The sequence below is a fragment of the Larimichthys crocea genome, chromosome VII, assembly GCF_000972845.2.
Source record: "Larimichthys crocea isolate SSNF chromosome VII, L_crocea_2.0, whole genome shotgun sequence".
Lineage (NCBI taxonomy): Eukaryota > Metazoa > Chordata > Actinopteri > Sciaenidae > Larimichthys > Larimichthys crocea.
Window position 1 is genome coordinate 4,508,367 of NC_040017.1, and position 111,136 is coordinate 4,619,502.

General features: G+C 40.8%; 3 protein-coding genes across 17 annotated transcripts; 2 read left to right on the forward strand and 1 right to left on the reverse strand.

The window, feature by feature from the left end:
• The first annotated feature begins 1,609 nt into the window (after window positions 1–1,609).
• On the forward strand, window positions 1,610–6,872 carry phox2bb (paired like homeobox 2Bb). Its single transcript, XM_010731421.3, has 3 exons — window positions 1,610–2,382; window positions 3,023–3,210; window positions 3,641–6,872. The coding sequence occupies exons 1-3, from the start codon at window positions 2,142–2,144 to the stop codon at window positions 4,067–4,069; spliced, it is 858 nt and encodes a 285-aa protein (XP_010729723.2). The 5' UTR covers window positions 1,610–2,141; the 3' UTR covers window positions 4,070–6,872.
• Window positions 6,873–8,127: 1,255 nt separating this feature from the next.
• Window positions 8,128–90,124, reverse strand: LOC104919409 (LIM and calponin homology domains-containing protein 1). Of its 10 annotated transcripts, XM_027280882.1 has the most exons (29): window positions 90,001–90,124; window positions 57,624–57,694; window positions 55,164–55,233; window positions 48,936–49,042; window positions 42,648–42,678; window positions 38,903–39,013; window positions 37,125–37,323; window positions 29,879–30,137; window positions 27,593–27,853; window positions 24,978–25,367; window positions 23,591–23,626; window positions 21,655–21,781; window positions 21,176–21,333; window positions 20,326–20,809; window positions 18,718–19,032; window positions 18,196–18,301; window positions 17,950–18,041; window positions 17,731–17,836; window positions 16,975–17,049; window positions 15,656–15,684; window positions 14,666–14,779; window positions 12,423–12,515; window positions 12,030–12,194; window positions 11,763–11,857; window positions 11,478–11,639; window positions 10,678–10,776; window positions 10,017–10,125; window positions 9,387–9,489; window positions 8,128–8,511 (listed from the first exon to the last, which is right to left on the reverse strand). In XM_027280882.1, exons 1-29 carry the CDS (start codon window positions 90,100–90,102, stop codon window positions 8,486–8,488), a joined length of 4,095 nt encoding a protein of 1,364 aa, XP_027136683.1. In that variant the 5' UTR covers window positions 90,103–90,124; the 3' UTR covers window positions 8,128–8,485. The 10 variants fall into 10 exon arrangements, with proteins under 10 accessions (XP_027136683.1, XP_027136689.1, XP_027136684.1 ...); XM_027280888.1 differs by lacking the exon at window positions 27,593–27,853; XM_027280883.1 differs by lacking the exon at window positions 23,591–23,626.
• Window positions 90,125–90,280: 156 nt separating this feature from the next.
• On the forward strand, window positions 90,281–95,489 carry LOC104919411 (catechol O-methyltransferase). 6 transcript variants are annotated; one of them, XM_027280899.1, is made up of 5 exons: window positions 90,281–90,345; window positions 92,590–92,723; window positions 93,482–93,775; window positions 94,746–94,942; window positions 95,042–95,489. In XM_027280899.1, the coding sequence occupies exons 3-5, from the start codon at window positions 93,520–93,522 to the stop codon at window positions 95,372–95,374; spliced, it is 786 nt and encodes a 261-aa protein (XP_027136700.1). In that variant the 5' UTR covers window positions 90,281–90,345; window positions 92,590–92,723; window positions 93,482–93,519; the 3' UTR covers window positions 95,375–95,489. The 6 variants fall into 6 exon arrangements, with proteins under 6 accessions (XP_027136700.1, XP_010729725.2, XP_027136697.1 ...); XM_010731423.3 differs by lacking the exon at window positions 90,281–90,345 and adding an exon at window positions 90,548–90,720 and having other exon boundaries at window positions 92,523–92,723; XM_027280896.1 differs by lacking the exon at window positions 90,281–90,345 and adding an exon at window positions 90,548–90,720 and having other exon boundaries at window positions 92,549–92,723.
• The last annotated feature ends 15,647 nt before the right edge of the window (window positions 95,490–111,136 follow it).

Genomic DNA, 111,136 nt, shown 5'->3' on the forward strand with positions numbered 1-111,136 from the left:
TGACCTGCATGTGCTAAAAAAAAGGTCTCTCTCTTTTTTTCAACTTTAATATCTCTCTGTTGTTCTGATTTCAACAAATAAATGTTTATCTAATATTCCTCCAGCCTCCTTTAATTATGATGAAAAATAAAATCAATATTGTGACGGATAAAATCCAATCAAAAGAAGAAGAAGAAGAAAAAAAAGCATCAGGATCTATAATAATCCTGTAATAAAATGTAATAGGTTGTGAGACACACGTTTATAATATTTGGTGTGCAAAATGATGCCACAGCCACGTGTGATAAAAACACTGATATAAACGCAATACTGAGCATCACTGATACACTCAGTCCCTGTTGGATTATTATGGGAATATTACAGTGATTTCTCAGTGTAAGGTCTCACAGATCAATCAGCTGAAACACGTCCAGTGGTGAGCAAACACCAAACACACATCTGCTAAATTTAATTGATGCACCAGAAATCCTGTTGCGCTTTTTTTCTGTGTGTTTCGATAATTTAGACAAGAAAAAAACAAAAAAACAAACAAACAAAAAAAAAAACCTGCAGCGTCAAACGAGGACTTGAACTCGGTTCAATGAAGAAGAAGAAAGAAAAAAAAAACAGAAACACGCAGAGTGTGTAAGCGCCATACAAAACGGTTCACCTTATTACACAAACCAAATTAACCACTCAGCCAATATTGTGAGCCTAAGAGGTCCGATGACTGCCTCGCCAGTTCGTTACTTTCATTAGAAAGATGTTATTTGCCAAATAAACGGAATAATGAAAGTAATAAAGAGAATTACAAACTCATTTGAATCATAAAAACACACCCGGAAGTTTAGCAGGGATTATACTGCAGCAGTGCAGCAGGAAGGAAACGTGGAAACGTTGTGTATGTTTGGAGAGAAAAAATAAATGGGCATTATTAAAACGAAGCTGGTGAGCTCGTTTATTACCGTGCGTAAAATGCAACGTGCTGTTTTTAATCCACGGCTCTGACTCACATTCAGAAATCAGTGCGGTGAAATAAATCTAAAATAAATCAAACCAAAAGGAGGTGACTCTGGATGTGATTGGTGCGCAAACACTGGGACAGAAACGAGCCTTCTTACAGTCAGTGCAAACACCGTGTTCTGCTCTAAAAAGAAAAGGTGGGGTGAGATTATTATTTGCTTGCTTCACTAGTTCTCCTGCAAACAGAATAAGACACAAACGGCTGCACCTGAAACAGGTGACTTGAATTTTTATTTATACAAAGGAGAGATTTTAAACCTAAGTGAGCCTCCCTACCTAAACCACAAAACTGCTTCTCATACCTGATAACAACGTACATGTTTTTCTGCTTCAGTGCAGAAGAACAGAGTAAAAAAAAAAAAAAGAAACAGAGAGAAAACAGCCGGAGCAGACGGGCAGAAAGAAAGAGGCAGAGGGGGAATACTATGTGAAATCCTGCCCAAGGTATACGGCCGCTTAAAAGGCTTAAAAGCTTGGAGAAAATTGGATCAGGGAGAATCGTCACCCAACTTTCATTATTTCCAAGTGGTGTGATTGAATTAAAGGGCAAGATGGTGGTTGGAGAGGAGTGGGGTGGATGGGTAGAGGGGTGGAGTGGGGGGGGGGTGCGGCGGCGGCGGTGGTGGTGGTGGTGGGGTGCGTAATGGCGTGGTATTAAATTCTAATTAGAGATGCAGGGGATCAATGATAGGGAGGTTGGACAGCCCGGGCCCCCAGTGCCAGCCCAATAGACTGATGAGTTATTGTCATGTAAAAAAGCGCTAGCAATAAGACCAAACGCTTTGCTATTGTCCAAGCGGAAAGAGCCAAGTTTATTATGAGGACTATATGCTCTAGAGACCTCGGGCTAGGCGGCTCTTAGGGGGCTTTTCATAAAACAGGGCTAGGTTCCTATAAAGGAGGCCAGTTTTGGAGCAGGCGCTGAGCAGTGAACATCTACCCACCGTCCAGCCTCCTTCCAACCAGTTCAAACCAAACAAGTCATCTTTCCCCCCAAACTCAGACCGCGCGTCCTCCTCATTTTTATTTTTATTATTATTTTTTTTTTACTTTCTAACCCATTTTTTGGGGGTAGTTTTTGTTTTGACATTTTTTTTTCCCGGGAAGTGCAGCCTTCTAACTCCACCGAGCCTTCTCAAATGTATAAAATGGAGTATTCTTACCTAAATTCCTCTGCCTACGAGTCATGTATGGCCGGGATGGACACATCGAGCTTGGCATCGGCCTATGCGGACTTCAGTTCGTGCAGTCAAGCCAGTGGGTTTCAGTACAATCCCATCAGGACCACTTTCGGGGCCACCTCCGGCTGTCCGTCTCTCACGCCGGGGTCCTGCAGCCTGGGGACCCTGCGGGACCACCAGAGCAGCCCGTACGCCGCAGGTAAGCAGCGGCTCCGGAGCCTCAACCCGGCGTATTATAGGACGTCTTGATTGCATTTGAAAATGGAAATGTGTTTAGTATTTACCAAACGAAATTTGCTTACACAAATGAAAGAATTTATCACGTTAGAAGCGATTGCAGGCAAGCCGTAATTCGGTTACGGGGTTATACTATCCCAGTCACACCCAAAACCGCCAACAGAATTATCTTAAGCTGCCAAAATGATAGGCATAATTTATTTACTTTGCGATGAGACATAAAGCTTCGAAAATAATTAGATAACCAAAGACTAAAGCTCATTATTGACACCGAATTGGAGTTACAGTAGCAACAAGCGGGGCGGATGGGAACATTATGACAAGTTTTCAAACTTGAGCCTCAATCTGAGGAGCAACAATTAGTTTAACATTACAATTAACTGCATCACAGGTCAGCAGCGTTATCAATTCAGAAGTAATTCACAGGTAATCAAAGGCATAATACAATTGAAAGCTCGAGCCCAGCATCCTTAACCGGATTTTATACAAAATATCGAATTTGAGTTTACTTCCATTTGACAGCATCACAATTACACACACACACTCACTGCACAGATAAGACCAGTGCACGTCTGACGGTGACATTTTTATTTCGTTTACAGTTCCCTACAAACTCTTCACGGATCACGGCGGACTGAACGAGAAGAGAAAGCAGAGGCGCATCCGGACCACGTTCACCAGCGCCCAGCTGAAGGAGCTGGAGCGGGTTTTTGCTGAAACTCACTACCCGGACATCTACACCAGAGAGGAGCTGGCACTCAAAATCGATCTGACTGAAGCCAGAGTGCAGGTACACATCCACCGGCTCTCCTGCAAGACAGCAACCTGCTCACATTTACGCACGATTGCACACAATTACGCACGGGTGGATTTATGATGCAAATAGAAACGATTTTAACACAGAGTCTAATAAATGACTTCTATTGTATTGTAGTTAAATAAAAGCTTTACTGCTCTGACGTGATTAACAATGGCCTCCAACTAGTGGCACCATCAATGCGCAAAATAAACATGTTAACACGTGACTTGATGGACACTTTTAAACCTCAAAATGCGTTTATAAGCAAGATTATTTAGAATTGATTCACATAAGAGCATCTGCGACATGACGTGTGTTTGTTAACTGAGAGAGAACAATAGAATACATCGTTTAAGATGATTTTTTTAGGCACCGACCAAACATTCATGTTAGTTTAACTTTTGTACTTGGTTTACTTTAGGTGTGGTTCCAAAACCGGCGTGCCAAGTTCCGCAAACAGGAGCGGGCAGCTGCAGCAGCCGCGGCTGCTGCCAAATCCAATTCGGGAAAGAAGTCCGACTCTAGAGATGAAGACAGCAAAGACAACAAATCTACCGACCCAGACAGCACAGGAGGACCGGGCCCGAACCCAGTGCCCACCTCCAACTGCGGCGGACCGAGTCCCACCGGAGGCCAGGTCAACACCACCGGGAACGGACAGGTGGACCAAGTGAAGACTTCTGTGTCCGCCGGCATGGGTGTGACAGCACCGAGCCAAGGCTGGGCCACCACCCCGGGGACCATCACCTCTATCCCGGACTCATTGGGCGGGCCATTCGCCAGCGTACTGTCATCTTTGCAAAGACAGAACGGAGCCAAAGCTACATTAGTAAAGACCAGCATGTTCTAATGAAGCTTCACAGCGGGGGGAGAAAAACAGAGCAGAGGGAAAGAGATACATTTCCTCATCCTCCGGAGACTGAAAAGCAATTGTCAGTGACAGACTTAAGGACAATAAAAAGCAGTAAAAAGAAGATGACAACTCTGTTATTTTATTTTTATGCCTTGCGCAGTTTCTTGTGGTCAGTGGACACTTCTGCTGTAAAAATATCCATCTTGACAAGTCACATTGTCTTATAATAACAACTGCTTTTTTTTTTCTTAAAACAAGTGCAAGTCGGATGAAATGTTTCCACTTGTTTCCAGTCAGACTGAAATCCTGAAAACGGCTTGTACAAAACAACGAAATGACACTTGTGCTGATTTTCTTGCGTAAATTCAAAAAAACATCTCTCATCCCAAAGCAAAGCGTTCCTCTTGTTTTAAGAAAAAAAGAATAATAATAAGACTGAACACTGGATGAAGACACTTGTTAAGATGAACATTTTTTTTCGGCCAAATTTATGTACGCAAACAGACGTCTGCGCACTGGAAACGCGTCGTGCCATCAGTGCGTAAAAGGAGCGTTAAGTCCCATCACATGTCAAGAGTTCAACAGCTGCTTTGTTTGGTAGAGAGACGTTTAATATCCAAGACTGAGGATGCTCTCTCTTTCCATCTCAAATCTCAGTGCTCTGACACAACAAAGTATCCAACGAGACCGCTGACGCATTTTGCTTCTCTGTTCTCTATAGACACAATCTGCTGATCGGAAGTAGCCTCTTACAGCTGTGTTTTTTTGTTTGTTTCTGGGGCTGCTGGAAGTTTAGTTTCTTTAAATTATCGATATAAACACAATTATTTCCTCGAGAAAAAAAAGGCACAAACTACTGCAATGTTCACCTCTGACAGGAAATCTGTATGTTTTGTGTGTCTTTCTACGGCAGTGTTTTTGTGGCTCAAATTGTATAGTGTTAATACGTATTATTGTCTCCTATAGTTGAACCATAGGCCATACTCCCTCGTAGATCGATCATACAAGTCTTTTTGATGTTTTACAAAATTCCCTCGGAGAAATTTATTTTGGGTAAAAACAAAAAACAAAAAAAACAGGGAAATGGATGCAAACATTGTATTTATTTCTATATAATTTGCATGTTGTCTCTTTGTCTGATTTTACAATGATTTCCTTCCATTTTGTGAGCATTATGTAACATGTTTTGTCCAGGATCTCAAAGTTATTTATATGTAGGTAATGAATGCTTATATTTAAGAAGGAAATATTTCTACATGTGCACATAGTTTTCCAGGTGTACCATTGAAATGGTTGTTGATGATAAAAAAAAAATAGTCCAAGTTGCTTTGTCATGTTTTCTTTGGACAAGAAAGGGAATCCAGCTGAATTGTTATTTCTAAACGAGCCTCTTAATGAGTCTTAAATGCAACGTTTTTCGGGTCTGAGATTTTCAGCACCACGGACAGCAGCCGGGTCTTCAGGATTTCATTTTTTTTTCTACAAAAAAGGTGAAAATATTTCATCTTTTTAACCCGTAAAGTCAAGAGTCAAGTCTGGGTCGACAGAGTTTGGAAAAACTGCTGAAAATGTCACTACACTGGAGATATGATTTCAAAAAAGAAAAGATGGAACCCATTTAATGTAAACTTGACACAAAGGTCACAATAAACAGGATTTTAAAGATGATTTTTTAAGAAAATCATATTTTAAAGCTCAACATTTGACTGGTTACCCAAAATTAATAACCAAACATTGACAGGTGAGGTCTGATTGCTCCACAGACAGCCCTACTGGAATATTAACCACCTTTTTTTTTTTTTTTTTTTTTTTGCTGCAGGTATTAGAATCAGTATCTCGGGGGTAAAGTCACATTTTCTGACCCAATCTGAAGATTTATGGAGTGACAGTTTTGGATTAACAGTGACTCAAATTTTCTAATCGGGTCACATAATTTGGTATAATACCTGAACCTGAACCCAACACTGGCCCGAACCACAAACATGACATTACTATTATAGTATTATTTTATAATCTGACATTAACTTTAATTAAACCCAGAGTTTAAACTCTGTGTTGACAGACTTTACTCACAATTGTGCCTGTTTTGTGCCTGTCTGATTTTAGGTTGCTTATTTTCTCTCTTGATGACAAGTAGCTGTTTAAGGGTGGGATAATAAATGAAACCATGTGGGTAGCACTGCAGTAAACACTACTTGAAATGGAAACAGACTTCACCATAACACATTCATCTGCGGTTTAAAGTCTTAATTCACCTCGGTTCTTCCGTTCAGCTCGTGCAAACAACAGACAAAAGCCCAGTTTTAATTTATAACATTTTATTTATAAACATACAGTATGCTATAAATGCCATTGCATTTAAACATCAAATTATTCTATATTTCGGATAGTGTTCAGGTGAATATTACAATAAATACAGAACAGACGTAAAGGTTTCATTCCCCAACTATCCTGTTAAGAAGACCGTCTGAATATAGAGCTCCGTCTCAAAGATCCTGCTATAAGAGACTCAGCCGAGATTTATTATGCACTAAATGAGGATAAAAAATAAAATACACATTCGGAACAGAAGCTTAAAAATACTGTAGATTAGAGAGATGAACCTGGAGGAGAAGCTTGGCTATAGAAGGAGGAAGAGGAAGAGGAGGAGGAGGAGAAAGAGGAGGCTGCTAGTTTGCTTTCATACAGCAAATCATTTGGTTTTAGGCTTAAACGTGCATTTTTTACATCCACAATACATAACCGAGCTCTTCTCATACAAGTTCAAAAAAAAAAAAAAAAAAAAAAAAAAAAAAAAAAAGAAGAAGCAAGTGACTTAAAGTGTGCAGCTGGCAGCACAGATCTTCAGTTTTCATCCAACCAAATATTGCACAGGTGCAACTGCTGCTGGTATGTGTGTTCATATTACCTCTGCTATTTAACTAGATGTAACATGTACTGGTGATTTTTGTCTTTTTATTGATTTTCTTATTTTATAAATGAATCCTACCACTGAGCAATTATCAAAATTACCTCAATTAATAGCATACATAAGTCTATATCGCTCTAGAATAAAACAACATTCAAAATGAAATCAATGGTTTCCCCCCGCAGTATATGCACTCTGCACTGTGTTTCTCCTCTCTGCTTCTTATCACTGCAAATACTGAGGAATCACAGGGGGCGGGGGTACGTATGAAAATTAAGGGTGTTGTTTATGTAAAATACACAGTACTTATCAACTGAAGTAAACCGCGATGTAAGGGAGGGCTGCAGCCTGTCTGTCTGCAGTTTAAGGGTTCAAATTTGGCCAAAATCCCTCCCTACACCACCCCCCCAAAAAAAGAGAGAAATAAAACACCACATAGTTGGTGGTGTTTTTTTTTCCTGCATCACCTTGCTTTCCTAAGGCACATTGAAGTCCTGACTTTTCAAGCAGACAGGTTTGCTGAGGAGAAACCTGCTGTGACCCAAAAGCACAGAAACAGCTCACAAGTCGAGTTATTGCCCTATTATGAAACTACATCCATATTATGTATTTATAATTAGAAGCTAATTTTATTCAGGAGCACAGACGAGACATAGGTGGTCACTGGAAGGGCCAAAAGATAAAAAAAAAAAAAAAAGAGTGACTTACTGTATATAGTGTCTGTGGATGTAAATAGTGGGTTTATAGTGATCTTTATTGCACTTCCTAAATTAAATGTATATTTATAATTTAGTTTTAATCCAGTACTTCATTAAAGGGGAGTAAAATTATTTAGACTTTTCAGATCCAGCCTGTTCAGAGAAATTTTAAATAATCCAATCACCACAATTTTCTTTCCAGGTTTTGGATTTTGATGACTCTAAATGAAGAAAATCTTTCTGAAACGATAAAAACGTGATTCAGCATAATATGTAATATACTGCATTTCCATCATATGGAACTGAATAGTTAATATTTGCATTTTTTCCAACAAGGAAAATAGAATTTGATTCTACTCAGCCAAGACTTGAACATTTGTATTTTCTCTTTTGTGTGTTCACCCTGACAGTACGGGACGTTAACGTAGCCGACCTGAAACATCTCCAAATGTTATTGTGTTTTCTTTTCAACATGGCCGCCACCCCAGAACAGTCTCTCTCTCTCTTTCTCTCACGCTGCATGATGATGAAAGAGTCTGTGGTGGTACGTGGACCAATCAAATCCAGATTTCACTCACATCAGATGACATAAACACGAAGAATGTTTTTTTTTTGTTGTTGTTGTTGGTTTTTTTCTTTTAAGACTGTCCCCGGATCCCTGTTTGGCCCCATGATGAATCTTCATTGGTTACTGAGGTGCAGAGAATGCAAAGATCCCGACACGCTGTGAAGGACATGATTTGCAGATAATCGGGTTAAATCGAGGATGGGGTTTCTTCCGTGAACCTTGTGCTTTTCTGTTGAGCGTCACAACGTGGTTGGCTGTCCCGCCGCTTGAAAGGAAAAAGAAAGAGAAAGAGAAGGAAACCCGTAAATTTTTTTTTTAAAGCAGATTTGTTTTTTTTCTAGAGAATTTAAGGTCAAGGACGTACAGCTCTAATGAAATAAAACCTCCTAATTCGAGATAATGACTTGCGAGTCTTTTGATTGAGGCTCTGATTTGATTTTGTGGTTTTCTGATGCCCAAATGATAACGGCTGCTGAGAGGTCACGTGAGCTGCGTCTTTCAGAAGGCATGGACTTTTGTTCTTGTGCAGGAAAGGTGAAAGAGACAGAAAGTTACTGTCATCCTCTCCCTCACCGGTTACTCTTCCTCCCGATGCAGCATCACATCCATCCCTCTTTTCAGCCAAGCCTCACTGTGTCTGATACTTCTTTATTAAACCTGCACTTGGCAGGATTTTTATATTAAAATACACTCGACTCATCAGCCACACAGCAGGGCTGCAAGAAACAATGAAACCTTTGAAATACACCTTAAATTCTGATCACAAAATACTGTCAGGTTAACTCTGAAAAAACAATAAATCACACAAACTGTTTTCCTGCCTGGTTCATGAGCATCTTATTTATTTATTCATTTACTCACTTATGAAAAATGCATTTATTTATCATGAAGTATGGCCGACATTAGCAAACAATAAGGAACAACAACACCTAACCCTTTTTATAATCTTAGAGAATGATTAAACTTTGTCTTTATGAGCATCCTGTAACAGGAGAGTTGTTTATTAATTTCTGATGGTTGTGTTTTATGAGTTGCTTTGAAACTAACAATGAATGGGTGGAAACATGTACAGAGCGAGACAGAGAGAAAAGAGGGTGAGACAGAGAGAGATGGAAGAAAGACAGGGGTGGAGGCACTTACAGCGGGAGCGGATGTAGCACTGGTGGCAGTTGAGGAGGCCATTTCTGATCCGGACGTCTGTCCCTGTGGTCGTGTCGCCTAACTGTCCCTTACACACTCCACACTGAAGAGAGAAAGGTTTGAATTATTCTGAATGACTTATGAATCATTTGTTACAGACACACATTAAAGAATAAGGTTCTTGTTATTCTGGATTTTTTTTTTTAACTCTCTGAAACAAAATCAACAATTTGTTCATCTCTGAATGTTTCCTCCTTTGTCTGTGACACAAGCTCATTGGATCCTACCGAGGATGAAATTCTTTAAAAATATGGCAACCATACTTAATGTTTAATTTCTCTTTATAAAAATCTCACTAATTTCTGAAAACAGCAAATTTTTAACAAACTGTATTCAAACAGACTAAACAGTTATGGCAGTGGAGCTCTATGGCACAGAGGAATGACCTATACACAGGCAATACTTGTTACACAACACCTCTGCTACAATGCAAGCATACTGTGTATACTAGCAGCTGTTGTACTTGTAATGGAAAATTAAATGAATAAAAACCAAAACAATACAAAGAATTATGGTGAATATTTAGGAAAAAGGTATTTTTAAGAAGACATGTACTCCTCCGTCACCAACCTTGAAGCACTGGATGTGGAAGTAGAGACTGAGAGTCTCTATGATCATGGCCGCCCCCTTCCCTAACGGCTGCCCACAGCTGGAGCACAGCTTCTTCCCACTGACAGACCTACAGGACAGAGAAACACATAGAGAACCTGTGATACATTTCTGTTAGACCAGTTATCTTCTGCATTTCCTCTACCCTTCCAGTGGACTATAGAGTGTGGTAAAGTATTTTACATTCTTTTTTTTCAAAGTTTCTTTGTCTTTGCTGTTTTTTGTCTGTTGATCTTTGTGTTCATGCCAATCACTTGTTCTCTGCACAGCTGATATAATCGTGCATTTTCTTTCCCATCACTGATATTCTACCTGTCTTTCTGTTGTATTTTAATGACCTAAAACTGCACACAGCCAGTGCAGAAATTCTGGAGAACTCGCGGTAATGTTCCGAGTGTACATTTGACTGTAAAATAAAGGAATAGAGGAATGAAAAACTCTGTTTCCATGTGAGTTGTACTAAAATCCACACTGCATTCAAGGGTTCTTGCTGCAGTGGTACATGTCATGAGATGGGTGGAGAAATGTAGGCAGCAAAGCAGAAAATGACAATGCAGAAATGAACTGCTCCACCTCCCTCCCTCCCTCCCTCCCTCCACGTGAGCTGTTTGTGATGCAGTACCTGTTGGGTGCTGGAGGCACTGTGTCTCGAGGCGGTGGTGGACATGCTGCGGGGAGTTTTGATGAGCTGCGGCTCATGTTATTATCAATGGGACCAATCCTAGAAATGGACAGCAACATGCAATATGATGATGACGACTCACAGATACAGCGACCCTATTGGCTGCCGGAAACAGACATGAACCAATCCAAGCCAGAACAAACAGAACGACGGAAATCTACTCAGTAATGTTTGGACCCAACCCAGGCTTCCTTTATTCTTTAACATGCTGTGTTATGTGTTACTATCTGATTGTAATAAACAAGTTTCTTGTCATTGTTTCTTATTTGTGGTGAAAGACTGAGGGGGGGAAATACAGGTACGAGGTGCCACCTGCTGGTCAAACAGGTGAACTGATGGTGCTACTAAAAGACTCAGAGACACAGAGCCCTGTTGGTGTTTTAGAATATGTTTTTACAGCCGTGATGAAATGTGAATATACTCGAGCACCAGCCTTGATATGGAGAAGAATTTTATCAGACAAGTAACATGAGATAATGAAACAAATTCTAAACGTTAAGTATCGAAACGAAAGGAATGAAAATATCTCTTTAATCACACTGGAACTTGTTATTTGTCACTTGTCACTTATTCCCTGTTGTGATCATAAATCCATACTGGCCCTGTAACCTGTGCTTAGTTGAGTCTTATACCCACACTGTTATTAAGTACATCTTCTTCTTTATGACTGCAACATTATGAAACTGACTACACTCTGGCAGAACCTGGACTGACGGCCTCTCTTGCACACACTCACACACCTCCTGTCTCCTGCAGGCCGACTGGGCTTGTTGCTGTCTGCTGTGGGTTCGTGTTGTTTCTTCACTGGGGTGGAAGTCTTGGTCGGCATCGGGGGAAGTTTTTGGCCGTTTTGCAGGCTGTGGCCGAGCGTCTCTGCCTGACTGCTGCTCTGACTCACCAGGCTGAGGATTAAAAAACACGTTGAGATTAATTCTGGTTGCTATGATACCTACACTAAGGCCACTGTTGCTCAGAATGTCAGCTAAAATGTCTAAACTACAACCACTTGAAGATATTTCACAAACCTTCTGCCTGTTTTCATGCTGTCGTCAGCGGTGCTGATGTCACTTGTCCTGTCGTTTTCTCTCCGTTTCCATTCGACGCTCTCTGTGCTCCCCCTCTGTGGCGCCCAATCACAAGCAGGGAACAGTTAGCTGACTGACCAATCCAAAACAACACACTGTGCTAACTCAAGTAATTCTAACCAATTGTCACCCAGAGTCCCCTCCCAAATTGCTACAAATTTATTGCATACGTCTACTTGGCTATCTAATAATCAATCAGTCATTCACCGACTGCCTCTCCAGCAGTTCCTGTTTGCGTTCCCAGTCGGCCAGCGAACGGACGATTGTGTCCTGGGGCTCCAAGGTGGAGGAGAGTTCTCCTCGGCTGGGGGAGGGCAGGGCTGAGGAGCGGGGAGTCAGAGGCGTCACCGTTTCCTCCAGTATCCTACGCTCCTGTTGTGATGGGAGAGTTATCAACACTTAAGTACGCACAAAGCAAAGACACTTTTCTTTTTCGATTTGGAAAAGCACAGCTCACACATATTACACATTTAACCGGGGCCCTCACGCACAGCACTGAGTCCACAATTCTCCTAATTTCAGATGTTCTGAGTGCAAGTTATATCAAAGAATACACATCACAGGTGCAACGTGTGCTCTTGAGCATGAACGTTCACACACCTCCTCGTGGTACTTCCTCTCCTCCTCGGCCACTTCCCTCTGCGCCTTCTCCCACTCCTCCTTCAGCTTCTCCTGCTCGCGCCGGTACTTCTCCTGTTACCATGGCAACAGACACATGAACTACAGCACAGAGCACTCAGTGAAGAGGAAGACTAAATTGTCTGCAGGTGGGAATTTTGGTAAAGAAAGCAGGGATGATGTGCAGACATATCTGGCATCATTTGAGAGTTTTTTTCAAAACGCTTTAACTGATGATTAAACCGTCTCCTAGTGCGTCTCGCTTCATTTATTCCAAGATGGGAGTGAGACCTGTAAATCCTGCTGTGATTATAAAAACACTCCATACAGTTTTCATGTGAGACGCCCCTCAGTATGTGCTTTAAACGTAAGCCTTGACTTAGAGGCATAAATAAATGCAAAGGTAGCTTGCTATAGCTCTGTTATATCTGTGTTGTTAGGTACAAAAAGCAAACAGAAAAGTCCAGAAGCAGGCAGACAAACAAAGACAGACAAAAGAAGAGCATGCTGAGCCTGTGGAGCACAGGGTTCCTACACAATCTTCACTTCAAAAGCTGCCTTAAATTGAATTTTTCTTAATGTACACTACAGTAATAATAACTGGGCAACATGACCACAAAGAAATGACGCCCCTCTGACACCTAAGATTATGCCAGACTAGCACAGACATCATACTAGTATGCTGACTATTTTTTTCACTCTCTTCAGACTTGTGTAGGAACCCTAAAGAAGGCCAAAATCAAACAAGATTTAGAGAGAAAGCAATTTAAGCAAGACAGATGACAGAACAAGATCGAGGCACAGACACAACGCAGACTCAACCAGGGAGGTAACAAGCACATTGATGCACCAGACATCCATCCGTTTCAGCGCATCTCATCTCAAACAGTCCTGCGACATCCAGAAAAGCAGAGGAATTTGTTCTTATCACTGATGTTTTTGGGGTTTACTGTGTAGATCAGTAAAATATGGATAGACCAATGAATCCTTTCAGTATTTAAAAATACGTGGACCTGAGATGCACCTGATTGGTCGAGGAGAGAGAGGGTGATTTGGGCGGCAGCAACAGCAGCAACTTCGGACAAAGTCCTTCTCTCTGTGTGTGTGCGTATGAGATGGAGACAGTGAGCAGATAAAAACCAAAGATGAGGTTCTTTTGCCGCACAAAATCGCCCTCTAGTGGTCAAAGTGTGCATAAGAGTAGTCGGGGGGTGTGCCTTTGTTGGGAGGATATGCTCGATATAAAACAAACATGAAGGCAAGCTTTGCGAGTAGCAGTGAAATGTGGTTAATCCATCCCATTCTGAGCTGAGCACAAACTGTCACACAGCAGCTTATAAGGTTTGGCAAACAGCAAAGTATCCAATTTGTGGATAAACATTTGTACATTTTACAGTCAATTAGGTTACACAGAACCTTTATTGTGTTATTTTAAGCAAATTATTGACATTACACCATTTGAAAATCTAATAAGGTCGTGAAATCTAGAGATTGTAACAATAACCTAGAGGTCTAAAAAGGTTTTAAAGACAGAAGGCCAGATATCAGTTTATCCACAAATCACCCACTCAGTACTTACTGGGATATAATGCTGTAGCTTATGCATTCATTTAAGCGTCGCTTATTTGTTAACAAGTCATCCCAAAATGTGCCTGTCATGCTAAATGCACCATAAACAATTTATTTTTGAATCTAAAGCATCTTCCACCCGAATTCAATCATGTAGGCTCTGCTAGTGACTTTCTGTGCTCATAGTGATGACTGTAAATTTAAGACCAATTACGGGACTGGGATTTTAATTATAGTCTATAACAGAGAGCCTCTGCTGTATTATGTATTTTCCTTTGTATTCATTAAGCTATATGATTATGCACTACTGCATTCTCTAGAAAAAAAATGTTTTCTTGAGTTTGAGTTTGCCACACTTACTTGTCCTCATGAGAGGTGCAGCTTCTAACTGAGAAAGATAAATTATATGTTATACCTACAATTATCTTGCAAATGGACTAATACATGAAGACCCCAGGGTTAAAGGATCTTTTACCCCACGGGCTTCAGTTTACCTCAACCTGCTATTTCTTTTCCTATGAGCGTTTGTACACCTAATACCTAATCCTCACAGTGCTGATACCTTGATACATCACCCAATAAGCTCCATGAGGAAGTGCACCACTAACCCTGCAGACTCATGCGCCATGCTTTACCCTTTGAGGTATATAGTGTACCTGCAGCATGCGCTCCTGCTCTTGCTGCCACCTTTCCTGACGCTTTCGCTCCTCATCCGGGTCCCAAGACCAGCGGTCACCCCGCCTGGCCTGGGGCAACCCCGGGACTGACACCTGATAGACCCCAACACACACACACGCACACACACAAATACACACGGCACAGAAATATTCATGCACACATTCACACCCACAAACCAACCATCATTTTCACATGAACACACACACTCGTACCCAACCATGAAGCCGATGAGAGACCAATTGATATGGCCCCAACCCACACACACACACACACACACACACACACACACACACACACAGATCAACACCAGTGTGCACACACATCCACCACAGGAAAAGAAGAAGGGAAGGGAGGAGACAGAAATAGTTGGTCTACCACAACAGCACTACTCCAATGCTAGCCAAAGGACTCCTACTAAGGAGAGAGAAGACAGAGAAAGAGACAGATGAGCTTAAAGGAAAACAAAAGCAGTCTCGGCCGTTTCTACAGCATCCTCATCTGGCATGCTACATGAACAGCTCTGTGTGTCCTATGACGTGTAACGGAGACTTGCAGTGCAATGTTGTAAGTTCACCAAACTGCACTGACAACTAAAGCCTGATCTAAGAAAACTCTGATGACATTTTGCATACAAAACACTTCATAAAATCATCCTGGTTTCTAAACGTATACAATGAAAGGTGTTGAGTGTTAAACACTGCTAATGATGCAGCCAGTTTTCTTGGTTTACGTCATGTTTCCATTTAGATTTTTTCCATAATCTTACCTGCAGACTTTGGTAATAACTTTTTCATTTTTTCTGAATTTTCATTATGTTTTCAGCATTTGACTTGTTTTGTCTTTGTGTACATGCGACATGTTCAACTAAAACATCGTAACCCAGGAGATGCCAAGCCAGATGAGAAGCAGTATAATGAGTCAGAGTCACTATAAAATAATATGTTGTCAAATGATGCTTTTCTACTCACGTTTCCACGGAAATCCTTCTCTGTGTCCTCTGCAGAGGAAGTGTGAGAGGAAACATGAGTTAAAATACAATTTAAACAAATACTTTTGATAGAGGGGATCAAATAAAAGCCCTTTGATTGGGCAAATATTTAGGAGAATGACAACACACCAAGTGTTGGTGCAACTGCCTAAGAAGTAAAGATGCTGATGAAAGAAAACAAAGACCAGCGACAGGAAACCGATCCACCAAGAGCAACACACTGCAAGGTCCTTCAACTGTTATTCTGACTTGTTTTGATGTTTTCAGCTGCACGACCTCGATTACAAAAGTAAAATAAATTCAGCCCAGAGGACATGACCTCCATAATTTCCAAAAACAATTGTAATTGAAATGTGGACTGGTCAGACAACAGCACACAGTCAGTCCTTCTGAGATGAGTTAGGGCCCAGAGAAGTCTGCAGAGTTTCGGGATCTTGTTGATATATGTCTTTCTCTATGCATGGTAGAGTCTTAGCTTGCATTTAAAAAAGCGTGTCCTCCAGGCCATGTAGTAATGCTCTTTATACAATCATGGTGGTTTTCAATGCAGTGCCGCCTGAGGGGTTAAAGGTCACTGAAATTTAATGTTGTTGATTGTTTTTTCTCTAAATCCTTTGATGACATTATGGATTGTAAGATGATTAAATCCATAAATTGTGTATTGTGTTAAGAAATGTGTTTGAGCTCTAAGCTTCTTGTCTTTGTACTGTATACAATTGAATATCGGTTGAAAAGGCTTCCCAAATATATTGGAATCGGGGTTGCAGTTTGAAACTTAAAAAAAACAAAAAAACACTCTTGGTTAGAGTAAACCAGATGTTCCAGATGTTGAGACTTCGTGTCGTAGCTTTTGGTGGAAAAGATAGCGATGAAAAGCACACTGAGGCAAACATAAAACTGATCACTTTCTAACGTTAAGTAGGTCACCCATGATAATCTTCATAAAGTTTCATAGGTGACCTACTGCACATCATTGGATGTTTTAGAAAGACCCTTGACCTTGCGTTCTCACATGATGATACTACTATGAATCAAACAATGACAAACATCATCGCTGATGAGTTAGAACTGGTGCAGCTCTGCTTTGGTTTCATTGTACATCACTGCAGTACAAATGAGGAACACATTTAAAACAGAGAGCACGTCACTGGTCACCCACAACACTCTGGAAATGAGTTTAAAATAAGACATGGGACTGAAGAGCTGTTGTCTAGCCCTTGAAGAAACGGCAGGGAAACCCTGTGCATTCAGCACCTGGGGACGGAAACATGAGCTCCACCGATTAATGAAGGGGTTTACCTGGCGGAGCGAAGAAGTCCCAGCGTAACTTAGGGTTGCTGGTTGCCAGCGGAGACCTGATACTGTTTGCAAACTCTATAGCGAAATAAAAAAACATGTGGGTGGAGGGAAAGGAGGGAGTAAGGGGAGGAAGGGAGGGAGAGGAGCGATAAGGGATAGAGAGATGTCAAAACCAGGAGTTGGTATGGACATCCAGAGAACTGGGGAAGCCTTTTATAATTCTGCTCCTGTGATATCGAAATGAAATTGAACTAGAAAAACAAACTTTAGTCTTTAAAGAGGTTTAAATCCAGATTTAGTAACAATTCAACATGTTTTCTACTCCACTAGAATTTCATTTTAACTTGAGGGCCAAAGTGTCAGAATAAAGGCAGAAAAGGAAACAACAACAAAGCAGTGTGTCTATCACACTATCTCAACATGTTTTTGTTTGTCTGATTATCTTGTGGAACTTGTCTACATTGGGGGGGAAAAAGGAAAAAGGTTTTTTAGCGTAACAGCCAATTAGAGCTGAACAGATAAGAAATGTGAAGCAGGAGTTTGAGCAGGTTGTCAAAATAATTGTAAAAAAGGGTCACATTATTGAACGCCCCTTAAACTTTGATTCAAACATCTTGCTGTACAACAAAACGGAAACTAGTGTCATGCTGAAAAAAGGGGAAAAAGCCAGCAAGGAGGATATGCTCATCAGAAAACAAAGAGATGTATGGAAAAGAAGCTGCCAGCTTGGTATTGGGATGTGACGAGTTCACTGACCTGCCGTCATTTCCATCGGTGGGTGATGTCCAAATGTTACTGGTGTGGCTAAGCTTGGCGCATTCTCTTTTTCCTGTGAAGGCTCCTGGGAACTGGGAACACTTGCCTGCGGAGACATTCATAGATAATTACTTGGATGGCTGGGTAACCATTTCTTTGGATATATTTGGTGAAAAAAAAAAAAGTAGAAGTTTACAGGAGTTTGGGTAGTTGCCCCACCTGTAAAGTTACTGGCTGACTTTGCTGTGCATTGACCTCTGACTGGACAAGGTTGGAGATCTGTTCACTTTCAGTTTCTTCTTGTTTGGCTTCTAAAAAAAAACACACAGACAAAAATCAGAAAAACCAAAGTAACCATATTCCTCAGAATTCTTTCTGAGGTCAAAATAAAAAAAGCCCATGAGCTGTATGATACAAGTCTATGAGTAACCACAAGGGGGCAGTATAGCAGCATGCTGCTCAGACCTTCAGGTGATGTTTGTTGAGCTGCAGCATTTGGTTTCTCCTCCTCTGGAGCAGCTACTGACTGGCTTCCAGATTTCCCAAAGCTTTCTTCTGGCTTCTGCAGCTCCTACAAGGGTCACAGATGGTTTCCATGTTTAATAGTGAACTAAACAAGCCTGAGAATGAGAGGTCTGTGTAGTTTATGGAGTAAGAGTCAGGAGTCAAATTCCAATAATAAGATAAACTTGCCAAAAAGCTTTGCACGGTGGTAAAATGCAAAGAGCACAGTACAGCACTAGTTTTACACATACAGTATGTAAACTAACTGCTATAAGAGGAGGAAGGGAATGTAAAGCAAATGCACACCAAGAGGTTTAAAACACTGTGCTCTCAAAAAACAGATTTTTCCAGAGATGTTTATCCGGGGAAAGTTTGTGCTAATAAACCTACACTAGATCCAGCCAATCTTTTCATCATGGGCTAGAAATAAAAATTAATTTAAGATGTTTTTGCAATCAGAGATCTAAAGATTCTAATCCTGACCGATGGGAGTGAGGTGGGGCGGCTGGGTGGTGTTGAATGCTCGGTGACTTTCTCTTCTTGGTTGTCCTTAGAGGTTTGTCCTGTGACACCTTGAGCCTCCTCGTTGGCCTTTGTCGACACTGGGCTTTCTCCTTTGGTCGAGGCGTGAGGACTGTGTGTTGGCGAGGCTGCTGATGACGGAGCATCCACAGTGCTGTTTATGGTTACGGAAGGAGACGCCTCGAAATGAGGAGGAGATTCCCTTCCTTGGCTCTTAGGTGTGGCGGGAGCGTCGACACTTCCTATGTCACCGTTGACTCGGAGCAAACCATCCACCTGAATCAAAGAGAATAGGTTTGATATTGTTGCTATTCTGTTTAATTCATAAGCATTCTGGAGTAAATATGAGTCAATTTGCATCTTGTATGAGATTCATATAGTCCATAATTTGTTATAATTCAATTATTTTCCAGTTCTAACTTGAAATATATGTCTTTGGTGGATTAGAAATTAGTTTATAGGTATGAGACATATGGGGAAAACGTGGCCTAAAGCTCAGCTGTAATGTTCTAGTTCACAATATTTTCCATAGTAAGCACAATGAAGTGATGACAACCAAAATATTTAAATAAACTCCAGGCCTATAAACCCAGCACCCTCATTTGTGGTTATTATCAGCCTCTCATCTCTGCTCATTATTACCTATTCATCTCGCTCACAACACCATGCTGGCCTCTATGACAAAGAGGCACTAATGTATGTGTGAGGAGCTCCTAGCGAGCGGTAACTTAAGACACAGTGGTGGAGTTGGGTGAATGCAGGCTCTCAGTCTGCCCCCCCCCCCCCCCCGACGCCTCCACCTTCTCATCCTTCTCCTAGCAGCCTGTGTGGGCCCTCTTTGTCCGCCGGGAGCCCACTTCACATTGAGAGGGCCCTACTTGTCAACTTCTTAAGTCAATAGGGAACAGAGGGCTCCATTCAAAGCCGGGCTCCACTCAGACTCCCGACAAGACATTCCAGAAAAGCGTTCAGCTCCATCAGATCTGGTAATAACCTGCCCCTCCCTCCCCACTACACCAAAACATAAGATCTCATTTTGAATATTCCCATTTGGCAATTTTCCAGAAGAAAAGGAAATGGTTCCTGTTGAGAGGACTTTGAGCTAAATTGAAACATTACATGCTTCTTCAGGGAGGGGAAGTCTTGTGTTTTCCTAGAAACCAGCCGGCTCATCACCATGGTGGTTCTGTGGCATTCTAATGTGACTGCCAAGAGAGCTGAAGGGGAATTTACCCACGAGTCTGTGAGGAGGGCAGCCAACGCTGGGAAGTAACCACATATAAAGTGCTAAAGACTGCAACCATGCCTTCTGCTGAACTGTTGTGGTGAATCTCAATCATTTCATGTATGTCTGAAGAGAACTAGTATGTTTTTTTAGGAACCTAAACAGAGTTAACACTGAGCTCCAGCCTAGTGGTGAGATTTTACTGTTGCCACACAGAGCAACAAAGCAACCAACATGGCCCTTGGAGGATGATGTAAGGCGTATTTACAGCAACAATAATTGCATTCATTCCTATTGTTGGTAAGTGATCTGATAACATAATGACGCCTCCTCCATAGTCTCACCTTACTTGACCAAGGTTCAGCCGCTGTGGATCGAGTTTGGAAGTAAGGCTTGGGCATCAGCAAAGGCACCGGTTTGGGCGACAGGCCTCGGGTCGTTGGCGGCTCAGATGAACGAGAGCGAATCTGAGGCCGCTGGTGTGAGGAGTCTTTGGGAAACTCTTCAATTCGTGCCTCCAGTGTAGACGTGAACTTTGGAGCCGGGGCGGACTGCTGGCGCAGATACCTCAAGGGCCCGTTGGGGTCCATGTCGAAGGGATCTGGGGTTGTTGGGGAGGGGGACAGGGAAAGGGAGAGAGGGAAGGGTGAGCAAGGGAAGGAGGGATCGGCAGATATGCTGCGGTCTAGGAGCTTTGGCAGCTGTAGGCGTTCAAGGACTGCGTCACTGATGGAGAAACGCTGGGCGTAGCGTTGGAGGATGGCTGATGCTTCTTCTGGGGTTCTGGCTCTTCTGTATGCGTCCCGCAGCTCCTCCTCACGTCGCTCCCTGTTAAGGAGGAACGGAGGCAAAGAGAGATGAAAAAAAAACAGCTGATTTACGTTAAATAAAGGTGGACTTTGCTACTCTCTGTTGACAGTTGACATGATAGTGTTTAAACCTGTACACACTTGTTGCTAACACTTGGAGAACTTACACAGTAAATCTTGTGGTGCAAAGGAAATGATGGATTTTATGCTTGACTTATGTTAAATTATGGAATTTTAGAAACATAGTTAGAATAAGCAGCAACAGCAAACAATATAGTGTATCCCATCATAACAAGACATCTATTTCTTCCACTTCCCTAGAGCTGGAGCGGACCCACACTAACAGCAATTACAATGAACATTAAATTATGTGTATATCACCTACTTGTCCTCCACTATCTCTCTGTAAGTCTTGATGCTTCTCCTCCTCTCAGTGGTACAGGTGTTTCCTGACATCACCCTCTCCATCATCTTCCTCTCCTCCTCCTTCTTGATTAGGTCCTGGGAAATACTCCTCCGACGATTTTTCCATCGCGCAAGGTCCTGACACACACAAAAACAGTTTGGATGTGTTTCAGTTCCAAGTGAAACAAAACAAGAGGGCTTGGCTAAGCAGTGTTGTGAGACCTAAAACACTGCTAGGGCCCTAGAAATCTGATTTAAGTTTAGTTTAACTGGGGCGAAGAACTAACTGGAGTTTGTGCTTCAGCCTGCAGTCATTGCATATAACTGATAGAAGTCCTGACCCAATGGAAACAAAAATACAGACTGTGCAGATCAGACACATTTGTACTGGGTGTTAAAAAAGTAATTTCAATCCAGGAAAAAATAAAAAAATAAAACACACAAATCCAAGACACTCACATCCTGCCAGTGATCATCCTCTTCCTTCATCTTGTTGTACTGGTTGTGCATCAGCTCATGACGCACCTGACTGTGGGGCTGCAAGACGGCCTCCTCCTCACCACGCATGTCGATCATGCTCACACTCCTATGGGAGGAGGGCGAGAGGGATAGACAGAGAATATGGATGATGAAAAACATGTGTTGATATATCATTTCCAGAACAGGGTAAGGGAATAGGGACGCGGTTTAGTTTTTCATGTGTTTTTAGAATGCTTGCTCGTGATTCTGTAAACCTCCCTCAGTGCACTGTAAATACTGTATGACTGTATGTTTGTACGTCTGTTTCATACATTGTACATGTCATATAGAACACAGGAAAAACACTGTGACCCTCTAACTTTTCACAAGCCTCCACAGTGGCTAAAACATGTTAAAAAACACTGACACAGTACACCAGTGTCAAAGAAAACACATCATCAATCCATCATCCTAGGGAAAAAAAAACAATAATGTAACCACTGGTTCAGTACAGAATGCATTTGTAAAAGGTAATCTCATGCTCACTAAGATTCACAGCTTGGGGAATCCAACCTATCTTCCCCTCATTTCAACATTTCTCCCTGAAAGCAATTTGCCTTTGGTTTGTTACACATACACATACAAAAATAGTTTCAACAGGAAATGCGTCACATTAAAGATGAAAGGAAGACATTTGAAAATAGCATGTATGAGATGCAACAACCAGAAAGGGTTTCATACAGTCAAAGATTTGTTAAGGACAGTTTACACTGGTCATCAGATTTCTTCAGTCGTTAATGTTAATGTTCAATCCATTTCTTAAGATTACAGACAAGACAGTGTGGCCTTCATTGTTAGGAGCATGCAGCTGTATGAGTAAAATGGGTAAAATCATTATATTGTCCTGTTTATTAGTCATGAGTGTAATAGCTGTTTTTGTTTTAAGAGAAAACTGATGCATTACACGAGAAGTCGGATCAAAACAATTTTCAGACTCTTACAGTGCTCGCTCATGGTCAAATGCTTTATGGAGGCCACAGGTTGCTGGGTGGACCAAATAAACTGGTAGCAGGAGAGTGCTTTCAACCTGGCAGATGACTGGCGTGTTATTTTACTTTAACAGTTTTGGCTAGCGGAGATACAGGTGTAATCTGTACCTCCACCCATCTGTACCTCTAACATCTGCTCCTCTAAATCAAAACTTTAAAGAAAAACACTTGAGCCATCTCCTGGTTATGAATCATCTCTCCTGCTTCACGTAAAAACAGCAGCACTTCTTGCATTCCCCTTTTAGAAGCGAAGGAGATTACTACGATGATTTTTTTATTAAGATTGGGAGGATTTGTGTTACATGAAACATGCAGCTGGCAGAAGCAGTGAGGTGATGTCGGAGCAGCACATTTTAGTAAATCCTCTCCACCTCTGTGGGCATTTGAAAAAAAACAAACACCAATCAAACGGCAAAAAAGCATGTCTACTAGTTTTAGATCAGTGTGGGTTAGGGTTAGTGTTAAGGTGCACTGTCAAAAACCCTAACCCTTCAATGTGGTTTTATAAGGAAATGATCTCGTACAACTCAAAATATTAGCTGAAAAAAAAAATTTAAAAAAAGTTGCAACATTATTGTAATTATTCCATCATTACACATAAAGACATCAACAACTGGCACAAAATATTTGCTTACACAATCCTCAATCAAACAAAAACATCACTACTTGAACAGACAGAACAAGACGTTGTTCACTGGATAGATTGGAAAGTTTGAGGAAAGTTTGCTTCAACCTTTAGCAAATTTCCCACTTGCATAAATAAAAAGGCAATTCTTACACTAAATGAATGATTCAATGACTTAGTGAGCGGGGTTATTTTTTTTAGTGCAGAGCAGTGCAGGGCCAAACAACTAGCTGAGGCTCTGAGTGGTAAAAGGACAACTTACTGTGGATCATCTGACACACTATGTGTGCGGCTGAATCTACAGAAGGCAGAGAGCGTGGAGAGAGAGCACAATCACAAATGAATACAAGACCATTCAACAGAGAAACACGTCTCCTGTGTGAATATTAAAATTCCACAGTCATGGAATATTTGATTATGACAGTGTTGTGATCACAGCTGAGAATGAGTTAGTTATGACGGATTAAATACAGAGTATTTACCAGCAATGGTTGCTTAAAGTTTTAAACAAGCATGCCTGCTGGTTTTGTGTCTATGCACGGATGTATTTGTCAGTTTATGGGTTTTAGGATCATCCTCAATCCAAGCACAAGGGGGCAGTCTTATCCATAACACAGCCAGAGCAGAGCAGAATACAAATTTACTGCATCACTGCAAACCAAAACACTGCCAGCACACTACAGATGCATATGGCAATGATCTTAGGATGCAGCTGACACTTAAATATTAAAAAAAGAAGCACATGCGTCTTTATTAGACAGCACAAGAGCAACATGAAGGATGTGGCTCTCTTTCTGTCTGTGACCACCACTTGTAGGTTTGGCCTTAACCACAAAAGGTCTTCACATAGTCTGTTTTTATGGAGCTTCCTCTGTGATGTTGGAGGGGCGTGAGAGAAAGTGTGGCCTGTGGTTTCTTGCCACTAAAGAACAAGGAGACTAAATTAAGAGACGCCTCACTAAACCAAGACCAGATAGACTATTTTCTGAGATGTTATTTGCCATATGGTATGTTGTAGTAAAATGTCTATTTGCTATATGTTTTTGTAGTAATAGGTCAGTCTATGATAATGTGGGGCTTGCATTACAACCAAACTCATTTTATTGGCATACACGGAATGACTGACTGATTGATAGTTGGACCAATTTATGTGTTTGTTATATATTTTTTTTCTTTAACTTTAATCAAATTCAATGCAGTCTCCATTGCTGCCATCCTCTAATTGGGTCTCCAAAATTGTCTCAAAGGATGCAAACTTATGTCATGCAGTATGTTCATGAGTTAATCAAAAACCACATTCTCAAATGTTTTCACTTTTTCTTAACAAGGAAAAAAGAAATGAGTAAGAATACATTTTTCAGAGTTTTCATGCATTCTGTGTACAATAACAACTGCTTTTATATATTTAAAAAAATATATACATATACATATATATATGTGTATATATATCTAAAAAAAGATCATGCAATCTTTAAGAAGTTATGTCATCCATAGAGATGCATTGCAGTCTGAGGTCTGGGTCACATGCTGAGATTGAGTAAAGATCATTGGAATAGCAGATCCATTGATTTTTAAAGTTGGACTGTGTAGTTCTACTTCAACGCGATGGAAATTCATAAAATGTAGTGTAGTTGCTGGACGGGGCTCACGTTGCTGGTTGACTGCTGTCCAACCAAGATGTCCCTCCTTGTGGGTCCTCACTTTCACTACGCGCCCTTCCCTTCCGTCGACCTGTACCGGTAGTTGCTGTCGCAGTGGTTGCCGTGGCAGTGGGCACGGGAAGGAAGTGGGAGGGACTCAGAGCGGTGACGTGCTTGGGAGAGGTAAGCTTTTGGCGGCCCCGCTTCTCATCTCGCTCTGCGTCTGCGACTAACAGGGCACCCTCCTTCCTCACAGCCGCCTCCTCCTGCTCTGTCACAGGTGGATGTTTCCCAGACAAGTTGACGGGGCTTGTTGCAAGCAAGGGGGTTGTTGTAGATTTCGCGGCTAGAGTCATCGAGTGGTGGAAGAGCTCCTCTGAGCACGAGCGAGCTGGAGTACTGCAGAAAGCAAAGCAAACTAAAACGTACTGCTGCCTGGTTATCATCCTATATCATCAGACAGCTTTCCTCTGGACGAGCCAAAATGGAGGTTTTTGGAGACATACTGTAAATCTAAGAAAATGGCATAGCATGCTCATAAATCCTTTCAAAACAGAATGGATATGAAATCACATTGGAGTCTAAAAGCAAAAGAAAAATTACTCAAAGCTCTGTTGTTTGTCATCCTATGATGAACAGTTACTTATGAGGACGTTTATTATTGGACTGTAAATTCCCAGATTGCACGGCAGGGAGGGAAAGGCTGTGAACATGTCAGGCTTCAGTTTCAGCCTCCTCACAGTCAGGAAAGGAAGAAGGACTCATTTCCTAACATCCTGAGGGTGGGTCGCATGTTCAAGTTCCATGTGTGTGTGTTACAGTACATTTTTCTGTGTAACTGCTGTGTGTATGGGCTTTGCGTTTCAAGGTGTGTGCAGTTTGTTCCTTCACTTTGACAGCAAAGGTCAAGTGGGATATTATTAGAAAGTTGATGTCACTCGATTGTATTTTCTTGGTCCGTGCATGGTTTTGTTTCTAAATTTAGGTTTTTATCAATTCAAAATGCATCATTGTTGATGATCACATCCTTGGTTGAACTCATGAATAATACTCACCCATCCAAATGTTTCATTTTGTTTTGACACTTCTGCTCAAGCTAAGAAACCCAGTAAACGGATAACACACCAACCGTATGGCTTGAGGTCACCTCTACTCTACTTCCACACAAACAAACTGACAGAAGCAGCCATATCAGGAACAGAATGATCCTAAAAATGCACAAACACAGCTTTGATGGGCAATGGCAAACACCAATATGTTGATGTTATACAACTGTTTTTAAAAGCAGTGCACTGAAATACACAAATTCCAGCCTGTGTTTTCTTCTTCAAAAATGCAAGCTGTTACCAGCTAAAAAAGCTCATATCAAAGCCTTTCACAAACATCCCAGAAATCCCCCTTTTTTCTTGGAACACAGCTACAGTATACACAAATGGAGGACACAACTGAGGATTCTTTTCACTCCCTTGAAACGCTGACAATCCAAATCAATGCCATATCATCCGTGCCAGAAAAAGCTGGAAACTGGGGGTGTGACTCTAATAACTCTCCAGTAGGACTGTAAATGAAACGTCAGCTGGGCTAGGAAATAACACAGGATAGAGCTGGATTGTGAAATAACAACAGAGACCAAAACAGACTCAGAATTTTTCAACAGAACATAATCGCTCAACATTGTGATGGTGCCTCATAGTGGACTTCTACACTGTGAGAATTGTGTGTAACTTTGTTTCATTGGACTGAAATTCTTGCTAACTCACTGTTATGTTACTAGGGATAAGAAAGGAATTGGAAACGATGATCTGGTAACGGCAGTGCCAAAAAGGAAAAGGGCAGGATGGAAACACCAGCTGTGAAAATCTAAACGATTTTCTACCAAAGAAACAGTCCTGCAGAAAATTGTTCACAGCAAAAGATTTCCCTGATTAACTTGTTTTTGGACAGTTGTGCTGATGCAGATTTGCAAATGTCATTTTAAAGCGTTTTAACTCCATTTTTTAAATTCCATTCATATACCCTGTGTGGTGCTGCAAGCAGGACCCTCAGTGGCAGATATGTATGGCAAAAATGCACTTGTTTTATTTCCTGATTTGGGTGAAATGAAAAAAAAAATAATGCTAAAATAATAATAGGAGTAATAATAATAATAAAATAATAATAATAATAATATAATAATAATAATAATAATAAAATAATAATAAAATCGATGTAGCAGAACCATAGACGTCGGAATGTTTTATTCCCGTCCTGGCTCCTACATTACCCACAATACAAACTTGACAGCCATTAGTACAGTCGGATATTTGGGTGTAATGCTAAGCTGCTAATTAATACCTGAGTCTCTAGCCTCAAGCAGCAGTGAGGAGCATGCTCCAGGTCTGATAAACTCACTCAACTGCACAACTCCCCTTGTAAAGACTTCTAAACAGACTTTGCTGTGTGAAATCATCATCAACCTTTCAGGACATACATTTAAAACCAAAATCAACAATTTATTATTAGAAAAAAAAAATTTAAAATTCTATAAAACAATGGATGATCTTTTTGATTGTGCTTGTGTTAAAATGGGAAACGAGCTACTGATTTGGGATTTTGAGAAAAAAAACATATAACAAGATGAAGACCTTTGCTCAGAGGTGACCATCAGGTGAGTAACAGCCTCCATGGGGGGCTCTGCATGGGACTGGGGGAGGCTACAGGGCAAAGGCTCACTGATCCTCCTCATGCCCGTTGCATGGATCTCACAGCAAGGTGTGGAGCAAGTCTGCTCCCCTTCCTCCTCGTCCTTAACAGCCCGGTTCTCCTCCTGAATCTGTATCTGGGGTTCGAGGGGTGGGGTGGGGGACTCTCTGGTTTGGGGGTCTAAGATAGGGATCTCATTTGGACTGTTACATCACCCATTCACACACACACACACACACACACACCACACACAGGAAGACGTGATGACATTGGAGCGGAATTAGCAACAATGACACATGGATGGCCATGGTTGGTCAGCACACAGATGTGAAGGAAATGTTGGAGTCAAGAGGGAAAACACCATGACATGCAAAGGAAGGAGATGGAGGAAAAAGAAAAGAAAAAATAATACAAAATCAATTAATACATGCGTTTTTGATGCAACACAACACGATGGATGAACTTAACAATAGGGGGAATTATTAGCAACACACACTCAGTGACACACACACATCTCTAGTGTATATTCACCCACTCACAGCACTTTTTGGAAATGTAAGCACACTGGGATAAGATTGCAGATATTTGGCTTTTAATTAAATATCTTTGATCGTGAATACAGCTGAATAATGATACGTCCAAACCCCTTCACTACACACACACACACACACACACACACACGATAATACTAGATTTGATCAAAGCACATGGATCAGCTTTGCCAGCAGACATCTAAAGCCCCTACAGTGAGAGACACGGACGATGAAATGCTTAGAGGAAACAAATCTGTGCGCTCTTGTGTGGTGACATGCCAAACCAATAAATGCCACTAAAAGCTTCAGACTTTAATCTGCCTCATTTTTTATTACACGGCATATTTAATCCTTTTGCTTCGTCGGTGTATGAGCCAATGAACGCGCACATCTGGCCTCCACCAGCCCTTCTCATATGTATAATATCAGACACAGAAAAAATAATCAACAACTGCGAGATTTAATTGCTGCCATCTGCAAAGTGACACCTCCTCTTGCATAATGTTTGGACAACACAAAAGTAACACAAAGGGGTGTTATAATAAAAATGTAATAAATATAATAATACTAACATTTACAGTCACTCTGTCAGTTAGGTTTATCAATTTGGCAAAAGTTACACTTTACTAAATTATTTCATGGTCAACGTCAATCCATGTTTGATTCTTTTGTGTCCAGAATTTCTCATTAAATTAAACTATGGAAGCCCTGAGAGGCCAGTGACAAAATTCTTGTGATCCATTTTCTAAGTTGGTTCTTTTCCTGTGTTTATCACTACGGAAAGGTGCAAAAAATAAAGTATAAGTGAATCCTATTTAGAATATAGGGTAGTGGTGCACTTCAGCCTCTTGTGGCCAAAACGAATATTACAACAACAAACACTGGTAAAACCTTTCCCTCCACATGTTTCACAGCTGAAATAAAAAGAAACTTACAAAAATTATCCTGGCAAAACTTTTAACTCTAAAAGCCATGAATGCAGGAGCACTTGCCTTCTATAAACTCACAAAACATGCATCAAGGGGACTAGATAATCATATAGTACTGCTGGACTTTCTGGTTGAACAGAAACAGCAACAAGCAGAAATGATCTGCAAGAAAATTCAAAACAACGTTTAATTAGCAAATCAATTTCAAGCTGAAACAAGGTCATGGTGGTAAAACCTGTTTCCAAAATACCAGTTTAGGATGCAATTACACCCCCGCCTGACTGTCACCAGCAGCATCCAGGACTTTGAATGGCTCTGCACTATCTTCAAATCCATCATCTCCCACAAAAACTCAGCTGCACTGCCTCTTAAATATTAAATATAAAATGTTGAAGCATGTGCCAGGGTTTACACAAAACAGGAAAGCACAGGGACAGGCCTCTGTTCTGTGAACACATGTGGACTATTAAAAATAGTTCATTATATAAAGTTACATTTTGCCTCTTCAGTTTCCTAACCATTCACAGACTGTGTGTATTCAGTACATCATTTCATTAGATCAGTCAGCTTTTACAATATATACAGCATGTGTATACTACAGTCACTGACTGAAACACTTATTCTTATATTAAAACTCTGCTTGTTGGAGAAATGCGCTTCATCAGTTTTCAATTACATTAACATATCTAAACTATCCAGAACAAATTGCATTTCCTCTATCAGACAGTGTCTTTTCACTTCTAGTTACTGTAACAGTCAGACTCACCTGAATGGTCTGTCTCCCCCTATAGGAGAAGTGGCAGTGCTCCAACTCTTGCGCCCTCCATCGTCCTTGTCGTTCTTCTTCTTGCGGAGCGGCGTGGGCACGTACCCACTCTGGTTGCTCTTGTTAGGCAGGTACTGATTGAAGGGCATGGCGGTTCGTGGCTCGCTGACGGATGTCCGCCGTGCTGACATGTCATCCTTACGGACGTCTGGCATCTTCCTGTGGGGGGCACCGTCGGACTCTGAGTCACTGCCGCGGCCTGTTGAGGGGAGACGGCGATGAAGAAGTTTATTAACGGTGTCATGGAGCTTTTTATGGCCATCACAGAGGGATCATTCTGCAGCTAATTTTTAAGCAAGTTCAGGTTTAAAGATGCATCTTTTAAAATGTATGGTAATTGTGCAGTTAAGTCTGTTCTAAGGACAAAGGAGTCCCCTCTGCCTACTTGTCCTGAGTCTGGGAGAACTGTCAACCACTAAGGTCATTACACCACATCTAACTCAGCTTCAAAACACAAGTCACAGTGGTTGGTAGACCCAACCACATTATGATGAAAGGAAAAGAAAAATGAGATTGATTGGACAGAACTGACAAAATCCCAGAACTAAGTGGAAACATATGTAGCCCTAAACAGACAGTACAGTGGCAACCTACTTGACCACAGTGTCAGATAGAAAACTAAGTACAGACTGAGAGAGCACAACCGGGCAGTGGAGGAAGGCGGTTAGAGACAGACCTGGCTGCCCAGAGAGGAGACGCTGTGTTCATACTGTGACCAGGGAACCACTGAGACAGGGCTGCACATCCTAAATTACCATTACCAAAGCCAAAAGGCCAAAATTTTACAAAAACACAATTTCACACATTTCATCTATTTAAGTGACTGACAGACTTCCAGTTCTACTAGGAGAGAGGGACAACTGCTGTAGACTGGTGGCAAGATATGTAGCAGCTATAAGCTCCACAGCTCTGTGAGTCTTCAGTCCCACATGGAATAATAAGTAATGTTTTCATTCAATCATTTTCCATAACTGCTTATCCTTATCAGGGTCGCGAGGGGGTGGAGCTGACACACAGACACAGGGAGAACAAGTAAAATGGTCCCAGCCCCAGCCACAAACTCCCCAGTCACAGAAAGGCCCCGGCCAGATGAGGGGAATGAATCTACAACCTTCATGAGGTGACAACCACTGTGCCATGGAAACATTAAGTAATGTTTTTGTTAATTTGCTGTGGCATTGTATTAGAAGCAATTATGTCAATAATTGAACTGAGAAATCCAAAAATAACTTGAACAGAGAAACAGTTGATTGAGAAGTCTAATTTCAGATAGGAATGAGTTCTAATCTATGAATCCAAATATCACTTAAAATCTACATAGTTTTTCCCAAAGCTCTTAAAACATACAGCTTACAAAGCATTACAGTGCTGTTACAGTGTTATTGTATGCAGCACACTCCAGTGGCTGAACATAAATCAACCCCGAGCAGGTTGATGGCCTGCTTTTATGAAACAAAGCAAGTACCATAAATCATGACTAAATTTGTACTGTGCGGCTCCTGATGACTGAATTCTAGCCTACAGTGTGGAAGAATTCACTTCAGATGCCACCGTGTCTGTCTGTATCACATTTTTAACACACTGCTAGCTCTTTAATGTCAGTGGCAACACCTGGCTTTGCAGAAGTGCTTCGCTCAAGGACTTTCCCTGCACGGCGTCTTGAGTTCAAGACGTTCATGTGTGATCCCTCAGATTGCACACATAGGAGAGAAATGAGGATAGAGCAGATTAAGGACATCACATGTTGCAATTCCAGTTATGTATCTTTAGCATGCCAGTCATTTTCACCTTCATTGAGCTTCTTTTTTTTTTTTTTTTACATTTGGAGACAGAAAGTAATGGATACCTGCAGCCTTGCTTTACCCAAGGTCTCTCAAAATACCTCTCCAAGATGTTCAGCACATGTGCTACTGGAATTCCCCTCCCTTTGGATGCATGCATGCTCAATCCCATGACCTATGAATTTATGACTCAATGTATACATTTTCCAAGAATAAAGCCGCAATTTTAACCAGATCTAAAGCCTAAAATGTTCCTTTAGCTCTGAACAGATACATGTGGATGCAGCCACAGCTCTCCCTGGAAAGAAAAACGTCATATTTTGAACTTGTGAAAGTCTCCCTTTCTATCAATAGATTTCTTCATTTTTATGTGGTCTAAAAGATTGACAGATCAAGGTCCAAAAGAGGCCTTGAGATATCTCCACTTCCAACAATGAATGGTTCAATTATGACTCTTAACCCATATCAATTGGAAACATGAGTGACTGTACCATCCAAGTCTATCCATCCTTAAGGAGCAACATATGTCTTTACGGGCCGATGTGCTCTCTCTGCACATATGGTAACACTAAAGCTTGAGGGAACGTTTATCATGGGTCAGTGCCACGCTGCACCAGAGCTTCACAGAAACTTATTTACATCAATAATCATCAACATGCAGCAATACTACAGGAAATGTTAAACCCATGGAGTCTACTTCAATATGCGCTACAGTGACTGAAAAGGAAGAACAGGATTACAAATAAAGAGTGATAGTGATACACTCAACATTTCTAATAGCATTAAAGTGAAATAGATGGTGACACTTTCTGGGATACTATTCATGCTTTCTTCCCTCTAATTTTCCTATTATGTACACAGACCTTTCTTGGCAGAATGCAAAAGTCTGCAAGGAGTCACATGTTTCAGACTGATCCTGGCCACACAGAAGTGTGCAAACTAGAGCTGTCACGATATCATTCTTTCACTATACAGTTTTAATGGCTTAAAGAATTCGCAATAATGATGTTATGATCTATAGAAAAGTGTAGTGTGTTTTGAATTACACTCATTGAGTGCAGCGAGTGTGAATGACAAAGTCAGAACAGAGCATGGAAATTATTCAAGAGGTCCTGGACTATTTAGACAATATTAATAATATGGTCTGTATTATTAACTAGATATCAATATTTCTTTTCTTTTTTTTAATGTTCCAATAGCCAATTCCATTTAGGATTTGGTTCTCAAATACCAAAATTAACAAACACATCTAACTTTTAGCCACCGTTGGCCACTTTCAGTAGCAGCTGTAGCTAAATAATATTCATTTTCACCTCCAGTACTTGGAGCAAGAAGTTTGCGAAAAGGTGTGAAAGTAAGTAGGCATTATCTCATCTGATTTTCTGGTAGGAGCTACAGGCTGTGATCATTAATTAGATCATGATTAAACACTGTAGTGTAGGCTGTATGTATTTATAACTTATCTAGCAAACTACGTTTCGATGAAGCTCCAACAACAGACTCCTCATCATCATTTTTCTGCAGACAGCAGCTTGGCTGAGACAGTAGTAAAAGACAGAGAGCCCAGTCGTCAATTTAGTTTAAACTTCAAGAAAAACAACTTAAATGTGATCATTGTTATTCCGTGCTTGTGTTTCGTCAGTCATACTGTCACTGGATGTAAATTATCTCAGAACATATTTAAATAATGTCAGAGCTGCAACTTCTGGGCATGAAGACCTGAGATGTGAGAGCAGTGGTATGAAACTATTTTTAGAGACTGGATAACTGGTATTTATTAAAAATCGTTATGCTGGACTTCAGGGCAGTTTCTTATACAAAAACCCCTGAAAACCATCTCAATGAGATCTCTCAGTTTATTCTTTGAAACCTTTGACTTGCAATGGGCGTTGTCCTGCAAAAATAGAGAAAGAGGAGAGGCTTTACTGTAGGAGCACCAGAAATACAAAGTGTCTCATTTATCAACACTGTATTCAGCGACCAAACTTGGCCCAAACAAAAGCGCAACGCCAATATTTAATCTCTTTCAGAGATTGAATTAAACTCGTCTCAGTATCCCCTAATTACTGTGAGGGTGAAGTCAGTTTACAGAGCTGAACAGTGAAAGGGTTTTGTCTAAAGGGCAGGGCAGGGCAGGGGAAACCTGGCCGAGTGGAGTCTGTCTGTTTATAAATGGATTCTCTTGTTCTGGTTGTACTGAAAAAGTCCCGGTGATTGGGTGAAAACTGCATTGTTATCCTGTTCTCACATCTCTAGTTTGTGCCTCTTGGGTCTGATCTGAACATTGATAGTATGATGCCTTCAATAATAAAAAGGGCTCGCAAACAACAGACATGCTAATTTCTATCAGCTGTTGGAACAAATATGTAGAGGTTGGTATTAATAAGCTTTGTGAACCGTGAACTGCTTCTGACAGCAATATTAATAATTAAAAAATCCTTGTTATTTTTTCCAAAATGAAAGTATGTTTGGAGAGGTATGGGGCTATGAGAGGTTTGATGATGTGACTAATTAGCTGTGTTATACTGATTGTGGTAGCTCCTTAATGGCCCGTGTTTTGGATGTTTTAGGCATAAAATTCTAAGAGTTATGCTAAGAGTCTTTTTTTTTCCGTTATAAAAAAATATGGCTACTTATCTGTATCAGATAACGAGCTTCATTGCTTTGTTTTTATCAGTAGATATTTTGGGTGGATTCCTTCCCGTCATTTCTGAGAAGCATCAACACCCCGTGAGGTTTTCAGTTAGTTTGACTGTCAGTGACAGCAGCTTAAGCTTCGGAGACGGCAGTTTCCTTTGCACTTCCCTCAAAACAAAAACACAGTCAGGCAGGATGCTCGGCCTCACTCCATTTTCCCACATGAAGCTTAGAGATGGAACGCACGTTAAGATTTGTGACGACTGCTATAACTTTTTATAGGCTGTCATTAAAATTTAAAAGGTTCAAATTCAAATAAAGTGTAGCAATCAACAGCTTTCAGTGACAGCATATGGTCGGCTTGGCATTGTAAAGTAGTTCTGTTGTTGTAGTAGTAGTAAAGTAGGTATGCAGAAGAAAACTATTTTTTGACAGCATGAAACATAAAACAAATTTACAGCTGTTTGAAGTTCATGATTTTGTTGAAAAACATGTAAAACTGTTATGCTACCATGTTGGATACATTAAATTACATATTATAATATGTAGTTATGTCAAGAAAAAACATATTATAAACAAAACAACATATAAAGTGATAAATTTAGTATCTGTGATGTAGCCGCGTCTTTGTGTAAACACCAGTTTACTGATGGTACAACCACCTAAAAACACAATGAAAACATGAATCAAACTATTTTTGGGGGGTAAATCTAGCAAAGGTGGCGTACAAATGCCTAACTGTACCACGTCCAATTTTATGGAAAGAAGCAGTCTAGGAGGATTAACAGCACCTGTCAGGTGCACAGAACGTGGGCCTGTTTCTATGACAACTGACAATCAAAATATACTTAAGAAATGGTGGGTAGAGAGGGAGGTAAAATCAATCATACATTCATTTCCTTGTCTAGTTCTCGGAAAACTTCTGCACACCTTCTACCTGCCAGCATATTTTTAACTCAGGAAACTTGGTGTCATACATTTCATGAGAAGAGTTAGTCATAATCTTCATTATTTTGAAGATGAGGATGTATCATTATATGGAATCGTGTCCTTTGTTCCTCAGAAGCTGGAAGTTTGGCTGGCAGATCATAAACCTCTAAAAGCTATCATTCAAACAACCACACCCCTTTTACGTCTTTGTCTCACTGTAACAGGAAGCTTCATATCTTCCTGTCAATCATCTCAGTTCACACTTGTAGAGAGTTATTAAACAACTGTAGCCCAAGACAACAGGCCCAAACACTCGGCACAGAGCCACTTTTGTGTGGATGTCAATGGCAGATCTGGAAAACCTCTCTGAAAGCTGTCACAAACACACTATGAGGCTGCAAGGCTGGACACGCACGATGGCTGAAGCACGCATCCGTTCACATACACACTAAACGGATAAACCCACACAGATGCTGACGTAGATCAAATTACTGCAGAATAAAAGAAAATTGCTGCAACATGCAATTTTTGGAGGAAACGAAGAACCAGAGAAGAAATGAGAAGAAACAGGTGAGACAGGGGAATGGGAGAACTGATACATTTTCCTCTGCTGTTATTTGTCACAAAAAGAGAAGTTATGGAATAAATATTTGAAATGAGAAACACTGACTTTACAATGTGTATAGAAGGTAGTGTAGTGGGCAGTGGGTTCCACAAACATGTTAATGTAAGTATATCTAACGTCTGCTACCATTTAGAGTTCAATGTTGAACATTTACCTGTTCTGCTCTTCGATGGAGGCAGGGGTGTCTCATGGTGCTGAAACATTCCAAACTCTATTTCTCTGACACGTTATCAACAAATTACTACGTTGGAATGCATTTTCTTCAAGATCAAATCAAACCTGTATTCTTGTAGTCTTTTTGCTGCCATTATTTTATCAGCTAAATATGAATCCTTCAGTGCGTACACAAAGAGAAATAAAACAAATGTCTTGTGTTTAACGTCACCTGACACAACTGTCATTCAATGTGACGTCGGTGGAGTCTGTGTTATTATTACACAACCGAAATGTGTTTGAAACCAAAACAGATGTGACAGCATTTGTTATTGTAGCCAGGCTTGTTCATATGTTTTTTGACATTGCAGATTGACATCAGATAGGAGTGCTCTGGGAACTGATCTTGACACGCAAACGATGCACACAAGCAGATTTTCAGAGAGGAACATCAAGACTGCTGGCGTGCATGTAGCCTTTTTTTCCCCTGAATTAATAAATATGACACAGACTGTATTCACAAACTACCTCTCTTATAGTATACGTACAGAGTCTACATGCTAAATTTGGCGAGGACAACAACAGCAGCACCTGTACTGAATTTCTTCCTTTTCACAAGACATTGAAATAAAACAATGGCCATAGCCTGAGTTCAAAACAAGCATCACACTGAGATCATTCTCTGCTTTCAAATAGCCTCTAACTAGCACTGGGCGTTGTCCTGCGAAAACACAGACAGGGGAACAACAGGCTTTATTACAGTAGCATTACAAGGACAATACATCTCATTTATCTATATACTATATCTGTACACCATAATTCACCCCAACAAAACAGCCAGTACTGAATTACTTCCTGTCCCCAAGACATATGTACGGCTCCAGCTAAAATGACACAATGGCTATTGAACAGATTTTACCTGCAACTTTGCACCTTTAATTTTCAGGGTGGTGATTGGAAGTGCGCGATTACCCTTTCACAATCAATTCAAACTAATATTTGTAGTGTCCTATGTGAACATGAAGGGTGTAAACTGTGTAAAGTGTAGACTATTCCCTACCATCGCTGCTACCGCGGGTGACCAGGACGTCCGGTGACGGGGTCTGTTGTGAGCGTGAGCCGAAGGAGTCCAGACTGTCGAAGGAGTCCTCGCGGCCGTGCCGTGGCGGGGAGAGAGAGTCGCTGCGCTCAGAGTCCCAGCAGTCGATGTAGCCACTGTCTCGGATGCTGCGTTTAGGGCTCTCTGCCTCCTCTGCCTCCTGAACATTTGGAAACACGTGCACAGGATGTATCAAATGCACAAACCGGCATGAAATGGGTATACAGGAACGAAAAGATACAAACTACGAGTACAGTGATTAAACCTGTGTTGTGTGTTCTTACATTTATCTGACAAATGCCCACTACAAATACATTCACTGTAAGTCCTTGATCAACTTTCTCTGACCCTCTTTTTTGTCCTTCTTCCTCTGTGTTTTCTCTCTTCAACTCAGTGACCCCTCTTGTCTGTCTACAGCTGAAACATGACAATGCAGCTAATGGACGGTGAGGAAAGACCTTTCCTGTCTACCAAAAGACTTCCTGTTGCTGACCCCTGGACCGTCTGTTATGCAACTCCCAAACCTCTGACAAACTCTATTATGTTTACAATTAGGCTGTACTGTCTGAGTTCTCTCTTTGTCTAACATGTCATGACAATGTTCAGTAAAGATGGATTGCTCAGATTGGAGGATGGGTGAAAACATTTGCTTTAACACCAAATGAGTAAGATTTAATCCCAGTTGAGTTTCTTAAAGTTTTGATTTTATCATTGCCAGACTTTTATCACAGCTTAACCAAAATGTTCTTTTGTTCTGGCTAAACCTGAAACCATTTTATTTCACAGAAATTACACAAAGAAAGCAGATAGTTTTGGCTTTATCAGGCCAGGTTTGAAGAAAGCAAAGAAAATGATATCTTAAAAACCAAAACCATTCGATGCAACCAGTATTAAGAGAGGTGGCATTTCAATTTTTTCAAAATTTAGGTGAACTGACTTTTTGACTGATGCACTTATCCTGAACTACATACAATAAATGAGCAGATAAAACTGCAGCTGGGCAACACATCCACCTGCTCCTTGCATCATCATTTTTTAAAAAGGTCCAGCTTCATTTTATTAGCATTAGAAGGGAGCTGGGAAAGGCCAATTTACTCTTTAATGTGTGAATCTCGAGTTCCCTTTAATTGTCATATCTAATTTTATTATTAATTAGAGCACAAATACTCTCACACAGACGCATTCATATTTTTTTTTGTTTCATAGAAACGTGGCTTTGTTTTGGTCAACTGCAACGTATGAACATCTGGGAAAGTTATTCTGCTGAGTTGGCAGCGATTTCTCAGTTTTATAGAACAGCAAAGGGACGTCACTTTGTGCAATAAATCGCATGGGGGTGACATCATGGTTATGAGTTGTTGTCATAGACACACATACTGTGTAGTATGTATGCGTGTCTTGAGGTTTGCTAATGCCAACTTTCCTCCGTCCCTTTGGGTCTGTAAAGGGATAGAACAAAGGTGAGATGACCGACCCAAGAGCACATTTCACAGAGCTCATCCCTGGACCTTGGGTGAGGGTTTTATACGTTGTCGGGGATGATTTCTGAAAGGTCTGTGTGCTTTTAACAAACACACTCATTAGTAATCCAGTATAATTTGTATGTTTTGTCAGGACATTTAGTTACTGCAGGGATCAAAATCTACACAGAAGGAAATCTTTCTAGACCTTATACTGTATATTTGTAATACACCTGCAACAACTTTTGGCTGAACACTACTAAATTTGACTTAGCAAACCTTTCGCATCTGTGACAGCAGCCCCTCAAACTCTTTCAGGTCCAGTGTGGGCCCGTTGTAGGAGGTACAGCTGTTGGCAGCACGACCCAACCAGTAGATGGTGATTAGAACCTAAAGGAAAGAAAAAAATACGGGCGTCATGATAAAATGAGATGGCGATTTGTAAAGACAACTGTCAAAACTAAGCATGACACCCAACTGTACACAGGTTGCTGCTAAATATTTGAACATTTTAAGTAAAATAGCAGCACACCTCAGTGCCAAGTGAAAACAATGGCATATGTTCATTTCATAGCTCGATAACAAACATGATGACGTGTTTGTTTACGTGTGTACACTGACCCAGCTTCAATAAAAATAACACATGCTATACTGCCTATGTCATCGTCCAGACTTCAGGCTTCAGATGTAATCTTATTCAGTGAAACAGTAACAGCAAGAACTGCTGAGTCATGTTTAAAACAATAGCAGCGCAGGTCATCCAGTGGTTCTGAATGCCATTTTAAGTTCCTCACTGCAGTCAAAAGTCTTCATAATGATACCTTGGATCCAGACAGACTGTCCATTAGACTGTCAAGACAAAACATGTCATTCAAGGTACACTGAGCCAATTTGTTTGAAGCTTGAGTTGGCTGTTCCAAACCATCCATTACCACAAGGTGAGTGCAAGTGCATAACATTAAGGTGTTGTAATATTATGTTTTTCAGAGGAAAACTGCAATTCCATCAAACATTGTGTAAATGTGGCAGCATATAAAAATTCCGTGAATAGATAAAATCACTATAAATGATGTTTGTCGGATCGTGATTGTACTGATCTTGAAGAAAGATGAAAGTGCATGAAGCAAACACTTCCATTCTCCACTCTGTTCTTTTCACTCTTCTCTCTGCGAAGCAACACAGTGTGTTTCTTCTGGTCACAGAATACAATCCAGCCTCTTCAAATGAAGTTACACGTTAGCTATGCATGCTGCACAAACACGACACGACTGGGCCATTGTTTTGACTCTGAAACCAGCCACAGACACTTCTCCTGCAAAGACACAACATCCCTTCAGAGGTCAGAGTGATTTATATTTTCCAGTTAGCTGCCTTAGTCGTAAGTGCATAAATTACCAGATCAATCTCATCTCCTTCCGACATAGTAACCCTGCAGAATTATGTGACTGAAGGAGGCCGCACCTCTGACTCTTGCTTGTGAGCTAATGTCCCACAGTACTGCTGAATGTGACTGAGGAAGTGAAGCTTACTGCATTCAGTGCAACTCCTTTTGGAGTCAGCTAAATGCCTAAAATGCAGAATGTACAGATTGGCTGGAGCCACAGGGAGATCACACAGAGCTGCACCTTTAGCACCGTTGGCCAAGTGTTCCCAGCTATATTTACTGTGTCCATGTCAACCGGCACTCCGCAGGGATTGCTTTGATAAGAAAGCTCAGCATGGCTTAATGTGTTTATTTCAGTCATACTGTCAGTAAACACAGTCTGCCGTTCAAACACACTTGGAGGAAGAGCAAAGAGACTGGCGTGCTGATGAGAAGAAGCACAAAGTCTTTTTTTTTCTGATGTTCTGATTCCTGAGGGGAAATTTGTCTTTAATGCCAAAATAGGATCAGCCTTACTGCATTACGACATTACAGCAGGGAGGGATATAATGTTTTGATAAAGGGCCATTCAAAAGTGTGTACACCAGATTAAAACTCCAGGTAATACATCAGCAGTTATAGCGTTAGTTATGTAAATGACCATCCATTCATTATCTGTAACCGCTTATCCGCATCATCAGGATACACGGTAAGAACAGGCAAACTCCACACAGAAAGGCCCCAACTGAGGGGCTATACTACTATACTGTAATATATATATAACCATTGTGCCATTATATATTTCACTGCACTACTGCAAACAATGCCAAAAATATTAAGCACTATGCTAAAACAATTCTGTACTTGCTGTGGTTATGCTTAATTATCTGCACACTTTGGAACCCTGAGCAACAGAGTATATTGCCTATGTATAATAACCAGTACGATAACATCCGTGCCAGCATCCATTGGAAGTGGGTTAGCACTAAATGTGTTCAGTCACATATCAGTATGCTTTAAACACATCCATATTGATTCAGACTGCATGACACGATGGGAAAACATGCCACGACTGTGCCTGCATGATTTAGACATGCAGCACTACAAGAGAAGTGCAATTTGGACACAAGCACACAGCTACAGTAGTCCAAATAAAACATGTTAGTGGGGTTTTGACAGTCAGGAATACAGTCACACTTTATTTGCCTCTTTCGGTTTCAGCAGCCGTTTGATCTGGCAGATGTGTGGAAAGACCTGTCAAAGAGGTTCCACTGAAAAATGTCATCTCTTTGTTCATGTACTTACGTGATACACACACAATGGTAGGAATAAACCCAAATATGCACCTACGATGTAAACACACACAAGCCCATGCATGCATAATCACGTCAAAATCTGCAGACCTGTAGTGGTACACATAGATGCAGATTCCCTGTGCTTGTCATCAGAATACATGCACGTACAATCAGCCCTTCTTGTTCACACCTGCACCTGCTAAACCCGTGACTCCCGCAGTATTCGACTCATCCACGCAGTCCCCCTTCTTATTTCTTATTTCAACATCCAATCTGTTTGCTAAACAACACCTTTAAACCACCGAATCAGCAGATTCTTCCCGGTGCAGCTCCTTCACCTCTCAATATGTGATGTGCTGCAGCGACAGCTGCTATCAAATCATAATCCTCAGGGCGGCTCCATAAGTGTAGCAGCAAATCGTAGCAGGAGGTGCTGGCTAAAGTGCTGGCTGCTTGGATTGTTATGTTTGCTATTGCTGCAAGAGCTACCTAATGTGGCTGAGAGTCCCTGTGTGCAGTCAGCTAAATGAGCTAGCAGCCCAGGCCAGCTCTGCAACTCGACATTAACTTGTGCAGTACAAGGCAGCATCACAGTGAGACAGAGAGAGAAGGAGAGAGGGGGGGCTTTGACTGCAGAGTGGGCAGGGCTAGCTATATGTGTTCTACTTCTTAAAGCAGCATTATTAGAAAAACAGAAATGGGTGCTGTGGTGTGTTTGACAGTAAAAATGCATAGAAAACACACAGAGACCAGAGTAGGCAGGATAGGAAGAACTAAACTAAACTGGGATATGCAGAAAAGGAAGTCAGAGAAAGCAGTACTGATGTTCAAATGTTTAGAAATTAAATAAATAAAAAAAAAAAAGGCAAACCAAACTGGACTGCACTGAGTCTATGTGGAACGGACAATGCAACTACAGCTGGAGTAAGTCAAGCAGTCGAGAACAAAGAGAGACAGACGCGAATACACAAGTAGAACAGGAAGATCAAAAGGAGTTGGAAAATGTAGAACACACAATCATCTGAATATGAAGAGCTAAAATACAGAACAGATGGAACAAAAGCAGATCCAGGAGAGTACAAACAATTAAAAGGTTTAGTGGAGAAGACGACATGGGATAGATAAGAACCACCGGAAAGGGTAAAAACCAGACTAGAAATAGTTAGAGCAGGTAGTGTTCTCATGGCACAATACAGTACATAGAGCTGAATATGGACTTGGAACAGACATGAGTAGCTGAAAGAAAAAAAAAAGAGTGACAACCACAGTGCAAACAGAAACACTGGACCACAATAACAGTTTCCATCCAAACATACATTTAGCACACAAACAAATTATCCCACTGTAATCCAGAAGTATCACTTACATTCTTGAGCTTTCGGCTGCAGTCACTTCCCCTGGAAGGATGAGAAAGAGAGGAAGAGTGAGTGTGACACATTGACTTCTGGTGTAATTGAATGTAATATCTTACATACAAATAACAACACACATCTTGTTAAACCAAACAACTCCCACATATTCATGCGGCAAAAGCAAAACCTATTGAATACATAGTCCTCTATGTATGCAGTGGCTGTAGCCCACACAGGGAGAAGTAGCAGGCTCTATGCTTGCACCTCTGGATCTAGTTTGTTGTATGGGGATGTGTTTATTTCATATTTCCAGTTCAAACACTGCAGTTTTCTTTACCTGAAAGATAAACTACACAATGGAATACTCATGTTCGTTCCTATGGACCAAAGAGCAAGGGAGCCTTTTCAGATCTGTCATTTTGCACTGGCATTCATCACTCACAAAGACTTTCTTCAACAGAAAGTCAGGGGAGTAGATGTCACAGTAGGGGCCACATGGTTTGACTGCCAAGTGATCTCTGGGAGGTGCAAAGCAGAAACACCGCAGCAGTGGCCACTTAGCTCCACAGATGCTGCCAAAATGAAAAGATGTGGATCTTGCGGATTACCACTTGAAGCTATAAATGGGAAGTGGAATGAACCAGTTGTAAAACTGACCCCAATACACACTTGTGTTGTGGAAATATATACTTCTAGGCTAAGAGAGAGAGAGAGAGTGAGAGAGAGATGGCAGCAGCAGAGAAATAAAAATACTAAAATACAGATACACAGACAATGTCCTCTTCCTTTTGCTAAACTGTGATTGTGACAACAAATGCCAAATTGCCAGAGGAAAGGCAGACACCCCTTTCAAAATAAGGTGATATTATTCGCTATGACTATGGAAAAAACAAATTGTACTCACAGAACAAAGTACAATCCAAACAATCCAAAACAAAGGAAAGTCTTAAAAGGTTCTTCAGACAGAGTTTAAGGCAAAAGAAGACCTGCCAATGTCTTTCTGCCAGAGTCAAAGCACTCCAATGAAGAAGCCTGGTCATCCTCAGGCTTTAGCCGGGATTGGGACCAAAAAAGCTCTAAATCTGTACTCAGACTCATTGGGGTAAATGTTGCAATATAACCAAGTCCTAGCCCCAAAACCAGCCTTACAGGAGATCAAATAATCCTCAAAATTAATTCTGGATTGAAAAGGAGCCACTGGAGAGAAGCCAGGATGGGAGGAATGTGGTTTCTCTTTCTGGTTTCTAGTTGTGAGGTGGCTGGCTGCTGTGTTTTGCAGGTCTGATCAGCAGGAAAACATATTGTAATGGTTTGAATATGTTTCCCTCATTATCACTCATTATGAATCATATCTCATTTCAGATTTCAGATCAGTAAGGATAACAAATATTTTTTTACAGACTTGGACGTTGACTTTATGAAAAACACCTTACCATTTATATGTGTAACGCATTGCTTTACATGGGAAAATGAGCTGCTTTATATGAGTATGGATGTGTCTTACTGTGAAAAAAGTTGACCATATAGTCAAGAAATGAATATGAATAAAGCTGGAATGATGCTTTCCAAGGCTGCACATTCATCTGCATTTTCTTGTGTATGTAGTACACCACCCAATAGAGCTGAAATAACCAATCAGCTTGCTCCATGCATAGCTCTGCATGACGTGTATGTAGTTGACATTTGGGAACTGTGCACTGTGCATGAGTGTCTGTGGCCTATGGTTACCCATAAAACTTGTCTCCACGTGGGTACTTCGAGACATTTATGTGAATCCTTGGTAAAGAATAATTCTAGCTTAAAATGCTATTATAAAAACACTGCACTATAGTCATATCTACTGGGACTTCAAGTAAACACACACACAAATCCTGGATGAGAGATTATCCTGTATAGATACAAAACAGCTACATAACATAGTGCATCATCTTGTATGGGAAACATATAGACGATATTTTAAAGAGGCTTATTGAGCAATTTCTTGCCCAAGTTGTACTTCCTAATTCATGGTATACGTTACAAGACTGTTTCTAACTAGTCTCTAAAACCTGAAGGGTCACAAAGCCCAACTCACTCAACACACAAGTGACACCCAAATTACTGTTGCGTGAGTTTTTCCATGACAGCAGCGACCTGACAAAGAGAGGAGTGAAAGAAGAGAAGAGCAAGGTGAAAGTAGCTGGAGGGAATGATCTGTAACCCCCTCCTTCTTACTTATCATCCTCTCTTTCTGTCGGCTGACTAAATAAACAGAGAGACAGGTTGATTTTCTCTGCTGTTAAGTTGTAGAAGCAAACTTGAAGGACAAACACAGGAGATTTTACAAGGTTTCGATCATATTTAGGGGCGTATTCTTCATTTTTCTTGTCTGTCTTTCTCTTAGTCTCTATCAGAGTTAGACTCTGTGATTTCATTCAAACAGTATCAATAATGGACAGAAACATAAATGTCACAAATTTGAAGGATACTGTTGTAATCATTACAATAACAATGCATTCCTGAATAAAAAAAAATTAGGCAAGCCTGGTATAACCTGGCCATGGAAGTCCTGAAATTATAATTTTTTGTTTGAATGTTGTGTGATGGATGGTTAAATGGCATTACTGTCAATATTAAATACATGTATTTCTTTTAGAGAAACACATGAAACACTTTCCACTACTTGCTGACAGTGAAGAGTAGTAGCAAATCAGTATAAAAGATAGCTTGTGTTTTCATCAGATTTATCTACACACCTGAGGGAAACGCATTAAATTTGTATTTTATTATTTACAGCATTCCAAAACTTGTTAAATCTGCTTGACAGTTGAGTGGAAATGCGGCTTCTCTCTCCTCTGCTATCCTCTCATTGACTCTGCCTGGCAAACTGTCACTTATCTTGGAAATCCATCGGTTTCCATCAACATGCAGAAGAAGAAGGAGATATTTCAGGCCTGAGCTCATGGTGTACCTGAACCTGCCTGTCTTCGTGCCTCCCTGTTTCCAAAGCTGTTTCCGAGGTGAGTAAACACCTGTCCAGAAACTCAGCAAGGAGAAGCACTAAAACGACAGAGGCTTACATAACGACTGGAAATAGCACAGGGCCGCTTTAACAATGACACCACTATTTCCTTTTCAGTTTGTGCCAATTGAGATTGCCCATGCATTCCTGATAATATTTCTGGAGTGAGCATATTATCCATATTTATGCAGCATAGAAGTAGTCTTCCACAGGAAAAAAAAGACCCATTATAGCTATGATGAAGATTTGATTCCCCTTTTATTCTGTTCTTTTATGACCGTCGGAAAAACATGTAATCATCTGTTCAAATTCAACATAATATTCTATAATCACGAATGAACAAATTGAAGTAAGAAAGGGTTCCATGTGACAAAATATATTTATGTTCTGAAGGAAAAAAAAGCATGTGGGACAGAAAAAATAAGCACTGCACACAGCAGCACTCTACAAGTTACAAATTACACAGCTTCTTATTAAATGGCTTTATTGACGTTACCTGCCATCAAGGTCTGTGCACTCACTGTAACCAAGCAGGCAGCGCCCCTCCTTCACTGCTGCTTGTCTTGTTTTGCCATGTGCGTGTATAAACAAGGAGCCTCTTAATCAGGCTGGACATCTGAGAGCTTCACAATTTTAACATGCCAATCTGATTAAACTCTGCACAAATGAAACAAGGCAACGTTAATTTGCAACCAGCAAAGAATACATCTCACCCCATTCCTCACATCAAAGAATGAGGAGTGAAATTCTGTGGGAATGCAGGCGATGCATCTTAGGACAGGCTCTGTGTGGGCTGCGTCCAAATTAAAGGTTCAGTGTGTGAGATTTAAAAGGCCGATAAATATGGTGTGCAGAACTATGTTTTCATTTCTGTATAATCACCTAAAATTATTATTATTTTAATTGTGTTATTATTATTATTATTATTATTATTATTATTATTATTACTATTATTATTATTATTATTATTATTATTATTATTATTATTATTATTAACTTCAAATGAGCCTATATACAAACGCTGCGTGTTCTCTCCCACAGAGTTGGCTAAGCCACTGAATCTGGCACGCTGGACCTTTAAATCTTGTTCAAATTAAATTGTTTGCTAAAGTGACAGCCTTAAGCCTAAACACACACACACGCACTGCTACATTGGTTTATGAAAACCACCTGACGCCCACCTGAAAATATCTATCAAAAACACTTGTTTTATCAGTTAACGTCAGGCTGTTTCCTAACAAAATTATGATTGAATAAATATAAATGAAGCAATACAGAAGTAAGGGGACCATAACTGAAAACTGGAAAAAATACTGCAACCAAATGATGTTTACTTATGTAAACTTGCACACGCTCAGAAACGAAAGCTACTTAAACATCAGTGTACACACAAACACACACACACCTCAGTGCCCTCAAAGAATTCCTTGTTCTGACAAAACCAGTCAAGCAGCTCCTCCTGAAACCAGCTAAGATTAGCACCGTCCCCTCTCTGCACAGCCAGCATGAGGACAGCACATGCTACGCACACCCACTCATTCACACAGTTCATATAGCAAAGAAGAAATACATGCACTTGGCTTTGTTACCAAGCAACAAAGCAGGAGTCATGGTTCATTGAGTGATGTAAACCCTTGTGTTGTATTTGGACAGAGACCAGTTGTGTCTAACAGATGTGCTATTGTTGCTTCACTGACACAAGCTCCACAAACTTCCATTGACTCTCAGTTAGTTATTTATACTGGCAGTGAACTGGACGATTGTTTGATGCAGAGAATGACAGATAGAGCGGCTGACAGAGACTGACACACAAAGATGCACACAACATATACAGATGTGATCTGTTAACACACAGCTGAAGTGTTAATTGTCAACACTTGTCCATCTACTTAATAAACAAGCATTCCTTCATAACTGAATTCCATAAGTGCACACAAAAGTTGCAGAACAGATACTAAATGGACCTCGAGGTGAGCTTGTTTTGTCAATGGATGTTTCCAAAAATCAACTTTTAAGACAACTGGAAGTCCTTAATTTGATCATCTACAATTCAATTACTGGGAAAATTCCATCTACTGATGAAGATCATGTGATATGATTGAAAGCACCAGAATCTAACTTCAGATAATGTTGTCAAATCCAGCAGAGACTCAGTAAACCGGTCATAACCACAAATCAGGCCTTCATTACTGTTTGCTCATATTCATCATTGTATAATGGGCTAACCTGTTTTATGCTGTCACAAAATGTTTTTTTCTTATCTCGTGTGCCTCCTTATTGTCATTTTTTTACTGCACTGATAGTGATTCTGCCATCTACTAATAACAGAAACACTTCACATCATTTTAATCAGAAAGTACAGCACCCTCTTTGTGTTTTGTGCCGCAAAGCACAAAGACTTTTTTACCACCATAAATCTTTTTTAACTAGTTAAAGTCAGCTTTGGTGTTTGAGACTTGGCACAAAACAGTGTATAGAGATATAAAGATTAGAAAAACAAGAAGGAAGGCACTGAGCACAAAAGTCTATAGAAGATACTTCAATGAAAAATTACACAGGAATAGTCGGTTTCTCAAGTAAAGATCCAACAGAAAATATTGTCTTGGCGTGCTAAACTATGACCTTTAGAGACTTCTTGAATTTGTCAGCAGTAATCAACACAGCCAGACAGTTTAATAGCTTTCTGTATAGTGTCATAAGCAGACAGATGAGACAGTGTATAAAAAGCTTTTTTAACCTCCTTCATTCAAACACGGGGAACTGACAACTGAAATAAATTTTTATGGTATATATTGTACGATTTGTTTTGTTCTGAAACTTTATATTCAACAATATCTGTGCTTTTAATTTACATGTGTTCACAAGACGTGTGTGTGTGTGTGTGTGTGTACTGTATTGCTGTGTGTAACCTGTTACTTATATCTACCTACTCTGTTTTAACTTTGACCTGTCAAAGGACTGCAGGCGAAAGTTAAATGGTAATATTCATTGTTGATATTGTACATGGTCCCTTACAAATAAAATAAATGAATAGAATAAGAACTGTAAAAGCATGTAAAAGCTGTTTTCAGTTATGTTTATATCTCAAAATAATAAATTAATTTCTATGCTACCCTTTCAAAAAGAACAACACCTTTCCTGTTATTGTAACCTTTCGTTAACTCTCACCTTTTTTTTTTTAAATTGTGGCTATTGTGCTTAAGAACAAAACTGAAGAAAAAAAACACACACACACACACACATTCACAAACCCACGCACACCCTTTGAGCAGTAAGGTAACACTGGAGCTTTGAGTCTTACTTGGCGGTGGGGCGTGTCGACGTGTCCTGCAGGTCTCCAGGGTCAAACAGCTGAGAGCCTTTCAGTCCCAACTCCTCGCAGCCGCGCAGAAACACACTGAGGTTGTCCTGAGCAGAACACACAAGGCACAGTTTTGTCAGGATAAACACACCGTTGGCAGAGACAGAAGGCAAAGCGAGGTCATGTCAAAGTACACAAGGTCTTAACTGAAGTACAACCGTGACTCAGACACACACACTCTCTCTGACTCAGATCATAAAATGAATGTAGAGAATATACTACAGCCGCTGCTACACTACATCAAAGAAAAGAAACAGTCTGGCTCATTAAGCATGCTACACACGGTTAATTCAGGGATAATCACATGTACACACAGCTGAAGAATTACTGCACCTCTCTATTCAAACAATGTCTGTTCTCACTGACATGACTTCCCTAAACCAAACCTCTTCTATCCTGTTCTTAAGGTGTAAAATTCAAATGGGTCTTCACAAACATAGAAGCATAAGAGATGATCCGATATAAGGTCAAGATCCTCTTCATTCACTGCACTTGAGGTCTCTCTCTGACACACATGAACCACACAACAGCTCTTTAAAGGTTAGGCAAACACACACAAACATGCTGGTCGGATACGTAGAACTGCAAGATGACAAGTCCAGGCAACTTAGTTTACTGATCTGAATTGGATTCATTCTTCTTTTTTGCCTGCATACAAAAATGCAATACACACATACACACACACACACACACACCTGAAAATCAGTATACCTGCTCGAAAGAAACGTCACACCACCTGGTTTTTGTGGCTGGCTTTCGTACGTCTCTTCTCTGATTACTCCCAACTTTCACTCTTCACCTTTTGCTTCCTTCAAGTGTCTCCTGCTTCCTGTCTTATCTCTCCTCCTTCACCTGCTTTCCTCCGAACATTCCTTCTCTCTCTTCTTGTCTACCTTTCACTCTCTCTCCATCTTCTCGCTCTTCCTACCTCTCTTCCCTCTGCTCTCAGACAAACTCTTTGTTGGTCGCAACCTGAGCCGAGCTCTCCTCTCCTGTTCCCAGGTTCTCTCTCTCTTTGTTTCTATGTCTCTCTATCCTGCAGAGGGCCACAGCCAAAGCCCTTCCCTCTCTCTCTCTCTCTCTCTCTGGGTGTCACCATTTCCTCTCCACCCCGACTGTCCCTGCACTCTCTCACTATCTCTCCTACACACCAAACCACAAATACAATGTGCTTCTATTTACATATAATATGAACTTATTTAAACACAATGCTCTTGTAAATACACTTATTTCCACGAGCGGAGAGAGCATTATTTATATGTACACACTAACTGGTGTAAGAACACAAGCATGGCTATAAACACAAACACACACTTAGAAACCACTAGTTCTCACGATCCTTTCCCATTTGTAGCAAAACACCCCCTCTGAATCCACCCTGCAGCTTCCTGTGTTTTTGAGACAGCGCCATCTCTGCTCTCCTGGTGAGGCAACCCCACCCGTCCACACACACACACACACACACAAACACACACACACACACACACACACAAATACCAATCTCTTTCAGAAAGGACGCGGCTATCTCTTCTTTTGACAGTTACTTACTCCAGGGAGGACACACCTACGGTGGGCTTGAACTGTGTCTCACATACACACACTTCTCAAGGTCATACTTGAGCTCAAAATAAAGGGCTTTCAGACCAGATGCTTAATATCAGTGTGAACTCTACTTAAAAATGTGTTCTGAATATCAGAAATGAGTTATCACTTGGAACAATAAGGGACTCCCTTCGGGTCAGGACGGTTTGTACCAGAGACTCTTAAACTTTCTGTCATGAATCCAAGTAAACAGATCCAAATATGACCAAATTCTTTAGTCGAGTTAACAACAGGGAGGATTGTTGTTTTGTTAATACAGGAAGTTTCATACGAAAACCTTTCTTTATTATTAACAGTGAATTATTCACTTCATGAACCACTTACTATTGACTTATTTCTAGATCACACTTGGTTACATGTTAGAAAATGCTTGCAACTGGAATATTCAGTGTCCATGAGCAAGTGTACCGTACTCAATATTGGCTTGCTAAAACTGGAGGTATTGGCCAGGATGAAAACACAGGTGTCCCCATGCTAATGTGATTCATTTGTGGTGTGAGAGAGAGAGAACGGTCAAACGACATAGACGAATAAGAGTGTTGGGAGATCTGATAGTGAGAAATCCAGTGAGTCAGAGAAGATTAATTTCTTACTGACAATTGTTCTCATTGTTTCAACTGATTAAATTTATTCATTAAAAATAAAAACCCACAAAGCAAAAAGTGAGCGTTTGAGAAATTGCATGCAGGTAGTCAGGTATCACAGTCTTCCTTCAGTCACTGAACAATTTTATCCCACATGTTTCCTCATTTCCCACTAGCTGGAGTTTCACACGGTCTAGAATAACAAACACTGGAATAACAAGCATTGAAATAAACAACAAGCCAGCGGACGATTAAAGAGGCTCATTTAGTAGCAACTTACGTAACAGCAACCCGGATAATTTAGTGGGTGTTTGGAGTGTGCGCAAGTGTGTGTGTCTTAAGAAGTGAGCATAACGATGTGGTGATTTGCAGGTCACTGCCACAGGAAACTGGGCGTCTGCAGCAAAGGAATGACTGACAGCTGAATGTGTTTATAGAAGGATTGGGAGGGAGGAGGCTGACTCGGACACAAAGCCCCTGTCCACTGTGTTTAAAAAAAAATAAAAATGAAGTCATGTGTGAAAATACCAACACTTGTAAAATTAGTATTAATAACAGCAAAGGCAGCAAAGATGAAGAACAATTATCAAGGGCCATCTAAATGGCATTTACATGTGTATGAAAAAACAAACAAACATTGTAATCAATACCTGACCATCACGATTAAACCACTAAGGTTTCTCAGGAAAGAGGATCAGAATTCACACCCAGATTTTGTTCAGAATCCAGAAGAGAGAGAAGGTGAGAACTCAGCCATGCCGTACTGTACCTCAAATGTTGCATGCAGAATACAATGATTTGCAAAACCCTTTCAACTTATATTAAATCCAATGAGTTGGGCTCATTTATTGTTAATAAATCTAATCAAAAGACAATGATAACTGTGTTAATATGAATTTATATGCATATTCACTAATGTAAAACCAGCATATGAGACAATATTAGATAACTGCAGTGAAGTCGATAAATAGAAGTAAACTGGAGTGCAGAAATTATGGTCTTTAGCATGAGTCACATAAGATCTTTAGTTCCTTTTTATTTTAGAAAAGCTCCCACTGCACTGAGGGTAGCTGAAATTTCTCAAGATACTAATGAGGCATACAATCGCTAGTATGGATCTGAAAATTAAAAAATGTCCTAATCTAGACATGCAAGAGTTTTACATGGCATTCTGAAGGTTTCTTTGTGTCACTTAAAAGGTCTGCTCAACGTAGTGTCAGGAAAACAACTAATTTTTAAACGTGAATTACTACCATTCAACTTGCAGGGCGATCTCCACTGCGTGTCTGTTTACACACCATAAAACATGAACATACCAGTCGACCCAGAGACGTCTGGGTACAGAGCACGCAACAACCAACCTGTTCAGACGAACACTGAGCCATACAGGCCTGAGCTGCCAAAGCACTGAGGTAGCTGCTCTAATTACAAAACAGCCAACCCTCCTCAGAGACTCATTTTCCCATTAGCCCCCAAACAGGAAAAGGAAGGGGGAGTAGCCTGTGTTTTATTACGATAGGCCAGATAACAGCAAACCCCTTGTTTATGTGTTTCTCACCTCTTTAATCACAGCCAAGAGGAAGAAAAACCCCATGCAAAGCCGCAGGAAGTTAAGAGGCAGAATTATGAAACTCCTATAGTATAAGAGTCATATTGTTTATACTGGAACGAAACTAGCAGGTGTATTTTTCTTTTACCTTTTATATGTTGTCCTCAGCCTACAAATGTAAACATGTTGTCTTCAGTGGATGATTCAACTGCCCCTTTGGGCCAATTAGTAATGGTCGTGTAATGTTTTTCATCCTGTAACTGCATTGCCCCTCCTCGGGCCAACAAAGACAGTTGCTTTTTAATAATGTCATTGTTACATGCATCAGTCACTGTTGTTTAAGATATCATACAAACTTGTGACACGAACTAAGACACAGTTTAACAATTGCACAAAACTGATTAATAGCCTGCATTTTATTACAGTGTGGCATTACTGTTACATTACATTTTCTGAGTTAAAACTGTAAGTCAAACTGCTAATGCCAATCCAATTTGCTCACTTGATTCAGTCTTAAATTGAGATTTGACAACTAAACACTCCAAAACAACTTGTGAAGGTCAGTTGTTTTCACAGTACATTGTTGCTAGGTAGAAAAGTAGCACTTAAGTCACTATACAGACATGGCTGTCCACCAACCTGATTCAAATAGATTAGACCACAAATAAAGAAGATTGGCTACAGTGAAGAATGTATGATAGTTCAACCAGAAAATTTGAATGAATATTTATGTTTATGGACAAAACACAATGTTAAAACAGTACCAAGATGGGAGCACAGAAGCTCTTGGGTTTAAAAGCGCTAACAGGATAATTTATTGTTATTCTAGCAGTGATTATGGAAAAGGGCCTGTAAAGAATGTGGCTGTGTAATTATCTGCCACTTGTAAAAAGCCAGAAAAGGCTCATTGGCAGCCATTAGTGATGCCGTAAGATAAGAAAAGCCAACTCAGACTTCCTGTTCTGTTCTGTCATGCTGTCATCGAAATAATACCAGCTCTGCTAACATTTTTTACTCCACAGTAAGTACGAGAGCTTCTGTCCTAATCACCTGTACTCCTTTTGTATACCCACCATCACATTTTAACCTATCACTGTTCATAAGTCATTCACAAGCTAATGAATGCAATCTGACTGCAAACTCTATTAAGGGATTAAAAATCTCTTTGATCATGCTGATGTGGCCTATAGCTGATGTAAATAACAATGCTACAGTTTCATAATGGAAGGCAGGATCAGCAACACGTTTGCTTTTAAAAAAACTGACTTTGCACTGTCATCTGGTGTGTACTGTTCACACAATTTCTGACATTTTGTTTTAATGACTAAGACAACAGTTAGGAGTGAGCACAAGGGAATAAGTAAAAAGACATTTAGCATGAGCCCAAATGTGATCAACTTCCACTGTGCCTCAGGCGTGAAAGGTTACTTCATCCAGATCAAGGTCTTAAGACATCATGAAAGGGCTCCACTGTGTTGCCCTGTACTCTACTGAAATGTATCAGTGTTCGGGTCCACTGAAATTCACAGGCTGTCATCCAAAGCAGGAGGCAAACTTAAGAGTCTTAAAATAAAACCATGGACAACAATGTTATTCAGTTCAGGTTTTCAGATCTGAAAGAAATTGCTTCCTGCTGTTTTATTAAACCACATGAAACATGTTTAGAGATACAACAGAAAGACAGAACAATGGTATTGGAACATACAGTATGCAACAGTATGCTGTTGTGATCAGGAGTTCCCTACATAAAAAGGTGTTTACAGATGATCTGTGTCATAATAAAACTGTCTTACTGAACTTTCAGCTGCAGGTATCTGTAATTAAACCCTGATAACACATCTAGTATTATAAAATGCCAAGTCTATCCAAGCCAGTAAATCAGCATGTCATACAATTATTAGCACGTCTGCAGTTATTGTCTGAGGTGTCAGTGTAGTTTGATACTATCTAATATTTGTTACCGACACCACAAAGACTAAAAAGTTAACTGCAATTTGAACCTTGACATAGTAACTGTTTTTCTCAGACTCTTCAAACTCCAAGCCAGAGAATAAAATGAGAAAATGATTATCAATAATTAATGATGGCACTTTATATGAGGCAGGTAGTGTATGATCATGTTGCCAACTTTCAAAGTCAACTTTGCCTCTGGAAGCTACACAGGCATCAAAGCTCAAGTTTCAAGGCGTGTGGCTGCCACACTGTTCAAGTTTTAAGTTGTACACTTTATTCAAGGGTAATGATGGCAGGTTACAAGGACTTTTTTTAAAATGAACAATACTAGAATGACATCAAAACTATCCCAAGAGAGAGGAACAGATGTTGGAAAAAATAAAATAAAGGAGAGGAAGTGACACAGACATAAAATAAAGTGACGAAGAAGGCAAAAAGCAAGAGACAGCATAGGATAGGAAGGGTAGAGAAGGGACTCACCAAGCCCGCTATGGGTGTTGGAAGTCTGTTGATTTTCTTCACCAGGCCGGGTTTAATAGAGCTCAGCAACCTGACAAAAACAAAAACACAAGGGGAAGAAGATATCTGAACCTGAATTTTAATTAAAGCTTTAAAACTTATCGTCATGGCAAGTTGAAATGAATATTTCATATGATGCAGCACAAAGTAGGTTCAAATTCAACTCAAGCAGAGTGAAATAAGACATCAAGAGTGTGTGAAACTGTGTGTGTCTCTTCAGATGAAAGAAGGCGAACAAAAAAGGCACAAGGAAACATTTTTGGAGGGGCCCTCAGTAGCATCTAAAAAGTTTGTGACCAGACTTAGTGCTTAACTAATTCCAGTACACTTCATGTCACAGTGGACTACACATGTGAAGAGGTATGTCCTTGTGCTGCCACTTCTCGTTACATGCACACAGAAAGATACAGAAAGTTACACCATATTCCTGCAATCTCTGAAAGGTTGTCAGACATGAACAATCAGTTTTTTCTTCTCTCTCTCTCTCTCTCTCTCTCTGTGTCTCCAGTTTCATCTTTTGTGTGTGTTTTCATCAGAGGAAACATTGAAATGATTCTTCTCTGCAAAGGAAAAACCTCCCTCGGATACTCTTACAGTATTAGATATCCCTGGTCCTGCAATGCTGATGACATTCCAGCAGGTATTTTGCAATGAAATGCTGTAATTCACCTTTTTAGTGAACTCTCTTTCCCTCAGGCTGCCTCGTCTACTTCAACTCCAGTTAGAGATTTCCCGCTGTACTGTATGTTTCCCAACTTTTAAACAACCCAAAGAGAAGCATGTTCTTAGTGTTAAATGCAATATGTGTAGGAGGGGAGATGGCAACAGTGAAGACAATATCTCTAATCTTTCAGATTAGATTGTCTGGCATGAGAAAAATGGCGCTTTCATTTTTTTGTTTATTTCCCTACAACCAGAAATCTTAAGAGTTGAGAGGATTTCTCTGTTTCATCATGTGTTTTGAAACAGACATCTCCCCTATGATCGGCACAGATGACTTTGTTGTAACTGTGATGGAAATAATTCAAACATAAAAACATGTTTTGCCAGTTATGTGCAGGGATATGCGGCCAGTTTGTGTGTGCTGCAGACTCAGTCACAGTTCAAACTTGTTATAGCATTAAGAGGAAGTGGGGATGACTACAGGAGTGAGAGTGCTTTCCTGTACTGTAAAACACAGACAAAACAAACAGAGAACAGGCAACATAAACACATCAACACATTTCCTGATGCCTTGTGTATCGGGAAAACGGGGAAAAGGCTGGAGGATGTTTCGCTTGTGGAATTAGCGAGACAAACAAGCTGTACACAGGAAGTCCAATCTGCTCTCTCTTCTGCTGCTTGGACACCATTTAAGTGCATTAACTTGACAAAAATCCAACAGGACTTTGTATGAGGAAACCATATAAGCACAACAGGATTATTTTTTTTCAGTTTTGTTTGTTTTTAGATCAAATCTAGTGGAAGATTTAGTGATTGGATGATTGAATGATTCCATTTTTTTTTTCGAAGGAATTCATAAGATTGCAAGATAGGACACTTTGACAACTCTTGCCTCTATTTTCTAACATGCTAATTAGAATTGGTGACAGAGCTGCAACTTACCATTATTTCCATTATTCACTCTTTTTTTTTTACAATTATTAATATGAGTCTCCAAACGATCACAAGTTCCAAGGGTCTAAAGTTAATGTCTTCAAATGTTTTATTTTTTACCGACCAATGGTCCAAAACCTTAAAGTATTCAGTGTCAGTGCGTATTCAGTGCTTTTCATATCTAAATAAATTAACCTTGTTTCATAACATTTGATAATATTATTTCCCAATTATGTGAATCGCACCAGAAATTCCAAAACCAGTGGGGACACTGTTAAATTGGATGTCATGTCTGTATTCACAACAAAGATAGGGTAAACACTGGGCTTGTGTAACTGAACTTGGCAGAAAGGAATGTGGAAGAGAGAGAGTGCAAGTGTGTTTGTTTTCAGCACCTCGACAAGAGCAGACACGAGTTACGAAATCTGTTTCACTGCTTCTTTCTTATTCTGAATGATGTGGTTATTTCTAGGTTAACGTGTTAGTGTTCATTTTTGTCTTCTGATACACAGATATTATGAGTGAAACCGAGTGTTGCTATAAATTCAATAAAAGAAAAATGCAAGAAGAAATTTGTGAGCACTCACTTGACCTATTTGTGAACATTCTTTCTTTGCTGTTGCACCCATTTCAGTCTCTATTGAAGATGGTATCAATAGCTCCAATAAAATTAAAAGAATCAAATTAAAAGAGCTGATATATCACTCACACGAGAGTAAGGATGAAATAGTTTTCTTCAGGAACAGAATAGGAGCAACAAAGACGAAAACCTAGGCGACAGCTAGTGGATAATGTTATTAATAATTACTAGATATAATTACTTACTCGCATAGCAGTATCCCATTCTCCAAACCTCCTCTGAAATCCTTGTCACCAAAGCATCTTCCTGTCACAGCCTACAGAGAGAACAAACGGAGTGAGTTAGCAAAATATAACGCTACAGACAAAAAACAGATCATCAAACAATCCAGTCAGTCTCTGAATCTGAAGTCTAGACACACAAACTCCAGTTAGAATCCAAGAAAAAAGTCCAACAACCTCATTTCACACTCCTTTCACGTCTTTCCTTCGCAGTAAATCCTGGAAATGGTATGGACAGGTGCACAAAGAGCTGTGGGCCGTATATCAGGGCCCTCTCTGGTTAACAGTGCTAAACACTAACAAGCTTGACATAAGCCGCAATCATCCTGACCAAATGGCTCTGGCAGGCTAATATGTAGTGACAGGGGATTTAACAGGTAATAGTTGGTCAGACCCTCTGAGGAGGAAAGCTGAATGTTCGCATGACTACGGTACATTATCAGACGTGTGCTTTTCTTGCACAAATATTGCTTCTTATTTCTCGCACTACATTAAGTGCACAAAACCAAAACCTATACATGTTTTGGAAAATGTGCAGCAAACAAACTGAATCCAAATTGTTGTTTTCAACTCCTGATGTTCAACCTTCTGCTGAGGTTTTGACCTTTACTGTTAATTTATGCAAATGAACAACACCTCACGAGATCTCTCACATTAACGCACACAAATATTTCAAGTGCAAACATAAAACAGCAACGGCGAAATAATTACTTCCCACTTCAGAATATCTGCTGTTGCAGGTCATTTAGCACCAGGCCTACTGGAAATCCATTTATTCTCACAAACACTGGCAGGGATTTTGGCCATAAAGAGAGGGGACCCCGTTGGACTGCTGATTTTGAAGCCAAAACAATTACAAGATTAAATTTCCTGAGAGTTTCTTTTACATTTATTTGCACAGCTGTGGGGAGAAAAAAAAGTGTGTAGATGTAGAGTGTCTGGTCTGGCTGTGTGCTTCTGTCAGCTTCTTGGCTCATTGGGGAGCTTGGACCTGTTACAAAAGAAATGGACTGCTGTATGTCAGCGAGTAGGCCGACAGTAGGCCTCATTTCTGCTGCTGGGAGGGAGGGCGAGTGAGAGGTTGTGTTTGGTGGTTGGGAGGCAGATGAAGAAACTATGCTTACCTTTAGTCATTCACTGCCATTATCCTCTAATGTGGCAGCACTTGTGAACGGTACACTGTGTGTGAAAAGTGATGAGTGAGGCCTGAGTGTGATGCCTAAATGCCTCACAATACAGACTTACAGTATGGTGTACAAAACTCATATTCTGATTACAGTTCCCAGAGGAAGACAAAATATTGTTTGTTGAATCAATGGGCAGAGCTAGCTACAAATTATTAACTTATATATTTTTTCATTCGTCCTGACATCGCATTCATGACCTCTGAAAGTCAGCAGGCCAGCTAACTACAGTCCTAAAGCTAACCAGTTACCAGTAGTAGTTAATGTGTTTAACGTGTGCAAAAAACTAATTGTAAAAGCATCAATTTGTGTTTTACAGGGGACTCCTGACAAAGTTTTCCCCCGTTTTCAGTCTTCATGCTCAGCTAAGCTTCATACAGTATGTACCGTACATATGTCAATCTTCTCATCTAACTTGAAGGTTAGGGTTAGAGAGATAATTAGCATATTTAATAAAATATCTTCCTTCTTTCTATAGAACATCTATTGGCTGGTAGAGCTGGTGTGAGGCTGCATTTCGGTTAACAATGACCACCTGCCTTTTTAACTTGGCTTCAAAATTACTTGGCCAGACAAATTTCTTTGGCTCTGCCCCACTGACGATTAACTTAATCAATAGGATTAATTATTTCTATAGATAAATGTCTGGAACACAAAATATTCAATCTTTTGTGCGTACGACTAGACGACAGCAGACTGTAGCTCTGACTTATATTCAATGTTTGCCTTGTCTACACAGGAAAATGACATCTCAAGATCTTACGTTACAGAATAACATTCTGTACTCTTGTACGTGATCAAATAACATTTCCAGGTCCTCACTATAAATGCATAACAACCACGGGTGTAGTACATTAGAGAATAGCATCCCTGGTTTTGTTCTTAAGAGAGAAACATTACATGGCCTGATCTCAGTTAAGATTCAGTGGCCTAGATACGTTTATATCTGCAGCTTTAAAAAAATCTGCAGCTGAGTAGATGACCTTGATTTAGGAGCTCCTCAATAAATGTGTCAGATGAATGTAGTACTCTGCTTGCTAAAGATGGATAACCTTTTACTGCTTTGACATTCATAGTCCCTTGCAATACAGTACATACAGTCAGGTTTTGTTTGTGGCTTAAAAAGGAAACATGCAGGAGTTGAACCTGTGGGCTTTGAGTTACAGTCTAATAACTAGGTCAGTTCTTCAATAACCTTGTCAATGAGCACGAGTGCATGGGGACATTATAGTGTCGCAGCATCTTCACTAAGAGAGACTATAATGTCACTGACTTTACAAAGATTCATCTATAGTTAGAGGACAGACAAAGATGACAGTTTGCTATTATTATTATTAAAGATAAATGAGGCTTATAATTTGACTACAGGTGGTATTGTACAAAGTTTCAATTGGAAATACATAAATTGCTCACACTCATAATGTTGCAGTCCCATTAAAATCTGTCTATGTATTTGAGACATTTTTCCCATATTCAATACATCCCAAAAATAACTCAATGGGCCTCTGGTGAACCCAGACCTCCAGGTGGAAACCAGTGTCTTAAAGGTCAGGTTAATTAATATTGTGTCCTTTGGGGTCCATACACATACTATAAATTACATATTTCTCTTCTGGTTACGAGCACGTCTGAAATGTGGAAAATGGCAGGGATTCCGTTTTTCTCATTATTTTGCGGCTCGGTTTGGCAGTGAGTGCAGAGCAGCTAAGGACCTTGATTCATGTACATCTGTTGCTCCCATAAGTGTCATCCTGAGCTGAAGTGCACATGAAACTCCAACTGACCAGAGAGAATACTCTAGTTTAAGAAAACTCACATGACACAGAATCCTTCTTACATTTCGTTGTGTGGAAAGGTATCACACATGCCTTGGCCGTCCTAAAATACAATTTGACCAGATCCTCCAGCGCTCACTGTTACCTTATCATCAGGCGGCTGAGTGGCTAGTGCTCCTGACTAATAAAACACCTCATAAATTACAGCAGGAAGCTTCAGCTAGAGTAACATTGCTATAAAAGTTTGAATGACATATTTCCTTCACATGTAAAGGAGTGTTGTTTACTGTAGGTTAAGCACATTGTGCTTGGAAAAACATAAAAATCTTGAAGTGGCTATTAAGCACTGAGTTAGAAACCAACAAATCTAGTAAAGGAAGTAATAAAATACCCACCCAGACTAATGCATTACTATATTCTTATGACAAAAACAATAAAGAAAGGAACAGTCTAACCTAATAAACCTCAGCCTAGCAAATGTGAAGCTGTTAATGGAATCAAAAAAAATGTTTTTAAGGGTCCAGTGTGTAACATTTAAGGAGATCTATTGGCAGAAATTGAATATACTATGCATAACTATGTTTTCATTTGTGTATATTAACTTGAAAACACAAATCACTGTGTTTTTATTACCTCAGAATGAGCCTTTATATATACACTCAGGGAGGGGGTCCTCTTCCACGGAGTCCACCATGTTTCTACAGTAGCACAGAGCAGACAACCCAAACACTGACTCTACATAGGACATTTTCTGGTTTTTGCACACTATCCTCAATGCTTGAAACAGGACGGTGAGGTGAGTGCTATTCAGTTGGTTGTGATCTGCAAATTAGCCACTACATACCGCTAAATCCTACACACTGCACCTTTAGGTCCAACTGAAATCAAATTTAGTTTCTCTTAATTCTCTTTATGTAACAATACATAATTGGCAATATTTATCCAATTACAAAGGAAGAAAAAATGGTCTTTGGGGAGATGACAGAAATGCTTCTTTTCACCTGATGTAGATTGAACAGATAGGTTAGAGGGACATGTCAGTATCTTATCTGATTGTCAGCAACTGGCAGGATGCCAGCACGCCCACCGCAGAGAACAAGAGACAGAGTTACTGAACTTGTGTTGTCCCCTACATGTCACCAGCATCTGACCAGACCGAAGTGACATTTGCATGTCCGTTTACATATGTGCTACAGCTGAGCAGCTAATTATGGGACTGGCAGAGCACTTTTCCAGGGGAATGTTTGTTTGGTAGCTTGTTCAACACACTACGGTGCAGGAAAAGACATGTTCATGGAGAAAAGAAGGAGACTTTAACAGGAATGCAGTGATAGAACACTGATGTTACTAAAAAAAAGTCATTGTTGTGTCAATAAATATTTTATATGCAAATACATAATCAAATTGTAAAATAAAACAAATTTGATGCTACCACAGCTATCTGTCTCGTGTGGGCCTGGATGAGTGCACTACATGACGGAGGAGTCACACGACCACACTTTCATCAATTGAAAAATAAATGTTGGTCAAGCTGAAACAAGTAAATAACTCAACAACAGCCATGTGGCACTGATGGTGGAGACTTCACAACCACCTCGGCCACAGTGAGATTGATGTGCACTCTGAACAATCTATAAATCCAGGAGCCAAATTTGCTTGGCCTCCACAGTATAAATACAGCAGCTAAACAATTTAGAGGCAGAGGAATAGCTACAGTTTTGACACAGAGCAAGCAAAGCATGAAAGATGGGGGTACGGGTAAAGTACTGTAGCTCGCATATCTGAATACTTGAAATGAGACAAGTGCTTACCACAGGGGTCACATCTTTCGGTCAGTAGACAGCATAGTTAACCTGCTGCAACAGACTAAAACTGCTACAAATTAAAGGGCTGGTGTGTTAATAGGGCTCTATTTACAGAATGGCACATATAGAATGTAATATTCATAACTATGGCTTCATTCATTCATAATTACCTGAAAATAAGAATCATTATGTTTTTGTTACCTTTATACAGATGCTGTACACAAACCAAATCACAGAAACAAAACACTGACTCTAGATAGGACTCTTGAAGTCTTTTGCATGACTCGCAGCCACCATAGGTTTGTAAACCGAGGGGACTGCAATTAGCAACTACACCTCTAGATGGCACTAAATCCTACACTTTGGTCAGTCAAACAAACACCTCAATGGAAAGGTACATCCGAAAAATGCTGGAAACTACCGGATCTGAATAGTGTTTTCAAACCGCTGCAGGGTCATATGAGGGGACTCAATTAAAAAGAGGAATGTGTCGCCTCTGTTGTTTTCAGTGGAATGTTGCCTGCATTGTTTCACAAACAATCAAATGATGCTGCTTGGCTTTTTTCTCCCTCCTTTTACTTCCTTCCCCTTCAAAACCCATCATGTCTAAACCCAAGTCAAGCTCATGGATTCATGTCCAAAGCCTTCATTGCCATCATTTTGTATCCACAAAGTCTCTGTTGGTTTCAAAATGCCTGAATGAACTTTGCAGAAGCAAACTTAGATTTTGCCAAATAGTTTTCCTGAGGGAGCACTAGTCTATTTTTTTTGTTTTGATGAATTATAAAATAGAAAACCCAATAAGGTTTTGCCATGAAAGAGACATCGCTTTCATGTTATGAGAAATAAAACATCAGTCATGAGAAGAGATTCCTTAAAGTATGTCTGGAAGTAGATCACAACTCGAAGACAATTTACTGAAATAATATCGCCAAGAAAAACATTTCTAGATGAAGACACAGAGAAAAAATTATACTGCGTATTTAGTCAACACAACAGCCAAATAAAAAGCTTTACATCAGCCAGCAATCAAGTCCACAACTGTCTAAGAGTACTTTTACATCTCCCTGTCTGAACTAGCTCACTGCAATCCCTCTAGCCCGAGGGCCGCCCAATGAAAACAGATCTATTGCAGTGCGGCAGCAATCTCAGAGGCCCTGCATTGGACGGCTACCTGTCCCAAATTAACGACCAATAATTCAAGGTTAGAGACAGACTGGTTTCCGTGACTTGGGGAAGTAAAACACTACTTACCTCAAGGCCCTGCGGCGAAGTGTGATCAGCCTGTTAAAGAGTTGACAGCTGTTCGCTCAAGGGCTGGTGAATATAAACAGAGACATGTGCTTCCAACACACACGCCTGCTTTACAGTCACACGCTTTCTTTGTAGTCAAAGGCATTCTACTTTACAGGATGTTGTCTTAAGTGTGTTGCATAATCCTGAGTGAATCCATCACTATGCGCTCTAAGTTCCAGAACACATGAAAACACGTCTTCTGGCCTTGAGCCAATAATCTTGTTAATTCATCCTGGCAAGAAAGCTTAATCTGTGAATGCTTCTGGTTCTGATTAACAGTACAAAAACAACATTGTGCAATCTGGCCATTCACTAATACAAACTTTATGACCCAAGCAAGGTGAGGGGAATAGAAACAAACAATACTGCTAATAAATTATTTTGTTTATTCTTCAAGCAAGTGACAGAACAATAAAACCACTCAATTTGTTCAGTATTGCAGAACCTAATTCATCTGTTTCATGACAAGGCAAAACACTGCTCTGGCACAGAGACACTGAGTCAACCGCCAAGTTTTTATCATCATAAAAAAGATAAAATCTTGCTTTTGGCTTTAGGAGAAATAGGATTTGATGAAAAAATATGTCCAAAGGACAAACAAGCATATTGGAATTGGTAACATATGACTGTTCATATGAGAGGGGGTGGGGGGTCTCTCTGGCTCGAGGTCCCCTGAACCCCTCAATCTCATGGAGCTTTAACAAGTTCAGCCAAGGGTCAGGAGTAGTATCTGCCTACAGTCAATCATCCTGACCTTTTCACAAGCTGCCACCGCTGCCACCGCCACAGGGATCCCCTATTGTAGTGACTACAGCCTGTCTGCTCTGCTACTCAGTGTGCTGGCATGTTGTTGCATGAACTGATGGGGGTTGGGAGTCGGAGGGGATTTTCGGAGATAAAATTTTAAGTAGTCTATTTCTAATGTTTCATTGTAGTACGTAATTGCAGTAAAGGATGAATGCAATAAAAGTTTGAGCACAAACAGGCACCATTTTCATTTTCTCCATAAAATAGAAGATTTAGTGTTCATATTGAGGCAACAGTTGGCATGAGCAGAGACACCAGGGACCTTTTCAGTCAAGTCCAGATTTACATTTGAAAATATTAGTTGCTTATTCAATTAGTAGAGCCACAAAAAACTGTTGATTAATTGAAGTTGTTCAAGCCAAAATGCAAAACAGTCTCTGGCTACAGCTCCTAAAATATGATGATTTGCTGCTTTGTATGTACATTGAGTATCTCTGTGTGTTGTCGAAGGAATCCATTTGAAGGTGTTGCCTTTTGCTCTGGGAAATTGTGATGGGCGTTTTTCACTATTTTTGACATTTGACAGAAGAAGTGATTAATCAGTTATGCGTATAATCACCAGTTGTAGCTATACATAAGATACATTTTCAGTCTTGCTGAAGTGGCGCTGAGCAAAACAATCCATGACAGGGGTGATCAACAGAAAATCTAGCCTGGAAGCCATGTCTGGAAGAATAACATGCAATTTCAGACAGAATGTTATATTTAATAGCTACACAACAAGATAAAAAACAGCAGATAACACTATGAATGTGCTGCAGTTTATCCTGTAAAAACGTGAGATACAACATGCTGTTACAAAGTCTCCCTTTCGGAGAGTAGACACAGGCATGTGGGTCCAATGTGGGCCTGGAAAACAGAATAGCTTGTGTATCTTTTTCCTTGTTGCCTAATTTTAGCACGCATCATGAGGTTTCCCTGAGTTGGCAGAGGTTTTATAAGATTTGGGCTAATATTGGATCAAGCTTCTAAAGCCCACATGGCAGATCAGCGCTAAATCACCACAATCAGTCGCAGATCCAACCCTTCACCATGTCAGACTGTTCTGGAGACAATGACGCCAGCAGATACAGAAGAATATATACTGTAGTAGAAGCCAGAGGGATGATCAGGCAAACACATTTGCGTAGTCTAAAGCCAAATACAACTGAACTAGGGATGTTTTATTCACTCAATCAAATGCACAAGACTCATGGACCCCCATTGGGCCGTGTCACACAAAAAGCATTCACTCAGACATTTGATGTCAGCATCTGTTTACAGCCGGCTGACAACAAACAACACATTTTTTTCTTTTTGGCAGGACTTGAGACAGACTGCTTTGAGGAAGCAGCTGAAGTTTTAACTCTGTTGAGTCGAGCTGGAACTGTAGCAGAGTCACTGCCCAGGCCGGAGACAATGAATAAGAGAGTATTATGAAACAGGGATTATCACAGGTAATGACAGTTAATAGAGCATAATTGGTATGCTTTATAAAGTGGAATCAGCAGTGGACCGCAACAGTCAAATCCCAGAGTCTGACCACGGCTTTTGAGAGGGAATATTTATAGGCTGATTTGATGACAGCAGACTATTTAGGCTCACTGTTGTGATAGATGACCGTGTTTCTTATAGCTAATAGCTAACATCTTGAAAGACCACCCCCGAAGAACAAGAAAAATAATGACCTCTGTCTGAATAAAGGATCAACCATTGGTTCAAAAACCATTCAGCTACAAAATTATCACATCATTATATATAGAATAACAGAATGTGGGACAGAATGTTGTGCGAGACCTTTGTACTGGATTACCACAGGTTTACCATTCACATGCGCCAACCACACGCTGTAGGCAACAGCAATGAATTATGTTGTTTGTAGTCATGGAGAGCAGAATTAAGAGGAAAGGAAGACATAAATAAGTGTGCTGTTCCCGAGTGGAGAAAAATCACACCGAGCCAGATCAGTTAAACAGAAGTGCTGGAGACTATGAAAACCTTACAATGTTTGTAGAAACAACATTTTAAGTGAATATAATTAGACTGTTTGTCAGAGTTTATAGTGTAAACACGTTCTACAACAGCTTACATTATAACAAAGTCCATGTTCTAACACATTTTAAAAAAATTTGAGGAGGGATGCGGCTCGGCTCCCTATCAAACTCACACTCACTGCTTGGCTTGCTCATGTATTTATAACACAAACAAACACACACTCCACTGTTGCATTCTCATTTTAGTCAGAAAAGCACAAATGTTCCCAGGCACACGGCGGATCCTGTGAGAGTCATCTGGCGTGGGAAACCTTACACAACTCCTGATTACTCATGTATTGCTCCTACTCAGCAAGACGCACTGGTTTCATCTGATCAGAAGCTACATTATATTTACATGTTAGACTGTAGTTGTCAAGTGACAATCACTGGGAGCAGTTTATGCCATTTTTGGTCATTTTAAAATGTAGCTTGTTCAGTTTTGTTTTTACTAAAGGTCACTTCAGTGACATCAAGCTGGTCATAGACAGATTGTGGGGATTAAACCCTACGACCCTCAAGTTACGGTAGTGCTTCACAAACAACTAAACCATCCTGCAGGCTACATAATCAGAAAATAGCCCTTCTAAATTATAATGTAACCATCATGCAATTGTATGCAAAATCAGACATTTCCCTTCATAATGTTTTATTAATATTGCATAATATTAATGAAACTCACTGGCATTTTCCTGTAAGCATGTGTGAAGGCTCTCCAGTGTTTAGTTTAACGCAGCAGTGAGCCAATTTTCTTTTGCCGAACAGAAATGGTCCAAATAAACAAAGCAAAGAAAATAACTCAGCAGAAAACTCACTGTAACGACACAAACATTTCAAATAATTAAAAATCATGGTTAGTCACATGCAAAATTAAAAACAGTCAAATAACAGCACCCCGGGGGATACTGATCTGTCAGCTGCACAAGTCTGGAGGAACACATTATCCCTTGGCGGAGTTGTTTTCAATGTCACACTTTCGTCTCTGGAGACTGGTCCACTGTCTGTCAGGGCGTCTGCTGTTTGCATTCACACTGTAAATCTGGAGACCACCTGGAAGTTTGGTACATGTGGCTGAATTCTTCAAAAAAAAGAATATAAAAAATATTCCACTATTTTAGTTCAAAGAGGATACAAAATAGATATGTACACAAACTAAAAAATGAAACCATAAGTAAATATAGTACATGGTAAATATATTTTATAAGAAAAAGGACAAACTTTGAATAATGTTTACACTTTTGATGATGTGATTTCTTTGAGCTGTTCTGTCTCGTGTTGCTTTGATACGTATCAAAGTTCTGGTTGCTAGGCCTCATTTAAAGGCAAAAGATGCAGCTTATTATCATGTGGCATAATGTGTCACCATGTCGTAGCAGTGTGTATGTAACTGTGGTTACATTACCTCACTGTTTAAATCTGGCACTGTTTTGATTATCAAATAAAGGATTAATATGCAGGATTATTAATAATGTAGTTGCTGCCTTATTGGAAGGTACTAAAATATCAGAATATATAACATAAACACATAAGTGTCTTTGACATGTGCTTGTGTTGCATAAAGGACATATTCAAACTCAATTAAGCCTTACCCAGCCTCCAGCATATGTCTAGAGAAATTAAGATTTGAAAGTGATTCCCATATATATTCCTTATACTCTCACTCAAAGCCAAAACACCACATGATGCCTGGCAGCTTCAAAGATGAAAGCTGGCTTAATGTTGTATCCTTGAGGGTTTTATTAAGTGGACTGTACGTGAGTGGTGGCTAGCCCATGTCTGTATTACTGTTAGTCCTCATTGGTGACACAATCCATGCTCTGTTCTGCAGAAACTGATACTGATGCTGTCATAACACTTATCAAGATAACATTTAGTTTTTTATATCAAGTTTAATACCAACCACTTCATCATATCAACCCCATGCCGACAAGCATGCCTGCAGGCAAAACAGTCTGTCACCTGCTCATGATTACAAGGAAATGTGCACACCATGCACAAAGTTACATACACACACGCAGAAGCTGTCGTGTTCAACTAAACCCTCTGAGACAGTAAGTCCGAAAGACAAGTGAAGAACTTGGAGTGCAGAAAGTTTTCCAGACTTGGCTCAACTTATGCGTCTCACTTGAACAGGGCAATGAATCAAGCACTTCTCAAGAGAACCATGTGACACCTCAATATTAACAATGCTTCAATGAGACACACGTTTAAAAATTCAAATTACAACTCTGTTTCCTTTGATCCTTTGTCAGCAAGGGAATGTACCCCAATGAACAAGCTGCTTCTAATTTGCTTATGACACCTGTCATCCAAGTATGTTGTGAATCACCTGTTAAAAAGGTGCATTCCTTTCATTTCCAGCATCAATCACGTGTCAGTGGGTGTCACAAAAAGTCAAACAAATTATGTGACTTGGGAACTATGAAAGCAATGCTGTCAAAATTATCCAAAATTTCAAAAAATGTTTCGTTGTCCTTGGCAGCCGGAGCAACACAGGCAGAATGCTGTTGATCTGGTGTATAGGGAAGTTGCACATGGCAAATGAACGCCATTGGCACTATAAATCAAATCTTCATACATCTAACAGGGCTCAGCAGTAATGGTTGCCATTAGAAACCATTATGAGAAACAGCGACCGATTCTTGATCTGTGTTGCCTTCAGGGACCAACAATTTTTAAATATATGATAACAAACAGCAAAAGGTGCAACCTAAAATAAATAAATATTAAAGATTGTTGCACTACTTATCTTTAAATGTTTCTGTTACAATCGTAACTGTAACAAAACATCGCTGCACATAATAAAAAAATTCCGTAATTAATAAATGATGCGATGTAAGAAATATGTAGTGGTCATTTTAAGAACAAGAGTTCCTTTGAGACTTCAGTGAGGACAAAACGTTTGTTCTTTGTTATCTTTCACTGGTTCTCAATGGATTTCATAACAGTCTTTGACCCTTGTAAGATTTCTAGGTTTGGCTACGGAAGTGGTCTTTGTTCCTCACATCCTTTCACATGAAAGATGAAAAGTTCAGTGGCCTTATGCCAATATTCTCATAAACTCAGTATTTGAGGAAGCTTGAAACTAAACAAGAACTACTTTCAAATGTCTTCAGAATGAAACATCCATTTCATGTCAAGCTGTATAGTTTTGTCTACACACTGTCTTGTTGAACATCCTGAAATCCTGAAGAGACAATATTTAGTAACAAGTAAAGAATCGAGTAAATACTTTTTACAAGCACTGTGTGCAGACTTCATGGAGAAGATTTCCAACACTGATCCCTTCAGAGCTCATAGAAAAAAAGGAAGTGTTCAATACATTCTAAAGTTAACATGGTAGATAAGAGCAGGTGTGCGTCTTACGTTCACGTTAATGTACAACACATTTCACATCTTTTTTGTATTTTCTATTTTATTTTTTTCATAGGTTTAATAGAGCCAGTCCATGTGTTTGAGAACAGTCAAGCAGTTAATTCTCTTTTCATTTAAGACATTTTTAGATTAAATAAACCTGGAAAAAGTAAAGTCTTACTCATAACATACCACAAATCTTATGATAGATAAACTTGATTACTTGCTTGACTAAATAACATTTTAATAACCAGTGTGTTATGTTTCTTGCTGTTGTCACATACTGGAAACATTCCTCTCTCCTAAGAAAAACACTGCTGCCCTTCTACAGATATTAACAACTCTGTTCATTCTCTGGGCTCCTTTGGTCCATTTTTTTATTGTCAATTATACTGCAGAAGTAGTTCATATGTTCTGAAGAACTATATTTAGAAATGGGTTGACCTGTCTTAAACAGTTTGATAAACTCCCAAATGTAAATAATAAGTGGAATATGTTATTAAAGTTTATATTGATAAGATGTTACTGAAATTATTCCAACAAATTCAAACTTTCAGAACAAGTAGAAGAAGTTTTCTTTACAATTGTGTCACACCTTGGCAGTGATTATTACTAAGTGAGGCTAAAACAGCTCAGCAAGTGTGCCACACTCTACCACACTGCAGCCATTCATATGCCAGACAGTGCCATTTATACTCAGGCTTGCTCAGTGCTTTTGTACTTGCAGTAGTCAATAAGAAAAGGTTGGGTTGCACCAGAATGCAAAAACTTTAAACTTTCACCATCTGACAACTGCTCTTTGCGTTAAAACTATAAACCTGGCATTTAGGCAGAGAAGACTGCTTGCTTACATATTTTCTTGCTAAAACAGTTCTAATTTCTGACGCCTGGTTGCCTTCTTTATGCCTCCCGTTCCCCTCGACTCTCGATAAGCTTCTCTGATTAAACAAGTCAAATTTCCTGCGACTAAAATCACCTAGCCCTAAGCTAAATGTTAGTATTCCAAATAGTCTGTCCCATTTCCACCCTGATGATGGAACAATGTTTGGGTTGTGGATTAACCCCACTCCTGTCCCCCATTGGCGCTACTCACATCCACCCCCATTCCCTCCCATGTTTTTCTCCTCCCCATTCTCTTCCAGGCTTGGCGGGGACCTGAGCCCACATCAGGGGAAAGGGAAGGAGTATTTGGCCTGAGGATGGCTTGGCAGTTGTCCGGGATAAAGGAGAGGGAAGGGGACCTGTGCTAAAAAGGATGAAGGAAACTCTGAGTAGGGTCACATATGAAATAGGGTGTCAGGTGAGAGCCAGGTTAACACTGATTACTTCATCCGGTTTTAGCTCCAAGGTGATGCTGACAGTTGTGACTTGCCTGCCAGGTAATTTACCGAGTGTGTGTATGAACAGGAGTGTGGATGGAACAGTGGCAGTCACTTAATTTTATTTGTAAGCCAATACAATGATACCCTATGCCTGACATTTAGAAGTGTCATGAAAAAATGAAATCTATAAAAGTAATCATATTATAACCAACACTGACAACTTACTTATGAATGGTATATGAGTTGCCTTTCTCTCTAAGGTTCACATAATTTCCCAATTGTATCGGATTGAAGTTGAGCGGCAGAGCTGTGTGTATGTAATGGAAATGAGTGTGATATCAGGCCAGTTTTAGAATAACTTTGGCCTTTTAATACAGGCACATCTCCTTTTGATTTTTGGTGGTAGTTTGACCATTTTGTTTGATGTTATACATCTGACTCCAGGATTGGGCCTTTAAAGTTTAGATAACCTTCTGCTCTTGCTGCAGAACTAATCAGCTACTAGGTTTAAAGCTTTTAAGAGAAAAAAAAAAGTCAGGTGGAAGTAAAACTGTCTGATCTGGCAAAGAATTTCCTATTAGATGACCAGGGGTACTATTTGGGTGGGACAAGGACAAACAGGACTTTTATTGTGTTGGCCCACACTGGCTTTAAGTGATGTGTGTATGAGGGGGAATCAACCTTCAAACCTTTCCACATAGCACACACAATCCTACAATCCTCTGAACTCCTTTCAGTGGCACAAATGCCACCTCTTCAATTTAGCCATTACCCTGGGTGTGCAGTTACAAATCCCCATTCTACTAACCCAGCTTACTTCACACACATTTTCATTTGAAAGAAATTAGATATAGGGAGAGAAGGTATTAGTAAATACATGAAAGAGCACTGCAGGAAGATTACAAGGAAATAGAAGAAACATATCTTTCTCTTCTATCAAATGAAATGAAGTTGAAGTTGATGGACAACTACTGTCATTTGCATGTATCAAAATATGACCTTGTAGTTACAAGTATGCCCTTCCATCAACTAAGGCCCCTTGGTATGTCGTTGAAGAACAATAACATCCTAACTCCGCTGGTTTCCGATTTTACACAATATCTCTTGCAGAACGCAGCAATATCTCACCTCCCTAAACATCCCATACCGACCAGGATTTTAGTGACAACCCCCCACAGCTCTGCAAGATCAGAAACAAAGGGCCTCCGTGTCGACAGTCGCTCTCTGAGCTAAGCTTCCTAAGCAGCAGGGCTTTTCCAGGGGCCTCCACTAGTCTCCAATATCCTGCCTGCTACAGTCTCCATGAGGCCGAGGGCAAAATCTAGCCAGTGGCCACACTGGAAGCCCTAGTCAGAGAGACGGACGCCCCAGCCTTGACCTGCTGGGATGGACATCTTGACGCCAGTGTTGTATCAGCCAGGTTTTCAAAAGGTGCTTTTATTGAAGACGGGGGGAGGGGGGGGATTAAGGGTATAATGACAGAGGGTGTCACTCCCTGTACATTGTAAAGCCCTCCCGAGGCAAATGTATTTTGTGACTTTGGGCTATACAAATAAAATTTGATTTGATTTAAACTTCACCTTTGTATCACTGACAATTGCTGCAATTATTTTCACTGGATGACCTAACTAATATGGAAACAATGCTTAAGCTTTCAGTCATTTATTTTTTTTCAGTAAATTTAGTGTAGTAGTGTTATTTTCTTAGAGACTGAGCAATATAAGATTTGGCACCATGTGCCTGTGAAGTGCTCCATGCTCAATACAGTATCCAGGCAACAGACCTTGAATCTTAGTAAATACAAGTATGATAAGAACACTCTTCATCTTCAAGCTGTCATTCTAAGATAGGGAGGGTTGTATTCCAGCCAATACAAACAAAAACCTGTCTAAACCTACAGTGTGATAAGATTCTGTTCTTCGTTGTGTACATGTTCAAACATGCTCTCCCCTCTTCGCATAACAAAGCTCTGTCCTCAGCAAGGCTGAACTAATCAGGATCTTTAGTGACATTCTGTCAACACTGGAGCACAAAGCTGGTTAATTAGCGTGTGTACAATGGCTTCTGGGCGTTTGAGACACTCTGGCCTGTGGTATGATCTTGTTGAAACTTCCACTTGAAAAGCAACACAACACTGATTCTATTACAATTTGGTTTCCATTACAACTTCAGGATAACAGCCAACTGGCATTACCAAAATACAAATGCACTGCACTATTAACTAATCTTCAGAAACATGTAAGAAGAATACAAAATAAAATAACAAATATGTTTGATCATCTAAAGACAAATAGGCTCCATCTCCAACAAAAATTGCATCATTTTAGACATGTTTGGCATAAACTAAAATAAATATCCTCGTATGAATGTATTGCATGTGGAATGCTAAACCAAAACCATAATACACAAAGATGACTTGGCCAACTAAAGGTGTGTAAGTGGATTCTCTTGGATTGATGCTATCACTGGAGGACACGACAGGATAAGTAGCCATTTTAGACAAAGCCTTATTGACTTTAAAGCTTGAAAATATCCCCTATATCCCATATTATGGTCTCAAATTGTTAAATGTGTAAGTGGAATGTAATGGAATCCGTGTTCCCCCAACTGTTTCCCAAGGCTAAGCCCCTCTGTCACCCCTGGGAACATAGGGGTCTGTCAGTCCAAGTTAGCAGTGAGCTCCCATTAGGAAAAGGAAGCAATGGGGCCAGGCTTTCCTTACCCCGAATGCAAAGAAATCCTGCCATTGTGCTTCTCCCCAGGGGTTAAGGGATTTTAAGAAAGAATCCCAGGACCGACAGTATCTTTCAAAGACAACACAATAACAAACTTCAGTTCTTCACCGTCTAAGTTCCTTTAAAGTTGCGGTGTAAATCTCCCAAACCACTAAAAATAGATACACTAAATGGGTGAACAATTTTGGACAAAATTTTGTTCCATATTGGCAAACTAATGATGGATTATCTATACTGAACATGCAGATATAGTTCAGCTTAAACAAAAAAAAAAACGTTTTATATGTATGTAGTTCTGAATAGTAACACATTAAAATCTCTCAGCAGTGCGTTTTAGATTTAGACCAGATTAAATGTGCACCATTAGTCTAAGATGTGAGTCATCAAAGATGTTTGTATGCTGTTTGTTTGTGTAGGTGTGTGTACCAGAGCCTCCAGTAATTCAAAAAATAAAAATCACACATTTTCAGAGAGACAAATATTTTGACTGAAAGAAAGAGGTAAACTGTATTAAGACATCTAAGTGACTGACAGTTGCTGATTGGTTGAATGAATCCCTTCACTGAATGAATCCCTAGACGAGATGGGAAATGAATGGATAAAGGGTAGAAACACTACACTCTTCAGGTAACTGTTGAAGTGCAGCGAGCAATGTAAAGTCACAAACAACAGTATTGTACAGAGACTGGGGGTTATGTCCTGTAAAAATCCATGTGACAAATGTGAAAAAAGTAGGCCCAAAGAATAGAGGACTCTGTGATTGTGAGCTAAACCCTAAAAATGTTCAAATGCGATAAAATGAAATGCTTCTTTAAGCAGATTTTTAGGAGGAATTTAGTCATTACATCAAGCTCCGATTTCCATTGTAGGAACATGTAAACCAATAGCCTACACTCTTTTACATAGTAGCACTTACTCACAATGCTCATAATGCCTACACACACGCCTGCACACTGGCACACACTGTATAGCAATCTAAGATGGACTGATGACTGATCAGGTTGTGCAGTGGGATTAACGTTAATGTTGGAATAAAAGCTTTGAAAAGAGAATTTTTGAGTTTGCAAAGTATGAATAGTTTCACAACAGCTATTACGCCTACAATCTGAGAATCGTTCATTGACCGAAGCTTAGGCTTTGCTCAAATTGCATAAGTTGCCTTGGAACTGTTTGAATAACTGAGAACATTAGCAGTCTATTGCTGAGTAAGTGCAAAATGTGAAAATGTATAAGTTGAATACTTCTCTGAATGTGTTGACATACACGCTGGGGGGAAATAGTGCAAAGAAATAGTACATAAAACCTCTACAAGTGACGATAAAGTTTAAAGGACAATATTCTATAGTTCTCAATCTGTGATATTTGTGCATTCTTTTTGTTGTTTTTGTCACAACTTGTCTTCTGTACTTCAACATAAGATTAGTAAATTCCAAGAAAGCCTTTCAACAACCCTGTAAGAGGGTTCATGAACTTCTTACTTTCAACTCTGGACTCTATGTGAAGATTGGTAAAGCAATACGAACACCAGCTAAGCATTTCTCAATAAAAAAGTTGTGGCCCTTTCTCTAAACAGTAGTATCTGGTATAGAATGGTAGTGTCTCAATTACTCAACAGTAAAACCACATGCTGTACTCCAAGATAGACAAATGATGTACAATACATCTCAGATAAAGGTTTTTTTCGGAAACCAAAACAAAAATTTCAAAAGGTAACAGTCACAGCACCAAGACAAAACATTCAGATAAGCTTCCTGTATCTCTTTACTGATAGTGTCAAAGTTGGACTCAATGCCACCCAGGGGACATTGTCATGCTCGCCCTCAAAAGAAGGAGGTGCAGCTGGCTAGATTAGTCAGGATTAGAGTTTATCTCCCACTACCAGCAAGCTGATGGGGATAAAACCACTCAAGAGAGCAGTACTGTAAACTAAGCCATTCCACTGTAGGTATTTAGTTGACACTCTTAACTAGGTAGACCTGACCTGAAGTCACTTAACTGCTACTGTTTTGATAAAGGACACTTTATCTTGGACACTGCATAACAGCTTCTGCATTGGATCAATCTGTTGGTTCGTGTTTCTTGTATCCTGCATTCCATATAAAAACCCCAAATATATGACACAACAAAAGGTTTTTGAAATGAATACTTAAAATGTATACCCTGCTCTACAAACTCTATACCAAGATACAACAAGCAACCATATCCACTATTTACAACAGTAGTACAAGAAGTAAATGTACTTGTCTTGAATGCTCATGGTAAGTGTGCAAGGGTATACTTATTTAAATCAATATATCAATGGCCTCCTAGAGGCCAAAAGACTTGAAAAGACAGACTTTTACTTTTACTTTTAGAATAACTTCCACCTTCCAAAAGGAGAGATTCATACCTTTTGTATCAGAAGAGAAATGTTCTGTTAATTCATGATATCCCTTCAGCTAACAGTAAATGCAGAACAGGTTCAAGAATGAAGAGGTAAAAGTTACCCAACAAAGTAGGGATGCAGTGTCAACCGATTTTTAAGGATTCTGGTACTTATTCATTCTGTGTAATTCTACATCAATGTAGACCATATTTAGAATAACAAGCACAACCTTTTGTGCACTTTATCTTTTTGTGCCTTTTAGACGGCACGTAAGGACTGATTTTGACCAGTCAACCTCTTATCACTGATCTAAAATACATTTTTGCAGAGTTTGTCTATATCAGGTACTTCAATAACCTGTTGCAATTAAATTGTTGCCAACATTTAACAAATAGCCTCCCTGAATTGGAGGGCTGGCACTGGTCCAGGCCTGAAGGAGTCTGAGGAGACCCCTGCCTGCTGCTGTCGATATACAGAAGCTGACCTGCTGCAGTCAGAGAGAACAGGACTCCTACTGTACAAAGTCAAACATATGCCATTTAGCGAATGCTTTTATCCCCTTCACTACAGTGAGTGCTTGTATTTTCAGCATGGCTGGGCCCAGTGGAAATCTGAACCCTTCACCCTGGCGGCAACAGTGTCAGTGTCAGGCTGTCTCCACTGAGCTACAAACAACTGACGACTAAAAGTCACTTTAAAACTGGTTGCCAGACTTAGAACCAGCCAACCACTTTTGGTTTGCCAAAGATGCTGGGATGGTTGCTATAATTTAAGTGATGTTACTTGTACAATGATGGTCTTGTGGAATTATACTCATTTGAGGAAAACAATGAAAATTTTAACACATTTCCTTTTAATTCTCTATTCGTTTTCTCTGTCAGAGATGCACATGAAGCTTCACATTTAATGGATTGTGGCTGTGGCTTAGCTTCACTAATGACTCAAAAGCAGTGTACTAAATTGCAAATTTGCAAGACAAATTATCGTACGTGGACAAATGGCTGGGTCCACCATCCTGATTATATTTGCAGCCATGAAATTTGAGGTTTTCTGCTTGCAGTTTGTCTGGGTATGTCGGTCTCTCTGCAGCTACTAGTGGCTACACATTTAAAAGGCAACGGCTTCACTTTAACTTTATTTGACACAAAGGGTGAGAGATACAGAGAATCTTTAAAAATACAGAAAAGTGTTTCAACTATAGGCCATGCAGAGCAAAGCAAGCAACAGTGAACAGTGTACAGCTGATAAGATGTCCTGAATTTGAGATCAATGAGGTTTGAGTGTCTGGACAGCAGGTGGTGCTATTTATGGATTCAGTCATGGTGGTTTTAATACCAAATTTCCCTCCTGCTCACATATTATTGCTGTCTCTAGTATAAAACATTTCATCTTTGCCCAAACACCACCAGGTATACAGACGACACATGAGGCAGATGTAGAGGCTTTCATGATTTGGGTATAAACTGGTTCACTGGTGTGTTGCATCAGTCAACATTAGAGTAAGGAGGGACAGTAATTTTGCACCTAATCATGCAATCAAGTGTTGTTGCAGACACCGTCAAAATTCAACTGACAGGTTTACTACCTAACATCTTCTCAAACTATATTTACAGGATTTACTTGGATCCAACCCTAATAATTACATCAACTGAACGTAATGCAGCGGTGGCGCCTTTGACAAATTCAGATGGATGATAGCAAATCATACAAAACATGTAACTAGTAGACCACCTACTTTACTCAGAGGATTCAACATTCAATAAATGACAGCTTGTTGCAAAACACAAGCTGAGTGGTGAAAGTCTACAATCAGGTCCTGACAGCTGAACATGTTCAAACATATTTATTCTTCTTAGTGAATAGAGGTTGTTGGTTCACTGCTAGGTCCCCTCTTTCTTGGTGATTGTGCCTATAAAGTATTGTAGTTTTCATTTGAATGTTGCAATGCAAAAGGTGCAAAGTTGGCAGTATAGCAGTATAGTGGTCAAATATAACAGCAAGCACAAGAAAGTGTGGGAAAAAGAAAGCAGTAGACGCTTATTCTCATGCAAATAACAGCTAATGGTTTTAACTGAATACTAATACTAAAGAGTCTGAAATGGCAGCACAGGGGGGAGGAACATGCATGTTATTAATCCTGAATTGGATTATTCCTAAACCAACAATTATTCTATTCTTTCTTCAATACACTTTATGACTGACTTTAAAACTAAATCCAAAGCTTTGGAGGGAAAAGGGGAACTAAAGAAAATCAATTATAGTTGCCAGCACCATTGTGACAGATGTTGATGTCTAGTATGTTCTTATGTCTTAACAGTGCAGCAGATCAAGACAGTATTAATGATTTATTAATGATGATTAGCTATATAGCTAAGAAGCCATACTGACAATACAGAAATTCCCCTCTAATACGAGTATAAGTATAGTGACAGTAATGCTGCATCATGCAACTGGCAGACAAATGCCAGTCAGCTGAGGGACATTTGTGTCACTTTCCAGAGTGCGGTGACAGCATGCATTGTTATTGGAGGGCGGGGGGGCAAACAGCTGGGAAGCTCTGCGAGTGTGTGTATGCATGCGTTTGAATGGCATGGGGATTGAAGGGCTCAGGAATGTTGGGGTGAGTGGGCATACAATCATGTGTATGAGACTGTGTGCTGTGTGAGTGAGACAATGAAAGCCATCCCACTCCCTTCTAAAAGCCTCCTTTCATGGAGGAATCATGGAGTCACTGCAAAAAAAAAACTAATTTTATCTTGAACCGTGTCTAACAATATCACTGTTGGCTTGAAACAGCAGAAAATATCTTTCAATGAATCAAGGCAAGGTAGATTTATCTATCTGACTCATGATACTGACACTTTCCATCTTCTAAATAATACTGAAACTATAGCTGTATTGAAGTTGAGCAGTCAGTGGTACAGTACAAACGCATTCAAAGACAACAGGAAGAAAACAGGTTGGCTCCAAATTAACGTAGATCATTATTAAATCTACAAAGCAAAGAATAACCTGGAACGTCAAAACCTTGGGCCAATGCAAGAAGACAATATGATGGGGTCTTTTTCATAACATGGTGCTATGCTGTTGCTCAAGGACTGTCAGTCAGCCTGCCATCCAGTGCAGCTTGCACTTGCTCCCTCGATAGTCAGAAAGAGTCCAGCTCCCCAGCGCCCCAAGTCAGAAAACTAGGAAACCAGCTCAGCCTGCATGACCCAATTAGAAACATCCCCTGGACGGTGGAGAAACATCAGTCTCTGTCCTATCCATCAAACAGTCCCATATGCCCACAAAGAACAGTTCCAAATAACACCTTATATAATATGTTTTCTAAGATTGTTCGTGCTCTTCCCTCAGCAGCTACCTACATTAAAACACCTCCCCTTTACAAACTCAATCTACAACTACTGCTAAATAAGCTCCAGCAGATGTGGCTTAAGGACAGGACACTATTTATTGAGAAATATCTGCTGGAGGGACAGATTTGCACAGGTTTTCCCAACTGGTCTAAGAACTTGAACCTGTGACCTTTCACTCAAAAACCCACTAAATAATCAATAAATCTGAATTTGATGGGAGGCCTGGAAAGTGACCCACATTGTCTGTGAATAAGGGCAATCAATAGAGTGATGGCAGATAACATGACATAGGAGGTATGGCTTGTAATTATGGGAAAAGATTACAGAGCAGGCTTGTGACCGAGCCGTTCGAGTCCCTGAATGGGTTGAGAAAATCTGTCTGGAGGAAGTGAAGGATTTGGCAGACTGGATGGTGACTTTACAGAGCTGATCTCAGGTACGGTTGATTTCTCTCTGCAGATTTTCCACAAAAACAAGAGTTGAATGTTTGATTAACTTGAAGAAAACAGATCAGAGAACACTTCTACAGAGCTTTGTTTGTCTGTTTCAAGGTCATCTTTGGTTTGTGGTTGCTGTCTAATGAAAAGGAATCCAGGTCCTTCAAGTAAAACTTTTATTTTGTGGTTAGTTCAAAGGAATATTATTAACTGAAATCAACTCTAGGGCTTTCTGGACATGCTGTGGTTTTTATGAGGAAGTAGCACAGCACATTGCAAGATGACTGTGTATAATAAATTCCACTTCAAGTGTAGCTTAGGGTGGTTTTGTCTTTCTTTTATACAATTATTAATGGCAATATCTTAATTGAAGCAGCTGCGGTTAGTGCAGAGACCAACAGGAGGAAAGTTTCACTGGCTCATTAGATTTTATTTTTCCTGTCTCATTATACTAGAACTAGATTTTCCGAACTTTATCAGGGTGCAGAGTCTGACCTAAAGCTTGCCAACACGCAATATGTAGTTGGAAGCACAGTGAAAGATGTAAACTACAAAAAAAGGCAGTTTCAGCCTATAAAAAGCTTATAACTTTAAGTCTATTGTACAGTTATAATCTATGTCGTTTTGGGTGGAAGCATCCTTTACATGCTTGAAATTTCCCGTAAAATGCCTCCCACTCCTCACACTAACATGCTGTCAACATCTGTCAGTTACGTTTCTTTTCAGAGTGAGCATTAGGGGTGTGCTGGCTAATATGGCAAGTCATAACAATTGTTAACAGCTTCCCTGCAGAGAGCAGCTTTGCAGCACTGGCACACAGCCGGTTGTACCTCCTTTAGACTGGTGTGTACTGTGTCTCTGTGGTGTGTCGCACTGCAGTTTGGCTGCCAGTTTTTGCTTTGCTCTCTCCTCCTTGAAAGCTCTGTTTCTTTCTCGCTATATCAACAGACGGACCTGACAGCTAAACTGGAGAAATAAGTTCACCTTGTCAAAGACAACAGGCACTAGTAGATGCACACAAACATGCACAAACCTAGGAAGTCAAGGGACACCCAGACTGAGCATCTTTTTTTAGCCCTTTTAGTTCATCGCAAATTGTGGCATTGTGTGGCACAAGAATGAACTGATATCAGCCTTAAAGTGGCCAGTATACTCCCATCAGAACTGGTTATTGGACTGTTGAATAGCTTGATAAAACTAAATCATCCAGTGTTGAATTGGAGAGACCATTCCTGTAACATTCCAAAACCAATAATCCAACATTTACACCAACTTCACACTGTGATTGAACAACTGTGCATGCCAGGGTTTGAACTTCTGTCTCCCAAGCTCTCATGCAACACTATGAGACTGTCTAAATGTGGACCCCCATATTTTAATCACCTTTGTGTACAGAGTAATCCGTATTAAAATAAAAGTGAGAATGACAGAAAAGTCATTTCCAAAATATCAGTTGGACTCCTTAATATCCTAAAAACCAAAGCAGATTACTGTTGTTTGTGATACAACCTAACTGGCTGAGTTGCCTTCACCCTAGACAGTAGCCTACTTTATTTGCATAGATTTGCTTGTGAAATGAAGTACCTGTGGATTTTACTAGATAAGTTGAGCCATTTGGTTTTTCTTTTCCTCCCAACATCAGATGAGCACATTTTTTATTTGTGTACTTTGGCATGTAAAGCCTTCATATATCCACTTTGACCTCAACGGGAGTGAAGAGCAGCCAACAAATGCACTGCTTTATTTGAAAGCTCCTTGAGATGAAGGGCATTGCAGATAGAACCAACATGAACACCAGAACGGCTAATGATTAGAGATGTTGCCTTTGGGATCAGCTGGAGCAAATGTGAAAACAAAGTAACTGTGGTCATTATTTGCTGATTATATGTCACTGCCAATGATTTCTAGAAACTACACAGTGTGGAATAACCTTGAGTGGGTTCATGTTGCCTCAGTGACAGGATGAACACACATGGACAAACATGCACATATCGTGGAAAAGAAGGCGGCTAATCTCCCATCTACTTTGGTAATCCACCAGATGATCACCTCTTACCCTTACAAACATGCGTGTGTTCATAAAGACCCATCTGGACCCAGACTGGCAGGCTTTTGCTGATACTGCATCATTTATCTTACTACTTATTGGATTTTGTTTGTACACCGCAGCATCCTCTTTACAAGTTCAAATCTGATGAATTAGAATACCATACATGACAACATCTGACAATATCTGACATACTATGGCCAAATCATGCCTTCCATAGCACTGATGTTTTTAAAAGGTAAGTTTAGTTAAAAACTTTGAAAAGTTTGTTGTGTTAGGTGGCTAAAATGCACATAAGGGTAATGACACGTCCATAAATCTGCTTCTCTTAAACAACTAATCTCCTGATCTTGCCACTAATGCCACAGTGTCAACATGCCAGCTCTTTTCCCTGCTTCACTGGGAGAGGACAGAAGGCTTCTGCTGAGATTGAGACGATCATAACCACAGGATTACTGATTAGCATCTTACTTTCAGGGATTTCTTATTTGTGTGAGTGACTGAAGCTGTGTGGTGCTGATTTATTGTACTGACAAAGGAGGAGCGTCAATCAAAATGTAAAAACTACAAAATTCAATTGTGTATTTCACTTGTATCAGCTACAGCTCAGCGGAGCAGAATGTCAATGGTTATGTTGCAACTTGCTCAATCAGTAGCACTTTGGATGCTTTAATTCAGGCAACACAAATAAACTACTGTAACTGTGGCTAATAAAGCTTATTTAACAAGTATGTGTTGAGTCTGTAAATGTAGCATTTGAGTCTAAGAACCTAATTAGCAGCTTTTGCAATGTGGAAAATTAATTTTAGTACCCACACTCTCTTTCATGACAGCAGATGCCGGAATTAAGCTGTGAATACAATGAAACCAAGTCTAAGACTTGGCCAGCTGAAATTGATCATGTCCATGTTTCGACTTAATTCTCATCCTGGAGTAATACACTTAACTGTGTATCCTAGGCTCATTGTTCAAGATGCACAGTGAGTGTGTGGGGGGGGATTTCCAGCTAAGCAGAGCATTACTGGAGATTCACACAGGGGACTTAAGCCCCGCGAATTGGCTGCGCCACAGTTTAGCTCCATCCTCTGCCTGATGTCAATTCACACCGGCCGCATGACGGCAGCATAGCAAGCCCTCCGTATTCACGCAAGATCATTCGAGAATCCTGAACATATGTGAGACCCCACGATAGACTGGGTATAAAGGAAACAACAACAAACAGCTGACTTTGCTTCTCCGACGTGGAAGAGATTATAAAAAGGATCTGTTGTGTCAGAAATTATTGTGTGTTGTTCCACTTCAACAACATCGTTCATGTTAAGACCCATTGATTGATTGACTGCTGACCTGGTGCCACCCGTCATGATGTAACGTTGATGTGAAGTTGTGATAGGCTACATGAACTGCGTATTGAGATTTACGCGTTAAGATTTACGCGTTTAGCAACGGCTCCCGTCAAAAATAGAAATGTTAGGGAATGATAGCGCTGCAACGCGGAGAGTCACTGCTGGGACGCTGCTAAGACATTCCGTGGCGTGCCTGGTGTGAATGGTTTCATTGATTAGAGTGGCAGCGATCAGCTCCGGTGACCACGGCGCAGCCGTTCCGTGGCACTTACGTCCCCGGTGTGAATAAGACAGAACATTTTTTTTTTTTTTGTAGGAACGAATGACAATGCCTTCAAACTCAAATGACATAATGGATGAATTCACAAGCGCCCACAGATCTTTCTATGCGCAGCCTTTGCAAAACAGCCTGGAGCCAAAAACAGACAGGTGTGCTGTAGCATTTCTCATTTTCTATGTCTGTCAAGACGTGTAACCATGGAAAGAGCCTTTATTAGTGCAGATACAAAACATACATTTTTTTTTATAGTTCATCTATCAAGCTAATCCTCTTTATTCAATGCAACATGAGTCACTCTGATAGACAAATGACTGTGGATGGATGTGCATTAGCCCAGTTTCTGTAAGCTTGCCCTTATGATCTTTTGGTTGGGGGCCTGTGTCACTAAACACCAGACTATCATGACACTTTTAAAATCAGACAGGGGGTAGTGATGGTGTCCTCATGTCAACAGTGACTGTGCAGCAAAATTAAAACTAAAAACATTAGTGTATAATATGAAATTTAAAAAAACTTTTTTTGCTGGTGAGGTGACATGACATATTGTTCTTACAGTGCACAAGGATCACTCTTTGGCAACTATTACCTTGTTTTCCCTATTTTCTTGGCTTGGTTCATTATTTCCTGGCTCCTTAAGTTAGATTTTCCGTAGAAAACATCAGAAGCTGTCATCAAGTCTAGTCCCGCTTGGCAATTTATCCTGATATACTGTATCTCATTCTAGCCAGATTAGGCTTTCACTCAGTACGTTTGCATGGTGATTGATTGAAGCCTGTTTGTTTAACAGTGTAGTCTGATGCATGTCTTTGCACAAGACTTACCGAGAATTGCGACTTAGCAAAATATGTTGTTCTGCTTCAGTTAAGACTGAGACTAAGAACAAATACCAAAACAATCTAGAATTCCAGTCACAGTTGACATACACATTACAACACTGCAAACATACTCACATTTATATCTCAAGTGAAGTCCCAAGATAAAATACTGTGTGTATACTGTTAGAACCAGAATGAGAATTGCATTGCACACAAGCCATATTGAGTCTATAATATAGATCAGCCTGATTATTTAACCGTTGAGTATAATGGTATCACAGGAATGATCATTGACATGACATGCAGATGATATCACTTTGCCTGTCAGGCATGTCACAATGGATTGTATTATTCACAGCCCCGTGAACATGCCATGACTTGGATAGAAGGAAGTGGGGGTTCGGGGTGAGAGAGAGAGAAAGACACTCAGACAATAGAAAACGAAAAGAGAAGAGACACTGAACAAGTTGAGACAAACGCTGGAAAAAAATACATCTTGCCAAGAGAAATTATTTACATTATACATTTTTGCAACATAACGCAACTATCAGGCAGTAACAAGAGCCTGAGCGCCATCTTCAGACAATTAAACAGCTACGCAAATTTTTAATACAAAACGAAGGAAATCTAATATGCACAGAGCCAGTTTTTTCACAATTCAAATTTTACAACCCAAACAAATAATTGTTAATCAAAAAAGTAATTGGTAGATTAAATAATAATGAAGATACGACTTGAAACTTGAATGGTTATGGCTGCACACAAAAAAAAAAAATCTAACTAAACTACACTTGCATACTACAAGCTAATCTGCAGAAACAGTGCAAGATGACCTGCCCTTTTGTGTAGACTCAGCTGTCATGGCAGTGTCATAGTTTTTAGCAGGTTTTGAATCATGTAGGGTGTTCTGAGCTGTACAAGCTGTACAAGAGCTGTTAATCTCTCATACTTGGCTGTGTATAATACTGACAAGATATCTTCTTGTGATTCATATAAATCATTTCAACTTTTTTTCCCCATTTGTTCCCATGCAAAATCTCTATGTTCGTTTCCTCCAGAAATGTCTTTAATTATAACAAGGCAAGCGATTAATTATGCAACTCTCTCTCAGATTTATAGCTTTCATAACAATTTGCCAACAGCAAAATAGTACTCAACTACAATTCAGAAGAAAGCCAATTCATCAAACCACCAAGATGTGCGCTGGGACCAGTCAGACCATTCCATTGGGTTTCCATTGAATACAAACACCCCGCGGCTCCATGGCACAAATCATTCAACGTAACCAACTGAAGGTTTCCACCCTCATCAAAGGGTCAGTCAGTCTCTTCTGGAGTTCAGAGAAGGCTAAACATTGTCATTAGCGACCGTGTTATTGACGAGATGGTGAGAGGAAACGGCGGGCAAGTAATGAGTGCAGGTGTGAATGCTTTATGGTGTTGGGTTTTACGGAGAGGGCCACTGGTTCCTATGATAGCACATTTTAGAGCATTATTTTGTTTTCAAAGTGGATAATATGGGAGAAAAAATATCTCTTACAATGAAAGATTAACTCCAAAAAGTTCAAATCCTTGTAGAAAAATTGACTTTAATAATTGGATGTGACATGCAAAAATACAGCTATGTCTTGGTGCTATGGCAATATCGCCTGTAACCACAACAGTGATTGGTCAGCTAGGGTTGGTCATGGACATTTTTCCACTGCTGGTAGAGATTGTTGATAGTGGAAAAAAGAAGCAAGTTGAAGATTCAGCAATCTTCTCCCTTTCAGGAACATCTTGCAAATAAATTAAAAAAAAACATCTTACGCTGCACTATTAGCTAATCAGTTTCCTCTTTGGATTTTACTATGGCAGGACTACCAGGACACGTTGACAGAGAAGCACATATCTGGTTTTCAACAGCAGTTTCAGCATCTCCATGGTTAGCTAGAACACAGATGTTGGAATTATTCTCACCCGCCAAAACAAAATTAAAGAGTAACTGCTCCAGGTCATTTTAGACAAAACAAGCCCAAATACACTTGGTGTAAACAGGCTCTAAAACAGCATGAGGAAGTACTCAAACATGCCTCTGCTATGTCTATGTCTGTGTTATCTGACTAGGGGTTTCACATATTGATTTTATATCAAAAACTGATCAAAATAAGTTCAAATAAGTTCAATTTTCACTTGAGCATCAGAATCAAAAGCAAGATGAATGATTTCCCCAGTATCCTTAGTTTTGCTGGCGAGCTGTTTGTGTTCTTCTTATTTAAATAAGTTTATTCAAATTTGTCCATATGGCCTTGCTGTGATACATACCAAAAAGGATATGACAGTTATGGTTATACAGATCTGAAGAACACCCCTACATCTGACTTTTTTCTTGTATGTAAACTTGAGATGTATGCCTTCTCACTGAAGAATATACTGTTACACATATGAGTCTTTGACATAATATAAACATATAACTGACAAACCTAAAATGAAACAAATGGGAGAACAAAGACAGGCAGCGAAGGTTTATGTGAAATACGGCTGATGAGGTGAAATACACAACACATACCTGTGAGGATGTCGAGTTGCTCGACATATCTGGATTTGCCACTGACAACACATGGCAAACAGGGGACCTGTTGTTATAACCTCTAGCCTGACATCATATATGACACAGCAGTTGAATATAAGCAGTTGGCCGTTGTGATGCTGACTGAGGCTTTGTGTTGTTCTATTCATTCACGAACCACTGACCTGTCTCTGGTTCCCTCAGGTGACTGAAGGACTGTCACCAGGTGTGTATGGGTAATGAAATCAGTCCCCATGGGGGAACGGTGATAGAGGAACAACAGCACGGGAATAGTATCAGTTCACTTGCACCTTTTCAGCTCTCAACCCTGATCTGCCTCAGAGATTCTAGGTCAGTAGTGGCTTTTTAAAGATTTGATGTGTGCCTCCAAGGAGTTTGGTGCTGCTAAATAGGCCTGTAATGGCGCCTGACACTCTTAAAGAGGAGCTGTCATTCGGAACGCTGCGTTGAGATGTAATACACTTGGATTAGTTTAAACACAATAAGCTGAGGTAACTAATACACATGAATACATAATGTTGTTTGTAAGATATCTGAAATTGTAAATTATAGTCTTAAACAACACTACTCTTTATAGTGGTAGCAGTAGTGCATGTTACAGGCATGTTTTTACAAATTGTTCAAAGTGTATAAAAATGACTGTTATTGTCTTCTTGGTAGTACAGAGACTGTCTATCAAGTCACAGCAATGACAGCTCTGAATGACTCATGCTCTAATGTGTTATAAATAATAGGTTGCACACTCCAACCAGGAATGAATGTAGAGTGGCAGCTACTGATAAACGGATGAAATAAATATGCACAGATGGAACAATATGGCTGAGCCAATACCACTATCTAATATTTCGTTTATTTATGCAGACCAATATTGACAGTGGCATTAGTGCATTTTATTCTGCTGCTGATCTGATATTTAAATGAATGCTAGGGTTGGTAACATAGTTCAGAAGCTGTTTATGTTATGTTTGTTTTTTTTAAATGGTATCTGTACAGGGCTGTAATAGGCCCAGTCAATCATTTCATTTATTAAATGACTGGTTGGGCTATCTGCCTGACTAACCACCCACCTCCCAACCTACACCTGCATGCACTCTGCCCATAAACTCATGATGCATGAAAATGTGTTTGGAGCACTGACAGTATAAAGAATAGACTGCATATGTGTGACATCACTCAGAGATTTCTGAAAAGTTTTGAATGTTTGAAGCTCAGAATATGTGGCGCTGGCCTCCACCATGTTGGATGAAATGATGCCTGGGTGCTTGACAAGCCATCTTGAACAGAACCCACCTGCCACTCAAAGCGTCCCCTAATCATGCATATTTTTAATCCGTAATAGAATTTATAAACAGGTGTGTTAAATAAAACTTGTACAGTACAGTTGTCATGAACGGGAAAATTAGCTATAGAGACCAACTTTTGTACCAGACTGTAAACATGTTTATTTCTGCTGTGGAGTTGGACATTATAACATGGGGGCTTATGGAGACTGACATGTTCTGCAGCCAGCCTCAAGTGGACATTTGAGGAACTGCAGTTTTTGGCACTTCCGCATTGGCTTCACGTCACAGCCACGCTTTAATTTGGAGGTGTGGTTTTGGAGGGAGGGATATTGGGACTTTTTTTTTTGGTTGGAAACTTTCAAAATATTGCCATCTCTTGCTATTTTCTCCAACAAAATTCAATTTTCAACCAACAGTTCAATAGCACAAGAACTAGTATTCAGTGTCATTTTAGGAGACTAAGAACACAATAACTTTTAAGAAACTCAAACAACAGATTTTTGTTTGAAAATGAAATATTAGGCTAATTGAACATCATAAGTGTTTCTTTTGATTGACAAATCGACTCATCATTTCAGCTCTACTGTCACTTTTTGTTTTTTTAAACAGGATGACTGATAAGGGTTAAGCCATGATGCATTCAATGTGTCGATGATCAGTAAGATGTAAATGAGGGAAGAGTGTGGGAGGCCCCGGTTCTCATCTGTGCAGAGGCCTTATTATCCTTACCAACACCCCTGCTACACTGAATCACTCACTTCGTGCCTCAGTGGGCTTCAGATCAGATTTTTATGTAAATCTGCTAAAGCTGAGATTCCACCATCAGGCAGCATATAATCAGCCAGTCATCAGTGTTCTGAAGGCTGACAAGAGGACGGCCCACTGCAGGATGACAAAGTCAAATGCAATGGGGGCAGGCAAGTGTCGTGATTGAAATTCTCCCAGAACAAAAACTCGTTTGTGTGATTATTGTTCACCAGGCAAAGAAAAAAAATCCATTCCACATGATGCATTCATTGTTTTCAGCCAAACACGCACCAGGCCCCACAGCAGCCACAGACAGCTACTGTACAATGGCCCTCACCAAAAACAACTGAAAGCCTACTGCAACATTTAGGAGGGTCCACCACAAATATGTGCAGCGTCCTGTTTCAGATATTACTGGAGTCAGAGGATAAAACTAAGGGGTCTTTTTTTAAGGGTATTACGGTAGTTCTCAGACGCAAGTTAATAAGGAATGTTACATCGCAGAAGATTAAAATGCCGACAAATAAAAATGCATTACTGAGCAACAGGCAGGTTCTAATCCACAGGAGAAACTTCAAAGTAATATAAATATGATTTTTGGTCAGAGTCTGAGTGTAAATCTCGCAGTCTGAGTCACCTTTCAACAGGTGACGAAGCAATAAAATCAAACTGGCGTTTAAAGGAGAAGGCGTTGCAGATACAGACAGTAACTAAGGCCACACGGTGACAACAAAACACCTGCGCTGAAGACAAGCGAAGTGCTCCGGAGTTGTGACAGTGTTTCCACTCCGTGTCCGTGCTCACCTCTATCCATGTCTGCGCCTCCTGAAACGCGGAGTCTGCGGCCGAGTCTGTCACAGGGTGATGCTGATGAGACGGTCCTATGTCTGCAACCGGACTTGCCATTGGCGAAGAGGCTCTGCTCTCCCAACTATTAAAAGCCTAGAAAAAAAAAGATGTGTAAACAGCAGCTCAGTGCCGCGTTATTCCACCAAAATTAGACGTGAACCGTGTCGGTCAGCACGCTCTCCTCCGTCGGCTGTGGGTGTTCCAGCGGCGGCAGCAGCACCGGCGAGGCGGACGAACCAGTTCCTGCACTCCGGTGTCGCTCCTGTTGGAGTCTGTGGACAGACAACCACAGTCAGTCAAGTCAGGATAAACCACACACAGCACATCCGGTGCGACCACTCAAAATAAAAGCTTTAGCCGAGGAATAGAAGTTACCGCATAATTGTTGGGATTTAAATTTAAAATAATAATAAATTATGAATAAATAATTAAAATAAACGCGACGAGAGTTGCCCCTTTAAAACGCCTCGTTATTTGTTTCCTAACTTCTTTAACTCCCTAGCTTGTTTTGTTAGCCAGCATAAAGCTTCAGCTTAGTGTTACAGGAACAACAGCAGTGTGAAATTAAAAGTCATTAATTGTGTTAAACTCGCACATTGTCGAGCTATAAAGTTATAAAGTTAAGTTAAAAAGAGGTGGGAACAGGAAAACGCCCGGACAGAGATCCCGGAGAAGGTAAAATGTTACTGACATTAGCAATTCACACATGATAATTACATGAACCCAGTCTTGTTCTAAATGATAAATGTGTTTTTCAGATGTTAGACTTTTACATCACATTAGCTAATACTTAATATTCAGTCACATACATCTGTTTCTCAAACTTAGGTCGGTACAAAACCCTCAGCTAGCTAACCTACCGCCAATTTGAAGACACATTCCTGAAAGACTCGTTTGTTATCCGACTGAAAAAACAACATTTATTTGACATTAAACTGTAAATGTGTGTGCACTTCACGTAGCTGTTTCTCAAACTAAACGCCAATGGCAACCAGTGAATTGAAGTGAAAGGAAAATTGGTGCCTTTATTTTGAAAGGTACAAAGGCGCAAACCAACAAGGTGACCGAAATGTGCACTTTTATTTGCTCGTTTTCGTTGTTTTGTCTGTATTCATTATTAAATAGTAAATGCAAAACAAGATTAATGACGATAAGTTAACAGTGACAGTGTTGTGTCATGAAGGAACCATAGTCGGCCCATGGCTTAATAATGTTTGTAATTGCTAATTATGACCTAATAATTGCTACCAGGTAGACTAACCAAATATCATGAATTATTATAAATATTATCCATAAATTATTTTCAACTTGTAATGATGAAACCTGTCAGTGCCCACTACTCCTACAGCCATTCTATGCTCTTATTTTGGTTGCAAAACTGCTGTGTTTCCGGTAGTAATCTAGCTGTCGCTAGCCAACTTGACTGCAGCTGGACTAACAGGGCTTGCACACCGCAGTATGAGTCGCTTCGACGGCCAAAAATACACCGAGCAGCACCGCTCCACCAGCAGCCAATGAGGGCAGCAACACACTGGGGATCCTACACCCACTTTCACTATTATGTGGGGCAACTGAGAGAGCAGAGAGTTCACTAATTCACAGCAAAGGAACCAAAAGCAAAGAGTCAACTCTGACCTACACTGTGTACTGTACTGTGTAAGAAAATTAACAATTAACACAAAGACATCTTCTTTATTCTTTGTTAATTTATATATTTTCATATCACTTCCATCAGTCCGGTCCAAATGAACCTGAAACTAGGCTATGTATATGAAACGTTCACCAAAGTTTACCTGGGTTCCCTTTACAGAATTAATAATGAAATGGTTGATGAAATAATAACTTGTATAATGATTTATGAGTTCTTCCTTCAGACATACTAATCCCTCAGCACAGACAAATGCTCGATCCTCTAGCTGGCAGCAAAACACAAGCAACCTTTGTAATCTACAGCTCACCAGCTCCCACCTGTAAACACCACTGTGTTCTCTGAGGATACAATGCAACCAGATGTGCCGCCGCTGTGAACTGTGCCCTGGAAATATTGATATTAATAGAAATATGGAAGGTTTCTCTAATTAAAAGGCCACACACAACATAATTTTAGCATTTTTTTTTATATTAAACAATATTAAAAGCTACTAGTTTATGAAACTGCATCATGTTCTATAGAAGCCCTCAAGGTTAGACACCAAGACTTCCCCAGAGTCTGCAGACTCCACATGCTTGGCCACATTCCTACATCTTTGCTGACCTCTTGTGGAATAATGCAGCAGTACTAAGACATGGGAGGAGGAGCCTCCCAGGTAGGCCTAGTGTGTGTGTGTGTGTGTGTGTGTGTGTGTGTGTGTGTGTGTGTGTGTGTGTGTGTGTGTGTGTGTGTGTGTGTAATCACATGCCACTCCTCTCTTGTGTTCCTCAGGATACTATTTCCTGGATACCAATAACAGTCTAGTGTGTTTGTCTTTCGTGTTAAGTCTGTCCTCTGATCTCTGTGTCTAAGAGTGTGTTAGACACAGAGTGTGTGTGTGTGTTTTTCAGCAGGTCAGCTGGTTGTTTCTATTATGCTGCTCAGCTTCTTGACTTGGAGGAGTGACACTCCCGTCTGTGTTTGACAGAAGGCACTCTGGCAAAGACGGGCAAAGGTTGTTGACCTGCACGGGCAACAGAGCAGCTTGGTAAGTCCTCTATTATATTCCTTAATTATTAGCATTAGTAAATAAATCAGTTCTTTGTTCATTTTTGCATTGTCTTTGTTCAAATGTACTCATGCTGATTCAGTCAGTTTTTATTTATTCCAAGATGTTGTAGCCTATAAATCAAGGACAGTGCCTCTGAAGATGAGTAACGTGAGCAGAAAATGAACTTTTTTGTTTCATGATAGTGAATATATTTAGCCCTAAATCTTGTCAGAAAGGGTTTAACTTTCAGCTATTTTGATTTTTGTCACCAAAACCATGATTAGAGCTGTTTATTGCCATCAGTGTCTGTAAAATGAGTTACATTTATGGAACACATAAATAATGTTTTCACAAGCAAAAGAGAAGGTTTTTTTTACCAAATCTTTGCCAAATTTTCTAGTAAAATTGGCAAAATTCCCCTCATATCATATCATTGAAGTATTTCTCTATCAATACCATACTACTACTATCAGCAGACATGTAGGAGGCGGTGTTGTACATATACAAAGTTGATTGTTGACTTTAAAAAACATTTGTATTTCTACCCTTGATTTACCTTTACCTCTAACCAAACTAGAACTAGAAAATGCCTAATAATGTATGACACACAGGCTTTTACTTTGAAATCTTGATTTCTTGCTTCTCAGATAATAACTTAACCAAAGAAATTAAATTTCAAATGAACCAAAATCACTGTTAAGTGTTACTTTAGTTACTTTCGCAGTCACAAGCTGATTTCTTCCTGTCATCCACAGGTTTTCAACACTTCTTAGTCACCTTTACAGCTTTCGTAATGTGGCTCATGGTTGCCTCCATCCCACTTCTTCCTGCCATCATCATGGTATCCAGTCGTTATCGTGTTAAAGTCGCCGCTCTGTGCCATCGAGCTCTGGCCTGGACGCTGAGACTGATGCGAGGGAAAGTGTGTGTGAGGAGCACCCACGCCTTTGTGTTCTCTAAATGCACGCACGGCAAAGCTGACAGCGTCCTGGCGACCTTTGACCTCTACGCTGACACACACCCCTCCTTGTGCATCAGTCCACAGATTGGTCAGTATTCATAAGAATCACTTTATTATGAAGTTACAAGACATGTAACTCAGGGTTTATGTTGACCGCACCACAGTTTCTTGGATTGATTTGGGAGTGATTGTTGGAACGGTGGAGAGACAAACCAAGGCTTTGGTGAGTTTTATTTTGAATGACTGGTGGTTTTTAGAGATGCAACTGCTGTTTCTAGTAAAACAAAAATATCTTTGGCTCCAGCTGTAATGCTCTCACTCAATACAGGACCAATTTTTAAAATTGTTGTCCCCATTAGTCACTTAGTGACAAATATGTAGGAGAGTAGGGTCCAGGTTGAAAAAAACAACAACCTTGAAGTTGCCCTTTAAAACTTCAATTCAGAATCCAATGGAACATTTGGGAAAGTTCAAAAAGAACTGAAAGACTCTTTTTGTTTGGAATTCATTACCAACAGTACCCACCAGATCTGGAGTCAATAAAAAAAGAGTTGCAAGATGAAGCTGATTTATTTGTGTGACTAACTTCTCATCATGTACACAGCTGAGACTAATGTGGCACTCACATAGTTTAGACCATTGCTGATATTGTTTTGTTGAAGCTAAAAAGATGTTTGTCATGACTTTTATTATTTCTTTAGTTCTTTTTCTGCTTATATACAGTAATATCTATTTCTTAAACTTGTGTATAATCTGTAATGAGTAACTGAGTTGTTTCCAATCAACTCGTGGGACTTTTTAGATTTTCTCTGGATTTTCTGAGGTGGCTATTGGGAACAAAGTTTTTGCAAATAAATGTGAAATACAAATCAAAATGTCTTTATTTCTAGTAAAATCATTACTTTTAAACTGTTGACAGCTACGTATTTCACTGAGTTGGCAGCCCCTGAACAATTCAACTTAATACTGTGCATAGTGAGGAGCACCAACAACAAGTTTTAAATGTGTAAGACTCAAACTGATATTTTCATGTCCCCTGTTCCTGCCATCTGTTCTAGCTGAGGCCTTGGATGAAGTGGTGAGGCGTGTCTGTCCCTCCCGGGTGTTGGAGCTGGGGATGCACTGTGGTTACACTTCTGTCCGCCTGCTGCGTCTGCTGCCCCCTGCTGGCAGACTGCTCACAGTGGAGCTGGATCCACTCACAGCAGATATAGGGGAGGAAATCATACTTGTAGCTGGCTTCAAACACTCCCAGGTACAGCCAGGAAAGATCAGCTCTTTGAATTATAACATTCAAATAAAAGACAACGTTGCACACAAACTCCTCTTCCTGTGCTTTTGTGATTCTTTGCAGTTCCAGGTGTTGACATCCAGTTCAGCTGAGGCCATCCCAACATTGCGTCCTTATCTTGAGCCTGATAAAGGGACCAGTGAGGGTCTCAGTCTGGTGTTGATGGATCATGACCCCCAGCAGTATCTTCCAGACCTGCAGGCTCTGGAGAGAGAGGAACTCCTCAGCCCCTCTGGCTGCTCTGTCCTTCTGATCTACAGGAACCAAAGAGCTGAAGGTCTCAGAGAAATCATGGATCACATCAGAGCGAGGCCCGACTGCTACAGCATCAAGTCAGAGCTTCAGTTTATGATGGAGATATTCTACAGAAAGGGAAATACGGGGATGGACAGATGAGCTAGATCTAAAGATGTGGGTGGACCATATCACCTAAAAGTGTTAATTACCTCATCATATCTAGTATTACTTATGGGTCAAAGAACTGGAGGATAATAAATATGTGCTGAATAAATTATTTTCTACAATTTGTCAAACTGTTAAAAAAATATTTCCTGATCCAGCAATTAAAATGTTCATTGTCTCTTGAGAAGAAGAAAAAAAAAATTCTAAGTTATTATTAGTAGTAGTAATGAAACATGTGAACCATATTATAACATATAACATATAATAATTGTAAAACAGTACTGTGCTATAATTCATTCATTTTTAATATCTAATATATTGCTGAAGCCACATTATATTAGCTTTATAAAAGAATCAGAAAGTATGATATTCCATATTTAATATTTTAACGTGACAAACACATTAATTACAAAAACACAGATTTGTCTTTGTAATTTTAACAAAATCACAGAGCTGCTCACACAGTCACCTCCTCACAACAAAAGAAACAAAGAAAAGCTGCAGAGCACAGGATAACCACTTGATGGCGTGCTCTGCTTTTTAAAAGAACACAAACTCAGGCATTGAACAGGTCTGATAAGACAAGCCTTTAAAGGGAAATGCCACACATTTTAACTTACACGTTATTCCTACAGCTCAGGACAGCTCAATAAAGATGTTTTTTTTCTTTTGCTGCAAACAGGAAATTCAACCTTTGAGTTTGTGGTGTAAATATCCCCCTCATGTCCTGGTTTATTCGTGGCAATCTTGTTTTGACACACACTCCCTCTTGTGCATGTTATGATATGGATACATGATATATATTCTTGCCTTAACTGGTCATAATGTCTAAGATTCAGTATCCCAGCAAGCATTGCATATTAAATGAGATGAGTCAGAGTTGTCTTGAAGATAGAACTCAGATGGAGTTCTCTGAATTTGCCTCTAATGGCACTGCTGAGGCTTTCAGAGCAGCTGGAAAGCTATTACATGCTTTAGAGACAATTTACTGCAGAATTTAAATAAGTCATATCCGTGCAAAAGAACAACTTAATTAAATGCAATATTTCCAGGAGCCTAGGCGTGGCTCTCCACTCTGGACAACTGTTACACGACAGTGAGATAAATACCATAATAACTAAAATGATACGATTTTACAGAGCTTACTGCAGTAAAAGAGAGCGAGGGAAAGTGGCGTTAACTGTCAGCTACTATAAATTAGACATGAAGGTTAGGTATGGTCAGGGATGAGAATTCTGTAAATCCATTCACTGTTACTGACTCCACAGAGCAAAACAGGTAATGGAGCTGGCAAAATGTGTCGAGCTGCATGAATACTTTATAATCTCATACGCGGGTCATTAGTTGCACTGCAGGATAAGTGGCGATTACATTTGCTGAACGTAGCAAATAATACAGGAAAGTAGACTGCGGGCGTATGGGTTATTATCTGCTGGTATTACTGCGTGCTGGGAACTGCAGACGCATAAACAACCAGGTGATCAGTATCAAAAGTATCAAAAGGTCTCGTAATCAATATCAAAATACAACTACTTTAATCCCAAATGTAGACATTTGGAAAAAAGTGACGCCCACTTTGAGGAAGTGATTGCCTGCGTGAAAGTCAAAGCACTGAATATTATTATGGATAATTAGCAATCTGGAGTGTTTCACTGAGAAAAAAAGCAGCATTCAAGGTGGGGTTAATCATCTGTGAGGATTTTTTTTTGGTATTCATTGAAAGGAGTTTGTCTGTGTTTGGGAATGAAAGAACTCAAATGGTTTTCTAGCAGATTTTGTTGGCTTAATAAATATTTACTGCAAGTTTCTCAATCAGCATATGTATACCAGTTTTTGAATCATAAACAGTTTTTTTCCCGTTTAATAAAGAAAGCCAACATAGACTAAACTGAAAGTGGAAAGAAGAGCAGGGATATTTTTGGATGCCGAGTTCATCCCCCATCCATAGATTTCTGTATTCCACATGTTTCTGTGAACCTGTCCTGCTGTTTCTCATGTTGATGTAATATACTCAGAGATAATGGCTTTTTGATACTAGCAGGCATTTTAGAGACACTAGCAGAATTACAATATTTTTAGCTGTACCCAGCATGTCCCCAAATGGCTGGCGTGTGATATGTAATTACACAAAGTAGACCAACTGTAATGACTGCTCATTAGCTTCCACCACCATCCTAGTCTCCCAGCTTCCCAGTTAGCTTCCCAAGACGTGGTCAATTTCTCAGCTGTCAGATGTGATTTAACATTTCCTCGCTGTAGTACAGCTAGTCTACACAATGATGTTCAAGCAAATGTAAACACTGTGCTCTATGTCCGCCCCAACCTTCGCCCCGTCCTCCAAGTTCCCCAAAACATTCCTATTTTAATGGGTTCAGTTTCCGAGTTCCTCCTTCATCAGGCTATGGACTGTTCTTTGTGCAGCTTGCAATTATAAATCAAGCTCTATAAGTGCCACACTCCACTGCCCTCTGGCTCTATGTACAAAGGCTCAGCCTTCATATCCAAACACCCCACACTGTACTGCTGGGAACTTATGGCTATTCACCAGGATACTTTCACAACTGAGACAGAAACCTCCTCAGTGCTCGTGGGTGTCAAAGTTATGCAGAGATTGTTTGCTCATCTCTTTTATACGTTAGCTGCTGTGAGTTTGATACTATACTACACTATACTAAACACACATAGGTTTGATGGTTGGGGAAGTCTGCACATGCTAACATGTTACCTTCGTAGTTTCTCCATGGACTGCATAAAACATTGACATAGTGTCTGTGACGTCACCCACAGCTTTCTGAAGAGCTGATGTGAAACCCAAAGTGCGGTGGTTCCAGCTGCCACCATCCTGGCAATCCTACCTCCGCTGGTTATTAGATTATTCAAAAATGGGAAAAGACGTGGATCATGGGTGGAGCTGAAGCAGGCTGTATGAAGTCTGGTTGCTCAAAACAAACCACCTGTAACAGCACTTACCTGTCAACCAAATTGGCCACACTTATGCATAACTACAAGCCTTAATATGCGCGGTGGTGCAGCTTCATTGGCCGTAGGTGTGAATGTGAGTGTGAATGGCTGTTTGTCTTTATGTGACCTGCAATAACCTGTCGACTTGTCCAAGGTGTACCACACCTGTTGTCCAAAGTCAGCTGGGATAGACTCCAGCCCCATATAATGGATAGATGGAATTCTATGAAAATTCAAACTCAGCACAGTTGTCATGAAAGGAGAAATTAGCTACAGAGACCAAAGCTGTTTTTTTGTACCAGTCTGTAAACATGTTTATTTCTGCTGTGAAGTTGGACATTTTAATGTGGGTCGCTATGGTGATGGCGAACTGTAGCCAGCCTCAAGTGGCCGTTTGAGGAGCCGCAGTTTTTGGCACTTGCCGTTAGCTTTACTTCACAGCCGATTGAGCTCCTCACGATAAATACTTTCTACTTCACAGGGCCCTGCAGGTCACTTATTGAAAATGTACTCGTAAAGACAAACATGATGGAGAGTTTAGGCATAAAAAACACAACATTAAGTGACAAAGTGATAGAAATAACGTAAGCAACATTGACCTGTCACAGAAACCTGTAATCTACATTATTTCTCTTTGCTATTTCTCTGAAAATAATAACACACTTTATAAAATCACTTGAAAAACATTTTTGTGTATTATTATTATTTACATCAGCATGTCTAATAGCCTTATAAACCATAGAAACAATGTTGCTTCTCAGGCAGTGAAGGAACACAGCTTTCCCCTCTGCGTCTAGTTCAGACATGGGCAAACTACGGCCCGCGGGCCGCATGCGGCCCGTTAGGCTTTTCAATGCGGCCCGCCGAACTTATCCACATCCAAAAAATAAAACTATATCTTACAAAGATATGTGTCTCATCACTGTGCGATGAAAACTCGGTGAGCTATCCCGAGTAGCAACAAAAAAATGGCTCCGGTCTGAACTTTGTCACAGGACGCATGAGATGTCATCATGACACTGATGATGCTTCATTTCTGCTCACATCATTACACAAATAAAAATGAAAAGAAGTACCTTTAACATTTTAGTAAAATACATAATGGGTGTGCATCAAGGATCAGTGCTAGGCCCCATACCATTTAATCTATATGTTAATGAGCTTCCATTAACATAGAGGGGAAGGAGGGAGAGTCCTTTGGCAGTTTAATCCTATGGCAACATAACTAAGGGATGACCTGAGCCAGCTACAACTACAAGCTCTATCAAAAAGTAAAGTCTTAAGTCTACTCTTAAAGGTGTTGACTGTGTCTGCCTCCCGAACCCAGAATGGTAGTTTGGTCCACAGAAGTGGAGCCTGATAGCTGAAAGCTCTGGCTCCAAATCTACTTTTGGAAACTATAGGAACCACAAGGAACCCAGCATCCTGAGCGCGCAATGTTCTAGAGGGGTAGTAAGGTATTATGAGCTCTTTTAGATATGATGGTGCCTAGGATCCCTTTGGGTTAACAAACGCACCAGCAGCCTTCCAAAGAAGTTGTGGAGGAAATGCTTGACACATTAAGGTGGATGATTTGCATTCCTTATCTGACGATGTCCCTGCTTCTCTCAGTCATTTGAAGAGCATGTTAATGTGTTGCGGTGGGTACTCCAAGCTCTACAGTGCCATGGTGTAAAGTTAGCCGGGAAAAAAGTGTGTAGTTATTCAGGAAGGAGGTCAGGATGTGGGCGGCTGTTGTCTGAAAACGGTGTGAGAGTGGATCTAAGGAGTGCGAAGCAGTACAGGCCTGAAAGAGAAAACTCCACAGACAGTAGAGATGTCAGACGACTCCTAGGGTTCCTGAGCTATTACAGAGCGTATGTCCAAGATTTTTCACGCATAGCAGACCCCTGTATGAGATCCTCCAGGTAAAGTCCAATCCATCACCTCCCAAGCCTGCAAGGGGAAAAAACAAAGGCCCTCAACTCCCTTCACGCACCCCAGTTGGGTGGACTAGTGAGCATCAGCAGATCCTGGAGCGCCTCATAAACATTGCCTAACCACCCCCCCGTGTTAGCGTACCCAGACTTTGACCATCCCTTCATACTCCATACTGACGCTTCCCAACAGGGCCTTGGAGCCGTGGGGGGGGGGGGGGGGGGGGGGGGGGGGGGCCACCAACGGAGAATACGGCTGTTCAGAAGAAGAAACAAAGACAGCAAAACTAGTAAGATCAATGGAACAGACACAAAACCCTGACACAAGTGAGTCAGATGAAGAGGAAGAAGCACCATGCTATTGGCTGCGCATGCCGAGAGCACCCCAGAGAGATGACCATGTCATGCCCAACTTACCTGTGAAGAATCGGAACACACTGAGCACACTCATACAGGGGAAACGGTCCTGTCAGCCTGTACTGAAAGTGAAAGTGTTAATGAGGAGGACAAGAAGGACAGGGTGACGATGAGCTCGGTGCTGACGAACATTTGCCTCATGATGGGCGGGTCGTCTCATGTTGATGACAAGAGGAGAAATCCAGGAGACACAGCCTCACACTCAGCCTACACTGAGGAGATCCGCCAGAGACAGCGCCCTGGCCAGATCTGACTTACAGTTCCCTGGGTCAACCAACCTATGAGCCACGCCCTGTGGTCAGTACATTAGCAGCCCAGCCTTAACTTATGCTCATCCGTATCCACAGCCTTACTTCAGTCACCAACTGACACCTGTCATTACTCCCACTTACCTGCCATTTATCTATCCTATTCATGCTATTGAACATTAAACACACATACACTTAACACATGGTCACCTCGAGTAACATGTGTTTTATGTTATTTTGAGTATCAGACCAGTTCAATTTTTTCATTTTGATGAAAGTTTACAGAATGAGAAATAATGTTTTGAGTTATGGTGTGATAGCAAGTGTCAGAGCCCACTTTTGTTTGTGGGGAGTGTGTGGCGAACCCAAAGAATGTGTTACCCAAGTGAAATTGAGGAAAGTAACCTTGTTAGTGTTTGTGAGGTGAAGTTATTCCGCGTGTTGTCTGTTGTACAGCAGTTTTATTTTTTATGTACATTGTGGGAAAAAATTTGCGTAATGATGTGAGCAGAAATGAAGCATCATCAGTGTCATGATGACATCTCATGCGTCCTGTGACAAAGTTCAGACCGGAGCCATTTTTTGTTGCTACTCTTTGGGGGTAGCTCACCGAGTTTTCATCGCACAGTGAGGAGACACATATCTTTGTAAGATATAGTTTTATTTTTTGGATGTGGATAAGTTCGGCGGGCCGCACTGAAAAGCCTAACGGGCTGCATGCGGCCCGCGGGCCGTAGTTTGCCCATGTATGCCCTAAACTAATGCATATGGACATTAGCATACATTACCTTACCTGTTTATGTGCTGATGCAACATCCCCACCGGTGAAGTCATGTGACCTATGATGTCACAGGTCACGTGAAGTTCTCTGGCTCCGTTCTCTGGTGAGGTCATGTGGCTTATGACATCATCAGTGACATCATCTGTGACATCTAAAAAGTTTATAAATAGGAACCAGTTTACTGATAGTGCGCACTTCGCCGGCTGCCGATGGCAGCCCGGGTGCGGACCCGCCAGCAGGGAGCCGCTGCTCCCCCGGCGGGGGGACGCACTTCGCCGGCTGCCGTGGCAGCCCGGGTGCGGCCCCGCCAGGGAGGGAGGCCGCTGCTTCCCCCGGCGGGGGACGCACTTCGCCGGCTGCCGGTGGCAGCCCGGGTGCGGCCCCGCCAGGGAGGGAGGCCGCTGCTTCCCCCGCGGGGGGACGCACTTCGCCGGCTGCCGGTGGCAGCCCGGGTGCGGACCCGCCAGGAGGGAGGCCGCTGCTTCCCCCGGCGGGGGGACGCACTTCGCCGGCTGCCGGTGGCAGCCCGGGTGCGGACCCGCAGGGAGGGAGGCCCTGCTTCCCCCGGCGGGGGGAGCACTTCGCCGGCTGCCGGTGCCAGCCCGGGTGCGGACCCGCAAGGCAGGGAGGCCGCTGCTTCCCCCGGCGGGGGGACGCACCGCCGGCTGCCGGTGGCAGCCCGGGTGCGGACCCGCCAGGCAGGGAGGCCGCTGCTTCCCCCGGCGGGGGGACGCACCTCGCCGGCTGCCGGTGGCAGCCCGGGTGCGGACCCGCAGCAGGGAGGCCGCGCTCCCACGGCGGGGGGACGCCCTCGCCGGCTGCCGGTGGCAGCCCGGGTGCGGACCGCCAGGCAGGGAGGCCGCTGCTTCCCACGGCGGGGGGACGCACCTCGCCGGCTGCCGTGGCAGCCCGGGGCGGACCCGCCAGGCAGGGAGGCCGCTGCTTCCCCCGGCGGGGGGACGCACCTCGCCGGCTGCCGGTGGGTTAGGGTTAGGGTTAGGGTTAGAGAGAGTGGCTCCAAAGAAGCAGCAATCCATCCCACGTCTAGAACTGTGCGCCACCTTGACAGGAGCCCAGGTAGCCAAGCTGCTTAAGACTGAGCTAACTCATACATCAAGTGACTTTGTGGACTGACCTACTACTGTACTCACTTGGCTGAAATCAGAGTCAGGCCGTTTCAAGGTGTTCGGGGCACCAGAGTAGCAGAGATTCAAGACCTCACGTGCGGGTGACACCTGGCGTTATGTAGAGTCTGCCTCGACCCTGCCGATGACATCACCAGGGGGAAGCCACTCTCTGCATCACTTACTCTGGTATGCTAACATGCGCTAATAGCTAGCGCGGCGTGTTAGCCATTTGTGTTATTGATAGCAGTTTGTGACTTTAGCATAGCATGTTCGGCAGCTGTGGCAGCCATTAGGGTCTGTTTGTTTGTACTTTATACAGTGTGCATATAATTTGTATTACAGTTTGCATTTATATGTATATTATATACATTTCCCGTGTTATTACTGTTTGTATCTCTTGTTTATTGTGTGTTTACACAGAACCACTAATGCATCGGACAGTTGTACGCATGGATGTGCTTGGCAAAAATAAGTTGGACTTGAAGACATCGTTTGTGTGATTCTGGTCGATCACCTGCAGCGAGCTGCTATCTCAGTGTATCCAGCATAGTTAGAGCAGGGAAGCTTCTTCACAGCCAGTGTAGGGGATTTGGTGGCATTAGCGGTGCAGTTGCTGATTGCAACACTTTTGCCTTGTAGGCGTGAAGGAGAAACTACGGTGACACATACGATAGACACATTACATTTCCTGTAACCTGTCCTTTAATGTCCACATAAACAAATTTGAGGATTGCATTCTTCCTCTTAGGTAACATCGGCAAAATCAGATGCATTGTATCTCAAGCGGATGCAGAAAAACTAGTCCACACATTTGCTACTTCTAGGCTGGGCTATTGTAACTCTTTGTTATCAGGCTGCTCCAATAAGTCTCTTAGGACTTTGCAGTTATTTCAGAATGCGGCGGTACGCGTTCTGACAGGAACCAAGATCAGAGATACAATCTCCCCATTTGGCTTCCATGCATTGGCTACCTGTTAAATCTAGAATAGCACATCATATCTAAAAGAGGCTCATAATAACTTACTACCCATCTAGAACATGGCGCGCTCAGGATGCTGGGTTCCTTGTGGTTCCCTATAGTTTCAAAAAGTAGATTGGGAGCCAGAGCTTTCAGCTATCCAGGCTACTCTGTGGCGCAAACGACCATTTGGTTTAGGGAGAGACCAGTCAACACCTTTAAGAGTAGACTTAAGACTTTAATTTTGGGGGGGGGGGGGGGGGGGGGGGGGGGGGGGGGGGGGGGGGGCGGGGGGGGGGGGGGGGGGGGGGGGGGGGGGGGGGGGGGGGGGGGGGGGGGGGGGGGGGGGGGGGGGGGGGGGGGGGGGGGGGGGGGGGGGGGGGGGGGGGGTGGGGGGGGGGGGGGGGGGGGGGGGGGGGGGGGGGGGGGGGGGGGGGGGGGGGGGGGGGGGGGGGGGGGGGGGGGGGGGGGGGGGGGGGGGGGGGGGGGGGGGATAGAGCTGGTAGTTGTAGTGGCTCAGGCATCCCTTAGTTATGTTGCCATAGGATTAAACTGCCAAGGACTCTCCCTCCTTCCCCTCTATGTTAATGGAAGCTCATTAACATATAGATTAAATGGTACGGGGCCTAACACTGATCCTTGATGCACACCCATTATGTATTTTACTAAAATGTTAAAGGTACTTCTTTTCTTTTTATTTGGTAATGATGTGAGAAAAAAGAAGCATCATCAGTGTCATGATGACATCTAATGCGTCCTGTGACAAAGTTCAGACGGGAGCCATTTTTTTGTTGCTACTCTTTGGGGGATAGCTCACCGAGTTTTCATCGCACAGTGATGAGACACATATCTTGTAAGATATAGTTTATTTTTGGATGTGGATAAGTTCGGCGGGCCGATTGAAAAGCCTAACGGGCCGCATGCGGCCCGCGGGCCGTAGTTTGCCCATGTCTGAACTAGACGCAAGGGGAAGCTGTGTTCCTTCATGCCTGAGAAGCAACATTGTTTCTATGGTTTATAAGGTATTAGACATGCTGATGTAAATAATAATAATACACAAAAATGTTTTTCAAGTGATTTTATAAAGTGTGTTATTATTTTCAGAGAAATAGCAAAGAGAAATAATGTAGATTACAGGTTTCTGTGACAGGTCAATGTTGCTTACGTTTTCTATCACTTTGTCACTTAATGTTGTGTTTTTTATGCCTAAACTCTCCATCATGTTTGTCTTTACGAGTACATTTTCAATAAGTGACTGCAGGGCCCTGTGAAGTAGAAAGTATTTATCGTGAGGAGCTCAATCGGCTGTGAGAGTAAAGCTAACGGCAAGTGCCAAAAACTGCGGCTCCTCAAACGGCCACTTGAGGCTGGCTACAGTTCGCCATCACCATAGCGACCCACATTAAATGTCACAAACTTCACAGCAGAAATAAACATGTTTACAGACTGGTACAAAAAAACAGCTTTGGTCTCTGTAGCAAATTTCTCCTTCATGACAACGTGCTGAGTTTGAATTTTCATAGAATCCATCTATCCATTAATATGGGGCTGGAGTCTATCCAGCTGACTTTGGACAACAGGTGTGGTAACACTTGGACAAGTCGACAGGTTATGCAGGTCACATAAAGACAAACAGCCATTCACACTCACATCACACCTACGGCCAATGAAGCTGCACCACCGCGCATAATTAGGCTTTGTAGTATGCAATGGTGGCCAATTGGTTGACAGGTAAGTGCTGTTACAGGTGGTTTGTTTTGAGCAACCAGACTCATACAGCCCTGCTTCAGCTCCACCCATGATCCACGTTTTCCCATTTTTGAATAATCTAATAACCAGCGGAGGTAGGATGGCCAGGATGGTGGCAGCTGGAACACCGCACTTTGGGTTTCACATCAGCTCTAGAAAGCTGTGGGTGACGTCACAGACACTAGGTCAGTTTTTATGCAGTCCATGGAGAAACTACGAAGGTAACATGTTAGCATGTGCAGACTTCCCCAACCATCAAACCTATGTGTGTTTAGTATAGTGTAGTATAGTATCAAACTCACAGCAGCTAACGATAAAAGAGATGAGAAACAATCTCGGCATAACTTGACACCCACGAGCACTGAGGAGGTTTCGTCTCAGTTGTGAAAGTATCCGGTGAATAGCCATAAGTTCCTGCAGTACAGTGTGGGGTGTTTGGATATGAAGGCTGAGCCTTTACATAGAGCCAGAGGGCAGTGGATGTGGCACTTATAGAGCTTGATTTATTGCAAGCTGCACAAAGAAAGTCCATAGCCTGATGAAGGAGGAACTCGGAAACTGAACCCATTAAAATAGGAAGTTTGGGGAACTTGGAGGACGGGGCGAAGGTTGGGGCGGACATAGAGCACAGTGTTTACATTTGCTTGAACATCATTGTGTAGACTAGCTGTACTACAGCGAGGAAATGTTAAATCACATCTGACAGCTGAGAATTGACCACGTCTTGGGAAGCTAACTGGGAAGCTGGGAACTAGGATGGTGGTGGAAGCTAATGAGCAGTCATTACAGTTGGTCTACTTTGTGTAATCATATCACACGCCAGCCATTTGGGGACATGCTGGGTACAGCTAAAAAATTGTAATTCTGCTAGTGTCTCTAAAATGCCTGCTAGTATCAAAAAGCCATTATCTCTGAGTATATACATCAACATGAAGAACAGCAGGACAGGTTCACAGAAACATGTGGAATACAGAAATCATGGATGGGGGATGACTCGGCATCCAAAATATCCCTGCCTCTTTCACTTTCAGTTTAGTCTATTGGCTTTCTTTATTAAACGGAAAAAAAACTGTTTTGATTCAAAAACTGGTATACATATGCTGATTGAGAAACTGCAGTAAATATTTATTAAGCAAACAAAATCTGCTAGAAAACCATTTGAGTTCTTTCATTCCCAAACACAGACAAACTCCTTTCAATGAATACCAAAAAAAAATCCTCAAAGATGTAACCCCACCTTGAATGCTGCTTTTTTTTCTCAGTGAACACCCAGATTGCTATTATCCATAATATTATTCAGTGCTTTGACTTTCACGCAGGCAACACTTCCTCAGTGGGCGTCACTTTTTTCCAAATGTCTACATTTGGGATTAAAGTAGTTGTATTTTGATATTGATTACGAGGGACCTTTTGATACTTTTGATATGATCACCTGGTTGTTTATGCGTCTGCAGTTCCCAGCACGCAGTAATACCAGCAGATAATAACCCTACGCCCGCAGTCTACTTTCCTGTATTATTGCTACGTTCAGCAATGTAATCGCCACTTATCCTGCAGTGCAACTAATGACCCGCGTAGAGATTATAAAGTATCTGCAGCTCGACAAATTTTGCCAGCTCCATTACCTGTTTGCCTGTGGAGTCAGTAACAGTGAATGGATTTACAGAATTCCATCCCTGACCAAATACTAACCTTCATGTCTAATTTATAGTAGCTGACAGTTAACGCCACTTCCCTCGCTCTCTTTACTGCAGTAAGCTCTGTAAATTGTATATTTAGTTATTATGGTATTTATCTCACTGTCGTGTAACAGTTGTCCAGAGTGGAGAAGCCACGCCTAGGCTCCTGGAAATATTGCATTTATTAAGTTGTTCGTTTGCACGGATATGACTTATTAAATTCTGCAGTAAATTGTCCTCTAAGCATGTAATAGCTTTCCAGCTGCTCTGAAAGCCCAGCAGTGCCATAGAGGCAAATTCAGAGAACTCCATCTGAGTTCTATCTCAAGACAACTCTGACTCATCCATTTAATATGCAATGCTTGCTGGGATACGGAACTTAGACATTATGACCAGTTAAGGCAAGAATATATATCATGATCCATATCATAACATGCAAGAGGGAGTGTGTGTCAAACAAGATTGCACAACATAACCAGGACATGAGGGGGATATTACACCACAACTCAAAGGTTGAATTTGCTGTTTGCAGCAAAAGAAAAAAAAAATCTTTATTGAGCGTCCTGAGCTGTAGGAATAACGTGTAAGTTAAAATGCGTGGCATTCCCTTTAAAGGCTGTCTTATCAGACCTGTTCAATGCCGCGGTTTGTGTTCTTTTAAAAGCAGAGCACCATCAATGGTTATCCTGTGCGCTGCAGCTTTTTTGTTTTTTTTGTTGTGAGGAGGTGACTGGTGTGAGCAGCTCTGTGATTTTGTTCAAATTAACAAAGACAAATCTGTGTTTTGTAATTAATGTGTTTGTCACGTTAAAATATTAAATATGGAATATCATACTTTCTGATTCTTTTATAAAGCTAATATAATGTGGCTTCAGCAATATATTATATTAAAAATGAATGAATTATGCACAGTACTGTTTACAATTATTATTGTTATATGTTATAAGATGGTTCACATGTTCATTACTACTACTAATATAACTTAGAATAATTTTTTTTCTCTCTTCTCAAGAGACAAGGAACATTTTAATTGCTGGATCAGGAAATATTTTTTAACAGTTTGACAAATTGTAGACAATATTTATTCAGCACATTTTTAATCCTCCAGTTCTTTGACCCCATAAGTATACTAGATATGATGAGGTAATTAACACTTTTAGGGATTGGTCCACCCACATCTTTAGATCTAGCTGCATCTGTCCATCCCCGTATTTCCTTTCTGTAGAATACTCCATCATAAACGAAGCCTGACTTGATGCTGTAGCAGTCGGCCTCGCTCTGATGTGATTCCATATTTCTCTGAACCTTCAGCTCTTGGTTCCTGTGATCAGAGGAAGAGCAGCCAGAAGGGGCTGAGGAGTTTCCTTCTTTCCAGAGCCGGCATGTGGAAGTACTGCTGGGGGTCATGCATCCATCAACACCAGACTGAGGACCCATGGTCCCTTTAATCAGGCTTCAAGATAAGGACGCATGTGGGATGCCTCAGCTGAACTTGCGATGGTTTCCACCTGGACTGCAAAGAATCACAAAAGCACGTAAAAGCGTTTGTGTGCAACGGTTGTCTTTTATTGTGAATGTTAGAATTCAAGAGCTGATCTTTCCATGGCTTGTACTGCGGGTGTTTGAAAGCAAACTAAAAGTATAAGTTCCTCCTATATCTGCTGTAGTGGATCCAGCTCCTGTGAGCAGTCTGCCAGAGGGGCGCAGACGCAGAGGCGGACAGAAGTTGTAACCCAGTTATACCCCAGCTCCAACACCGGGAGGGACAGACACGCCTCACCACTTCATCCAGAGCCTCAGCTAGAACAAGGGCCAGGAAACAGGGGAAAAAAATATCCAGTTTGAGTCTTACACATTTAAAACTTGTGTTGGTGCCCTCACTAGCACAGTATTAAGTTGAATTGTCAGGGGCGCGCAAATCAGTGAAATACGTAGCTGTCAACAGTTTTAAAAGTAATGATTTGTACTCAGAACTCAAGACATTTTTGATTTGTATTTCCACAGTTATTTGGCAAAAACTTTGTTCCCAATAGCCACCTCAAAATCCAGAGAAAATCTAAAAAGTCCCCCGGTTTGATTGAAACAATCAGTTACTATTACAGGATTATACACAAGTTTAAGAATAGATATTAGCTTATATAAGCCGGAAAAAGAACTAAGAAATAATAGAAAAGTCATGGACAAAACCATCTTTTTGCTTCAACACAAACAATATCGCAGTGTCTAAACTATGTGAGTGCCACAATTAGTCCTCAGCTTGTACATATGAGAAGTTAAGTCACACAAATAATCAGACTTCATCTTGCAATCTTTTTTATTGACTCCACATCGGTGGGTACTGTTGGTAATGCATGCCAAACAAAAGAGTCTTAGTTCTTTTTGAACTTTTGCCCAAAGTCCATTGGATTCTGAATTGACGTTTTAAAGGGCAACTTCAAGTTGTTGTTTTTCAACCTGGACCCTACTCTCCTACATATTTCCCTAAGTGACTAATGGGGACAACAATTTTAAAATTGGCGCTGTATTGAGTGAGAGCATTACAGCTGGCGCCAACAAGATATTTTTGTTTTACTAGAACAGCCAGTTGCATCTCTAAAAACCACCAGCATTCAAAATAAAACTCACAAAGCTTGGTGTTGTCCGTCCCCGTTCCAACAATCACTCCCAATCAATCCAACAAACTTGGTGCGGTTCAACATAAACCCTGAGTTACATGTCTTGTAAACTTTAATAAAGTGATTCTTACTGAATGACTGAACAAATCTGTGGACTGATGCACACGGAGGGGTGTGGGTCAGCTGAGGTCAAAGGTCGCCAGGACGCCGTCAGGCTTGCCGGGTGCATTTAGAGAAACAGGCTGGGTGCTCCTCCACACACACTGTTCCCTCGCAGCAGTCTCAGTCCAGGCCATATGAGCGTGCAAGAGCGGCGATTTAAACACGATAAACGACTGGATACCATGATGGATGGCGGAAGAAGTGGGATTGAGGCACCATGAGCACATTAGCGAAAGCGGTAAGGTGACTAAGAGTGTTGAAAACCTGTGGATGACAGGAAGAATCAGCTTGTTGATGCGACAAGCTACTAAAGTAACAACTAACAGTGAATTTTTGGTTCATTTGAAATTTAATTTCTTTGGTTTAGTATTATTCTGAGAAGCAAGAATCAAGATTTCAAAGTAAAAGCCTGTGGTGTCAATACTTATAGGCCATTTCCTAGTTCTAGTTTGGTTCGAGGCGTAAGGTAAATCAGGTAGATAATACAATGTTTTTTAAGTCAACAATCACTTTGTCTATGTACAACACCGCCTTCCTACAATGTCTGCTGATAGTAGTAGTATGGTATGAATAGCAGCAAATTACTTCAATGTATGAATGGGGGAATTTTGCCATTTTAACTAGAAAATTGGCAAAGATTTGGTAAAAACAACCTTCTCTTTGCCTTGTGAAAACATTATTTATGTGCGTTCCATAAATGAACTATTTCAGACACTGATGGCAATGAAACAGCTCTAATCATGGTTTTGGTGACAAAAATCAAAATAGCTGAAAGTTAAAACCCTTCTGAACAAGCATTTATGGTCAAATATTACTATCATGAAACAAAAACGTCTTTTCTGCTCACGTTACTCATCTTCAGAGGGCAGTCCTGATTTATTAGGGCTACAACATCTTGGAATAAATAAAAACTGGACTGAATCAGCATGAGTACATTTGAAAAAGAAATGCAAAAATGAAACAAGAACTGATATTTACTAATCCTTGAATTAAGGAATATAATAGAGGACTTTTAAACCAAGCTCTCTGTTGCCCGTCAGGTGCAAAACCTTGCCACGTCTTGCCCAGCAGTGCCTTCGTCAAACACATGACGGGAGTGTCACTCTCCAAGTCAGACGCTGAGCACATAATAGACCCAGCTGA

Coding starts and splice junctions, on each gene's coding strand:
- LOC104919411 (XM_027280899.1), top strand. CDS start 93,520: ATGTGGCTCATGGTTGCCTCCATCCCACTTCTTCCTGCCATCATCATG. Junction 93,776..94,745: donor GTGCATCAGTCCACAGATTG/GTCAGTATTCAT, acceptor CATCTGTTCTAG/CTGAGGCCTTGGATGAAGTG. Junction 94,943..95,041: donor CTGGCTTCAAACACTCCCAG/GTACAGCCAGGA, acceptor GATTCTTTGCAG/TTCCAGGTGTTGACATCCAG.
- LOC104919409 (XM_027280882.1), bottom strand. CDS start 90,102: ATGGCAAGTCCGGTTGCAGACATAGGACCGTCTCATCAGCATCACCCT. Junction 57,695..90,000: donor AGGCGCAGACATGGATAGAG/GTGAGCACGGAC, acceptor TTCTCTCTGTAG/GCTGTGACAGGAAGATGCTT. Junction 15,685..16,974: donor GGACTTCTTCGCTCCGCCAG/GTAAACCCCTTC, acceptor CTTCCTCTGCAG/AGGACACAGAGAAGGATTTC.
- phox2bb (XM_010731421.3), top strand. CDS start 2,142: ATGTATAAAATGGAGTATTCTTACCTAAATTCCTCTGCCTACGAGTCA. Junction 2,383..3,022: donor GAGCAGCCCGTACGCCGCAG/GTAAGCAGCGGC, acceptor TTTCGTTTACAG/TTCCCTACAAACTCTTCACG. Junction 3,211..3,640: donor TGACTGAAGCCAGAGTGCAG/GTACACATCCAC, acceptor GGTTTACTTTAG/GTGTGGTTCCAAAACCGGCG.